General features: G+C 37.5%; 1 protein-coding gene, 2 non-coding genes and 1 pseudogene across 3 annotated transcripts; 2 read left to right on the top strand and 2 right to left on the bottom strand.

The window, feature by feature from the left end:
• Nucleotides 1-14941: 14941 nt before the first annotated feature.
• LOC142521558 (small nucleolar RNA R71) lies at nucleotides 14942-15052 on the bottom strand. Its single transcript, XR_012814264.1, has one exon. It is a non-coding gene; the product is annotated as a small nucleolar RNA R71 (small nucleolar RNA).
• A 671-nt stretch (nucleotides 15053-15723) lies between these two features.
• Nucleotides 15724-17180, top strand: LOC142520286 (uncharacterized). The gene is made up of 2 exons (XM_075623288.1): nucleotides 15724-16457; nucleotides 17177-17180. The coding sequence occupies exons 1-2, from the start codon at nucleotides 15724-15726 to the stop codon at nucleotides 17178-17180; spliced, it is 738 nt and encodes a 245-aa protein (XP_075479403.1).
• Nucleotides 17181-18264: 1084 nt separating this feature from the next.
• Nucleotides 18265-89976, top strand: LOC142520285 (uncharacterized; annotated as a pseudogene).
• Nucleotides 28220-28330, bottom strand: LOC142521539 (small nucleolar RNA R71). The gene has a single exon (XR_012814248.1). It is a non-coding gene; the product is annotated as a small nucleolar RNA R71 (small nucleolar RNA).
• Nucleotides 89977-112206: the final 22230 nt, after the last annotated feature.

Here is a 112206-nt window from a genome sequence, read left to right as displayed (position 1 = left end):
ATCATCCTCAACATATTCATATACATATTATCATCTACATATACGTATTACTTTTTCTTTTCGTTGAATTCAGATCGTTAATTGTGACTTTCGTGTTCATCTACGTCTACGTATTGGGCGATGGATACACCTACATGTAACCATAGCACTGGGTGGCCGAGATATCAGCAACACTCTCACCGGTCAACTGAGCTCTAGCCTTACGTATTAACATATTATCGTATACATATTCGTCTTATCCTCATATCCTCAATAGTCACCATTACTTCACCTTCTCCAATGTTTCATATTTTCATCACTTTATAAAAAAAATCATGCATTTAGTATCCTATCCTTTTCCTTTTAAAAACAAGCATGCAACATATCTTTTAACGTTATCTTTTATCATAAAAGTCCATAATCATTTAAAATAAACATTTGAACATATTAAAAATCCATAAACATTTAAAATGACATTTTAACATCAAAACATTTAAAATAACATTTTGACGTATTAAATCATAAACATATAAAATTCTATACACATTAAAAATTATCATTTTAACATATAAAATTAAATAAACATCCATAACCATTGAAAATAATCATATTAGCAAATAAAACAGCATTCAGGACACTGCCATGTCGTTTACTAATTTATAGGTGTAAAATTATCGTTTTACCCCTGGACGTAAAATTACACGTTTTTGACATTTTGTTATTTCTATTGACTCTAACATGTCCCAAATAATTGATTAAGCTTACTATAATTTTCTCATATTTTTATTTGGCACAAATCGTTGACTTTTAAATTAATCTTTAAATATAACGTATTAATGCGTTTTAATCTCGAATTAAACAAAACCTTAATATAAAATTCACAAATTAAAAAATTAGGCTTTAATAATTATTTGAGCTTAAATATAATTTTTCATAATTTTATAAAGCTTAAAACTAGGCTTTTCAATTAATTCTTTAATTAGCGTTTCGTGCGGCGATAAAATAGCGGATAAATCCAAAACTCATTATTTTGATCCCAAATTTTAAACATAACATTTTTATTATTTATTCTACCCTTGTGAGCCATGAACCACACTTGTGGACTCATGGTTCCAATTTTAGTCTAATTAAATTCGAAATTTACACATAAACGAACACACCGAGCCATCTCCAAAAATACTCGAGCCATGGTCAAGCCACCTCAAGCCAAACACGAGCCAACCCACCTAGGAATGCTCCTAACCAACCCTGACCCATAGAACATGAACCTAACTCGCTCAAACCCTGCTTCAACTTGACCCAAGTTCTGTATGTGTGTGTGTGTAAGCCTCTATTCACTTCTAGGACTCCTAAGCCAACTAGGACCCTTACACCTGGTTAACCATCGAGCCAACCTGACCCTAACCAACCCTGGACCATGCCCAAACCCAGCCCAGACCAGCCCAACCCCTAGAACCCAGCAACGAAGCCACCTGAAATAAAAAGCATAACATGCGCACATGCTTCCTCCCAAGTGCCTCCCTCACGTTTTCTATGTTTGGCTCGAGCCCCGTCGAGCCACCCTGCACCCACTTATGACCTGCCCCTCTAGTAACCCTCATGGGCCCTTGGAACCCATAGGACCTAACCCTAAACTTAGAACCGAAGCCCTACATCAAACATAAGCTATGGCTGAGAAACCCCCTTAGCATGGACTCTACGTTTTTGCTGCTATGGTCCAAACCACCGAGCCAACCCTTGAACCAGCGCCTCAAGCACCTTCTTAGGACCCTAATGAGTCGCCCTAGCCCAGCCTAGAGCCCCTTGGCCGAGCCTTTTAACCCTGCACAAGCTGAACACCATGCGCAGCCCCTTGTTCACCTCTCGGGTGGGAGTCCTAGCTTGCTAGGACTCCTCCCCTGTGGGGACCCGGACGCTAATCAAGTTCGTAATCGTCGTTGGGACTATTTAATCAATTATAATAAACAGGGTCTAAATTTTTTTTTTTAAATGCGGAACGTAATGGAAATCATACTAGTATACATATCAGTATAACATGAGGTACAAGTCCTGTACAGCATATATTCAATACAACTAAGGTTCAACAACTAGCTATCAAGTGTTCAAACCATATCTACAGCAACATCAAAGTCTGTGGTCTCCACTCTAATCATGATCTCTCGTCATCTCCTCGACCCTGATCCTGTCCCACCTGTTGTCATGCACACATACAAACACGACAACAGCCGAATAATTCCGGTGAGAATATAATCCCAATATAAATCAACGAACATGCAATCATATAATCAATATAAAGCATGCAGCAATTATCAGATATATATCAAAGTCTGAAACATGAATAACGTCAAACTATCAATCATACTCGTGACTCCACGACTCAGACTAGACTCAATCCTAGTCCAGGGATCCCGGTTTCCAGACGTTGGTATTCCTATATCGACCAACAGTAATAGAAGAAACTCCGATTCTATCCACGTCGATATAACCAAACATCCGGTGTCTTGACCTATCCATCACAGACTGTGGCACTATCGCAAATACCATATCTTGTGACATCGTGCAATGTGCCCGTGGCGATCCCACCACTATTAGGCACTTCTATCACAAGATCACTCGTCTAATACTCATCTAATACATGCTTCCTATAAATCAATAGAACAGCATATAAAATCAAATCAATGCATATAACAACAATAAGTATGTGATTTAGGGAAACCCAAGTATATCCTACTTGAGTCGATCTCCCAATACCACATTGACTTATACCTTTCGTTCATAGTCTCGGTCTGAAGAATTGGAAGTTCTTAATTCAAGACTGTCTCTGTCAATCTGAAATGACATATCGAGAATATCAATATCAACATTCCATTCCCAATTCAATACTAACTCCGATCAATTTGAATCTAATTCAAAATCAACGGCATAACGGCACAATTCCGATATCCCCGTCAATACAATATCAACAGATATCAATTACAAATCATAACACATATCCGCTACAATTTGTAATCAATCAATAATCCAAATCTGTTCAATTTCAATCGATAAAATCAGAAAATCATAACAATTCCAAAATCAACTTGTTCTTCGATCTGACTTCGATTCTACGATGTCTAGTATTCCCAGAACACATAATAATGAGCAATTAATAATTCCTCCAATATCATAATTTCAAATGATAACAGAAATCAATGAAACTTACATCCTTATGTAGTTCTTGACGAGATGATCACAGAACTGTGTCCGGATTCAAATTCTGATAGACGGATAGTATAAAATCACGATTTGAAGCTTCTAAAAATCTTTGCAATTCCCTTGAGCTCTCGGCTGTTTCTCCATTCCGAAATGTTGAGGAAGACCAAATTTTATAATCAAATGCATGACAAGTGTCCCACTCAAGTCATAAATGCACTTTAGCCCCTGAAGTCTTCACTATTTGCAATTTGGTCCTCACAACTCTTTTTAATTCAATTTCAATCCTATGGAATTGTAAAACCATGGAATATGACTCAACATTCCAAAATTCATAATTTTAATAATCTCGGATTAAAATGATAACATCTCGGGCCTTACATCCCCAGCCCTGGTCTCGAGTCCTAGCGTGGCTAGGAGACTCTCCCTCACTCACCCATGACCCTAGCCTAGCCCTGGTCCTAGCCGTGACCCAAGCCAAGCAACGTGCCCTAAAATCGAGCCCCTTGATCAACAATCACCAATTTCGGTTCCATCTTTTCTGTGGTACGTGAGCAGCATATCTGGTGTGATTTATGACTCTTTAAAACATGTAGAAACAACCCTTAACCCTTTCCTAATCATGTCAGCCCCTTAGGATCATGCTAAACATAATTTAGCAACAAATTAATGCTTAAAAAAATTAACATGTACTATAAAAACGAAATTGTTCATGATGCACTTATTTTTCGTGCAAAAATTCACTTAAATAAAATAATATGGTGTGATAGATGTTTGAAGGAAAGAATATGGCGTGCCTTTTCATTTTAAACGCACGATTTAACGTTGACAAATCGAAGAACGACGACGAGAAGCCTTGGGCGAATTTCCTTGACCAAAGCTGATGCTAAACTATTGTTGTTCACGTGTGTGCCATGTAAATTAAGAAAAGAAAGAGATTGAGTGGGGAAGGGGAGTGGGGCGTGAGTTGTAGGTTTTATGGGGTGAGGTTTCGTACATTAAATACTTAATTAAGTCACTAATAAGGCTTAGGCCCACTAAGTATGTAAATTAGGCCCATTAGTGCTTAATTAACATATTAAAAATAATTTTGTTTAAATAAGTTTGTGAATTTATTAGCCGGGTTGCCCAAAATGTTCGTATTTTGTTAAAAAACCAACACCGATAAAAATTAAGTCACGGCGTATAAAATCACCTCAAAACTCCTTGTTTTGAAAAATATGAAAAAGCATCAATCATATTTTAAATAAATAAAAATAATTATTTAATAAAAACATTTTTTATTTTTCAGTCATCGGTCTCCGTTCCAGGATCGCAACTCGAATAACCCTTAAAATACATTTTAATGCAATCATATAGAAAAATAAATTTTAAACATGTAAATTTGCACAACATAATTAATTTATGCAATTAAAACAATTAATTGAAATACAATGAGAATTTAATAATTGCATGCGTGTGATTCGCGTGGACCTTCGAATTTTCGGGGCGTTACTAGTATGATTGCATGATTAAATTATTATATGACATGATTTTATGAAATTGAAAGATTTTACCCCAATATCGATAATAGGTAGGGGAAAGGAGACCAGACACGACCAAGACAAGAATATTTATTTTTCATTATATAATTGAAAGGCTTCCTAGTATGATTAAAAATGATTTAATTTTTCTAAAAATTTTAGAAGTCGAATTATTTTACGAGTCGAGCTCGATTTTACCCGAGAATCCTGTTTTGGGCAAATAAGGGATTTTTAAAATATAAATGCATTGTTTTTGAAAATTTATTTTTATAAACTTTTAGTATTTAATTAAGTGTTATTTGGCACAATTTAACTAAATTGAGTTGGCCCAATTTCTCCTAAAGTTGTAAGCCCAAAACTCAAGCCCATTAGCTTGCAATTAAATCAATAAATAAGTAAACCAAGTGCTTATTCACCATGTAAACACTTCAATCAGCCAAAAACACACACTTTTCACACAACATAATTAAAAAATTAGGAGAGGAAGAAAAGCTAGGATTATTCGTCATCCGATCGTCCATCTTCGCACCCTAAGCATCATTCAAATCATATTATGCATGTTTTAATTGTTTATGCATGAAAAATATGTTTCTACGATTGTTTCGTCCTTTCGTCAAATATTTTCAAAAGTTTCAACGTTTTTACGTATAAGTGATCATTGTATGATTTCAAACGAGTATGCTATCAAGGTAGGATGAAACATGAATGTAATATGATTAATTTAAAGGGAAACACATGCTGGAAATCGAGGGGTAGGCTAAGGAGAGAAGCCTAGGGTTTTCTAAGCGCAAACCTTCATGGTTGGATTTAAAAGGGTACAGCCTAGTGCAAGGGGACTCACGGCTTGGGCAGGGATTGGGTTGGGGCCTGGGCTGGACGTGGATCAGGGTTAGGAAGAGTCATAGCATGGCTAGGACTCCTTGGTCACAGCCAAGAAGGAGTCCATTAGAGTAAGGACTCCTCGTGCGGTTGTGGAGTGCAGCAGCAGGCAAGGGGGCTCGCTGCTAGGGCTGGGTAGCTCGTGGTCTGTCCATTAGGGTCTAAGGAAGATTTTCAAGGGTTGGGGCTGGGGCTGGTGTGGCTCGGTTCGGTGATGGCTCATGGAAAACGTGAGAAAGCACCATCTTGCGCGGCTACTGTCTTCTGAAGCAGATGGCTCGCTGCATGGGTTCAGGGGTCTGGGCTGGGCTTGGTTGGGTCTGGGCATAGTCCAGGGTAAGTGAGGGTCCGAGGTAATCACTGGCTAAGTGGCTATAAGAGTCATGTTTAGCCAAGAGTCCTAGCGAAAAAGGAAGCTCACGCGCAGAATTTTTGGGTCCGGGTTGTGGGGCTTGTACATTAGTTAGGGTTAGGGTTGGTCAGGAGGGTGCCTAGGTGGCTTTGCTAGGGTCCGGCTCGACCGTGGCTTGGTGGAATAAGGAGTTTGCTAGGTGGTCTTATTAAGGGGTCAAAAATGAGAATTTAAGAACATAAATTAGAACCATGGCTCCACGGGGGTGGTTCATGGCTCACAAGGGTAGGTGAAGTAATAAAAAGGTTATGTTTACAATGTGGTATCAAAATATTAAGTTTAGAAATTATTTGGTAATTAAACGCCTCACGAATTGTTAATTAAAGAATTAATTGAAAAGCCTCGAATTAAGCTGAATAAAATTATGAAAAATTTGATTTAAGCTTAAATAATTATTTAGGATAAGCCCATGTCATTAAAGTAAGAAAAAGTTAAAATCGAGAAATTTTACGTCTAGGGGCAAAACGGTCATTTTACGCTTGAGAATTATCTAAAAGCTTGACAGCATCCCGAAGGATCATAACGCATGCTAAATGATATTTTATGATTTAAAATGATGATTTTTATGAAAATACGTTATTTTATGATTTATCGTAAAGCTGTGCAATTTTTACGGTTAAAATGTTATTTTTGGAAAGTAATGATATTTTTTGCTTTTAAAAGAAAATGAAAAATATTTTGAGGGATATGAATTGACGGTGACAATTGATATTTTGGGGGTCCGTTCTAAGAAGGAACGGTGAACTTATGATTTTGTGGGGATATCATGAGGGACCAGGCCCCAGAGGGACCCCGTTTACGAGAAAAGGCCTCAGAGTGACCCCGACGATCGTATTTGCATGGCGGAGCCTAGTGCCCGCCCCCATGGGCCATGTGGAGCTGAAGTCTAATCAGTCGACCGAAGGATAAAGGCTATTCACTTTCGAAGATCAAACTTCACCCAAGATGATAAAGGATTGAAAGTTTTACGATTAAAACGATTTTACGATATATGATTTATTTATGTTGAAATTGATTTTAAATGGCTTATTTATGTTTAAAAGCTATTTTAAAAAAAAGTAAGATTTTCAAATGCATGTGATTAGATATGTGTTACTTGTTATTCATGTTTAGAACATGCTTAGTTATTAGACTCACTGGATTTGAATGATGCAGGATTTGATGATTGGAGAAGGCGCTGATGCTTGAGTAGATCGAGCGTGGCAGTACACTTGTGAGAGACCTTTATTTTCATCACTAGTTTGATAGATAAAATATTTGAAAGATTTATGTTAAGGAATTTATTAGAGATATTTTTATGCTTAATTTTATGTTAGTTGATCTTTTTAAAGATCGACGTAGGATTTTTGGTTAGTTGATTTTTTACGTATAGTTTTATGCTCTTGAGATTTAAAATGTTAAATTATTTTGATTTATGAATATGTTAAATTATTATGTTTAGCAATTTTCGAGTTTATTAGTTAAAAAAAATCAAGGTCGTTTCAGTTGGTATCAGAGCCAAGGTTCCTTAAAGGTTTGTGTATTTTCACTCCAAGAAGCTCAAGAAGTCACGTCTCAAATATGTGAGTTTTTGCTGCTTTATAATTTATATGATAAAATTTTTTTAAAATACCTTCATGATACATGATATAAATGTTAGTTGAATGAAAAATTTTTAAGTGCATATTGGTTACGTGGTTTGGACGACGTATACAGAGATGCCTCCTAGAAAGATTTTACGTAGAAATGATGTGTATAGACATGAGAAGGACATTCCACAGCCTCCACCTAATTAGGATGCTAGTGCTACTAGCCGGTATGGTACGTTTACTAGAGCAACACGTAGGAATTGGTGCGAGGGTTAGACCAGAGGCTGCTTATGAGTGTTTTAGGAGGATGAACCCCGAGGATTTTCATGGCACTACTGATCCATTCATTGATGAGAAATGGATTAAATCTTTAGAGGTGATCTTTCATTACATGGATATGGTGGACGCTAACCGAGTTCGTTGTATCATCTATCTACTGAAGGACGACGCTTCCTTACTTTGGGAGGGAGCGGAGCGAATGATGAATTTGGTGACTTTGACTTGGGAAGAATTCAAGAGGGTGTTATATGATAAATATTTCACTGCTGACGTTTGTTCTAGGCTTAAGAGAGAGTTCATGAGTCTCCGTCAGGGAGATTGGTCTGTTTCCGAGTTTGTATAGAAGTTTGATAAGGGTTGTAACTTTATGCCCTTGATTGCGAATGATGCTGCTGAAAAATTACGACACTTCTTAGATGGTTTGAGGCCGACTATCCATCATGATGTGATGCTCGGCAATCCTACTAATTATACTACTGCCGTTACCAAAGCTTTTAGAGCCGAGAAGTCACTCGAAGATATTGATTGGGAGATGCAGCGAAAGAGGAATTGTGTTTAGCAAGATAGTCAGCAAAATAAGAAGACTTATACGGGACCACCTAAGCAACCAGAACCACCAAAACCACAAGGAAAACCACCTAGAGGGAATGTTCCGAAGGCTGATGAAAAACCAATTTGCAAGGAGTGCAATCGTCCACACTATGGCAAGTGCATGTGGGGCACCTACAAGTACTTCAAGTGCGGGGAATTGGGACACATGGCTAGGGATTGCCCAAAGTTCAAGCAACCCAATGCTGGAAGGGTGTATGTGATGCAAGCTGAGGAGGCCGAAGCAGAGCCAACACCATACTGATTTCTAGTTAACCTAGTTGTTTAACATTTTACGAGGCTTTTATTGCATGAACTGTTTAAATTGGTTATGGAATTTTTGGGGATGATGAAGAACTTAGATGAGAATAGGTTGCATGCACTACTTGAGCTGGATTTAGGAGTTAATATTGGGAAATTTTGGGGGATATAAATACAATTTCCGAGATTTGAGAGTTAAGTTTGTGGGGATGAGGGATCCTAAGATTTTCATTTATCAACACAAGGAAAATTTCGAGGACGAAATTCTTTTTAGGGGTGGAGATTTGTAACATCCAAAAAACCAAATCTACGTAAACCATATGTATGTAAAATTATTTTAATGACTTAATTGTTTTATTTAATGGATTATAAATTCTTGGATAATATTTATTAAATTATTAAAGGTATGATTGCATGATTAAATGATTATATGACATGATTTCATGAAATTTTACCCGAATATTCGATAATAGGCAGGGTAAAGATGACCGGTAACGACCAAGAAAAGAATATTTACTTTTCATTAAATAATTACAAGGCTTCCTAATATGATTAAAAATGATTTAATTTTTTTAAAAATGTTTAAGTCAAATTATTTTACGAGTCGAGCTCGATTTTATCCGGGAAGCTGTTTTTGTGCAAACAAAAGACTTTTAAAATATCAAATGCATTATTTTTGAAAATAAATTTTTATAAATTTTTAATATTTAATTAAGCAAGTGTTATTGGGCCAAATTTATTGTAGAGCCTGTGGAGGAAGACATCCCACGGAGCAATGCCAGGGAGTGACTGGTAGATGAAATGTCTGTAAACAACATGGACATTTTGCTAGAGTATGTCCACAGAGAGGTTCCCGAAGATTCCAGGGAGCAGAGGCGTCTGGTGGTAGTGACCGAGGAACAGATCCAGGATGCACTTGATGATGTAGTGACAAGTATCTGTTCTTTTATGATTTTGTCCCATATGTATTGGGAGATTCTCGTACATCTTATACATGATTCTGTATGAATTGCATTGACATATGTTTTATTCTGTTGAGTCTGTATGTACTGTAGTATTTATTTCTTTATCTTTTGGAGGAAAGATTGATACCAGTGAATTCTGTAAATATCGTATACTGCAGTGAAGTGAGAATAAGATTGAGTTATATTGTGTTGTACTTGTGTGGTCGGATTTTGACTGCATTATTGATATTGCTGTATTGACAAGTACAGAACTGTTATAGATTCTTGCCAGGAGATGGTAAGATTCGGACCTGAAATTGCCGAAGAATGAATAATATACGGTAAGGATTTTCGATTTAAAATTCCTTTGATATCTGTATTATTTATGACTCGATGATTATCGAAAGGAATGGAGTAATTCCGTATGCATTCAGCTGATTACTGAAAATGAATATACCATGAGCTGATTTGTCAGTAGCAGGAGAAATGCTAAAGTCTTTCTAGATGAAATTCCGGATTTTCCTTATATCAGGAGAGTGATTTCCGCCTTGATTTGATACCAGGTACTGGTTTTATTTTAGAAGTCCGTACAGAATGATACTGATTGATTTGAAAGAATTGAAATATCAGTTAGAGGATTTACTGACCGAAAGTTACATCTGATTGTGTGTTTCTCTGTAAAATACTTCAGTTCTGATTATGGGTTGATGAATTCGGTATTATGAGGTATTCTGATGATTTTATGCCGTTTATCTATGATATTTTGTGATATACTCGTGGCATATGACTGACTAAATCGAATATCTTGTATTGAAGGATCTGAGAACTGAAATTGTTGTATACAGAAATTGTTCAGATATAAATCTTAATTGAAACAGATTGTATTCCGAGTATATGATATCCGAATATGGTATACCGATGGATATTAGCAGAGCTGAGGCAGTGATCAGTGGCTGAGAATGATACCGATGTCAGAAACTTCTTTATTTTCTTGCCTGAGTTTAACAGATTATTGTATATAACTGTTGTTTTGAAATTGCTTGAGAATTGTATTGTTCTAAAACAGTATTTGAGACAGAGTATATTAGTTGGGGGACATTACATCCGAAGATGATATAACAGTTGATCTAAACAACGTCGAGGATGTGATACAGATTATTGGGAACCGTTGAGAGTATATACAGTTCAAGCCTAATCAGAGCTAAACTCGCGAATTAAAGCAGTCCAGAAGTTTAATCAGAATGTTTAGAACGTGGTTTCGATAATCAGAACAGGGTGTCGATCAGAATATCGGGTAGGTAATACTGTATTATATGTGAATAATCAACTTGTTTGTGCCGAATATTTCGAATCTGAAATGACAGATATAGTCAGAAGCGCACGATAGTCGATTCAGTATTTATTCTGGTGACAGAAAATGTATGATTATTCAAAAAGACAGTTTTGATATAAACAGAGGAGATCTGTTGTAGCAGAGTTTGTACTGAAATGTATGCATCGTCGACAGATGAAGACAGAAAAATAGAAAACAGGAGGTTGGTTATATAGATTATCGATTCTTGAATAGAAATGGGAGTACATTTCTATGGATTGTGTGACGACACTACTGAAATCTGGATAAGATTGTGCTATGATATAATTATGATTAACAGATTGCTTGAATCTGCTTATATGATGTTGTACGGGATGACGTACAGATACGACCAGACGACTGAGATTTATGTCAGAAAAAGGGATCAGATGGTAATGAATGCAAAAGTTGATTATATCATAATGTGATTTTCGTTTGATTTTGTACTTTTGGCAGAATATACAATAAACTCTTTCACTTATCGTCTATAGATCGACAGATAATTGGAGCAACTATCCTGATACTGGAGGATATCCAGGAACTGTAGTGCTGGATTTTAGCACTAATTGACATGATTTATTGTCACTTGTAAATTATCGTATAACGATAGCTATCAGATGAGTATCGAGATAGCATCATTCGAGGCATTGTACAGTGAGAACTGCAGATTTTATTTGTATGAGAATTATTTCTCCGAGATACCTGAGATTGGATCGGATGGAATCAGAGATATGAAAAAGAAATTGAAATTGATTTAGAAGAAAATAAAGACAGCTCAGAATAAATAGATTGAATATATCAACGTCGGATGATGACTGTTGATATTTGAAACTGGAAGATTGAATATAACCTCGATTGGAATTATCAGAGTTGATAGGAGATGTTAATGTTGATTTATTATGAGCTGTTGATGGGTATATACGGATATTGTATAGCCAGTATTGTGAGATTAATTCTGTGGGAGTTATTTCGAGTGGTATTATGAGATTATACTTCTTGAATGATTATTCCAGAGTGAAATCAGAGATTCGTGAAAGAAAGATATTTCAGGATGAAGACTATTCCGTTTGTGAAAGTTCAATGGAGTCATTATGATACTGAAGAAATTATTCGGGAAACAAAATCTGAGGTGAGACTGAGATTTCAGAAGTGTTTCATAATGAGTTTTCTGATTAACCTCTATTATATATTTCTTTCTTTATCTGATTGAATTGTCTGTGATTTCGAGGACGAAATCGTATCTTAGAGGGGGAGAAATGTAATGCCCGGGATTTTATTGACTGTAATCTGAGATTAATCCGAAATGATTTATGGATTAATTAAGGTAAATATAGACGGAATAGATTAGACCGGGAAAGACGCGAAGTATGTGCGAGGGAGGTGCCATTCGCGCACATGCATGACCTTGTACGCACACATGCGCGGAACGGGCAGAAGACCCCGCGCATATGCGCGGCGTGAGGGCGCCCATATGTGCGAGGTGTCCAGTAGCCAAGGAGCTATAACAGAACATTGCGCGCACATGCGCGAGGTGAAGTCGCGCATTTGCGCGAGTGGTAGAATGCCGAGACAGTAGGTCTTGCGCATATGCGCGAATAGAGGACGCGCATATGCGCGAGCTGATAAATATTCGGACAGAACTCTCGGCGCATATGCGCTGGGCTTGGGAGCGCATATGCGCGAGTCATGCAGAATGAAAAATCGCCACTTGCCCCTTAATCATGTGATGAAACTTAAAATTAATAATTTATTATATGTTAAAACATGTATTTTAAAATTTAAGTTTCATTAAAATTATAAAATTATGTTATTTTAGTATTGTTTGTTTATACTTAATTGTCTTACTAAATATGTTTTATTTTCAGGTTTTCTACGTGTTGGTAGAATAATGATAACTCAAGCTAGAAAATTCAAATGGAGGTGACTCAAACATGTTTGGAATCCTTGAGAAATTATCTTCAACTTTGCAGAAGACATGATTGCCTAAAAAGTTCCTTAAGATGATCAAATTATGCAAATATCAAAAGGAGGACAAATTTACTTTTACTATGACCAACATATAGTAAAAATATCATAACTATTTCAATATATAACCAAATGAGGTGAACCAAGTGGCAAAATTCATCTACAGACAATTCCCCACATGTTTTCCATTTGAGCAGAGTCAAATTCGGTGATTAAAGTCCTGGAACAAAGCATTGAAAGAAGGGACATGGAATTGAACTTGGAAGAGACAAAGAATACTATGGCAACAACATGGCATTAATAAAAATTTTGACCCTTTCTCTCATTTGGCCTATAAATAGTGGCCTTATGCTAGCTTGAGAATCATTCTATCTCATTGTAAAATATAGTGTGAGTGTGTATCAAAGTTCTAAGTTCCAATATATTTTCTTTCATGTTCTCAACTATGAGTGATATTTTAGTGTTGATCAAAAGTAAGCTTATGGCAAGCTAAATCTATTATGTCAAGGTGAAGAGGATGCATTCTTGGTGAAGTAAGATTGTTTATATTTTGTATATTCTTTCTTTATTTCTTTTCATTTAGCTAACTTATTTTTATTGTAGGTATAAAAATGAATTATTTGTTGTTATCAATTTACATCAAATGCTTGATACCATTAAAGTGGTTATCTTGATTTGTTGTTTAATTTTGATACAATAAATATTTCATCACTTATTATTATATATATATAGATATATAAATATATATATATGTATTTATATAATAATATCATAATATTTCATTTAGATGATAGCGTGGCTCTGCCGGTTGTTCTAAATGAAATATTATGATTTAATACTAACATCTAACAATCTAACATTTACTTTATCGCAACTAACTTTTATTTTTCGCATCTTACTTTTACTTTCTCGCAACTAACTTTTACTTTTCCGCAACTAACATTTACTTTATCGCAACTAACTTTTATTTTACCGCAACTAACTTATTAAATCAATATATTTCATTTAGACAATAGCGTGGCTTTGCCGGTTGTTCTAAATGAAATATAATTATTTAATTTAACATTTACTTTATGCAATTATTTATTTATATAGTCATAATTATAATCATAGGTACCATATATAAAATATCGATTAATTCGGTATTTTCTATAGTGGGAACTATATTATATTATGTGTGTGTTTAATTTTTTGGAACCATTATTTATGGTGGTTTCTTTTGTTTTACTTTTAGTTAAACAATATTACATAAACAAAGAATAAATCCTCAAGCCTTGACAAAGTTTATAATTTGTAAACTTAATTCTTGCATTTGGTAATCTATAAATTAATAAATTTAAACTCAAAATAACCTCTCTGTGGATCGATCTCGTACTTACAAATTATATTACTTGCAGACAACCTACACTTGGGTGAATTATTATTTAAGTAGTAGTAAGTTTTTGGCGCCGTTGCTGGGGAGGTATAAATTAAGTTTATATTTGTTAAATATGTTTTATTTATAAGTATTGTGTTGTTTTTTTTTGTATGAGTATTTGGAGTCAAAAAAAAAGTGGTAGACTTATTCGAGTATCTGAAAATAATTTAAACATGGATGATAATTCAAATAATCAAGATAATAATAATAATAATCAAGAACATGATCAATTAAGAACACTTAGGCACCATATGAACCCTATTAGAATTAGTGCCCCATCTTGTTTAGTTTTTCCTCCTGATGCATCTAATTTCAACTTCAAACCTCAAATTATTCAACTTTTACCAAATTTTAATGGTTTAGATTCTGAAAATCCATATTTGCATCTAAGAGAATTTGAGGAAGTTTTTAACACTTATAATGATCAAAATTGTAGCATGGATATAGTTCGATTAAAGCTTTTCCCTTTTTCTTTAAAAGATAAAGCTAAAACATGGCTACAAAATTTAAGATCAAGTTCAATAAGATCATGGGAAAAAATGCAACAACAATTTCTCAAAAAGTTTTTCCCTTCCCATAGAACAAACTCTTTTAAAAGACAAATTACAACTTTTTCTCAAAAACAAGGAGAAATGTTTTATCAATGTTGGGATAGATATAAAGAATTACTTAATACATGCCCACATCATGGTTTTGAAACATGGAGAATAGTTTCTCACTTTTATGAAGGTCTAATACCTAAAGATAGGCAAATGATAGAATTCATGTGTAATGGAACTTTTGAATATAAAAACCCAAATGAAGCTATGGAATATTTGGATTCATTAGCAGAAAATGCTCAAAATTGGGATAATATAGGCACAATAGAACCACCAACAACTAAAAACAATAATTCAACAAATGGGGGTGGTATCTATAATCTTAAAGATGATATAGATATTCAAGCTAAACTTGCATCTTTAGCAAGAAAAATTGAGTCATTAGAAATGAAAAAGAGTGGTCAATTAAAAAGTATTCAAGAAATTGTTTGTCATATATGTGATACACAAGATCATGCTACAAAAGATTGTCCAACATTACCCTTCATTTAAAGAATGTCTCCATGAACAAGCAAATTATGTTAACAATTATAAAAAACCAATACTAGATCTTTTTTCACCATCATATAATCCTGGATGGAAAAATCATCCTAATTTTCGTTGGAGGAATGATACTAATGCACAACTGTCACAACAATATTTTCAAAATAACCAAAATCATCAAGGTTATATTCCTTATGTTACACCTCCAAGAAAAAACTTTGAAAATGTAATTCATGCATTTATCCAAAAGCAAGAGTCTATCAATATTCAAAACAGTCAATCTATGAGTGATTTGAAAGAAACTCTTGCAAAATTTGCATCTGCACTTAATATTCATGAAAAAAGAAAATTTTCATCTCAACCTCAACCTAATCCTAAAAATCAAAATCAAAAATTAAAAAATGAAAAAATTGATCAAATAAAATCTGTTATTACCCTTAGAAGTGGTAAAATAGTTAATGATCCATATAGTAATGAAAACAAGGATCATTTAAAATCAAAGAGTAAGGATGATAATCCTGATACTTTTGAGAATGATGATACCTTAAATTTTAAGAATAATATGGCGAAGGATAAATCATCTGAAATAGTAAATAAGTCAAATAAACATCCACCATTTCCTCATGCATTAACAAATCATAAAAAACAAAAAAGTGATTCTGATATCTATGAAGTTTTTAAACAAGTGAAGATAAATATTCCATTATTAGATGCTATTAAACAAGTACCTTCTTATGCAAAATTTTTAAAAGACTTATGTACTGTAAAGAGAAAATTGCATGTGAAGAAAAAAGCATTCTTGGCTGAACAAGTAAGTTCTATTCTTCAAAATAATTCTAGTTTAAAATATAAAGATCCTGGTTGTCCAACAATTTCATGTATTTTTGGAGAAAATAAAATTAAAAAAGCTTTGTTGGATTTGGGAGCAAGTGTGAATTTACTTCCTTATTCAGTTTATGAAAAACTTAATTTAGGAGAATTAAAACCCACTTCTGTTACTCTCTTACCGGCGGATAGGTCAATCAAAATACCTAGAGGTATTGTAGAAGATGTGTTGGTTCAAGTTGATAAATTCATATATCCTGTAGATTTTATTGTTTTGGATACACAACCAATATAAGTACATAATGAAATTCCAGTAATATTGGGACGACCATTTCTAGCAACTTCAAATGCTTTAATTAATTGTCGAAATGGAATAATGAAATTGTCTTTTGGAAATATGACTCTTGAACTTAATGTGTTCAATTTATGTAAACAACCAAGTATTAATGAAAATGAATATGATAATGAAATTGAAACAATTGTGGAAGAAAATATAAAAGAAGAAAACTTAAATCAACAATCTGAAGTTTTTTCAATAGAAAGTTTTGAGTCTAAAAATAATTTTAAAGAAGATGATAATACAAAACTTGAATTAAAAGTTTTACCATTAGAATTGAAATATGTATTTCTTGGTGAAAATAAAACATTTCCTGTTGTAATTTCTTCAACTCTTTTGCCAAATCAAGAAGAAGATTTGATTAAATTACTTAAAAAATATAAAAATACAATTGGATGGACTTTGAAAGATATAAAAGGTATGAATCCTTTAATTTGTACACATAAAATTCACTTGGAAGAAAATGCTAAAACATATCAACAACCACAAAGAAGGTTAAATCCACATATGAAGGAAGTTGTTAAGAATGAAGTATTAAAACTATTAGACGTTGGAATTATCTATTCAATTATAGATAGTAAATGGGTAAGTCCAACACAAGTAGTACCTAAAAAGTCCGGCATCACTGTTATAAAAAATGAAAAGAGAGAGTTATTACAAGCTAGGATTCCATCTAATTGGCGTATGTGTATTGATTATAGAAAATTAAATGATGCAACTAGAAAAGATCATTTCCCACTACCATTTTTAGATCAAATTCTAGAAAAAGTAGCAGGAAATTCTTATTACTGTTTTCTAGATGGGTATTCGGGGTATTATACAATACCTATATCATTAGAAGATCAAGAAAAAACTACTTTTACTTGTCCTTTCGGAACTTTTGCATTTAAAAGAATGCCATTTGGTTTATGTAATGCTCCGGCTACTTTTCAAAGATGCATGTTAAGTATTTTCAGTGATATGATTGAAGAATATGTAGAAGTTTTTATGGATGATATAACTATTTTTGGAAACTCATTTGAAAATTGTCTTAAAAATCTAGAAGAAGTATTAAAAAGATGTGAAGAAAAAAATCTTGTTTTAAATTGGGAAAAATGTCATTATATGGTTAAATCTAGGATTGTTTTAGGACATGTAATATCTGAAAAAAGAATTGATGTTGATAAAGCCAAAGTTGATGTTATTGCTAATTTAACATCACCAAAAACGGTCAAAGAAGTTCGATCATTCTTGGGTCATGCAGGATTTTATAGAAGGTTTATAAAAAATTTCAGCATAATATCTAAACCAATTTCAAATCTTTTAACAAAAGATAAACAATTTGAATGGACTCAGAAATGTGAAAATGCTTTTAAAAAAATTATTAATCTTTTAGTTACATCACCTATTTTACAACCTCCAGATTGGTCTTTACCATTTGAATTAATGTGTGATGCAAGTGATTATGCTATAGGAGCTGTGTTAGGACAAAGAAAAGAAGGAAAACCTTATGCAATCTATTATGCTAGTAGAACCTTAAATAGTGCCCAAATAAATTATTCAACTACTGAAAAAGAATTACTTTCAGTAGTATTTGCATTAGATAAGTTTCGATCTTATTTAATTGGTTCTACTACTATTGTTTACACCGATCATTCTGCCATAAAATATTTATCAAATAAACAAGATGCTAAGCCAAGATTAATACGGTGGATTTTATTGTTATAAGAATTTGATATTATAATTAAAGATAAAAAAGGAAAAGAAAATGTTGTAGCCGATCATTTATCTAGAATAATGACTGAATCATCTCATAATGAAATACCAATAAATGAAAATTTTCCAGATGATTAGTTGTTTTATGCTACTATTATGCCCTGGTTTGCTAACATTGTAAATTTTCTTGTGACAAATAAAATGCCTTCTCATTGGAATTCTCAGGATAAGAATAAATTCTTGATAGAAGTTAAAAAATTTTATTGGGATGATCCTTACTTATTTAAGTATTGTCCTGACCAAATTTTTCGACGATGCATACCCGACAATGAAGTAAGTAATGTTATTAAATTTTGTCATTCTGAAGCATGTGGAGGTCATTTTTCATCCAATAAAATATCTACAAAAATCTTACAATGTGGATTTTATTGGCTGTCTTTATTCAAAGATACGCATTTATTTTGCAAATCTTGTGAAAACTGTCAGAAGATGGGATCAATTTCAAAACGAAACATGATGCCTTTAAATCCAATCATAATTATTGAAATATTTGATAGTTGGGGGATAAATTTTATGGGTCCATTTCCATTATCTTTTGGATATAAGTACATTTTAGTCGCTGTTGATTATGTTTCAAAATGGATTGAAGCAATTGCATGTAGAACTAATGATCATAAAGTTGTTATAAAATTTTCAAAAGAAAATATTTTTAGCCGATTTGGAATACCTAGAGCAATAATTAGTGATGGGGGAAGTCATTTTATAAATAAATCATTTTCCTCTTTGTTAAGAAAATATGGCATTACACATAAAGTTTTTACCCCATATCATTCTCAAAGTAATGGTCAAGTTGAACTTGCAAATAGAGAAATAAAACAAATTTTAGAAAAAACAGTTAATTCAAATCGAAAAGATTGGTCTTTAAGATTAACTGATGCATTATGGGCATATAAAACTTAAAACATCATTAGGGATGTCACCATATAGGTTAGTTTTTGGTAAGCATTGTCATTTATCGGTTGAATTTGAACATAAAACTTATTGGGCAATTAAAGCATTTAATATTAATTTAGATGATGCATCTAAATTAAGAAAATTGCAAATAAATGAACTTGAAGAATTAAGAAATGATGCATATGAAAATTCAAATATTTATAAAGATAAAACTAAAGCCTTTCATGATAAAAATATTATGAGAAAGTCATTTAAAATTGGACAAAAAGTTTTGCTTTATAATTCTCGTTTGCATTTATTTTCAGGTAAACTAAGATCGAGGTGGTCAGGACCATTTATAGTCAAATTTGTTTATCCTCATGGTGCTGTTGATATTGAAAATCCTAAAAATATTGACGTGTTTAAAGTTAATGGACCAAGACTTAAGCCTTTTATAGAAAATGAAATTCTTAATAATGAGTTTATGCCTTTATATGATCCACAATAGTTGTTTGATATTTTCATTTATTTTTGCAGATTCTAGTTCATTTCTCGGTTAAGTGGCGGATAACGGTACTCCGTGACTGTTTAAGTCGGTTTCTTCAGTTTTCCCAAAATAATTGAAATATATATAATAATAATAATATGGATGCGTGTATTATGAATCTTCGTAAATATTTTTCTTGTTTACCTGATAATGCGTAGAAAAAAATTTATAAAGCTAGATGTGAGCGGCTAAGGTTGATGATATCATATGGCATACCGAATGATGTCCGTTTGATAATTGAAGCAAAAGTCCGATTGGTTGGGGAAGCAAGTGAATTAATAATAAGACGTATGCCAGGATTTGGTAAAAGCACATATGCCAAAAAGCGAAGAGCTAAACGTATAGGCGGATGTCATAAATGTGCAAGGTGGACTTGTAAAGGAAAATGCAAAATTGTTGGAATGACATCAATGAATAGAGAAGATAAAATTTTATTCATTAAGAATAGTCTGAGTAAAGAGTCTTTGGATAATTTTCTAGAGGTTCTTAATACGCATTCTAGTGGGTACGTGCTAAATGAACTTCTTAAACTATGGTGGCAATTTCAACAGGAGGAATATCAATATGGACGGTGGAATCAGCCTTACAAAGATCCTACTGTAGTAACGCATATCTATTTAGATAAGTAAATATATATACACAATTTCGTCTTGGAAATCTGACGTTAAAAGACCCTGTTTGCCAATTTATAAGAAAATTGGATGGCAAGCATATCCTCGACTCATAGAAGGCGTTGAAGCCGTTACTGAACGTAAAATCAGAGGAAGATGTGAGCCACAATCACAACTACGCTGTATATATTTGTTTTAATTTTGTCATTTTTATTTTCTTTTAATAATAATAATTTCCTGTTCAAATATTGACTTTTGGCATGTTACGCTTATAAATTCATATGCTGTGATCTAACAATTACAGAAAACATATTTCTCAACATGTCAACGTCCACGGTAAGTAAAATAAAAAATATTTGTGTATTTTGTGGATCTAGTGCAGGAAAAGATTTAATTTATGAAGAAGTAGCAGAAAATCTTGGAATAACACTTGCTAAAAAAAAGATTCATTTGGTATATGGTGGTGGTGAAGTTGGCCTCATGGGAAAAGTTGCAAAAGCTGCGCATGCAGGTGGAAGTGAAGTTTTAGGCATTATTCCGATTACCTTAGCCAATCTTAGAGGACCAACAATAGGAGAAGAAATGAAAGTGGACAACATGTATGAAAGAATTACTCAAATGATTGAACATTCAGATGCTTTCATTGCTTTGCCAGGAGGTTTCGGTACTTTGGAAGAAATATTTCATACTGTTTGTTGGGCACAATTAAATATCCACAATAAGCCAATTGGTTTGTTAAATGTTAACAATTATTATGATAAACTGTTATCGTTTCTTGATGATGTTGTGGAACATGGATTTATTTCATTAGCTTCACGAAGGATGTTAGTTTCTGCTACAAGTGAAGGTGAACTTATTGATTTACTGCAAGGATTTAGTGATGAACCAAATCCATCCTTATCTCAACTTAATTGGCCAACATCCAAAAGTAAGAAAAGAAAATTCATGTGATGCTAAACTTGTGATTCAACGGTATGTTTTAATGTTTTTCTTTAAGGTATGAATAATTTCTTCTTCTTCTCCTCTTAGTTTTTTTATATAAAAATTAAAATATATACTTATATATAGTAATAATAATAATAATTTTTAGTTAAATGTCGAGTAAGGTGTCAGTAAAATGCACCTGAGACGCATTAGTTTTATTGGAAAATCACAATACACTAGATTTTAATATTCATTATATTCAAAAAACAGACTAAAAGAAAAATTAGTTTTTCATATGTACCAATATATATATATATGATTAATTAATATAAAATATATAATAGATGTGTTCATATATATATATAATTGTATGTGTTTTCAAATATAATAATTTCTAAAATTTTTATGAGAATATAGTTAAAAGATTTTATGTTATTGTAAAATTTTGCAGTCACGTTATTTAAAAAAAAAACAATAAGCTAAAAAAAAAGAAAAAAAATGAGATTTTATTCTTTGTAAATTTTCCTATTTTGTTTTCAATATTAGTTTAATTAATTGTCTACTTTAATACTTAGCCTTTTTCAATGAGAGTTAATATTCATTCCAACTCCATGAGTGAAAACAAGCTATTCCTTAAACATTTTGACCTGAAAGAATATATGAAGTTGAGGCTTTTACAATAATATTCCTGATATTATACATGTTATGGTGGGTGGTGTGAATTATCTTTTTGACTATATTATTATAAAAAATTTAAAAATTTTAAAATATATATATATATATATATATTTTTACTTTATATATTATGTGAAAATAAAAATAATAATAAAACACATCTAATTATATATTATTATATTAAACGAATATATATATATATATATATATATATATATATAAATCAGTATATGATTTTGTTTTTAATGAATATGTTTGTATTTGAATATATAAAAGGAATAAAGAATCTAGGTTGTGATTTCCCAATAAATTTTATTACTAAGGGACTAGTAATAAGATAGTGTGGGGGTGTGATGAAACTTAAAATTAATAATTTATTATATGTTAAAACCTGTATTTTAAAATTTAAGTTTCATTAAAATTATAAAATTATGTTATTTTAGTATTGTTTGTTTATATTTAATTGTCTAACTAAATATGTTTTATTTTCAGGTTTTCTACGTGTTGGTAGAATAATGATAACTCAAGCTAGAAAATTCAAATGGAGGTGACTCAAACATGTTTGGAATCCTTGAGAAATTATCTACAACTTTGCAGAAGACATGATTGCCTAAAAAGTTTCTTAAGATGATCAAATTGTGCAAATATCAAAAGAAGGACAAATTTACTTTTACTATGACTAGCATATAGTAAAAATATCATAACTATTTCAATATTTAACCAAATGAGGTGAACCAAGTGGCCAAATTCATCTACAGACAATTCCCCACATTTTTGCCATTTGGAGCAGAGTCAAATTCGGTGATTAAAGTCGTGGAACAAAGCATTGAAAGAAGGGACATGGAATTGAACTTGTAGGAGACAAATAATACTATTGCAACTACATGGCATTAATAAAAATTTTGACCCTTTCTCTCATTTGGCCTATAAATAGAGGCCTTGTACTAGCTTGAGAATCATTCTATCTCATTGTAAAATATAGTGTGAGTGTGTATCAAAGTTCTAAGTTCCAATATATTTTCTTTCATGTTCTCAACTATGAGTGATATTTTAATGTTGATCAAAAGTAAACTTATGGCAAGCTAAATCTATTATGTCAAGGTGAAGAGGATGCATTCTTGGTGAAGTAAGATTGTTTATATTTTGTATATTCTTTCTTTATTTCTTTTCATTTAGCTAACTTATTTTTATTGTAGGTATAAAAATGAATTATTTGTTGTTATCAATTTACATCAAATGCTTGATACCATTAAAGTGGTTATCTTGATTTGTTGTTTAATTTTGATACAATAAATATTTCATCACTTATTATTATATATATATAGATATATATATATATATATTTATATAATAATATCATAATATTTCATTTAGACGATAGCGTGGCTCTGCCGGTTGTTTTATATGAAATATTATGATTTAATACTAAAATCTAACAATCTAAAATTTACTTTATCGCAACTAACTTTTATTTTTCGCATCTAACTTTTACTTTCTCGCAACTAACTTTTACTTTATCGCAACTAACATTTACTTTATCGCAACTAACTTTTACTTTACCGCAACTAACTTATTAAATCAATATATTTCATTTAGGCAATAGCGTGGCTCTGCCGGTTGTTCTAAATGAAATATAATGATTTAATTTAACATTTACTTTATGCAATTATTTATTTATATAGTTATAATTATAATCATAGGTACCATATATAAAATATCGATTAATTCGGTATTTTCTATAGTGGGAACTATATTATATTATGTGTGTGTTTAATTTTTTGGAACCATTATTTATGGTGGTTTCTTTTGTTTTACTTATAGTTAAACAATATTACATAAACCAAGAATAAATCCTCAAGCCTTGACAAAGTTTATAATTTGTAAACTTAATTCTTGCATTTGGTAATCTATAAATTAATAAATATGAACTCAAAATAACCTCTCTGTGGATCGATCTCGTACTTACAAATTATATTACTTGCAGACAACCTACACTTGGGTGAATTATTATTTAAGTAGTAGCATCATGCAACGTGTATATATATATATATACCAGCCTATGTCCCTTTAGATGGATGAAGGAGAGAGACGAGAGCTTCAGGGGAAAGTTTAGCTTATTTGTACTGTAAATTTTGATCGTGCAAAATCCATCCGTCCGAATTGTAATCCGAGTACAGCACCGAGTTCCTAGCGACGACAGCTACAACGGGACGTAAGTTTCATTGAATTCTGGTATCGTTTGAAATTATGATATTGTCAGAATTGAATAGGAATCATATATGGTGTTTCTGATATAATAGACATCGTATAATTAAAGTCAGATTGAAGAACAGACTGTGTATGTATTTGTTATGATTTTCGGAGTTGATTTGATTGAGATTCGATATCAGAACTGTATTGTTATTAATTATAAGTTGTACCGATATTGATTATGAATTCGGGTATTATATCTGTGATGTTGAGATTGATGGGGTTATCGAAACTGTATTGTTATATCGTGATATCGTCGATATGGATTAGATTGTATCTTGATTCGATATTGATCAGATTATATTTGATTTGAGTATTGATCAGAATAGATTTTGAATTGAGTTGCATATTGAGATTGTTCCTATGCGATATTGTATTTCAGATTGATATGGACAGATTTGACTTCGAGACTTCGAATTCGTCAGACCGCGAAGACAAAGGTATAAATTTATGTTGATGTGGGATTGCACAACTCGAGTCCGATTGACTTGAGTTTCCCAAAATCACATACTTTACTTTATTGCATCGATATTTGCAATTGTATGAGATTGATACCTTTGATTTATTGATTTATGTAGTGAGTCATTAAGCGGATACGCCTAATTGTGAATGAGTAATCTTGTGACAGTAGTGCCGGATAGTGATGGAATCGTCACCGGCACATTGCACATTGTCACATGATATGATATTGGTGAAAATGCCAAAGTCTGTGACGGTTAGGTCAAGACACCGGACGTTTGGCTATATCGGAGTGGATAGAATTGGAGTTTCTTTTATTACTGGTGTTCGGTATGGAAAGAGCCAAAGTCCGTGAATAAGAACATACCACCACCCCGATCGGGAGTGTAGGTGGGTGTATGTTCTTATTCCGATCGGGATCCCTAGATTAGGACTGAGTTGAGTCTGAGTCTGAGAATCACGGAGAGTGATTCATTGCTTGATATGGAATTATGTTCCTGTTGATGATATATGTTTAGAATATAATTTATTCTTGATATTGATTCATGTTTAGGATTATAATACATGTAATGAATATCTGATTCATGTTCTGATTTTGATACATGTTATGAATGTTTATTTCATGCTTTTATATTGTTTATATGAAAGGAATGTATACATGATTTATACTGGGAATATAATTCTCACCGGAGTTATCCGGCTGTTGTCTTGTTTGTATGTGTGCATGACAACAGATGGGACAGGATCATGGTCAAGACAAGAAGAGAGAGAGATCATGATTAGAGTGGAGACTACGGACTTGGATTAAAGATAGGGTTGAACCCTTGATAATTTGTTGTTAAACCTTAATTTTTATTGAATGTAGATTGTACAGGACTTGTACTTTTTTTATACGAATCTGTATATTAGTTAGATTCCATTACGTTCCGTAATTAAATAAATTTTTTTTATGACCCAAATTACTTGAATTAATAAATTGATCCTAATGATGATTAAGAATTGAATTAGCGTCCGGGTCCCCACATCGCACCTACATAGGTTGTGTTCATGCGTGGGTGTGATTCATGGTTAAAGGGATTTGGTCATGTTTCAGGGTTGTTCTAGGGTCTTGGACAATAGATTAGGATGTTCGCAAAGTATGGTTCGAGTCTCGAGTCGTTCGGGAAGTCGTAAGTTGTTTTATTTAATCTGAGAATAGTACGTGTTCGAGTGCATCTTCGTGGCAATGGTTGATTAGTTAAATTATGAAGTTGTGTGATGAAACTTAAAATTAATAATTTATTATATGTTAAAACCTGTATTTTAAAATTTAAGTTTTATTAAAATTATAAAATTATGTTATTTTAGTATTGTTTGTTTATATTTAATTGTCTTACTAAATATGTTTTATTTTCAGGTTTTCTATGTGTTGGTAAAATAATGATAACTCAAGCTAGAAAATTCAAATGGAGGTGAATCAAATATGTTTGGAATCCTTGATAAATTATCTACAACATTGCAGAAGACATGATTGCCTAAAAAGTTCATTAAGATGATCAAATTGTGCAAATATCAAAAGGAGGACAAATTTAGTTTTACTATGACCAGCATATAGTAAAAAAATCATAACTATTTCAATATTTAACCAAATGAGGTGAACCAAGTGGCCAAATTCATCTACAGACAATTCCCCACATGTTTGCCGTTTTGAGCAGAGTCAAATTGGGTGATTAAAGTTGTGGAACAAAGCATTAAAAGAAGGGACATGGAATTGAACTTGGAGGAGACAAAGAATACTATTGCAACTACATGGCATTAATAAAAATTTTGACAATTTCTCTCATTTGGCCTATAAATAGAGGCCTTGTGCTAGCTTGAGAATCATTATATCTCATTGTAAAATATAGTGTGAGTGTGTATCAAAGTTCTAAGTTCCAATATATTTTCTTTCATGTTCTCAACTATGAGTGATATTTTAGTGTTGATCAAAAGTAAGCTTATGACAAGCTAAATCTATTATGTCAAGGTGAAGAGGATGCATTCTTGGTGAAGTAAGATTGTTTATATTTTGTATATTCTTTCTTTATTTCTTTTCATTTAGCTAACTTATTTTTATTGTAGGTATAAAAATGAATTATTTGTTTTTATCAATTTACATTAAATGCTTGATACCATTAAAGTGGTTATCTTGATTTGTTGTTTAATTTTGTTACAATAAATATTTCATCACTTATTATATATATATATATATATATATCTATATATATATATATATATAGATATATATATATAATAATATCATAATATTTCATTTAGACGATAGCGTGGCTCTGCCGGTTGTTCTAAATGAAATATTATGATTTAATATTAACATCTAACAATCTAACATTTACTTTATCGCAACTAACTTTTATTTTTCGCATCTAACTTTTACTTTCTCGCAACTAACTTTTACTTTTCCGCAACTAACATTTATTTTATCGCAACTAACTTTTACTTTACCGCAACTAACTTATTAAATCAATATATTTCATTTAGGCAATAGCGTGGCTCTGCCGGTTGTTCTAAATGAAATATAATGATTTAATTTAACATTTACTTTATGCAATTATTTATTTATATAGTTATAATTATAATCATAGGTACCATATATAAAATATCGGTTAATTCGGTATTTTCTATAGTGGGAACTATATTATATTATGTGTGTGTTTAATTTTCTTGGAACCATTATTTATGGTGGTTTCTTTTGTTTTACTTTTAGTTAAACAATATTACATAAACAAAAAATAAATCCTCAAGCCTTGACAAAATTTATAATTTGTATACTTCATTCTTGCATTTGGTAATCTATAAATTAATAAATTTAAACTCAAAATAACCTCTTTGAGGATCGATCTCGTACTTACGAAATATATTACTTGCAGACAACCTACACTTGGGTGAATTATTATTTAAGTAGTAGCAAGTTTTTGGCGCCGTTGCCAGGGAGGTATAAATTAAGTTTATATTTGTTAATTATGTTTTATTTATAAGTATTGTGTTGTTTTTTTTGTATGAGTATTTGGAGTCGAAAAAAAAGTGATAGACTTATTCGAGTATCTGAAAATAATTTAAACATGGATGATAATTCAAATAATCAAGATAATAATAATAATAATAATAATAATAATAATCAAGAACATGATCAATTAAGAACACTTATGCACCATATGAACCTTATTAGAACTAGTGCCCCATCTTGTTTAGTTTTTCTTCCTGATGCATCTAATTTCAACTTCAAACCTCAAATTATTCAACTTTTACCAAATTTTCATGGCTTAGATTCTGAAAATCCATATTTGCATCTAAGAGAATGTGAGGAAGTTTTTAACACTTATAATGATCAAAATTGTAGCATGGATATAGTTCGATTAAAGCTTTTCCCTTTTTCTTTAAAAGATAAAGCTAAAACATGGCTACAAAATTTAAGATCAAGTTCAATAAGATCATGGGAAGAAATGCAACAACAATTTCTCAAAAAGTTTTTCCCTTCCCATAGAACAAACTCTTTTAAAAGACAAATTACAACTTTTTCTCAAAAACAAGGAGAAACGTTTTATCAATGTTGGGATAGGTATAAAGAATTACTTAATACATGCCCACATCATGGTTTTGAAACATGGAGAATAGTTTCTCACTTTTATGAAGGTCTAATACCTAAAGATAGGCAAATGATAGAATTAATGTATAATGGAACTTTTGAAGATAAAAACCCAAATGAAGCTATGGAATATTTGGATTCATTAGCAGAAAATGCTTAAAATTGGGATAATATAGGCACAATAGAACCACCAACAACTAAAACTAATAATTCAACAAATGGGGGTGATATCTATAATCTTAAAGATGATATAGATATTCAAGCTAAACTTGCATCTTTAGCAAGAAAAATTGAGTCATTAGAAATGAAAAAGAGTGGTCAATTAAAAAGTATTCAAGAAATTGTTTGTCATATATGTGATACACATGATCATGCTACAAAAGATTGTCCAGCATTACCTTCATTTAAGAATGTCTCCATGAACAAGAAAATTATGTTAACAATTATAAAAAACCAATACTAGATCCTTTTTCACCATCATATAATCCTGGATGAAAAAATCATCCTAATTTTAGTTGGATGAATGATAATAATGCACAACCGTCACAACAATATTTTCAAAATAACCAAAATCATCAAGGTTATATTCCTTATGTTACACCTCCAAGAAATAACTTCGAAAATGTAATTCATGCATTTATCCAAAAGCAAGAGTTTATCAATATTCAAAACAGTCAATCTATGAGTGATTTGAAAGAAACTCTTGCAAAATTTGCATCTGCACTTAATATTCATGAAAAAGGAAAATTTCCATCTCAACCTCAACATAATCCTAAAAATCAAAATCAAGAATTAAAAAATGAAAAAATTGATCAAATAAAATATGTTATTACCCTTAGAAGTGGTAAAATAGTTAATGATCCATATAGTAATGAAAACAAGGATCATTTAAAATCAAAGAGTAAGGATGATAATCCTGATATTTTTGAGAATGATGATACCTTAAATTTTAAGAATAATATGGTGAATGATAAATCATCTGAAATAGTAAATAAGCCAAATAAACCTCCACCATTTCCTCATGCATTAACAAATCATAAAAAACAAAAAAGTGATTCTGATATCTATGAAATTTTTAAACAAGTGAAGATAAATATTCCATTATTAGATGTTATTAAACAAGTACCTTCTTATGCAAAATTTTTAAAAGACTTATGTACTGTAAAGAGAAAATTGCATGTGAAGAAAAAAGCATTCTTGGCTGAACAAGTAAGTTCTATTCTTCAAAATAATTCTAGTTTAAAATATAAAGATCCTGGTTGTCCAACAATTTCATGTATTTTTGGAGAAAATAAAATTAAAAAAGCTTTGTTGGATTTGGGAGCAAGTGTGAATTTACTTCTTTATTCAGTTTATGAAAAACTTAATTTAGGAGAATTAAAACCCACTTCTGTTACTCTCTTACCGGCGGATAGGTCAATCAAAATACCTAGAGGTATTGTAGAAGATGTGTTGGTTCAAGTTGATAAATTCATATATCCTGTAGATTTTATTGTTTTGGATACACAACCAATATAAGTACATAATGAAATTCCAGTAATATTGGGACGACCATTTCTAGCAACTTCAAATGCTTTAATTAATTGTCGAAATGGAATAATGAAATTGTCTTTTGGAAATATGACTCTTGAACTTAATGTGTTCAATTTATGTAAACAACCAAGTATTAATGAAAATGAATATGATAATGAAATTGAAACAATTGTGGAAGAAAATATAAAAGAAGAAAACTTAAATCAACAATCTGAAGTTTTTTCAATAGAAAGTTTTGAGTCTAAAAATAATTTTAAAGAAGATGATAATACAAAACTTGAATTAAAAGTTTTACCATTAGAATTGAAATATGTATTTCTTGGTGAAAATAAAACATTTCATGTTGTAATTTCTTCAACTCTTTTGCCAAATCAAGAAGAAGATTTGATTAAATTACTTAAAAAATATAAAAATACAATTGGATGGACTTTGAAAGATATAAAAGGTATGAATCCTTTAATTTGTACACATAAAATTCACTTGGAAGAAAATGCTAAAACATATCAACAACCACAAAGAAGGTTAAATCCACATATGAAGGAAGTTGTTAAGAATGAAGTATTAAAACTATTAGACGCTGGAATTATCTATCCAATTTCAGATAGTAAATGGGTAAGTCCAACACAAGTAGTACCTAAAAAGTCCGGCATCACTGTTATAAAAAATGAAAAGGGAGAGTTATTACAAGCTAGGTGTAATGCCCGAGATGTTATCAATTTTATGAGACCCCGAAAAGAAAATACTTAATTTAAATTTGATGGCAATTTTGTAATTAAGTGAAAAAATACTTGATTTAAATTTGATGGCAATTTCGTAATTATTGAGGGCCGAATTGCAAATAGTGAAAAGTTGAGGGACTAAAGTGAAACTGTGACTTGAGTGGGACACTTGTCATGCATTTAATATATAAAAATCTCATTTCTCATTCAAAGGCAACAGCAAGAACGAAAGAAAGTTCAGAGAATTCTCAAATTTCTTCATTTACTTAGAATTTGATTTTACCAGCTACAGTTATCAGAATTGTGATCCGAGTTCAGTTCTGTACTCCTATCGTTGACAGCTACAACTGGACGTAAGTTTTATTGAGTTCTGTTATCATTTGAAATTATGATATTGGAGGAATTCTTATTTGATCATTATTACGTGTTCTGGGAATACTAGACATCATAGAGTCGAAGTCAGATCGAAGAACAGACTGATTATGAAATTGTTATGATTTTTCAGATTATATTGATTGAAATTGGACATATTTGGATTATGGATTGATTACAGATTGTAATGGATATGGGTTATGATTTGTAATTGATATTTGTTGATATTGTATTGACGGGAATATCGGTATTGTGCTGTTATGCCATTGATTTTGAATTAAATGCAGATTAATCAGATTTAGTATTGAATTGAGAATGGAAGGTTGATATTATTATTCTCGATATGTCATTTCAGATTTACAGAGTCAGTCTTGAGTTCAGAACGTATATTGCTTCAGACCGAGACTACAAACGAAAGGTATAAGTCAATGTGGTATTGGGAGATCGACTCAAGTAGGATATACTTGAGTTTCTCTAAATCACATACTTATTGTTGTTATATGCATTGATTTGATTTTATATGTTGTTCTATGGATTTATAGGAAGCATGTATTAGACGAATATTAGACGAGTGATCTTGTGACAGAAGTGCCTGATAGTGGTGGGATCGCCACGGGCACATTGCACAATGTCACAAGATAGTGTATTGGCGATAGTGCCACAGTCTGTGACAGATAGGTCAAGACACTGGATGTTTGGTTATATCGAAGTGGATAGAATCGGAGTTTCTTCTATTACTGTTGGTCGATATAGGAATACCAACATCTGGAAACTGGAATCCCTAGACTAGGATTGAGTCTAGTCTGAGTCGTGGAGTCACGAGGATAATTGATAGTTTGATATTAATTATGTTTCAGACTTTGATATATATATCTGATATCTGTTTCATGCTTTATATTGATTATATGATTGCATGTTTATTGATTTATACTGGGATTATATTCTCACCGGAATTATCCGACTGTTGTCGTGTTTGTATGTGTGCATGACAACAGGTGGGACATGATCAGGGTCGAGGAGATGACGAGAGATCATGATTAGAATGGAGACCACGGACGTAGAGGTTGCTGTAGATAGGGTTTGAACACTTGATAGCTAGTTGTTGAACCTTCGTCTGTATTGAATGTATGCTGTACAGGACTTGTACCTTATGTTATACTGATATGTATACAAGTATGATTTCCATTACGTTCCGCATTTTAAAAAAAAAATTAGACCCTGTTTATTATAATTGATTAAATGGTCCCAATGACGATTATGAACTTGATTAGTGTCCGGGTCCCCACAACAAGTGGTAAAAGAGCTGATAGATCCTTCAGATTGAGATAGAAGCTAGTGAGCGGGGTAGATTGAGTTTTCTTTTCTGCTTTTGATTGCTAGAATGATTTACTGCTTTAATACATGTTACTTGATTTATCTGATTTGATATGGTAATATGTTTTATTGAGAATGAATCAGCACCAATTCTAGATCAGCGGTAAGATGATTAGAAAGGGACTGAGACAGATTTGTCAATTGTGATTGCTAACCCTTTTGATAATCAGATATGCCTCCCCGAAGAGTACCGGAACAGGGTAGCACTTCGAATCCTCCAATGGATGTGACAGCAACACCGATGGAGACATTGCTGAAGAGATTTCAGTCGTTTCATCCACCTACACTGAAGGGTACTGAGACAGCAGTGGATTGTGAGAGTTGGCTGGATGACATTGAGATGCTGTTTGAGTCCTTGGATTACACTGATGAGCGGAGAGTGAAACTGATAGGGCACCAGTTGAATGATGTGGCAAAGAACTGGTGGATTACAACAAAGCGGGCATTGGAGCATCGAGGTACGACTATTACCTGGAATGTGTTTAGAACTGAATTTTATCAGAGATTTTTCCCCGTGTCATACAGAAAGGATAAAGATGCTGAGTTTGCGAATCTGAGACAAGGGCAGTTGAAAATTGAGGAATATGTGTCTAAATTCTCTACACTACTGAGATTTGCTCCACATGTGGCCGAGAATGAAGAAGCGGTGGCTGATCAGCTCATCAATGGCTTGAATCCGGAGATATTTACATTGGTGAACAGTGGGCGACCAAACAACTTTGCTGACACCCTGAACAGAGCAAAGGGAGCAGAAGCGGGTCTGATGAGACAGAGAGGAGCTTCATATGTTGCCCCAGCACCGATACCACAGCAACCCCCTCCCAGATTCAAGAGTGGTAGCAGCAGTGGTGGAAAGAAGGAATATCTGAAAGCTAGAGGAAGACAGTTTAAGAAGTCTGGCAGTAGTTCTTCTAGTTCTAGTGGCTCATGACAGACTGCCCAGAGCCAGAGCTATACAGGACCTTATTGTAGCACTTGTTGAGGGAAGCATTCCATCGAGCAGTGCCGAGGAATGTTTGGCACTTGTCGTATTTGTAGGCAGCAGGGACATTTCGCGAGAGTATGTCCCCAGAGAGGTGCCTAGGGATCCCAGGCAGCAGAGTCATCTGGATCAGTGGCTCAGACAAGGAGACGACCATCTGCTGTTCATTCTCTTCAGCCAGCACCATCTATGTGAAGGCCCTCGAACTACTTGCTTGAAAATTTGCGGAAAATTAAAAATTTTCTTTTTAAAAGAACTTAAATGGCCTCATTCATAAAATCACTGGTGAATCAAGTTCAATATTTCAAAATATTGCAGCGGAAGAAAATCAAAGTTTTGCCAACAACAACGATTTAAAAATATCCAACAACTGATAAAAATTGTTTGCGAAGAAAATAACAACTGCTGCTCTGAGGTCCTCGGGTGCCACTACTGCCGACCCAAGCTGGCTCACTGGTCCCCGCCCTCGGCCCTGGCCTCATCAGTACCTACAACAATCAAGTCTAGTGAGCCTAAAGACTCAGCATGCATAAATCGCAGGTAACGAGTAAAAATCTGAATTTAAAATATGCATGAGATAAAATATCCTGTCCTGAGGCATACTGAAAATAATCTGTACTGAGCAATTATAATACGTGCATAACTGAACTGGAAGTCACTGTAAAAATATTTGCTCCTTGGAGCCTGTACTGAAATATCTGGTAAAATTTTCTGTTGAGATTATGTTTTACGCCTGTGGCCACTGCACTAAGCTGAACTGATCGGTAACTGGCTACCGGGGAGGCTGAAACTGATCTGAGCTGGCCGGTCACTGGCGACCGGGTGGTACCATACTGAACTGATCGGTCACTGGCGACCGTATAAAATAACACTCCCACATAGTGAATGAACCACAAGCCATATCGCATAAATCTCAAAAATAATCATTTTCTATTTAATGCACGTAAAATAATTAACTGGCGTAATGAAAATTCCTGTAATTTTACCAACTGGATTGGATTGGATCGTTCCCAGGCTCGCTGCAACCTAACTGTGCCATGAAAAATATGCAATAGCTTAAACATGACCAACTATACAATTTACGTTCAAAAGATGCGACTATGACGCCTAATGACTTCGCATTTAATCATGACTCCGAGCCAACCTGAACTGACGTATAGTCATGATTAAAATACGCTGAAAAATCATAAAATAATGTTCCTAAAATGGTAGGGTCGAAATCTAGGTGGAATGGAGGCCAAAACACGAAACGCTCTTTCGAGAGTCAATTTGGCACATTGCACCGTAAATTCTCGTACGACCTCAAAAATGATCCAAATGACGAACGGTCGAAAACATGACCTTCCCAACTCAATGAGGCACTGTCCAGTCCAAGGCCATGGGCTAAAAGCCAACCAAGAACTCAAACGACGCTTCTGAACAGCAGCATACTTGCTGTCAAAAAAATACAGCAGCTGCGCACTACAAGACTTGCATTGGTTTCGAGACTATCGGCCATTAGGGGCGTGAAACACCGACCAGAGACTCTTACCAACATCCCAAGGAATGATTTGAACCATGGCTAAGGGCCCTAGGCCAGCCACAATCCGCATCACACCAAATCTTAACCGAAGGGTCCAACCGAGAGCAACGTGCATGCGTGTGTAGTGTTTATGCTATGATCGATGTCTCGTGTCGTTCCAGTGGCCATTTGATTGACCATGGCACGATCTAGACATCTAGGAGCATGATATGAACCGTGGCTAAGGGCCATAGGCCAACCAAGATCCACACCAAGCCACAAAAGAAACGAAACCAAATGCTGAAAAATGGAAGGGCCGAATGGGGAAAGGGGCTGTTCTTGTTGATTATTTAAAAAACGATGAGCCATGGACCAAGCCACCAAAAGGGCGACTTAGTCACGTCTTAGACATGCTAGGGAAGTGATCCAACCATGGCTATAGGCCCTTGGGGCAGTCAAGATCAGATCCAACCCCTTGACAAGAAACTGAATTTTCGAACCACATTTTTCTGCACCTAAGGGACTTGCTGTCATTCTGAATTTCCAGCAAGCATGGGGCTGGTTTGAATGGACCAACATGGTCCTAATGCATCCTACTACATGTATACAAGCCGCCTTGGGAGCCTGGAATCGAACCAATCACCTGAAACCACAAAACTCAGAAAAACGTGAAGCTTGTCATGAAAGGGCCGAAATTCTGCATGTGTGTTCCAAAAATATTTTGACATGTATCTCGGTTTTTGCTTTCTAAAACATGATCATGTACTGAAAAATAAATGATAATATGACTTGATTGAGGTTTGAAAGAAATCTAGACATGCCTGGTTTCGTTTCGAAAGAAAACGAAAAGAAGAGACGAGACGGCGCGGAGGAGACGGAGTGGCTTGCTTCTCTACCTTTCTTGGCTCTCGATTTTTCTCCCTTTCTCCCTAGCAGCTATCCACGTTTTTTCTACTGAAAAGGGGTCTTATTTTCGGTGGAGGTGGAGGGGGGAGTGATGGTTATGAAGGTGAGGAGAAGGGTGCACAAAAATAGGATCATATCAAGACCAAGTCCACTCCCCTTTTGAATTTGAATTTTGAATTGATATCAAATGAGTTGGTGGATGCTTCTAGGAGGTGGGGGCCGAAATTTAGCTTGATTCTAGACTAGGATATGTCCATTTATTTAATTAAATTGTGCTCCCAAAAATCCTAGAATTATCCTACTAATTACATGCAAAGAATTGGTCAAAGTTGGTGAGTTGGAAAATGAATCTTCTAGCACTAAGGGTGGCCGAAAAATGCATGATAAAATAAAGGGAAATGTTGATTATCTAGTCAACTAATAATCCTTGAAAGCCTTACTAATCCTTTAAATAATTTAGTGAGCTAACCCCTTAATTTAATAACTTAAATGAGTTCATTTCTTAATCACCTCAAATAATTAAATTAAATCTTCAAACCTTCCTTTCTAACTTAAATGAACTTAGTTACTAGCTAAATTAACTTCTGGAATATTTCTCAAATCTTAAATTCTATCTCAAAACTCCAACTCCGGTCCGGCCTCACTGAAAATACTGAAATGCTAAAAATCAATCTACTGAACTGAAATAATGAAATAATTAACTTCAAACAAATGCATTTAAAATAATCATGCAATGAAGTCAATTAAATTTAAAAATCTAGAATTATGCATGGCTTATACGTCTACTGATTTACGGGTTCTACAATCCTTCCCCCCTTAAATAAATTTCGTCCTCGAAATTAGAACTCAACGAATAACTCAGGGTATCGACTTCTCATCTCCGGCTCAAACTCCCACGTAGCTTCCTCCTCTGAATGGTTGAGCCATTTGACTTTGACTCGCTTAACCAACTTGTTCCGAAGTTTCTTCTCCTGTCTGTCTAGGATCTGCACGGGTCTCTCCTCATAAGATAAGTTCGGAGTAAGCTGCAACGGCTCGAAATTCAGCACATGCGAAGGATTTGCCATGTACTTCCTCAGCATGGAGACGTGAAAGACATTGTGTACTCCGGCCAGATTTGGCGGAAGAGCCACACGATACGCTAGCGTCCCAACTCTGTCGAGGATCTCAAACGGTCCAATGAATCTCGGACTGAGCTTCCCTTTCTTGCCAAATCTCATGACACCCTTCATAGGTGCCACTTTCACGAAGACATGATCGCCCACTGCAAACTCTAACTCTCTCCTCCGCTGATCGGCATAACTCTTCTGTCGGCTCTGAGCAGTCCTCATCCTATCACGGATCTTGACTACTACATCTGCTGCCTGCTGAACAATCTCTGGACCCAACTCTGCTCTCTCTCCTACTTCATCCCAATGAACAGGAGATCTACACTTGCGACCATACAGCGCTTCATACGGAGCCATACCTATAGACGACTGGAAACTGTTGTTATAGGTGAACTCTACCAATAGTAAGTTCGACTCCCAACTCCCAGAGAAATCAATGACGCAAGCACGGAGAAGATCCTCTAAGATCTGAATAACTCGCTCCGACTGTCCATCTGTCTGCGGATGGAAAGCTGTGCTAAACAGCAACTTCGTACCCAAAGTCGAATGCAAACTCTTCCAAAACGAGGAAGTGAATCTGGGATCTCTGTCGGATACGATAGAAACTGGAATACCGTGGAGTCGGACTATCTCTCGGATATACAGCTCTGCATACTGAACCATGGTGAAAGTCGTCTTAATAGGCAAGAAGTGCGCTGATTTGGTAAGACGATCTACAATCACCCAGATAGCATTCGATCCTCTGGCTGACCTCGGCAATCCGGTCACAAAGTCCATGGTAATGTTCTCCCACTTCCACTCGGGAATAGGAAGAGGCTTGAGCAAACCTGCTGGTCTCTGATGCTCGGCCTTCACTAACTGGCAAGTCAGGCACTCGGATACAAAACGCCTGATGTCCTTCTTCATTCCTGGCCACCAATACAATAGCTGCAGATCTTTGTACATCTTCGTACTCCCAGGGTGAATAGAGTACGGGGACGTATGGGCCTCTGATAAGATGTCTGCTCGGATAGAATCACTGCTAGGAACCCATATCCTATCTCGGTATCTCACAATACCGCCGCTGACTGTATACAAAACACTGCCCTTGGCTTCATCTCTCTTCTTTCACTGTGCCAACTGCTCATCTGCTGCCTGACCGCTGCGAATACGGTCAATAAGAGAGGACTAGATAGTCAAGGTAGATAAACGAGGAACTCTACCTCGAGGATAAGTCTCAAGATCAAACCTCTGCATCTCGATCTGAAGAGGTTTCTGCATCGTCAAATGAGCCATCACTGCGACTTTCCTGCTCAAAGCATCCGCAACTACATTAGCTTTACCCGGGTGGTAGCTAATGTCACAATCGTAGTCTTTCACAAGCTCCAACCAACGCCTCTGACGCATGTTCAGCTCCTTCTGCGTAAAGAAATACTTGAGGCTCTTATGGTCGGTAAAGATCTGACACTTCTCTCCATACAGATAGTGCCTCCAAATCTTCAAAGCAAAAACTACGGCCGCTAACTCCAGATCATGGGTAGGGTAATTCTTCTCATGAATTTTCAGCTGTCGAGAAGCATACGCTATCACTCTCCCATGCTGCATCAAAACTGCACCTAAACCAAGCTTCGAAGCATCGGTATAAAGGACAAACTCGCCGGGTCCTGATGGCATGGCCAAAACTGGTGCTGAAATAAGAGCTTGCTTCAAAGTATCGAAGCTCTTCTGACACTCCTCGCTCCACACAAACTTCACATTTTTCTTTGTCAGTGCTGTGAGTGGAACGGCGATAGAGGAGAATCCCTGGATGAATTTCCTGTAATATCCTGCTAGCCCAAGAAAACTGCGGATCTCTGATGCATTTTGAGGCACAACCCAATCTCTGACTGCTGCAACTTTCGCCGGGTCTACCTCAATGCCACTGCTAGAAACAATGTGGCCCAAGAACGCCACCTTCTCTAACCAGAATTCGCACTTACAGAACTTTGCGAATAGTTTATGTTTCTGCAATGTCTGCAACACTGTGGTCAGATGCCTGCTGTGCTCCTCCCGACTCTTGGAGTAGACGAGAATGTCATCTATGAACACTATCACAAACTGGTCGAGGTACGGCTGAAATACGCGATTCATGAGATCCATGAAGATCGCTGGCGCATTCGTCAGACCGAACGGCATCACAAGGAACTCGTAGTGACCATAACGAGTCCTGAAAGCTGTCTTCGAGACATCAGCATCTCTCACCCTCAACTGGTGATAACCGGAACGCAAATCTATCTTGGAGAAAATCGAAGCTCCCTGCAACTGGTCAAACAGATCCTCAATCCTCGGCAGTGGGTATTTATTCTTCACTGTAACCCTGTTCAACTCCCGGTAGTCAATGCAAAGCCTCATCGAGCCATCCTTCTTTTTCACGAATAAGACTGGCGCGCCCCATGGAGAAAAGCTCGGGCGAATGAACTCCTTGTCGAGAAGTTCCTGGATCTGCTTCTTAAGCTCTGCCATCTCTGTCGGTGCTAGTCGGTATGGCGCTTTGGATATCGGAGCCGTACCTAGCATAAGCTCAACGGAAAACTCCACCTCTCTCTCTGGTGGCATACCAGAGACGTCTTCGGGAAAAACGTCTAAGAAATCTCTAACTATCGGAACATCTGAGGCTGACTGGCTGGGTTCCTCGGGGACAGATAAAAAGGTTGCTAGAAATGCCCGACACCCTCTATGCATGAGCTTCCTAGCCTGAACATAAGGAATAATGCGCGGTAAAGGAAAGTACCTGTCCGGCTCAAATAAGAACTGCTCCATTCCAGGCGGTCGGACAAGAACGGATCTCCGCTGGAAGTCTATCAACACTCTGTTCCTCAATAGCCAGTCCATCCCTAGGATGATGTCAAATTCCGGCATCGGTAGCACAATCAGATCCGCATAAACAAGATTACCGTGCAGCTCAAGGTCTATATCTCGGATAACATTGGTCGCTGCCATCTCCTCGCCTGACGGCAACACTACTGAAAAGGTTGTATCTAGCCCAATGGTCTGGATCTTGAGGAAGTTTGCAAAGACCTCCGAAATAAATGAGTGAGTGGCCCCTGAATCTATCAAGGCCTTGGTAGCGGAACCAGATATAAAAATTCTCCATGAAAGAGCGGAGCTCTAAGTTGAATCCCACTACGAGGTCTAAACTTATAGACACGCAAAGGTCTAGGTTCCTCTAGCTTAATTTCCCCGAAATAAATCTGAGTAGAGCATGCAATCCTATAACAGTTCTAAGTTCAAAATCTAAATCCCGATTCCCAAAACGCGGAAATTCAAATAATAACTTAAAGTTTAAAGGTACCTGTCAACAACATAGTCTCCGGGTTGGCTTCCGCGGCATGGAGAGCAAAAACTCTGCCTTGGGTAGGCAGATTCCTCTGAGGGCACTGCAGCAACATGTGGTCTGGACTGCCACACTTAAAACACTTTCCTGAGCCAGCCATACATGCTCCAGGATGGCGACGTGAGCACCTGGGACAGACTGGGTGCTCCTGATTCCTCGGGGCTGGGCGTCCCCGCTGCTGCTGCTGCTGCTGCTGGCCTCTGTTCCTGGGCGGTCCATGAAAAGGCCTCTTATTCTGCTGCTGATGCTGAAGAGGAGGAGGGCGGTGCGGTGCCTGGACTGGGCGCTTGCCCTGGCGATCCCTCTCGATATCCCGCAGATCCTGCTCTGCGGCTAAGGCCTTGGAGACGGCAACCTCATAAGTAGCAGGGTCAGATACCCTAACATCCCGGCGCAAGATCGGCCGTAAACCCACCAGGAAGTGCATCAGCTTGGCTTTGGCATCATTCGCTATCAGGGGCACAAAGTGACAGCCCCTCTCGAACTTACGGATAAACTCCGTAACCGACATATCCCCCTGTCTCAGGCTCATGAACTCGGTGGTCAGCCTGGTGCGAACCTCCTCAGCAAAATACTTGGAGTAGAAAACCTCCGTAAAGCGGGTCCAAGAAAGTGTAGCCAATGTCAGGGCTACCGAAGCTCCTTCCCACCACAAGCGGGCGTCTCCAGTGAACAAGTAGGTGGCACATCGGACTCGGTCTGCGTCCCCCAGCTCCATAAAATCGAAGATCACCTCGAGGGATTTGATCCATCCCTCGGCAACCATGGGGTCAGATGCCCCAGAGAATTCCTTCGGGCGCATCTTCATGAATCGCTCATACACTGCCTCGGGCCCTGTCGGCCTGGCTGCGGCTGCGGCTACGGCATTGCCCCCCGCAAACTGTGCGAAGAACTGTGCCATCCCAGCTAACATCTGGGCACTCATGTCCGGTGGGGGCGGTGGAGGAGGTGGTAGGTCTCCCTCCGGTCTATGCTCCTCTCTGTCCTCTCGGCGAGGCTCCACCTCTCTGTTGCGCTCTAAAATGCGTCTAGGGGGCATACTATTCCAACATAACCCATACGTAACTAACATGCATAATTCCATACTTTATTTTAAATGAACTCTGAAATACTGAAAATCTGGAAGCATGCTGACAAAATAATTCATGCTTGAAAATTTGCGGAAAATTAAAAATTTTCTTTTTAAAAGAACTTAAATGGCCTCATTCATAAAATCACTGGTGAATCAAGTTCAATATTTCAAAATATTGCAGCGGAAGAAAATCAAAGTTTTGCCAACAACAACGATTTAAAAATATCCAACAACTGATAAAAATTGTTTGCGAAGAAAATAACAACTGCTGCTCTGAGGTCCTCGGGTGCCACTACTGCCGACCCAAGCTGGCTCACTGGTCCCCGCCCTCGGCCCTGGCCTCATCAGTACCTACAACAATCAAGTCTAGTGAGCCTAAAGACTCAGCATGCATAAATCGTAGGTAACGAGTAAAAATCTGAATTTAAAATATGCATGAGATAAAATATCCTGTCCTGAGGCATACTGAAAATAATCTGTACTGAGCAATTATAATACGTGCATAACTGAACTGGAAGTCACTGTAAAAATATTTGCTCCTTGGAGCCTGTACTGAAATATCTGGTAAAATTTTCTGTTGAGATTATGTTTTACGCCTGTGGCCACTGCACTAAGCTGAACTGATCGGTAACTGGCTACCGGGGAGGCTGAAACTGATCTGAGCTGGCCGGTCACTGGCGACCGGGTGGTACCATACTGAACTGATCGGTCACTGGCGACCGTATAAAATAACACTCCCACATAGTGAATGAACCACAAGCCATATCGCATAAATCTCAAAAATAATCATTTTCTATTTAATGCACGTAAAATAATTAACTGGCGTAATGAAAATTCCTGTAATTTTACCAACTGGATTGGATTGGATCGTTCCCAGGCTCGCTGCAACCTAACTGTGCCATGAAAAATATGCAATAGCTTAAACATGACCAACTATACAATTTACGTTCAAAAGATGCGACTATGACGCCTAATGACTTCGCATTTAATCATGACTCCGAGCCAACCTGAACTGACGTATAGTCATGATTAAAATACGCTGAAAAATCATAAAATAATGTTCCTAAAATGGTAGGGTCGAAATCTAGGTGGAATGGAGGCCAAAACACGAAACGCTCTTTCGAGAGTCAATTTGGCACATTGCACCGTAAATTCTCGTACGACCTCAAAAATGATCCAAATGACGAACGGTCGAAAACATGACCTTCCCAACTCAATGAGGCACTGTCCAGTCCAAGGCCATGGGCTAAAAGCCAACCAAGAACTCAAACGACGCTTCTGAACAGCAGCATACTTGCTGTCAAAAAAATACAGCAGCTGCGCACTACAAGACTTGCATTGGTTTCGAGACTATCGGCCATTAGGGGCGTGAACCACCGACCAGAGACTCTTACCAACATCCCAAGGAATGATTTGAACCATGGCTAAGGGCCCTAGGCCAGCCACAATCCGCATCACACCAAATCTTAACCGAAGGGTCCAACCGAGAGCAACGTGCATGCGTGTGTAGTGTTTATGCTATGATCGATGTCTCGTGTCGTTCCAGTGGCCATTTGATTGACCATGGCACGATCTAGACATCTAGGAGCATGATATGAACCGTGGCTAAGGGCCATAGGCCAACCAAGATCCACACCAAGCCACAAAAGAAACGAAACCAAATGCTGAAAAATGGAAGGGCCGAATGGGGAAAGGGGCTGTTCTTGTTGATTATTTAAAAACCGATGAGCCATGGACCAAGCCACCAAAAGGGCGACTTAGTCACGTCTTAGACATGCTAGGGAAGTGATCCAACCATGGCTATAGGCCCTTGGGGCAGTCAAGATCAGATCCAACCCCTTGACAAGAAACTGAATTTTCGAACCACATTTTTCTGCACCTAAGGGACTTGCTGTCATTCTGAATTTCCAGCAAGCATGGGGCTGGTTTGAATGGACCAACATGGTCCTAATGCATCCTACTACATGTATACAAGCCGCCTTGGGAGCCTGGAATCGAACCAATCACCTGAAACCACAAAACTCAGAAAAACGTGAAGCTTGTCATGAAAGGGCCGAAATTCTGCATGTGTGTTCCAAAAATATTTTGACATGTATCTCGGTTTTTGCTTTCTAAAACATGATCATGTACTGAAAAATAAATGATAATATGACTTGATTGAGGTTTGAAAGAAATCTAGACATGCCTGGTTTCGTTTCGAAAGAAAACGAAAAGAAGAGACGAGACGGCGCGGAGGAGACGAAGTGGCTTGCTTCTCTACCTTTCTTGGCTCTCGATTTTTCTCCCTTTCTCCCTAGCAGCTATCCACGTTTTTTCTACTGAAAAGGGGTCTTATTTTCGGTGGAGGTGGAGGGGGGAGTGATGGTTATGAAGGTGAGGAGAAGGGTGCACAAAAATAGGATCATATCAAGACCAAGTCCACTCCCCTTTTGAATTTGAATTTTGAATTGATATCAAATGAGTTGGTGGATGCTTCTAGGAGGTGGGGGCCGAAATTTAGCTTGATTCTAGACTAGGATATGTCCATTTATTTAATTAAATTGTGCTCCCAAAAATCCTAGAATTATCCTACTAATTACATGCAAAGAATTGGTCAAAGTTGGTGAGTTGGAAAATGAATCTTCTAGCACTAAGGGTGGCCGAAAAATGCATGATAAAATAAAGGGAAATGTTGATTATCTAGTCAACTAATAATCCTTGAAAGCCTTACTAATCCTTTAAATAATTTAGTGAGCTAACCCCTTAATTTAATAACTTAAATGAGTTCATTTCTTAATCACCTCAAATAATTAAATTAAATCTTCAAACCTTCCTTTCTAACTTAAATGAACTTAGTTACTAGCTAAATTAACTTCTGGAATATTTCTCAAATCTTAAATTCTATCTCAAAACTCCAACTCCGGTCCGGCCTCACTGAAAATACTGAAATGCTAAAAATCAATCTACTGAACTGAAATAATGAAATAATTAACTTCAAACAAATGCATTTAAAATAATCATGCAATGAAGTCAATTAAATTTAAAAATCTAGAATTATGCATGGCTTATACGTCTACTGATTTACGGGTTCTACAATCTACACAGTCACCGCAGAGGCCAGGGGGAAGCCAGACAGTGAGCCAGCCTCCAAGACAGCAGGCCAGAGTTTTTGCTTTGACTGAGGAGCAGGCACATGAGGCACCAGATGATGTTGTTGCAGGTAACTGTTTTATTTCTGTTTATCCTGCATATGTATTGATTGATACTGGTGCATCACATACATTTATTTCTGAGAGATTTGCATTGATGCATGCATTACCTGTTGACTCTCTATCTACTGTAGTATCTATTTCTTCTCCTTTGGGGAAAGGTCTTGTATCAGTGACTTCTGTTAGATCTTGTATACTACGATATGATGGGCATGAGGTTGAGTTAGACTGTATTGTGCTTGGGTTGTCTGATTTTGACTGTATTATCGGAATTGATATGTTGACCAAGTACAGAGCTACAGTTGATTGTTTCAACAAGATTGTGAGATTCAGACCTGAGATGGCTGAGGAGTGGAAATTTTGCGGTAAGGTTTCTCGAGCCAGAATTCCTTTGATATCCGTATTATCTATGACTCGATTGTTACAAAAAGGAGCGGAAGGATTCCTTGTCTATTCAGTTGATTTACTGAAATCCAGTCCATCATTGGCGGACTTGCCAGTGGTATGTGAGTTTGCTGATGTCTTTCCAGATGAGATTCCTGGTTTGCCTCCGATTCGAGTGATAGACTTCAGCATTGAGTTGATGCCAGGTACAGTTCCGATATTTAGAGCTCTATACCGAATGGCACCAATTGAGTTGAAAGAGTTGAAAGAACAGTTGGAAGATTTACTGGCCAAGGGGTATATCAGACCGAGTGTGTCTCCTTGGGGTGCTCCAGTACTGTTTGTGAGAAAGAAAGACGGTTCAATGAGACTCTGCATAGATTACCGGCAACTGAACAAAGCAACGGTAAAGAATAAATATCCATTGCCCCGTATAGATGATTTGTTTGACCAGTTGCAGGGTTCTTCTATTTATTCCAAGATCAATCTGAGATCTGGATATCATCAGCTGAGAGTCAGGGATTCTGATATCTCGAAGATAGCGTTCAGAACCAGGTATGGACACTATGAGTTTATTGTCATGCCGTTTGGTTTGACGAATGCACCGGCTGTATTCATGGGTTTGATGAACCGTATCTTTCAAAGATATCTTGATGAGTTTGTAATCATATTCATTGATGACATTCTGATTTATTCCAAGAATATGATTGAGCATGCTAATCATCTGAGGACTGTGTTGAAAATTTTGAGGGCGGAGAAATTATATGCTAAACTGTCAAAATGTGAGTTCTGGTTGAGACAGGTAGTATTTCTGGGTCATATCATATCCGGAGATGGTATATCAGTTGATCCTAGCAAGGTTGAGGCTGTGATTTCTTGGCCGAGACCGACATCAGTGCCAGAGATTCGTAGTTTTATGGGTTTGGCAGGATATTATCGTCGATTCATCAAAGATTTTTCTAGTATTGCCAAACCGATTACACAGTTGACTCAGAAGAATGTTCCATTTGTTTGGTCTGAGGAATGTGAGACCAGTTTTCTTGAATTAAAGAAAAGACTGACCAGTGCACCGATCTTGACGATTCCATCAGGTACAGGTGATTTTGTGGTTTATTGTGATGCATCTCATTGGGATTGGGTGGTATACTGATGCAGCGAGGGCATGTTATTGCTTATGCCTCGAGACAGCTGAAGCCACATGAGACTCGTTACCCAATTCATGATCTTGAATTGGCTGCCATCGTCTTTGCTTTGAAGATATGGCGACACTACCTCTACAGTGAGAAATTTGAAATTTATTATGATCACAAAAGTTTGAAATATCTGTTTTCACAATAAGAACTGAATATGAGACAGCGAAGATGGCTGGATTTACTGAAAGACTTTGACTGTGAAATCAAATACTATCCGGGGAAGTCCAATGCAGCAGCTGATGCATTGAGTCGAAAGGTATGTGCTTTATCCTTATCGACAATAGGTGTTTCTAATTTGATTGAAGACTGCTGTTTGTCTGGATTGGTATTTGAGACAGATTGTAGACCGTTGAGATTGTTTGCTATACAAGCTGAACCAGAGCTGATTTTGAATATTAAAGCGGCTCAGAAAGTTGATCAAAAAGTTCAGAAATCGATTGAGATGGTCAGATCAGGTCATCAATCAGAGTTTCAGGTACGTGAGGATGTACTGTATGTGAATAATCGTATTGTTGTGCCGAATGTTTCAGAGTTGAGACAGCAGATATTAACTGAAGCGCACAGCAGTCGTTTTAGCATTCATCCTGGTGGCAGAAAGATGTACAATGATTTGAAGACACAGTATTGGTGGAAACAGATGAAATCTGATGTCACTGAATTTGTGTCAAAGTGTCTGAATTGCCAACAGGTCAAAGCTGAGAGGAAGAAACCAGGAGGTCTACTGCACAGTTTGTCGATTCCTGAATGGAAATGGGATCACATTTCCATAGATTTTGTGACGCAGTTACCGAGATCCTCCCGAGGTGGTGATGCGATTTGGGTCGTGATTGACAGATTGACCAAATCAGCATGCTTTATTCCATACAGGATGACATACAGATATGACCAGATGGCTGAGATTTATGTCAGAGAGGTGGTCAGATTGCACGGAGTGCCGAAGTCGATTGTATCAGACCGTGATCCTCGATTTACTTCGCACTTTTGGCAGAGTTTACAGCAGGCTTTAGGTACGAAGTTACATCTGAGTACCGCATTTCATCCACAGACGGACGGACAGTCAGAGCGGACTATCCAGACATTGGAAGATATGCTGAGAGCTGTAGTGCTAGACTTTGGCACTGGTTGGCAGGATTCTTTGCCATTATGTGAGTTTTCGTACAACAACAACTATCAGACGAGTATTGAGATGGTTCCATTTGAAGCGTTGTACGAAAAGAAGTGTCGATCCCCTCTGTATTGGGATGATAACTCTGAAGTTCCTGAGACTGGACCTGACATGATCAAAGATATGACTGAAAAAGTAAAGCTGATTCAGAAGAAAATGAAGGCAGCACAGGATAGACAAGCCAAATATGCCAACATCAGACGACGACCGTTGGTATTTGAGGCAGGAGATCGAGTGTTCCTAAAGATTTCTCCTTTCAGGGGTGTTGTCAGATTTGGCAAGAGAGGGAAACTGTCTCCACGATACGTTGGTCCTTATGAAATTCTCGAGAAGATAGGAGATCGTGCCTATCGACTCGCTTTACCGCCTTCATTATCTCGAATACATGATGTTTTTCATGTATCTATGCTGCGGAAATATCTCCCTGATGATTCTCACATTATTCAGCCAGACGGGGCCGAGCTTGATGAATCGTTGAGTTATATTGAGAAACCGATTCAGATTATTGATCGTAAAGAAAAGCAACTCAGGACGAAAACTATCCCACTTGTGAAAGTGTAGTGGACTCGTCACGGCATTGAAGAAGCTACTTGGGAGACTGAATCAGATATGAGACAGGAGTTCCCAGAACTATTTCTCTGATGTGAGTCTCTTATTTCAGCTTCGATTATTTCTGCTTGATTATTGTGGTTGATTTGATTACCTGTGATATGATTGCTTGCCTGAGATTTCAAGGACGAAATCGTGTCTCAGAGGGGGAGAATTGTAAGGCCCGAGATGTTATCAATTTTATGAGACCCCGAAAAGAAAATACTTAATTTAAATTTGATGGCAATTTTGTAATTAAGTGGAAAAATACTTGATTTAAATTTGATTGCAATTTCGTAAATATTGAGGGCCGAATTGCAAATAGTGAAAAGTTGAGGGACTAAAGTGCAAATGTGACTTGAGTGGACACTTGTCATGCATTTAATATATAAAAATCTCATTTCTCATTCAAAGGCAACAGCAAGAACGAAAGAAAGTTCAGAGAATTCTCAAATTTCTTCATTTACTTAGAATTTGATTTTACCAGCTACAGTTATCAGAATTGTGATCCGAGTTCAGTTCTGTACTCCTATCGTTGACAGCTACAACTGGACGTAAGTTTTATTGAGTTCTGTTATCATTTGAAATTATGATATTGGAGGAATTCTGATTTGATCATTATTACGTGTTCTGGGAATACTAGACATCATAGAGTCGAAGTCAGATCGAAGAACATACTGATTATGGAATTGTTATGATTTTTCAGATTATATTGATTGGAATTGGACAGATTTTGATTATGGATTGATTACAGATTGCAATAGATATGGGTTATGATTTGTAATTGATATTTGTTGATATTGTATTGACGGGAATATCGGGATTGTGCTGTTATGCCGTTGATTTTGAATTAAATGCAGATTAATCAGATTCAGTATTGAATTGAGAATGGAAGGTTGATATTATTATTCTTGATATGTCATTTCAGATTTATAGAGTCAGTCTTGAGTTCAGAACGTATATTGCTTCAGACCGAGACTACGAACGAAAGATATAAGTCAATGTGGTATTGGGAGATCGACTCAAGTAGGATTTACTTGAGTTTCCCTAAATCACATACTTATTGTTGTTATATGCATTGATTTGATTTTATATGCTATTCTATGGATTTATAGGAAGCATGTATTAGACGAATATTAAACGAGTGATCTTGTGACAGAAGTGCCTGATAGTGGTGAGATCGCCACGGGCACATTGCACGATGTCACAAGTTAGTGTATTGGTGATAGTGCCACAGTCTGTGACGGATATGTCAAGACACTGGATGTTTGGTTATATCGACGTGGATAGAATCGGAGTTTCTTCTATTACTGTTGGTCGATATAGGAATACCAAAATCTAGAAACCGGGATACCTAGACTAGGATTGAGTCTAGTCTGAGTCGTGGAGTCACAAGGATAATTCATAGTTTGATATTAATTATGTTTCAAACTTTGATATATATATCTGATATCTGTTTCATGCTTTATATTGATTATATGATTGCATGTTCATTGATTTATACTGGGATTATATTCTCACCGGAATTATCCGGCTGTTGTCGTGTTTGTAAGTGTGCATGACAACAGGTGGGACAGGATCAGGGTCGAGGAGATGACGAGAGATCATGATTAGAATGGAGACCACGGACGTTGAGGTTGCTGTAGATAGGGTTTGAACACTTGATAGCTAGTTGTTGAACCTTCGTCTGTATTGAATGTATGCTGTACAGGACTTGTACCTTATGTTATACTAATATGTATACTAGTATGATTTCCATTACGTTCCGCATTTAAAAAAAAAAAATTTAGACCCTGTTTATTATAATTGATTAAATGGTCCCAATGACGATTATGAACTTTATTAGTGTCCGGGTCCCCACACTAGGATTCCAACTAGTTGGCGTATGTGTATTTATTATAGAAAATTAAATGATGCAACTAGAAAAGATCATTTCCCACTACCATTTTTAGATCAAATTCTAGAAAAAGTAGCAGGAAATTCTTATTACTGTTTTCATGATGGGTATTCGGGGTGTTATCAAATACCTATATCATTAGAAGATCAAGAAAAAACTACTTTTACTTGTCCTTTCGGAACTTTTGCATTTAAAAGAATGCCATTTGGTTTATGTAATGCTCCGGCTACTTTTCAAAGATGCATGTTAAGTATTTTCAGTGATATGATTGAAGAATATGTAGAAGTTTTTATGGATGATGTAACTGTTTTTGGAAACTCATTTTAAAATTGTCTTAAAAATCTAGAAGAAGTATTAAAAAGATATAGGTATTATATGAAGAAAAAAATCTTGTTTTAAATTGGGAAAAATGTCATTATATGGTTAAATCTGGGATTGTTTTAGGACATGTGATATCTGAAAAAGGAATTGAAGTTGATAAAGCTAAAGTTAATGTTATTGCTAATTTTTAACATCACCAAAAACGGTCAAAGAAGTTCGATCATTCTTGGGTCATGCAGGATTTTATAGAAGGTTTATAAAAAATTTCAGCATAATATCTAAACCAATTTCAAATCTTTTAGCAAAAGAAACACAATTTGAATGGACTCAGAAATGTGAAAATGCTTTTAAAAAAATTATTAATCTTTTAGTTACATCACCTATTTTACAACCTCCAGATTGGTCTTTACCATTTGAATTAATGTGTTATGCAATTTGATATTATAATTAAAGATAAAAAAGTAAAAGAAAATGTTGTAGCCGATCATTTATCTAGAATAATGACTGAATCATCTCATAATGAAATACCAATAAATGAAAATTTTCCAGATGATTAGTTGTTTTATGCTACTATTATGCCCTGGTTTGCTAACATTGTAAATTTTCTTGTGACAAATAAAATGCCTTCTCATTGGAATTCACAGGATAAGAATAAATTCTTGATAGAAGTTAAAAAATTTTATTGGGATGATCCTTACTTATTTAAGTATTGTCCTGACCATATTTTTCGACGATGCATACCCGACAATGAAGTAAGTAATGTTATTAAATTTTGTCATTCTGAAGCATGTGGAGGTCATTTTTCATCCAATAAAATATCTACAAAAATCTTACAATGTGGATTTTATTGGCTGTCTTTATTCAAAGATACACATTTATTTTGCAAATCTTGTGAAAACTGTCAGAAGATGGGATCAATTTCAAAACGAAACATGATGCCTTTAAATCCAATCATAATTATTGAAATATTTGATAGTTGGGGGATAAAAATTATGGGTCCATTTCCATTATCTTTTGGATATAAGTACATTTTAGTCGCTGTTGATTATGTTTCAAAATGGATTGAAGCAATTGCATGTAGAACTAATGATCATAAAGTTGTTATAAAATTTTTAAAAGAAAATATTATTAGCCGATTTGGAATACCTGGAGCAATAATTAGTGATGGGGGAAGTCATTTTATAAATAAATCATTTTCTTCTTTGTTAAGAAAATATGGCATTACACATAAAGTTTTTACCCCATATCATTCTCAAAGTAATGGTCAAGTTGAACTTGCAAATAGAGAAATAAAACAAATTTTAGAAAAAACAGTTAATTCAAATCGAAAAGATTGGTCTTTAAGATTAACTGATGCATTATGGGCATATAAAACTTAAAACATCATTAGGGATGTCACCATATAGGTTAGTTTTTGGTAAGCATTGTCATTTATCGGTTGAATTTGAACATAAAGCTTATTGGGCAATTAAAGCATTTAATATTAATTTAGATGATGCATCTAAATTAAGAAAATTGCAAATAAATGAACTTGAAGAATTAAGAAATGATGCATATGAAAATTCAAAGATTTATAAAGATAAAACTAAAGCCTTTCATGATAAAAATATTATGAGAAAGTCATTTGAAATTGGACAAAAAGTTTTGCTTTATAATTCTCGTTTGCATTTATTTCAGGTAAACTAAGATCGAGGTGGTCAGGACCATTTATAGTCAAATTTGTTTATCCTCATGGTGCTGTTGATATTGAAAATCCTAAAAATAATGACGTGTTTAAATTTAATGGGCAAATACTTAAGCCTTTTATAGAAAATGAAATTCTTAATAATGAGTTTATGCCTTTATATGATCCACAATAGTTGTTTGATATTTTCATTTTGTTTTGCAGATTCTAGTTCATTTCTCGGTTAAGTGGCGGATAACGGTACTCCGTGACTGTTTAAGTCGGTTTCTTCAGTTTTCCCAAAATAATTGAAATATATATAATAATAATAATAATATGGATGCGTGTGTTATGAATCTTCGTAAATATTTTGCTTGTTTACCTAATAATGCGTTGAGAAAAATTTATAAAGCTAGATGTGAGCTGCTAAGGTTGATGATGTCATATGGCATAACGAATGATGGCCGTTTGATAATTGAAGCAAAAGTCCGATTGGTTGGGGAAGCAAGTGAATTAATAATAAGACATATGCCAGGATTTGGTAAAAGCACATATGCCAAAAAGCGAAGAGCTAAACGTATAGGTGGATGTCATAAATGTGCACGGTGGACTTGTAAGGGAAAATGCAAAAATGTTGGAATGACATCAATGAATAGAGAAGATAAATTTTATTCATTAAGAATGGTCTGAGTAAAGAGCCTTTGGATAATTTTCTAGAGGTTCTTGATACGCATTCTAGTGGGTACGTGCAAAATGAACTTCTTAAACTATGGTGGCAATTTCAACAGGAGGAATATCAATATGGACGGTGGAATCAGCCTTACAAAGATCCTACTGTAGTAACGCATATCTATTTAGATAAGTAAATATATATACACAATTTCGTCTTGGGAATCTGACGTTAAAAGACCATGTTTGCCAATTTATAAGAAAATTGGATGGGAAACATATCCTCGACTCATAGAAGGCGTTGAAGCCGTTAATGAACGTAAAATCAGAGGAAGATGTGAGCCACAATCACAACTACGCTGTATATATTTGTTTTAATTTTGTCATTTTTATTTTCTTTTAATAATAATAATTTCCTGTTCAAATATTGACTTTTGGCATGTTACGCATATAAATTCATATGCTGTGATCTAACAATTACAAAAAACATATTCCTCAACATGTCAACGTCCACGGTAAGTAAAATAAAAAATATTTGTGTATTTTGTAGATCTAGTGCAGGAAAAGATTCAATTTATGAAGAAGTAGCAGAAAATCTTGGAATTACACTTGCTAAAAAAAAGATTCATTTGGTATATGGTGGTGGTGAAGTTGTCCTCATGGGAAAAGTTGCAAAAGGTGCGCATGCAAGTGGAAGTGAAGTTTTAGGCATTATTCCGATTACCTTAGCCAATCTTAGAGGACCAACAATAGGAGAAGAAATGAAAGTGGACAACATGTATGAAAGAATTACTCAAATGATTGAACATTCAGATGCTTTCATTGCTTTGCCAGGAGGTTTCGGTACTTTGGAAGAAATATTTCATACTGTTTGTTGGGCACAATTAAATATCCACAATAAGCCAATTGGTTTGTTAAATGTTAACAATTATTATGATAAACTGTTATCGTTTCTTGATGATGTTGTGGAACAGGGATTTATTTCATTAGCTTCACGAAGGATGTTAGTTTCTGCTACAAGTGAAGGTGAACTTATTGATTTACTGCAAGGATTTAGGATGAACTAAATCCATCCTTATCTCAACTTAATTGGCCAACATCCAAAAGTAAGAAAAGAAAATTCATGTGATGCTAAACTTGTGATTCAACGGTATGTTTTAATGTTTTTCTTTAAGGTATGAATAATTTCTTCTTCTTCTCCTCTTAGTTTTTTTATATAAAAATTAAAATATATACTTATATATAGTAATAATGTAACGTACCGTACTTTTTACTACTTAAAATTTGCGGAAAAATTAAAAATTTTCTTGAATACGAAAATAAAATCAATACGGTCGTCACTACATCATCCATTCGCCAATATAAAAATCTTGTTTAAGGAAAAGCTTGCTCAGAACATCTCGCATCAAAACATAAAATCAGAGTATAAATATTTTCATGCTTAAAATCTTAAATATAGCGTGGGCGGTTCTCGGGTCTAGCCTTCTTCTCAGTCCAAGCCGGCTCCTTGGTCCCCACCCCTCGTCTCAACATGATCATCCTCACCTGCATCGATCAAGTCTAGTGAGTCTAAAGACTCAACACGTATAAACTGAGAATAGCAAGTATTACATAATAAAATCGCATGCAACTTTAAAATAGAACGTACATACTTAAAGATTGGATTTGACATGAACTTGAACTTGCATACGTACATAGACGTGCTATAACTTGAAAGCTTTCATAAACATGCTTACCTACTTGATCATACTTAACCATACATGACTTCATTTTTGCATAGAGGATGTTTCAAAGCAAGTGACCCATACATAATAAACGCCTGATCAGACAAACCACAGTATTGGGCTGACAGGGACGTATCCACTGCCACATACATGAGATCCCCGTTCATAATTTAACGGGCCGGTTGGTCACCGTTCATAATTTAACGCTTTCCAACCACGATCTAACTCGTTCATAATTTAACGGGGTGGAGAGGTCCTCGGCCACATTCACCGACTTCCAAACCCATTCATAATTTGGTCACAAGACAATTAGCATACCTCAAAAACTTAAAATATTTTCTTGCACGTAGAAATACTTACTTGGCGTTGAGGGATTCGTTGGACTTCGACCGTGGTTGTTGCTGCAACATACTAACGTGAATTCATAAGCTTAACGGGTGTAACTTAAACGTAACAGTCAAGCTTACCCACGAGTTCATACATTTCCTTAGGACGTTCTAAAATTCTCGTGACTCGACATTGTTAAACATTGCACTATACCAAGACATCAAACCTCAAAGCATACCATAATATTCCCCAAAACTCAAGTACACGGACCCCGTGCCCAGGTCCGGCTCCGGGTCCGTGTGGCTGCGGTGGAATGACTCGTGAAGAAAAGGGGAGGCACGGACCCCGTGCTTAGGTCCGGGTGGGGGTCGGTGTAGGTGCGCAAAAGTGAAACTCGGGAAGAAGTGAGGACACGGACCCCGTGCTAGGGTCCGTCTAGGGGTCCGTGTAGGCTCGCAAGGATGACACCGTGAAAGAAACAAAGGCACGAACCCCGTGTCATGGTCCGTGTATGGGTCCGTGTACCTACTGTGAACGCGAACTTACTAAAATTTTTGTACATGTTTTGCTTAACTTTCTAGACTCGATTACACGGACTATGAATCGACACCCCGAGACCCATCCTAGCATGCTATAACATCAAACCAATTTCGTACGACATCCAAAGCAACGATGTTCACCCTATGGCACATACAATTCAAAAAACGTGGTAATCGACACCAACTCGATTCCTACGACTACTAAGGTGCTCGAGTACCTATCGACACTAAACGACATACAAAATACCAACCCAACATCATAATAATCATACCTAGATGCAACAATGATCGCCCGTCGATCCCCAACGAAGCCTGCAACAAATAAACTTCAAGAACGCATCAATATCATAATTTTCTGAAAACGTAGTTTGAGCAGTCCCACGAAAAACGCCATAACTCACTCAATTTTTATCCAAAAATTTCGAATTTTATATCATATCGAAGGTATTGAAAAGTTCTACGTTTTTCTTATTGAAAGTTTTGCCAAAATCTGTACCGAGAAATCCCAGCAATTAAAAATACAGAGGAATTCGAAATTTCATATCAAAAATTCTTTTCAAGGCACATCCAATAAAATTCCTGCTCAAACTACTACATCTTATACACATGATTTCGTAAATAACACATCAAAATAAATACTATGACAAGATTGACGCAGGAAAAACATATTATACGTGCCTTATGATAAAAAACGTTACCGAAACGGCGTCACCGAAGCGGGGATAGAAGCGAGGTTGATCTGGGACGATTGCGCAACGATTGTCTTGCCACAAAATACACGAAACCTGCTGGAAATCTGGTGGGGGGGGGGGGGGGGGGGGGGGCGGCTGCTCTGCGAACAAGAGCCCTAGGTCTTCTTGTTTTAAAATAATAAAAATGTGAATTGTGACAATGTGTGTGTTTAGCCGATAAGTAGTGTGTGAAATAATGCGTGTGTGTGCGTGAGTTAGGGGTGAATTTAGGGAAATAAATTACTTAAAAATAAATTAACAACTAATTAAAAGTTAATCAAGCACTAACTCAGAATTTCTTGGAAATAAAATACACACTGGTTTAAATAACTCCTTAATTAAAATAACACCCACACAATAACAAGTTTAAAAGTTTTAAACTCTCAAAATTACTAAATAAGTGCTTTAAGCTTTAAAAATGCTAAAACTCAATAAATTATTTAAAACGCCCCGAACTTAGCTTAAAATAAAATACCACATTTTAAATTGCCACCAATCGTCACCGGTCTCTTTTTCTCAATCCCGCCTCGAATAATCGCCTGAAACGTGAAACTCGAAAAACATTTTAACGTGCATCACCATAAACATGAATAATTTAAAATAATGCATTTTCATAAATCATGCATGGCTAAAACTCATTTAAAATTAATTAAATGATCTAATAATTAAACAGATGCATGGGTTATACGTGTACTGAATTTGGGTACTACAGTTCCTCCCCCACTTATATAAATTTCGTCCTTGAAATTAAGTCTTACCAAACAACTCCGGGTAGCGAAGTCTCATATCTGCTTTTGATTCCCAAGTGGCTTCCTCCACTGATTGATTTAGCAACCGAACTTTGACCAACTTAGTCACTTTGTTCCGGAGTCTGCGCTCCTGTCTGTCTAGGATTTGAGTCGGTCGCTCCTCATATGACAGATCTGGAGCAAGGTGCAACGGCTCGTAGCTCAGAACATGCGAAGGATTAGCTAGATACTTCCTCAACATAGAAACGTGGAACACATTGTGTACCCCGGCCAGATTCGGCGGATAGGCTACACGGTAAGCTACTGTCCCAACTCTGTCCAGAATCTCGAACGGCCCAATAAATCTCGGACTCAGCTTGCCTCTCCTCCCAAATCTCATTACACCCTTCATAGGTGCTATCTTGACGAATACGTGATCTCCTACGGCAAACTCGAGATCTCTTCTCCTCTTATCGGCATAGCTCTTTTGACGGCTTTGGGCGGTCTTCAACCTGTCACGAATCTTGAACACCACATCTGTAGTTTTCTGAACTATCTCTGGACCAAGATCTGCTCTCTCACCAACTTCATCCCAATGAACTGGTGATCTGCACTTCCGTCCATACAACGCCTCATAGGGAGCCATACCTATAGATGATTGGAAGCTGTTGTTGTAGGTAAACTCCACTAGTGGTATCTTAGACTCCCAAGTCCCCTGAAAATCAATCATACAGGCTCTCAGCAAATCCTCAGAATCTGAATCACTCGCTCAGATTGGCCATCTGTCTGCGGGTGAAAAGCTGTACTAAACATCAACTTTGTCCCCATGGCTGCATGTAAGCTCTTCCAGAAGGACGACGTAAACCTCGGGTCCCTGTCGAACACAATCGAAACTGGGAACCCATGTAAACGGACTATCTCCCTGATATAAAGCTCCGCATACTGCGTCATGGAGAAAATCGTCTTTATTGGTAAAAAGTGCGCTGACTTCCTGAGTCGATCTAGAATAACCAAAATGGCATTAAAGCCTCTGACTGATCTAGGCAATCCAACGATGAAGTCCATAGTGATATTCTCCCATTTCCAATCTGGAATAGGGAGCGGTTTAAGCATCCCTGCTGGCCTCCGGTGTTCAGCTTTCACTTGCAGACAAGTAAGACATTCTGATACGAATCTGCGGATGTCTCTCTTCATCCCTGGCCACCAATACAGGATATGCAGGTCCTTGTACATCTTAGTACTTCCTGGATGAATAGAATACGGGGATGCATGTGCTTTTGTCAGAATATCCTGTCTGATCGAATCAACACTAGGCACCCACATTCTGCCCCTGTATCTCACGATACCATCTGACACTGGGTAAAGAACACTGCCCTTGGCTTCGTCTTTCAATCTCCATTTCAGTAATTGCTCATCTGAAGACTGACCTGTCCGGATATGGTCTAGCAGAGAAGACGGGACTGTCAGATTAGACAGCCTTGGTGCTCTGCCCTTACGGTATACTTCCAAACCAAACCTCTGAATCTCAAACTGAAGAGGTCTCTGCACTGATAACTGAGCTATGACTGCAACTTTCCTGCTCAAGGCATCTGCCACAACATTAGCTTTTCCTGGATGGTAGCTAATCTCGCAATCATAGTCCTTCACCAGTTCCAACCATCGCCTCTGTCTCATGTTTAGTTCCTTCTGCGTGAAGAAGTATATCAGACTCTTGTGGTCAGTGAAAATCTGACACTTCTCGCCATACAAGTAGTGTCTCCAAATCTTCAACGCAAAGACGACTGCGGCTAATTCTAAATCGTGCGTCGGGTAGTTCTTCTTATGCACCTTCAACTGCCTGGAAGCATAAGCTATAACCTGACCTTGTTGCATCAACACTGCGCCTAATTCGAGCTTAGATGCATCGGTATAAAGCACAAATTCACCTTGCCCTGTTGGCATGGCTAGCACTGGCGCCGAAATAAGAGCTTGCTTCAAAGTATCAAAACTCTTCTGACATTCGTCACTCCACACGAATTTAGCATTCTTCTTGGTTAGTGAAGTGAGTGGCACTGCTATGGATGAAAACCCCCGAATGAACTTACGGTAGTAACCGGCTAAACCCAAAAAGCTGTGGATTTCTGATGCATTCTTCGGTTCAACCCAATCCTTAACGGCTGCTACTTTCGCTGGATCCACTTCAATGCCACTGCTAGACACTATATGCCCTAAAAACGCTACTTTTTGCAACCAAAACTCACACTTACTGAACTTCGCAAATAACTTGTGACTCTGCAAAACCTGCAACACTGTCCTCAAATGCTGGCTATGCTCCTCATGGCTCTTCGAGTATATGAGAATATCGTCAATAAACACTATGACAAACTGATCAAGGTAGGGCTGAAATACTAGATTCATGAGGTCCATGAAAATTCCTGGAGCATTCGTCAATCCAAATGGCATTACTAAGAACTCGTAATGCCCATACCTGGTCCTGAAGGCCGTCTTGTGAACGTCTGCATCCTTCACCTTCAGCTGGTGATACCCTGATCGAAGATCTATCTTAGAGAACACTGTAGCTCCCTGCAACTGATCAAACAAGTCTTCGATTCTAGGGAGTGGGTACTTATTCTTGATCGTTACCTTGTTCAACTCTCGGTAATCTATGCACAGCCTCATACTCCCATCCTTCTTCTTCACAAAAAGTACTGGCGCGCCCCACGGTGAGAAACTAGGGCGAATGAACTCCTTGTCGAGAAGCTCTTGAATTTGAGCTCTAACATCTCAGCTGGAGCTAATCGGTACGGCGCCTTAGAGATTGGCACTGTGCCTGGCATGAGATCAATGGTAAACTCCACCTCTCTCTCTGGTGGAAGACCTGAAACATCGTCTTGGAAGACGTCTGGGAATTCACTGACTACTGGCACGTCGGATAAAGATGGAGTGGGCACATCAGGCGCTGAAATAATACTGGCCAAGAAGGCCTAACACCCCTTGGAAATCAGCCTCCTCGCTTGCATGCACGAAATCATGCGAGGGAAGCTTCTCCATCTGTCTGGCTCAAATAGAAACTGTTCCATGCCCAGCGGCCTAACCAATACTGATCTTTTATGTAAGTCAATCAGGACCCTGTTCTTTGTCAGCCAGTCCATTCCCAAAATAATGTCGAACTCTGGCATCGGCAGTAGAATCAAATCTGCATATACTAGATGGCCATGCAATTCCAGATCGATATCCCTGATCACGCTAGTTGCTAACAGCTCTTCCCCGGATGGGACTGTCACCAAAAAATTTATATCTAGGCCAATGGACTTGATGTCCAGATGATTAGCAAAAGTCTCCGAGATAAAGGAGTGAGTGGCTCCTGAATCTATCAGTGCCGTTGTGGCTAATCTCTTAATGAAAATATTCCCTGAGATGCGTTAGCACAACAAACTAACTTATATCCCAAAAATTCTACCATAAACCTCATGCAACAAAAGACACTCAAAATTCCAACTAAAACACTAGTATTCCCAATTAAAACTAAACATGCAAGGCAAAGAAATCGATACTGTACTGAATTAAATAAATTACCAGTCAAAAGGGTAGTGTCTGGGTTCGCCTCTTGAGCATGCATGGCGAAAACTCTCCCTTGCGTTGGTTGCTTCCATTGTGGGCACTCCTTCAACATGTGGTCCGTAGCCCCACATTTAAAACATTTCCCGGATCCCCATAAGCACTGACCGGGATGCTGGAGATTGAATTTCTGACACACTGGGAAGTTACCGGGCTTCTGAGGCGCCCTCTGCTGCTGGATATGATCCTTGTCTTTCGGCGGTCCCTGATAGGGTTTCTTTCCCGGTTGCCCCTGGTAAGGTTTCTTGAACTGAGGCCTCTGATGCTGTTGCTGCTGCGGTGGGGCCTGATAGGGCCTCTTGCCCTGCCTGTCTGCCTCAATATCTCGCTGGTCTTGCTCTGCCGCCAAAGCCCTAGAAACGGAAACTGCGTATGTAGTAGGGCTAGCTTCCCTCACATCACGGCGCAAGATCGGCCGCAAACCATCCATAAAATGCCTCAGCTTTGCCTGGGCATCATTCGCAATGAGGGGCACGAAGTAACATCCCCTCTCAAACCTCTTAACAAACTCTGCAACACTGCTATCTCCTTGTCGCAGCGTCATAAATTCCCTAGTCAGCCGGGATCGTACTTCCTCAGTGAAGTACTTGGTGAAGAACACTTCTTTGAATCCATTCCAGGACAACGTCGGCAAATTAACTGCCACCGACGCACTGTCCCACCAACGTCTGGCATCGCCTGCTAAAAGGAATATGGCACAACGGACTCTGTCTGCATCCTGAAGCTTCATGTAGTCAAAGATCACTTCGATGGACTTAATCCATTCCTCTGCTACCATCGGGTCAGTAGATCCCGAAAACTCCTTAGTATTCATCCTCTGGAACCTCTCATACACCGCTTCTGGTCTAGGCCTCTCCCCCGCACCAACTGCAGCCTGATTCCTCACAAACTGTGCGAAGAACTGAGTCATTCCTTCCAGGATCTGCGCTTGCATATCTGGCGGTGGAGGTGTAGGATTGGCTCTCTCCTTATTTCGGTTCTCTCGATCCTCTTCCCTTGCTTCTCGATCAACCACACGTCTAGGAGGCATTCTGTTCCATCAATTACCCAACACGTAAACCCACTATGCATGAACATGATATCAATGACATAGGATTCACGAAACCTAAACTCAAAACATGGATATGCTGAATTCATGATTCAATGCTTACTACATACATAATGCAAAAATTAAAACTTACAGACTTGAGGTGTGACTTCGTGAGCTTCTTGCGGCTGGCAGTAGGCATAACCCTATACAGGAACACCGCTCTGATACCAACTGTAACGTACCGTACTTTTTACTAATTAAATTTTGCGGAAAAATTAAAAATTTTCTTGAAAACAAAAATAAAATCAATACGGTCATCACTACATCATCCATTCACCAATATAAAAATCTTGTTTAAGGAAAAGCTTTCTCAGAACATCTTGCATCAAAACATAAAATCAGAGTGTCAATATTTTCATGCTTAAAATCTTAAATATAGCGTGGGCGGTCCTCGGGTCTAGCTTTCTGCTCAGTCAAAGCCGGCTCCTTGGTCCCCACCCCTCGTCTCAACATGATCATCCTCACCTGCATCGATCAAGTCTAGTGAGTCTAAAGACTCAACACGTATAAACTGAGAATAGCAAGTATTACATAATAAAATTGCATGCAACTTTAAAATAGAACGTACATACTTGAAGATTGGATTTGACATGAACTTGAACTTGCATACGTACATAGACGTGCTATAACTTGAAAGCTTTCATAAACATACTTACCTACTTGATCATACTTAACCATACATGACTTCATTTTTGCGTAGAAGATGTTTCAAAGCAAGTGACCCATACATAATAAACGCCTGATCAGACAAACCACAGTATTGGGCTGACAGGAACGTATCCACTGCCACATACATGAGATCCCCGTTCATAATTTAACGGGCCGGTTGGTCCCCGTTCATAATTTAACGCTTTCCAACCAGGATCTAACCCGTTCATAATTTAACGGGGTGGAGAGGTCCTCGGCCACGTTCACCGACTTCCAAACCCATTCATAATTTGGTCACAAGACAATTAGCATACCTCAAAAACTTAAAATATTTTCTTGCACGTCAACATACTTACTTGGCGTTGAGGGATTCGTTGGACTTCGACCGGGGTCGATGCTGCAACATACTAACGTGAATTCATAAGCTTAACAGGTGTAACTTAAACGTAACAGTCAAGCTTACCCACGAGTTCATACATTTCCTTAGGAAGTTCTAAAATTCTCGTGACTCGACATTGTTAAACATTGCACTAAACCAAGACATCAAACCTCAAAGCATACCATAATATTCCCCAAAACTCAAGTACACGGACCCCGTGCCCAGGTCCGGCTCCGGGTCCGTGTGGGTGTGGTGGAATGACTCGTGAAGAAAAGGGGAGGCACGGACCCCGTGCTTAGGTCCGGGTGGGGGTCCGTGTAGGTGCGTAAAAGTGAAACTCGGGAAGAAGTGAGGACACGGACCCCGTGCTAGGGTCCGTCTAGGGGTCCGTGTAGGCTCGCAAGGATGACACCGTGAAAGAAACAAAGGCACGGACCCCGTGTCATGGTCCGTGTATGGGTCCGTGTATCTACTGTGAACGCGAACTTACGAAAATTTTTGTACATGTTTTGCTTAACTTTTTAGACTCGATTGCACGGACTATGAATCGACACCCCGAGACCTATCCTAGCATGCTATAACATCAAACCAATTTCGTACGACATCCAAAGCAACGATGTTCACCCTATGGCACATACAATTCAAAAAACGTGGTAATCGACACCAACTCGATTCCTACGACTACTAAGTTGCTTGAGTACCTATCGACACTAAACAACATACAAAATACTAACCCAACATCATAATAATCATACCTAGACGCAACAACGATCGTCCATCGATCTCCAACGAAGCCTGCAACAAATAAACTTCAAGAACGCATCAATATCATAATTTTCTGAAAACGTAGTTTGAGCAGTCCCACGAAAAACGCCATAACTCACTCAATTTTTGTCCAAAAATTTTGAATCTTATATCATATCGAAGGTATCAAAAAGTTCTACGTTTTTCTTATTGAAAGTTTTGCCAAAATCTGTACCGAGAAATCCTAGTAATTCAAAATACAGAGGAATTCGAAATTTCAGATCAAAAATTCTTTTCAAGGCACATCCAATAAAATTCCTGCTCAAACTACTACATCTTATACACATGATTTCGTAAATAACACATCAAAATAAGTACTATGACAAGATTGACGCAGGAAAAACAGATTATACGTGCCTTATGATAACAAACGTTACCGAAACGGCGTCACCGAAGCAGAGATAGAAGCGAGGTTGACCAGGACGATCGCGCAACGATTTTCTTGCCACAAAATACACGAAACCTGCTGGAAATCTAGTGGAGGGGGGCGGGGGGGGGGGGTGGGGGGGGTGGCTGCTCTAGGAACAAGAGCCCTAGGTAATAAAAATGTGAATTGTGATATTGTGTGTGTTTAGCCGTTAAGTAGTGTGTGAAATATTGTATGTGTGCGCGTGAGTTAGGGGTGATTTCTTTTGTTTTACTTTTAGTTAAACAATATTACATTAACCAAGAATAAATCCTCAAGCCTTGACAAAATTTATAATTTGTAAACTTCATTCTTGCATTTGGTAATCTATAAATTAATAAATTTTAACTCAAAATAACCTCTCTGAGGATCGATCTCGTACTTACGAAATATATTACTTGCAGACAACCTACACTTGGGTGAATTATTATTTAAGTAGTAGCATTGTGACAGCATGTTTAGGGCGATGCAACAAGGTTCACAATGTTTGTAAGTATGTATGATGTGCAAAATAATTATTTTTGAGGTATGAGATTTGTTTGTGGCCAAATTATGTAACGGGTTTGGAAGCCAGAGAACATGTCCCGGAACCTCTTCAACCTCTTCAGAGGAATTATTTTATGTTAGAGAGTGGAAATCCAATCAAAGGGATGTGGTGATCCATGCTGGCCCAGTACTGTGGTTTAGTTTGATCAAACGATTTATGTGTATTGGCTACTTGAAATGAACAGAACTCTATGCTAAATGATTTACTATTACGATTACGATTACGATGATGAGTATGAAAATATAATTTTATGGAAATATTTTTGCAGGAAAGTCGCATTATATATATTTATGCTTATATTATTCTATGTACGAGTTATGTTTAAAATTTCATGGATTTTTATTACGTATTACTTGTTATTCACGGTTTCTGCATGTTGAGTCATTAGATTCACTAGACTTGATTTATACAGATGATGTAATTGAGGAAACTGTTGGTGGTGACAAGTGAGCAGGCTCGGACTAGCGGCAGTGCAAACGTGAGGACCTTGTATTTCATTATCATTTTAATTTTGCACATTTAAAACCATTTTCTCAAATTTTGTGCCTTGGTGTCGGTGACTAGTAATTTGAGACTTTTTATATTATATTATATTTTTTGAAAATTATGGTAGATGATTTTAATTTCGATTTCATGGTTGTGATATTTAAAATGATTGAATTTTAATAGTAATTTTATTTTAGTATAAGTGGTGATCGTTAATTTAATTTATGAGCTATATTTATAATAAATGTTTCAATAAGAAAATTCAAAAATTTCCGCAAACATCAAAGTAGTAGTATTTTAAGACATGGTTTGTCACAGTTGGTATCAAAGCACAAGGTTTCCTGATATAGGCTTTTGCCACTGCTGGTTGCGAGATGCTCAGGAAGTCACGCCTCAAGTCTCTACTTTTTTACATTTTTATATGAATTAAGTGTTACATAAGAGTTTCTTTAAACTGCATGTTTAAGTTTTTTAACCATTTTATCTTGTTATATGAGTAGTTCGGTTATGCATGTTGGTTACGTGTTGGATTAAATTATGGTACAATATGCCTCCTAAACGTGTGATTGACCGCGAGAGCCGTAGGCACGTGATGAGCAGAGTGTTTACCCTCCACGTCCACCATGAGACCTTCAGGCCCAGATGCTTACGGGTGTGACTCAGTCATTTGCGCAGTTTGCGCGGAACAATGCTGATGTGGATAGGAGGACGAGGCTTGAGGCAGTATATGCGAGATTTCATAAGATAGACCCTAAGTATTTTGGGGGTAAGACTGATCTTATGGTGGCTGAGGAAGGATTAAGTCCATAGAGGTGATATTTACTTTTATGGAGCTGTAAGATGCTGACATAGTTAGGTACGCCACTTATTTGCTGAAGGATGATGCTCGACTCTGGTTGGAAGGAGTATCTGTAACGATAAATCTACAGACTCTGGCTTGGAAAGGCTTGAAGGAGGTATTCTACTCCAAGTACTTCACTGATGAGGTACACTCCAGACTGATTATGGAGTTTATAATGTTGAGACAGGGAGACCGCAGTGTGACGGAGTTTGTGAAAAAAATCGAGCAGGGGTGTCACTTCATGCCCCTGATAGCTGATGACGCCAGGGTGAAACTGTGGCACTTCATGGATGGATTACGGCTGATCTTGCGCCATGATGTTCATATAGCTGGTCCTCCTACTTATCCCGTTGTAGTGACTACATATTTGGCGGCGGAACAGGATCAAAAGGAAATCGAGATTTACAGGCAGGGTAAGAGACCATTACAGGCACCTCAGTGATAGTTTCAGCAGCCACCTGAGAGGCCGTTTCAAGGGCTTAACAAGGGCAAAGTATAGCAACCACCACAGAAGAAGGCTGCTCATAAGACTACTGAATATCCGGTGCTCAAAAAGTGCATCCGCAAGTAAGAAGGAGAGTGTCTATGGGGTTCACACAAGTGCTTCAAGTGTGGATCTGCTGATCACATGCTTAAGAACAAGCAGCCGACTCAGGGCTGAGTCTTTGCGATGCATGCCGAGGAGGCAGACAAAGACACTACATTCTTTACAAATAATATGATTTATTGAGGACCACATTATTCAATAAAATTCTTATTCATGGTTTAAAATTTTTGGGTATACTAGTAGGCTAATTTTCGAAATTTGCATGAGAACTTTAGGATAGTGGATTCAGTATGTGCATAAGATTATGTTTATCCCATTTTGTGAATTGTTGGGTGGTGTATGTTAATATTGTCCCAGGGAGAATATATATAACGGAAGTAGCCACGAATCCTCTGTTAGATTCCGGGGTTAATTATTCTTTCATATCAGACGTCTTTGTGAGTTATTTGTGAGTCAAGCTCACTAGGCTGTATGTGAGTTATTATGTGACTGTTCCACTAGGGAGGAACTGTCTACCTCTAGTGTGGTCAGAGACTTGAGTCTCGGGGCCACACATTCTAGGAATGGATTTGTTGTTAAAGAGTGGAGTGTAACGTCCCAAAAACCAACATACGTAAACCACATGCCTGCAAATAAATTAAATTGCATAATTATTTTATTTAATTGATTTTAAATGCTTGAAAGATACATATTAAATGATTAAAAGTATGATTGCATGATTAAATGATTATATGACATGATTTCATGAAATTGAAGGATTTTACCATAATATTCGATAATAGGTTAGGGAAAGGAGACCGGGGACGACCAAGACAAGAAATAAATATTTTTCGTTATATATTTTCAAGGCTTCTTAATATGATTAAAGATTTTACCCGAGAAGCCAATTTTGGGCAAACGAGGAGTTTTTAAAAGATCAAAAATATTATTTTTGGAAACTAATTTGTATAATATTTTATTTTACAATTAAATAAGTGTTAATGAGCTCAATTTAACTAATTTTGAGTAGGCCCAATTGCTTTTATGCTTGAAGGCCCAAAATCAAAACCCATTATCATGCAAATTAAATCTATAAAAAAATACGAACCTAGGTATTTTGTTCATTATTCAGCAGCCGAAACACACACCTACACATATACAAAATTCAAAATACAGGAGAGGAAGAAAAGCTAGGGTTCTTCGTCGTCTGATCGTCCATCTTCGCATCCTCGCCAAATATTGAATATTCAAGATTTTTAAAAGCAAAGGCACATTTTATAAACCCTTGACACATCATTCAAACCATAATATGCATGTTATAATTCTTTTGCATGAAAAATATTTACGTTCGATGGTTTAACGGCATGACGAATATTTTCAAAGTTTTGACGATTTTATGCTTAGTTTTGAAATGTTGTGATTTCTAAGGGTTAGGCTGTCAACATAGGATGATTTATGGATAAAACATATGATGATTTAAGGTGGAAACAAGGCTGAAATTTAGAGGGCTAGGGACAGGAAGGCGCCTAGGGTTTTCCTAAGGCACCTTGTTGGTAAGGGCTTGGCTAGTGTGCGTGGTGGCTCGCGGCTCAGTCAGGGCTTGGGTAGGGACTTGTGCTGGACGTGGTTCAGGGTTAAGAAGAGTCTTAGCCTTGGGCTTGTGGATAGCAGCTGGAGAAGAGTCCACAAGGGGTAGGACTCTTCCCTAAGCACGCAGATGGAGGGCTGGAGCTAGGGCGGCTCGCAGCAGGGTTGGGGCTAGCCAAGTGGGTCCAGTAGAGTCCTAGGTGAGTCCTAAGAAGGTTAAGGACTAGCTGGCTTGAATGAAGAGGGGCCGCGAACCCTACAATGCGCATGCACATATGCGTGGGGGCTAGTTCGCGCGGCTTCTGGATTGGTTCAGTGGATTGGGCTGGGTTCGGTTTGGTCTGGGCATGGTCGAGGGTAGGTCATGGGGTCGTGGGGTTGAGTGTTAAGTGATTACAGCGGGTAGGAGTCCTAGGCATGAAGAATCTACTCGCGCGGCTCTCGTGACTTATGTGCAGGGTTCGTGCATGTGCTAGGAGCTATTTCCTTGGGTCAGGACTAGTTAGTAGGGTCTCTAGGTGGGTTGGTCAGGGTTTGTCTCAAGGTGGCTCGAGCGTGGTTCGATAAAATTGGGAGATGGCTCAGTGGGTTATTGCAAGGGTCGAAAAGCGAGTTTAATAGAAAATGGTTTAAACCGTGGGCCCTCGGGGGTGGCTCATGGCTCACAAAGGTAGTTTAGGTATTAAAAAGCCTATGTTTAAATTTTGGGATCAAAATATTAAAGTTTGAATTAATTTGGGAATTAAACTTCTCACGAGTTAGTAATTAAGGAATTAAATCTAAAGTCTCGAATTTAAGTTAAATAAAATATTTAAAATTATATTTAAACTTAAATAATTATTTGGTATAACCCATGTAATTAAAAGTAAGAAAAAGTCAAAATCGAGAAATATTATGTCGAGAGGCAAAACGATCATTTTGTACCTAGGTAATACGAAAAAGGTTCGCAGCGTGTCGAAGGATCATAACACATGTTAAATGATTTATTATGTTGATTTTGATGAAATTATGATATTTTATGATTTATGGTAAAGTTGGGGCAATTTTTACCGTTAAAAATTCTATTTTTGAATGTCATGATATTTTATGCTTTAAAAAGTAAAAGAAAAATACTTTGAAGGATGTGAATTGACAAAGCAAAGAATAGAGCATATGTGTGGGCGTTTTAAGAAGGAACGGTGAACTTTCAATTTTATGGGAATGTCGTGAGGGAGAAGGTCTCAGAGGGAGCCCATTTATGGGAAAAGGCCTCAGAAGGAGCCTGACGATCGGATTTCTATGGCGATGCCTAGTACCCGTCCCCATGGACCATGTGGAGCTGATGTCTAATCAATCGACCAGAGGATGCTAATCACTTTCAAGGATCAAACTTCACCAAAATGTAGAGGTTTGAAAGCTTTGTGATTATATGATTTTACGATTTACGATTCATTTATGCTTATAAGCTATTTTAAATAAAAGTATGATTTTTAATGTATGTGCTTGCATATATATTACTTGCTACTCGTGTTTATAACATGTTGAGTCATTAGATTCACTGGGTTTGAATGTTGCAGGATTTCATGATATGAGAGAGGCACTGACACTTGAGTGGAACGAGTGCGGTAGTACACTCCCGAGGGACATTTATCTTCCGCATTAGCTTTATACATAAAAGATTTAAAAGATTATTGTTAATGAATTTATTAGAGATTTTTATGCTTTATTTTGGTGTTAGTTGATCTTTTTATAGGTCGACGTAGGCTTTTTGGTTAGTTGACGTTTTAGATATTTTTATGCACTTGAGATTTCAAATGTTAAATTATTATGATTTATGAAAATGTTAAGTTATTTTTAATTAGTAATTTTTGAGTTTATGGTTTATATAAAAAAAAATTTAGTAGAGGTCGTTTCAGAGTGTCAATCGATTTCCAACGAAAGTTAGTGAGGGTAAGACTACTAGGTGAGGAGGAGTTTGTATTCGAGCCAACTAGACGCAACAACACCTCGCAGTTGAAGGTGCATGAAAATAATTATCCGACTCATGATCTGGAGTTAGATGTCGTGGTTTTTTCCTTGAAGATATGGAGACACTACTTGTACGGTTAGAAGCACCAAATGCTATCACCTAAGAAAAGCCAATGAAGTAGCTGATTCCTTGAGTAGGAAAGCAGGAGTTATAGCGAAACTGTCGATTCAGAGACCTCTACAGCTAGAGATGCTGAGATTTGATCTCGAGGTCTATCATAGGGGCAGAGTTCCTAGATTATTCAAATTGACAGTACAGTCCACTTTGATAGACCGTATTCGCAACGGACAATCATCCGACAAGCAATTACAAAAATGGTGATCTAGAGATGAGTCTAAGGGCCGCAAGCTTTATACAATGAGTGATGGGATTGTAAGATATAGAAGAAGGATTCGAGTGCCTAAAGATGATTCGATTCGAGGAGATATAATGTCAGAAGCTCATACATCTCCATATTCATTCATCCAGAAAACACCAAGATGTATAAAGACTTTCATATGCTTTATTTATGGCCAAGAATTAAACAAAACATCCGACGCTTTGTATCTAATGTATAACTTGCCAGCAGATGAAAGCAGAGCATCAGAGATCAGCAGGGATGCTCAAACCTCTCCTTATCCCTGAGTGGAAATGGGAAAACATTACCATTGACTTTGTAGTTGGGTTGACGAGGTCAGTAAGAGGATCTAACGTTCTTTGGGTAATCATTGATCATTTTACAAAGTCGACGCACTTCTTGCTGGTCAAGACGACCTTTTGTATAACGCATTATGCAGAGCTGTACCATCGTATCTGATAGAGACCCGAGGTTTACATCATCTTTTTGGAATATTTTGCATTCAACAATGGGGACAAAATTTCTATTCAACACAACATTCCATCCTCGGACAGATGGTCAGACTGAGAGGGTGATTCTGATTTTAGAAGACCTACTGCTTGCAAGTGTGACCGATTTCCATGGTATTTTGGTATCGAAGTTACCGCTTTTGGAGTTCACCTATAACAACAGTTTCCAGTCATCTATATGTATTTCTCCCTACAAGGCATTGTATGGAAGGAAATACAGATCGCCTATTCACTGGGATGAAGTCGGTGAGAGATCAGAGATTTCTCTAGAGATTGTGTAGCTGACTGTAGACATAGCAATCAAAATACGAGACAGGATGAAGACCGCTCAGAGTCGTCAAAAGAGCTACACTGATAAGAGAAGAAGGGACCTTGAATTTGTTGTAGGAGACCACGTCTTCGTAAAAATAACACCTATGAAGGGTGTTATGATATTTGGGAAGAAAGGCAAGTCGTGTCCGAGATGCATAGGACCACTCGAGATTCTCGAGAAAGTGGGAACACTAGCCTATCGAGTAGTACTGGCACCGAACCTGGCAGGAGTACACAATGTGTTCCACGTTTCTATGATAAGGAAATATGTTGCGAATCCTTCACATGTACTAAGCTTTGAACCATTACAGTTATCATCGAACATGTCATAGGAAGAAAAGACTATTCGGATTTTAGACCGACAGGAGAGGAAACTACTGAAACAAAGTAACTAATTTTGTTAAGGTCAAGTGGCTAAACCATTCGATGAGGAAGCTACTTGGGAGACCGAAGCTGACATGATGAGTCTTTACCCAGAGCTGTTCAGTAAGCCTTAATTTTGAGAACGAAATTTATTTGAATGGGGAGGAATTGTAGAGCCAAAAAAATTAAAACTTGAACGCATAAACCCCATGTATGATCGAATTAATTTATTTTTTAGTTAATAATTTAAGCAATCCATGCTATTTGCTAAATTATTTTAAAAAGTTATATATATTTATTTATTTATGCAATTTAAGATGTTTTCATGAGTTTTTATTTTTCAGAAGAATATTCGATACGAACCAAGAAAGGAGACCAGAGACGGTTAAAATGTTAAAAATTTAAGTTATATTTTTATTATAAGTCAAGAAAGTAGTATGTTAAAGGATTTATAAATTTTATAATTTTTAGGGCTAAATTTAATTTATTGAGTTAAAAAACGCTAAGTATTTTTAATTAGCTAAATTCGGAATCAATGTATTCAAATACATCCACTTGAAATAAAATATTTTAATAATTATTTTTATGACTTAACTTATTAAACTAGATAGGATTTAATTTAAATTGTAAGGGCTTATTAGTAAATTTATTTAGTGTTTTAATTAAACTAAAACACCTAATATACATTCTAAGCAATATATAAAAGAATCCTACCTTATCTCTACAACACAACTCACGTAAAACCATAAGACAACACACACACACACTGAGAGCACACATAGTTGGCCGAAGGTTCCACTAGGATATGAGAACTTTTGGTTGAATTTTCTTCCACCAACAGCCTAGCCGATCATCACACTACCATACTTGATTTATTTAGCCACTTTTCGAGCCATTAAACGCATCAATCCATCTCCATTCGGCCTCCATTTTCCCACATTTTTGTTTGTCGACTATTCGTGCATTTTAACGCAAATGTATGTCTAAACCCTTATTTAATGCATTGATCTTGTTATAATATGTATTTTGATGTAAGTTATACATGAAAATTTGTTTTTTTATGGAAGATGTTATGCAAACCGATTTGAAACCGTTTCTGGAAATTATAGTGCAAGACTCATATTTTCTTGAGAAATCTTGATTGGAGGATTCGATTGGATCCCCGGGGCTGCTACAGCTGTGTATGGCCATGATGTAGGGTGTGTTTAGATTCTGGTAAGTGGTCCGATTAGGGTTAGTAGCTATTGGTTTAGCGTGGGAAGTGGACTACGCGATTTATTGCATGCGAGTGCTGTTCTTGAGTTCGGTCGCTCGGTTCAGTGTGGGTCCTTGACCTGGGTTCATGGATATGGTTTGGAACGTGGATTAGGGTCCTAGGGTAGCCTAGTTAGGGTGTTTCACGGTGTGGCTGACCAGGAAGAGCACTTGGACAGAAACAAGCGGCTGTGCGCAGGTTGAGTCATGCGAGGGGGCTGGTCACAGCTTTGGGGTTTGTGAGGCATGGGAGCGGGTCTCGGATGGAAAAGGATGGACTAGGGGCATAAGCAGGCTCTATGGTTTGAGTCTAGGGATTGTTTCAAGGCCGATTCACAATGGTTTAGGCGTGGAGTCGAGAGAAGCGTATATGTGTCATATCACGTCTACATGGGTTGTGTTCATGCACGGGTGTGGTCCATGGTTTAAGGGATTTCGTCATGGTTCGAGGGTGGTCTAGCATCTTGAAAAGTAGGTTAGGATGTTGGCTAAGTAGAATTTGGATCTCGAGTCGTTCGGTAAGTCGTTGGATATTTTATTTATTCTGAGAATAGTATCTGTCTGAGTGCATCTTTAGGGCTATGGTTGACTAGTTAAATTATGAGGTTGTGGAAGCATATCCAGGGCGATCCAACAAGGTTCACGATGTTCATAAGTGTAAGGCCTGAGATTTTATCATTTTAATCCGAGATTATTTAATTGATGAATTTTGGAATGTTGAGTCATATTCCAGGGTTTTACAATTCCATAGGATTGAAATTGAATTAAAAAGAGTTATTGAGGGCTGAATTGCAAATAGTGAAGAATTCAGGGGCTAAAGTGCAATTAAGGGATTTGAGGACACTTGTCTTGCCATGCATGGAACCATGTATATAAATGATTTTCTTTAGATTTCCAGCAAGAGAGAAGACCGAGAGTTCATAGCTAAAATCCCTCAAGCTTCATTTTGGTTTCAAAATTTGAGTGTGCAGTATCAGGTTATCAGAATTTTGATCTGAACATATTTCTGTACTCCTCGCGTTACAGGCTTCAACTGGACGTAAGTTTTATTGAGTTCTGCTATCATTTGAAATTATGATATTGGAGAAATTAGTATTTAATCATTATTATGTGTTCTGGGAATACTAGACATTGCAAAATCGAAGTCGGATCGAAGAACAGATTGATTATGAAATTGTTATGAATTTCTGATTATATCGATTGAAATTGAACAGATTTAAATTATGGATTTATTACAAGCTATATCGGATATGGGTTATGATTTGTAATTGATATATGTGGATATTGTATTGACGGGAATATCGGGGTTGTGCCGTTATACCGTTGATTTTGAATTAGATTCACATTGATCATATTCAGTATTGAATTGGGAATTGACTGTTGATATTATTATTCTTGATATGTCATTTCAGATCGATATTGACAGCCGTGAATTCAGAACTTCCACTTTGTCAGTTCGAGACTACAAAAGAAAGGTATAAGTCAATGTGGTACCGGGAGAACGACTCGAGTATGATATACTTGAGTTTCCCTAAATCACATACTTATTGTTATTATGTGCATTGATTTGAATTGATATGCTTGTTCTATTGATTTATAGAAAGCATGTATTAGACGAGGGATCTTGTGACATAAGTGCCAGATAGTGATGGAATCGTCACTGGCACATTGCACATTGTCACAGGACAGTGATTTGGCGATAGTGCTAAAGTCTGTGACGGATAGGTCAAGACACTGGATGTTTGGTTATATTGATGTTGAATAGAATTGGAGTTTATTCTATTACTGATATTCGATATGGAATGCCAACGTCTGGAAACCGGGATCCCTAGACTAGGATTGAGTCTAGTCTGAGACGTGGAGTCACGAGTCTGAATTGGCAGTTTTATATTGATTATGTTTTCAAATTTTGATACATATTACTGATATCTACTTCATGCTTTATATTGATTATATGATTGCATGTTCGTTGATTTATACTGGGATGTATTTCTCACCGGAGTTATCCAGCTGTTGTCGTGTATGTGTGCATGGCAACAGGTGGGACAGGATCAGGGTCGAGGAGATGATGAGAGACCGTGATTAGAGTGGAGACTACGGACTTTGACGTTGCTGTAGATAGGATTCAGCACTTGACATTTAGTTGTTGAACCTTAGTTTGAGTTTGATGTTTGTTGTACAAGACTTGTACTTTTATACTGATATGTATATTAGATTGAATTCCATTATGTTCCGCATTTGACACTTGTATGTTAAAAAAAAAATTTAGATCCAGATTAATTAATTGATTCATTTATCCAAATGACGATTAAGAAGATGATTAGCGTTCGGGTCCCCACAACAGGTGGTATCAGAGCGATAGATCCTTTAGATTGAGATAGAAGCTAGTGAGCGGGGTAGATTGAGTTTTCTTTTCTGCTTTTGATTGCTAGCATGATTTACTGCTTTATAACGATGTTTATCTGTTTATCTGATTTGATTTGAAAACATGTATTATTGAGAATGAATCAGAACCAATTCTGGATCAGCATTAAGATGATCGGAGGAGGACTGAAACATAATTGTTGTATTTGGTTGCTAACCCTTTTGATAATCAGATATGCCTCCTCGAAGAGTACCGGAACAGGGTAGCACTTCGAATCCTCCAATGAATGTGACAGCAACACCGATGGTGACATTATTGAAGAGATTTCAGTCTTTTCATCCGCCGACTCTGAGGGGCACTGAGACTTCAGTGGATTGTGAGAGCTGGTTAGACGACATAGAGATGCTGTTTGACTCTTTGGACTACACTGATGAGCGGAGAGTGAAACTGATAGGACACCAGTTGCATGATGTTGCCAAGCACTGGTGGATTATGACCAAGAGGGCCTTGGAGCAACGAGGTACGCCTATTACCTGGAATGTCTTCAAAACCGAATTCTATCAGAGATTCTTCCCTGTGTCATACAGAAAGGATAAAGGAGAAAAATTTGCGAATTTGAGACAGGGTCAGCTGAACATCGAGGAATATGTGGCAAAGTTCTCTACACTGCTACGATTTGCTCCACATGTGGCCGAGAATGACGAAGCCGTTGCTGATCAGTTCATTAATGGCCTGAATCCGTAAATTTTTACCTTGGTGAATACCGGGAGACCGAATAATTTTACCGATGCTTTGAACAGAGCTAAGGGAGCCGAAGCCGGTCTGGTGAGACAGAGAGGAGCTTTGTTTGTACCTCCAGCACCGAGACCACAGCAACCACCTCCCCGGTTTGAGAGTGGCCGCAGTAGTGGCGGAAAGAAGGATTTCTTAAAAGCTAGAGGGAAGCAGTTCAAAAGATCTGGAAGCAGTTCATCCAGTTCTAGTGGCTCGAGACAGACTGGTCAGGACCAGAGTTATACAGGACCTTATTGCAGCACTTGTGGAGGGAAGCATTCCACGGAGCAGTGCCGAGGAATGTTCGGCAGTTGCCGTATTTGTAGGCAACAGGGACATTTTGCCAGAGTCTTCCCCAGAGAGATTCTCAGAGATCACAGGGTGCCGAATCATCTGGATCAGCGGCATAGACTGATAGACGATCAGCCGCTGTTCATTCATTCCAGCCAGCGCCATCTCAGTCACAGCAGAGGCCAGGAGGTAGTCAGACAGGTGGAATGAATGAAGAAGATGATTAGCGTTCGGGTCCCCACAACAGGTGGTATCAGAGCGATAGATCCTTTAGATTGAGATAGAAGCTAGTGAGCGGGGTAGATTGAGTTTTCTTTTCTGCTTTTGATTGCTAGCATGATTTACTGCTTTATAACGATGTTTATCTGTTTATCTGATTTGATTTGAAAACATGTATTATTGAGAATGAATCAGAACCAATTCTGGATCAGCATTAAGATGATCGGAGGAGGACTGAAACATAATTGTTGTATTTGGTTGCTAACCCTTTTGATAATCAGATATGCCTCCTCGAAGAGTACCGGAACAGGGTAGCACTTCGAATCCTCCAATGAATGTGACAGCAACACCGATGGTGACATTATTGAAGAGATTTCAGTCTTTTCATCCGCCGACTCTGAGGGGCACTGAGACTTCAGTGGATTGTGAGAGCTGGTTAGACGACATAGAGATGCTGTTTGACTCTTTGGACTACACTGATGAGCGGAGAGTGAAACTGATAGGACACCAGTTGCATGATGTTGCCAAGCACTGGTGGATTATGACCAAGAGGGCCTTGGAGCAACGAGGTACGCCTATTACCTGGAATGTCTTCAAAACCGAATTCTATCAGAGATTCTTCCCTGTGTCATACAGAAAGGATAAAGGAGAAAAATTTGCGAATTTGAGACAGGGTCAGCTGAACATCGAGGAATATGTGGCAAAGTTCTCTACACTGCTACGATTTGCTCCACATGTGGCCGAGAATGACGAAGCCGTTGCTGATCAGTTCATTAATGGCCTGAATCCGTAAATTTTTACCTTGGTGAATACCGGGAGACCGAATAATTTTACCGATGCTTTGAACAGAGCTAAGGGAGCCGAAGCCGGTCTGGTGAGACAGAGAGGAGCTTTGTTTGTACCTCCAGCACCGAGACCACAGCAACCACCTCCCCGGTTTGAGAGTGGCCGCAGTAGTGGCGGAAAGAAGGATTTCTTAAAAGCTAGAGGGAAGCAGTTCAAAAGATCTGGAAGCAGTTCATCCAGTTCTAGTGGCTCGAGACAGACTGGTCAGGACCAGAGTTATACAGGACCTTATTGCAGCACTTGTGGAGGGAAGCATTCCACGGAGCAGTGGCGAGGAATGTTCGGCAGTTGCCGTATTTGTAGGCAACAGGGACATTTTGCCAGAGTCTGCCCCAGAGAGATTCTCAGAGATCACAGGGTGCCGAATCATCTGGATCAGCGGCATAGACTGATAGACGATCAGCCGCTGTTCATTCATTCCAGCCAGCGCCATCTCAGTCACAGCAGAGGCCAGGAGGTAGTCAGACAGTTAGCCAGCCTCCTAGACAGCAGGCCAGAGTATTTTTCTTTGACAGAGGAGCAGGCTCAGGACGCACCTGACGATGTTGTTGTAGGTAACTGTTTTATTTCTGGTTATTCTACATATTTATTGATAGATACTGGTGCATCACATACATTCATATCTGAGCGATTTGCTTTGATGCATTCTTTGCCTATTGAGTCATTATCTGCTGTAGTATCTGTCTCTTCTCCGTTGGGGACATGTTTGATATCAGTGAAATCTGTTAAATCTTGTATGCTACAGTATGATGGGCATGAGATTGAGTTAGACTTTATTGTGCTTGGGTTGTCTGATTTTGACTGTATTATCGGTATGGATATGTTAACCAAGTACAGAGCTACTGTTGATTGTTTCCACAAAATTGTGAGATTCAGACCGGATATGGCTGATGAGTGGAAATTCTACGGTAAGGGTTCTCGATCTAGAATTCCTTTGATATCCATATTGTCTATGACTCGATTGTTACAGAAAGGAGGGGATGGATTCCTTGTCTATTCAGTTGATTTACTGAAATCGAGTCCACCATGGGCGGATTTGCCAGTGGTGTGTGAGTTCGCTGATGTCTTCCCAGATGAGATTCCTGGTTTGCCTCCAATTCGAGAGATAGACTTCAGTATTGAGTTGATGCCAGGTACAGTTCCGATTTCGAGGGCTCCGTACAGAATGGAACCGATTGAGTTGAAAGAGCAGTTGGAGGATTTACTGGCCAAGGGGTACATCAGACCGAGTGTGTCTGTGGGGACCCGGACGCTAATCATGTTCTTAATCATCATTGGGACTAATTAATCAATTAGTATAAACAGGGTCTAAATTTTTTTTTTTAAAATACAAAGCGGAAACGTAATGTAATTCAATTCAAATTACATATTAAACATAATATACAAATCTTGTATTATCTACAAGAATTCAACTAGGTTCAACTATATCTCAGTGCTGAATCCTAAGTTGCTTCGAAGCCCGGATCTCCACGCTATCCAGTCCACCCTCTTTCTCTTCTTGACCCTGATCCTATCCCACCTATTGTCATGCACACATACAGACAAGACAACAGCCGGATAACTCCGATGAGAATTACATTCTTAGTATAAATCATGTATACATGTAATCATAAAATAATATAAAAGCATATAACAGATATGTCTAACATGTATTCAAATCAGAATATAAATTCATATCAAGAATAAATCCTATTCTAAACATGTACCATCATCAGGAACATAAATCGATATGTACCATATTCAGGGACATAATCAACATGAATCAATATAACTGTCAATTAGACTCATGACTTTACATTTACGACTAGACTCAATCCTAGTCTAGGGATCCCGGTTTCCAGCAGTTAGCATTCCCATATCGACCAACAGTAATAGAAAAGACTCCAGTTCTATCCACGTTGATAGGGTATCGATCACCAGTAATAGAAGAAATACCAATTATATCCACATCGATATGGTATCGATCACCAGTAATAGAAGAAGCTCATATTCTATCCACATCGGTATAGTATCGATCACCAGTAATAGAAAGAACTCTGATTCTATCCACATCGATATAATATCGATCACCAGTAATAGAAGAAGTTATGATTCTATCCACATCGATACGGTACCGATCACCAGTAATAGAAGAAGCTCCAATTCTATCCACATCGATATAATATCGATCATCAGTAATAGAAGAAGTTATAATTCTATCCACATCGATAGCCAAACCTCCGGTGAAAGACTTTGGCACAATCGCCAATACACTATCTTGTGACATCGTGCAATGTGCCCGTGCCGATCCCACCACTATCAGGCACTTCTGTCACAAGATTACTCGTCTAATACCTGTTGTCTATAAATCAAGAGAACAAGTACATCAATCAAATCAATACAATAAGGTAAAGTATGTGATTTAGGGAAACTCGAGCCAAACCTCACGCAAGTTGTGCAATCCCAACTCAACATTAATTTATACCTTTATCTTCTCGGTCTGACGAAGACGAAGTATTGAAGTCAACTCTGTCCATACCCAATCTGCTAATAACAATCGAATAGATACAATATCAGTATATAACTCAGTTCAAAACCTGTTCTGATTAATACTCAAATCAAAACATAATCTAATCAATGCCAATCGACATATGATACCACAATACCATCTCAACCAATACCGAGTCTGATCAATATCAATCAACTGATGTTTCGACGGCATAACAATACAGTCTCGATAACCCCGTCAGTCCCAACATCACATATATAATACCAGAACTCATAATCACTATCGATATAACTCATAATTTCAACGATAATATAAATCTGATATCGATTCTCAATCAAATCGACTCCAAAATTCATAACCATTTCATAATCAGTCCGTTTCTTAATCTGACTTCGATTCTATGATGTCTAACATGTCAAGAACATCATATATGAATTCCATTCAATTCTGACAATATCATAATTTCAAGACATATCAAAACGTAATAAAACTTACGTACAGTTGTAGCCTACGTTGATAGGAACTCGTTACTGTCCTTGGATTCAAAATCAGACGAACGGATTTCTCGTAAATCGAATTCTAAAATCAAGAAGTAGAACTTCCCCTCAATTCTCGATTTATCCTTATTAATGTTTTTATGTATATATATATATATCAAATCGCATGCCAATGAAACGTGGCTGATTTTTAATCTGCATGTCTCGCGCATATGCGCGAGACCTACTGGTCTCGATGCGCTGCTTCACAACTGCTGGCGCATATGCGCGCCTCAACTCCGCGCATATGCGCCAAAGGTTCTGTCTCAAAACTTTGGCTACAGGAATACTCGCGCATATGCGCGCACACAAGTCGCGCATATGCGCGAGACCTTCTGGTCACGCACCACTCTTTCCGCACAACTCGCGCATATGCGCGCCTCCATCCGGCGCATATGCGCCAACTGCTCTGCCATGCTCGCGCATGCACGCGCATTCCAGCCGCGCATGTGCGCGAGTACACACCTTGCACATATATTCACGTCTTTTCTCACCTTTCCCGGGCCACTCCATTCCGTCTATAATCACTTCAATTAATCAAGAAATCATCCCAGATTAATCTCAGATTACGGTAAATATACCCAAATCATTTCCGATTACGGTAATCAAATTCTCGGGCCTTACATTTCTCCCCCTTTAAGATATGATTTCGTCCTCGAAATCACAGACAATCAATTCAGATAAGGAAGAATGTATAATAGAGGTTACTTCAGCAAATTCATTCTATCAAACCATTCTGATAAAATTATTTGCAAATACTGGCTATACTACATCTGTATATACCAATCAACAGCTCATACCAAATCAATATCATCAGCTGTTATCAAATGTGTTTATCCCAGTCAAGGATTTATTCAGTCTTCGGCTTCAAATACCAATCGTCACCATCCGACGTCGGCATATTAAGTCGGTTCATTCGAAGCTGGTGTTCATCCTTTTCTGAATCAGCTTCATTTTCTTTATAAAGATTTCTTCTTTTATCAAATTCAATCTCAGATATCACCGTAATATCATTCCCATTCAGAGAAAATCCGCAGTACTCACTGTACAATACCTCGACTAGAGCTATCTCGATACTCATCTAATAGCTATTATTGTACAATAATTCATAAAGTGACAAGATCTCAGGTCACTAGTGCTAGAATCCAGCACTACAGTTTCTGGATATCCTCCAGTATCTAGATAGTTCACTCCAACTATCCGTCAATCTATAATCCATAGATAAAACATCATGCTATACATTCTGCCAAAAGTTTAAAATCAACCAAAAATCACGGTATGATATAATTAACACTGGAATTCAATATCATCTGACCCCTTTTCTGACATACCTCTCAGTCTTCTTGTCATATCTGTACGTCATCCTGTACAATATAACATCCGCAGATTTGAACAATCGTTCAATAGTAATCACATCCTGGTACATTCTTGGCACAATTTCGGTAAATCTATCACTAGATCCATAGAGTTATACTCCTATTTCTATTCAGGAATCGAAAATCTGTATAACCAATCTTCTGGTTTCTATCTTACTGTCTTCATCTGTCAGCGATTTAGACATTTCAATACAAATTCTGACAAAACTGATTTCGTTTATTTACATTAAAACTGTCCGTTCGTATTATCACACATTTCTTGTTACTAGAATAATACGGAATCTACTACTTTGTGCCTCTGACAATACCTGTCATTTCAAATTCGAAATATCTGGCACAAACAAATCAGCTAATTATAAAATAAAGCATTACCTACCTGGTATTCTGATTAACACACTGTTCTGACTATCGAAATCAAGTTCTGAACAATCTGATCACTGTCTCAACTGTGCTACAATCAATCAGTATACTATCTTCAGATATCACAGACTCTGAATATAATATGTTGCAATCTGAATTCATAGCCGAACAATTCTGTATACAACAATCTCAGTTCCCAGAATATTCAATACAAATTTCAACTGTTCGATTCAATCAATCCTACGCTGCGAATATATCACAATATCAGAGATAAAACGAGCATAAAATCATAAGGACACTTCAAAACACAGGATTTATCAACCCATACACAGAACTGAAGTATTTCCCAGAGAAACACATAATCAGATGTAACTCTAATTCTCAGGCAGTAAATCTTCTAACTGACATTTCAATCCTTTCAATTCAATCAATATCATTCTGTACAGAAGTCTACAATGAAATCCATACGTGATATCAAATCAAGGCTGAAGTCGCTCTCCCTGATATAAGACAAATCCGGAATTTCATCTAGAACGACTATAGCAACTCTCCTGCTACTGACAAATCATTCTCAGATAGGCTCAACTTCAAGAATCAACTGAATACATAAGAATTACTCCATTCTTTTCGCTAATCATCGAATCATACATAATACGGATATCAAGGAATTCAAAATCGAGAATCCTTACCGTATATCATTCGTTCATCGGCCATTTCAGGTCCGAATCTTACCATCTCCTGGCAATAATCTATAATAGTTCTGTACTTGTTAGTATATTAATATCAATAATGTAATCAAAATCAGATAACACAAGTACAATACAATCTAATTCAATCTCATTCTCTTTTTACTGCAGTACACAATATATCCCAGAATTAACTGATATCAATTCCTTTCCCCAAAAGGTACAAAGATCAATACTACAGTAATATAGACCCAGCAGGTACAACATATATCAATACAACTCAGTCAAAGATAATCGTAGGGAATGCATTAGTATATATCAATACATATGCAACATAATCATAAAAAATTATTACTTGCCACTATATCATCACGTGTGTCCTGGGTCTGTTCCTCGATCACTACCACCAGATGATTCTGCTCCCTGAAATCTGCGGGAACCTTTCTGTGGACAGACTCTAGCAAAGTGTCCCTGCTGTTTACAGATATTGCACCTACCAGTCACTCCCTGGCATTGCTCCGCGGAATGTCTCCCTCCGCAAGTCCTGCAATAAACTCCAGTATAACTCGGGCTAGAACCACTGGAGCTAGATGAACCGCTCCCTAACTTCTTGAACTGCTTCTTTCAAGCTTTCAGCAAATCTTGCTTTCCACTCGTGCTGCCGCGATCAAATCGGAGAGGGAATTGCTGTGTCTGGGGTTGCATCGCACACACCCTTCCTAATTGTCTAATCAGACTCGCCTCCGCTCTCTTTGCTCTACTCAAGGCATCAGCAAAATGGTAAGGTCGCTGCATATTCATCAATGCAACTATCTCCGAGTTCAATCCTTTGATGAACTGATCCGCTACAGCTTCATCATTCCCAGCTATCTGAGGAACAAAACGCAGTAGAGTAGAGAATTTAGCAACATACTCTTCAATATTCAGTTGACCTTGCCTCAAATTCTCAAATTCTGCTTTCTTGTCCTCTCGGTACGAAACTGGGAAAAATCTTCGATAAAATTCAGTTCTGAATATTTCCCACGAAATCACTGTACCTCTCTATTCTAACATTCTTTTACTTGTAATCCACCAACTCCTGGCGGCTTCTCGTAATTGGTTAGGCACCATTTTAACTCTCTGTTCCTCTGTACGATCAAGTAAATCAAACAGTATTTCTATGTCATCAAACCAGTTCTCACAATCTTCAGACGTTTCAATACCACTCAGAATCGGCGGCTAAAATAACTGAAACTCCTTCAACTTTATTTCCATCTGAGTTTCTGACACATCTATCAGATCATTCGAAGTACTACCTCGTTCTGGAACTCTTCTAGGAGGAATATCTGATAATCACAGATGTTAGTAATAACAGGAGACAATTCCGTCTCAATCCCAATCCTGATCAGCTTACCCCTGATCAAGAATTGGTTCTGATTTATTTTCAAATCAGACATATTACCAAATCAACTCAGGTATTCAGGTAACATGTATTTAAAAAAAGTAAACATAATATCATGCTAGCATACACAATGTAATTCCACATTATAAGTAATCACATGCTAGCAATCAAATGTAGGAAAGAAAACCTCAGTCTACCCCGCTCACTCTCTTCTATCTCAATCTCAAGAACCTACAGTTCTAGAACCTACTGTTCTGGAGCCTAATGCTCTGATATCACCTGTTGTGGGGACCCGGACACTAATCATGTTCTTACTCATCATTGGGAATAATTAATCAATTAGTATAAACAGGGTCTAAATTTTTTTTTTAAATACAAAGCAGAAACGTAATGTAATTCAATTCAAATTACATATTAAACATAAATATACAAATCTTGTATTATCTACAAGAATTCAACTAGGTTCAGCTATATCTCAGTGCTGAATCCTAAGTTGCTTCGAAGCTCGGATCTCCACGCTATCTAGTCCAGCCTCTTTCTCTTCTTGACCCTGATCCTATCCCACCTGTTGCCATGCACACATACAGACAGGACAACAGCCGGATAACTCCGGTGAGAATTACATTCTCAGTATAAATCATGTATACATGCAATCATAAAACAATATAAAAGCGTATAACAGATATGTCTAACATGTATTCAAATAAGAATATAAATCAATATCAAGAATAAATCCTATTCTATACATGTACCATCATCAGGAACATAAATCGATATGTACCATATTCAGGGACATAATCAACATGAATCAATATAACTGTCAATTAGACTCATGACTTCACATTTACGACTAGACTCAATCCTAGTCCATGGATCCCGGTTTCCAGCAGTTAGCATTCCCATATCGACCAACAGTAATAGAAAAGACTCCAGTTCTATCCACGTCGATAGGGTATCGATCACCAGTAATAGAAGAAATACCAATTATATCCACATCGATATGGTATCGATCACCAGTAATAGAAGAAGCTCATATTCTATCCACATCGGTATAGTATCGATAACCAGTAATAGAAAGAACTCCGATTCTATCCACATCGATATAATATCGATCACCAGTAATAGAAGAAGTTATGATTCTATCCACATCGATACGGTACCGATCACCAGTAATAGAAGAAGCTCCAATTCTATCTACATCGATATAATATCGATCATCAGTAATAGAAGAAGTTATAATTCTATCCACATCGATAGCCAAACCTCCGGTGACAGACTTTGGCACAATCGCCAATACACTATCTTGTGACATCGTGCAATGTGCCCGTGGCGATCCCACCATTATCAGGCACTTCTGTCACAAGATTACTCGTCTAATACCTGCTGTCTATAAATCAAGAGAACAAGTACATCAATCAAATCAATACAATAAGGTAAAGTATGTGATTAAGGGAAACTCGAGCCAAACCTCACTCGAGTTGTGCAATCCCAACTCAACATTAATTTATACCTTTATCTTCTCGGTCCGACGAAGACGAAGTATTGAAGTCAACTCTGTCCATACCCAATCTGCTAATAACAATCGAATAGATACAATATCAGTATATAACTCAGTTCAAAACCTGTTCTGATTAATACTCAAATCAAAACATAATCTAATCAATGCCAATCGACATATGATACCACAATACCATCTCAACCAATATCGAGTCTGATCAATATCAATCAACTGATGTTTCGACGGCATACCAATACAGTCTCGATAACCCCGTCAGTCCCAACATCACATATATAATACCAGAACTCATAATCACTATCGATATAACTCATAATTTCAACGATAATATAAATCTGATATCGATTCTCAATCAAATCGACTCCAAAATTCATAAATATTTCATAATCAGTCCGTTTCTTAATCTGACTTCGATTCTATGATGTCTAACATGTCAAGAATATCATATATAAATTCCATTCAATTCTGGCAATATCACAATTTCAAGACATATCAAAACGTAATAAAACTTACGTCCAGTTGTAGCCTACGTTGATAGGAACTCGTTACTGTCCTTGGATTCAAAATCAGACGAACGGATTTCTCGTAAATCGAATTCTAAAATCAAGAAGTAGAACTTCCCCTCAATTCTCGATTTATCCTTATTAACGTTTGTATGTATATATATATATATATCAAATCGCATGCCAATGAAACGTGGCTGATTTTTAATCTGCATGTCTCGCGCATATGCGCGAGACCTACTGGTCTCGATGCGCTGCTTCACAACTGCTGGCGCATATGCGCGCCTCAACTCCGCGCATATGCGCCAAAGGTTCTGTCTCAAAACTTTGGCTACAGGACTAGTCGCGCATATGCGCGCACACAAGTCGCGCATATGCGCGAGACCTTCTGGTCACGCACCACACTTTCCGCACAACTCGCGCATATGCGCGCCTCCATCTGGCGCATATGCGCCAACTGCTCTGCCATGCTCGCGCATGCACGCGCATTCCAGCCGCGCATGTGCGCGAGTACACACCTTGCACATATATTCACGTCTTTTCTCACCTTTCCCGGTCCACTCCATTCCGTCTATAATCACTTCAATTAATCAAGAAATCATCCCAGATTAATCTCTGATTACGGTAAATATACCTAAATCATTTCCGATTACGGTAATCAAATTCTCGGGCCTTACAGTGTCTCCTTGGGGTGCTCCATTACTGTTTGTTGGAAAGAAATACGGTTCTATGGGACTCTGTATCGACTACCGGCAACTGAACAAAGCAACGGTAAAGAATAAATATCCCTTGCCTCGCATTGATGATTTGTTTGATCAGTTGCAGGGTTCTTCTGTCTATTACAAGATCGATCTGAGATCTGGATATCATCAGCTGAGAGTCAGGGATTCCGATATCTCGAAAACAGCATTTAGAACCAGGTATGGACATTATGAGTTTATTGTCATGTCGTTTGGTTTGACGAATGCACCGGCTGTATTTATGGGGTTGATGAACCGTATCTTTCAGAGATATCTTGATGAATTCATTATTATATTCATTGATGATATATTGATTTATTCGAAGAATATGATTGAACATGCCGACCATTTGAGAACTGTGTTGAAAATTCTGAGGGCTGAGAAATTATATGCTAAACTGTCGAAATGTGAGTTTTGGCTGAGACATGTTGTATTTCTGGGTCACATCATATCTGGTTATGGAATTTCAGTTGATCCTAGTAAGTTTGAGGCTGTGATCAGTTGGCCGAGACCGACATCTGTGCCAGAGATACGCAGCTTTATGGGTTTGGCAGGATATTATCGCCGATTCATTAAAGATTTCTCGAGTATTGCTAAACGGATTACTCAGTTAACTCAAAAGAATGTTCCATTTGTCTGGTCTGAGGAGTGTGAGTCCAGTTTTGTTGAGTTAAAGAAGAGATTGACCAGTGCTCCTGTGTTGACTATTCCGTCAGGTACTGGTGATTTTGTTGTATATTGTGACTCTTCTCACAGAGGGTTGGGTTGTGTGTTGATGCAGCGAGGGCATGTCATTGCCTATGCTTTGAGACAGTTGAAGCCACATGAGACTCGCTATTCAATTCATGATCTTGAATTGGCGGCCATTGTCTTTGCATTGAAAATTTATCGACATTACCTTTACGGTGAGAAGTTCGAGATTTATTCTGATCACAAGAGTCTGAAATATCTGTTTTCACAGTCTGAGCTGAATATGAGACATCGAAGATGGCTTGATTTGCTTAAAGACTTCGATTGTGAAATCAAGTACTATCCGGGGAAACTAATGCAGCAGCAAATGCACTGAGTCGAAAGGTATGTTCTTTATCCTTATCGACGATTGATGTTTCGAATTTGATAGAAGATTGCTGTTTGTCTGGATTAGCTTTTGAAACAGATTGTCAGCCTTTGAGATTATGTGCTATTCGAGCTGAACCAGAATTGATATTGAGAATCAAAGAAGCACGGAAAGTTGATCAGAATGTGCAGAATTCGATTGCTATGGTCAGAGCTGTACATCAATCGGAAAATCAGGTTCATGATAGTGTTTTGTATGTGAATAATCGTATTGTTGTGCCGAATGTTTCAGATTTGAGACAGTGGATACTAGCAGAAGCGCACAACAGTCGTTTTAGCATTCATCCTGGTGGCAGAAAAATGTATAATGATTTGAAGACACAGTATTGGTGCAAACAGATGAAATCTGATGTTACTGAATTTGTAGCCAAGTGTCTGAATTGCCAACAGGTGAAAGCCGAGAGGAAGAAACCAGGAGGTTTACTGCACAGTTTATCTATTCATGAATGGAAATGAGATCACATTTCCATGGATTTTGTGACGCAGTTACCACGTTCCTCCAGAGGTTGTGATGCGATTTGGGTTGTGATTGACAGATTGACCAAATCCGCATGCTTTATTCCGTACAAGATGACATACAGATATGACCAGATGGCCGATATTTATGTCAGAGAGGTGGTCAGATTGCACGGAGTGCCGAAGTCGATTGTTTCAGACCGTGATCCTCGGTTTACTTCGCGCTTCTGGCAGAGTTTGCAGCAGGCTCTAGGTACGAAGTTACATCTGAGTACCGCATATCATCCACAGACCGATGGACAGTCAGAGCGGATGATTCAGACATTGGAGGATATGGTTAGAGCTATAGTGCTTGATTTTAGCACTAATTGGCAAGATGCATTGCCTCTTTGTGAATTTTCCTACAACAACAGCTATCAGACGAGTATTGAGATGGCACCATTTGAAGCGTTGTACGGAAAGAAATGCAGATCCCCTCTTCATTGGGATGATATCTGTGAGGTTCCTGAGATTGGACCGGATATGATCAGAGAAATGACAGAGAAAGTGAAACTGATTCAGAAAAGAATGAAGGCAGCACAGGACTGACAAGACAAATATGCCAACAATCGACGTAGACCGTTGGTATTTGAGGCAAGAGACAGAGTATTTTTGAAGATTTCACCTTTCAGAGGAGTTGTCAGATTTGGCAAGAAGGGGAAGCTGTCTCCACGATATATTGGGCCGTACGAGATTCTCGAGAAGATAGGAGATCGTGCCTATCGACTCGCATTACCGCCTTCTTTATCTAGAATACATGATGTCTTTCATGTCTCTATGTTACGGAAGTATCTCCCTGATGATTCTCATATTATTCAGCCAGACGAGGCCGAAGTTGATGAAAGTCTGAGTTATGTTGAGAAACCGATTCAGATTCTCGATCGTAAAGAAAAGCAACTCAGAATGAAGACTATTCCACTTGTGAAAATTCAGTGGAGTCGTCACGGCATTGAAGAAGCTACTTGGGAGACTAAATCAGATATGAGACAGGAATTCCCAGAGTTATTCCACTGATGTGAGTTTCCTATTTCAGTTTCTGTTATTTCTGATTTGATTGCCTGTGATATGATTGCATGAGATTTCGAGGACGAAATCATGTCTCAGAGGGGGAGAATTGTAAGGCCTGAGATTTTATCATTTTAATCCAAGATTATTTAATTGATGAATTTTGGAATGTTGAGTCATATTCCATGGTTTTACAATTCCATAGAATTGAAATTGAATTAAAAAGAGTTATTGAGGGCTGAATTGCAAATAGTAAAGAATTCAGGGGCTAAAGTGCAATTAAGGGATTTGATGACACTTGTCTTGCCATGCATGGAACCATGTATATAAATGATTTTCTTTAGATTTCCAGCAAGAGAGAAGACCGAGAGTTCATAGCTAAAATCCCTCAAGCTTCATTTTGGTTTAAAAATTTGAGTGTGCAGTATCCGGTTATCAGAATTTTGATCTGAACATATTTCTGTACTCCTCGCGTTACAGGCTTCAACTGGACGTAAGTTTTATTGAGTTCTGCTATCATTTGAAATTATGATATTGGAGAAATTATTATTTGATCATTATTATGTGTTCTGGGAATACTAGACATTGCATAATCGAAGTTGGATCGAAGATTAGATTGATTATGAAATTGTTATGAATTTCTAATTATATCGATTGAAATTGGACAGATTTGTATTATGGATTTATTACAGACTATATCGGATACGGGTTATGATTTGTAATTGATATCTGTGGATATTGTATTGACGGGAATATCGGGGTTGTGCCGTTATACCGTTGATTTTGAATTAAATTCACATTGATCAGATTCAGTATTGAATTGGGAATGGAATGTTGATATTATTATTCTCGATATGTCATTTCAGATCGATATTGACAGTCGTGAATTCAAAACTTCCACTTTGTCAGTTCGAGACTACAAAAGAAAGGTATAAGTCAATGTGGTACCGGGAGAACGACTCGAGTATGATATACTTGAGTTTCCCTAAATCACATACTTATTGTTATTATATGCATTGATTTGAATTGATATGCTTGTTCTATTGATTTATAGAAAGCATGTATTAGACGAGTATTAGACGAGGGATCTTGTGACATAAGTGCCAGATAGTGATGGAATCGTCACTGGCACATTGCACATTGTCACAGGACAGTGATTTGGCGATAGTGCTAAAGTCTGTGACGGATAGGTCAAGACACTGGATGTTTGGTTATATTGATGTTGAATAGAATTGTAGTTTATTCTATTACTGATATTCGATATGGAATGCCAACGTCTGGAAACCGGGATCCCTAGACTAGGATTGAGTCTAGTCTGAGACGTGGAGTCACGAGTCTGAATTGGCAGTTTTATCTTGATTATGTTTTCAGATTTTGATACATATTACTGATATCTACTTCATGCTTTATATTGATTATATGATTGCATGTTCGTTGATTTATACTGGGATGTATTTCTCACCGGAGTTATCCGGCTGTTGTCGTGTTTGTATGTGTGCATGGCAACAGGTGGGACAGGATCAGGGTCGAGGAGATGATGAGAGACCGTGATTAGAGTGGAGACTACGGACTTCGACGTTGCTGTAGATAGGATTCAGCCCTTGACATTTAGTTGTTGAACCTTAGTTTGAGTTTGATGTTTGTTGTACAAGACTTGTACTTTTATACTGATATGTATATTAGATTGAATTCCATTATGTTCCGCATTTGACACTTGTATGTTAAAAAAAAAATTTAGACCCAGATTAATTAGTTGATCCATTTATCCCAATGACGATTAAGAAGATGATTAGCGTCCGGGTCCCCACAATAAGTATGTATGACGTGAAAAATAATTATTTTTATGATGTGCGATTTGTCTTGTGTCCAAATTATGTTACGAGTTTGGAAGCCGGAGAACGTGTATGGGGACCACTCCGACCTATTCGAAGGAATTATATTATGTTAGGGAGTGATCTAAAATGTGTTTAGATATTAAAATAATAGTCCTTGGGGTGTTCCCGCGCATGGCTTCTTGCCCATTTCGGGCAGCAAGGGCAGCCCACGAAACACTACAACAAAATAAATAAAAAATTAAAAAAATTTGTTGGCCGGAATCCGGAAACGATGATGACGGCTAAGGTTTCCAAAAGTGTTTTTCTATATCAACATGTCATGGGCTTTAAGTTGTTGGACCGTAAGATGATTGAAATATTTTGTGAAATTTAAATGGGCCAAATATTTTTGTGAAAAATATTTTTTTGGGCCCTTAAGTTTAAATCTACAAAATGTGTATATATTTTCTCATAAAATAAATAATTGAAATTGGACTTTAATTACTTATAGTAAATTGTGATTTACAAAAAATTCGGTTATAAATAAATTAATTAGAAAGTGAACAAAAAGTTTGTTTACTTTGTTGATTTAATTTATATTCGTGGAGGCTAGTGGTTGGATCATGATATATAATAATGGATCAATTGATTATTGTGATAATTAATTGATGGTGTATGATATGTGATATTATGTATGAAGGATGATCAATAGCGCAAGCCTAATTTGCTAGGTGTATGCTAGGATATTTTGTGTTGAATGATTATAATAATTATCAATTTATAAGTGAGCTTGGTTTATAGCCCGTTCCTACCCCATGAGATGTATCTCTATTTTCCATGGATATTTATTTGTAAATATTATTCTAGTGGGAGATCAAGATTGGAAGATGGTGTGCTTAGATGATTATGAAGATCGAAAACATGTAAATATTTGAAGCTTATGTAATTATGCATTTGGATCCCATGCCTTCCCTAGGATTGGACGTAGGCTCGTACTTAGCTCACACAGACCATTAGTGCTAGGGCGAATTATCATCCTTGTTAAGTTTACTGTTGATAATAGATGCACGATATATTAAATAATGAGTATGTGCGTTATTATTATGATAATAACAATGTTGCATGAATCCAACAAACATACGATCAAACATGGCAAGCTTTTAAATAAAATTAATGATGAGACCTTTCAAAATTAAAAACCCTCATTTTGAATAAGATTCAAAATTAATATGAAGCCCGAAAAGGAGAATTATAAAGGTGTTTATAATTTCCATGTCTTCCATCGACGATGGATGCATGATGAACGCTACCCGTGCTCAGTGGTTGGCTCGTATTATTGGGGGGGCCCTGGATGCCGGAAAGCTGTAATATCCAATGACATGGTGATGTGAACTACGGGGAACTCATGGCAACCGTCCGTTAAGGTTCAACATCGATGGGTAAGGCTTGACACGTAAAGATGAACGACGTCATATTATTTAATATGAGTCGAGCCCCGAGCACGGGTAACGTTCATCATGCACCCATTGTCGATGAAAGACATGGAAATTATAAAATTCTTTATAATTATCCTTTTCGGGCTCCATATTAGTTTTGAATCTTATTCAAAATAAGAGTTTTTTATTTTGAAAGTCCTCATCATTAACTTTTGTTTAAAAGCTCACCATGTTTGATCATATGTTTGTCGGATTCATACAACTTTGTTATTATCATAATAATAACACACATACTCATTATTTAAAATATATCATGCATATATTATAAACAGTAAACTAAACAAGGATGATTAATCGCCCCAATCATTAATGGCTCGTGTCAGCCACACACGGGCCTATGTCCAATCCTAGGGATTGCATGGGATGCAAATGCACAATTACATAAGCCTCCAATATTTACATGACTTCAATCTTCATAATCATCAAGGCCCACCATATTCCAATCTTGATCTTCCACTATCCTAATTTTACAAATAAATATTCATGGCAAATGGGGATTCATCTCATGGGGTGGGAACGGGCTATTAACCAAGCCCATTTATAAATTGATAATTATTACAATCATTCAACACAAAATATCCTAGCATACACCTAGCAAATTGGGCTTGGGTTTTTGATCATCCTTTATACATAATATCAAATATCATACACCATCAATTAATTATCATAATAATTAATTGATCCAATATTATATATCTTGATCCAATCACTAATTGCTACTATTACAAACTAAATCAACAAAGTAAACAAAATCATTTGTTTACTTTTTAATTTATTAATTTATAACCGAATTTCATGTAAATCACAATTTACTATTAATAATTAAAGTCCAAATTCAATTATTTATTTTATGAGAAAATATATACAAATTTTGTGGATGTAAACTTAAGGGCCCAATAAGACATTTTTTACCAAAAATATTTTGGCTCATTTTAAATTTCACAAATTATGTTAGCCATCTAATTGCCCAACAACTCAAGGCTCATGACACTTTGATATTCCAAAACACTTTTGAAAACCCTAGTCGTCATCGACGTTGCCGGATCTCCGTCGCCAGATTCCGGTCAATTCACAAAAAAATTTTAAAAAAGACAAAAAAGGAGGGGTTTCGGCTGCCTGAAATGGGCAGCAACATGGGGCCGAAGATCCCCCAAAAACCGGCGAACGATTTGTTGTATCAATCATCTCATGCGGTTAGAAATTATCCTCAATATAATATCAAGTATTTGCTACACAAAACAGTAACCATAGCTCTGATACCACTTCAAAGAGGATCGGTTACGGTGTCCGGAAGCGCAACAGAAGTTTCAAAACAAAATATTTTACGAGAAAACCGAGCACAAAAACTTATTGTGTGTAGAAAATACCATAAAACACAAAACTGTCATACATAGAGTGTTTTAGAAATATACCTATCAATCACAATGATTGATGTTTTTGGCTCCAACTAAGTTGTGAACAACTTAGCTCTCTAAGGTAGACAATCTACAAGCTTCCATCACCACTCCTTGCTTAAATAGACTCCTTCCTTCAAAATTAGGTCCACCACTAACAAGATAGATCCACTCTAATTTTGCACTAGAAAAACTAGAGAATTTTTCGTTAAGAAGAGTATGCAATCCTCAACAATAGAAGAAGCAAAAATTAGAGAGATTTTAGGAAAAATTTCGGCAATAAGGGGTTGGGAGGAGAGAAGGGAAGATTTTTCTTGGTTGTGTAAAAAGTTAAAGTGTATCTCAAAGGAATGCATGCCATTAACTCAAAAGTTGCCTCCAAACTTTCACCTCCCAAGCATCCAATTTGTTTAGGCTTGTAACAATTACAAGGTCCATGGACTTATATTTAAATATCTCAAACACATTTGAGACCATTTAAACTTTACTTGATTTTACTCAAGGCCACTAATTGAATAATTATTTCTAATTAGGCTCTACATGGCCCAATGTTATTTAATTAATTAAACACTTGAATTAATTTAATTATTTGGACTCTACTAGGTCCACTAGTGTTTAATTAATTCAACACTTGAATTAATTTAATTTATTCCATAAAATTGTTTAGGAAAACCACAATTTTTAAATACATTATTTATTTGTGCCAACTTTTAATTTAGAAAAACTTCCACAAATTAAAAGTTACATTCTACATAATCTTCTTGTAGAAGTCATACTTTTATTTTCTTTGCGCTTATAAACTCCTTTATAAGCCGTTCAACACATTGAACATTTTCCTTCTCAATGGGATTTAGAAAGTTAGCACTTGTGTGACTCTCAATGGTTCAATGATACAACTAGCTGTGGGTTCACATCTCAATGTGATTCGGGACTAAACATGTCTTTATATAAGCATACCCTAGTTGCTCAATTCTTACTTATCAACTTCTTGATAATAAGAACGTCAGAACTCAAGTCTGATAATACCCAACCAATCATGTTAAATACCTAGCAGATTCTCTAGGTATCAAATGATAGTGCCTTCAAGAACCAATCTATTATGGTTAGCGTACAGTACGTCCCTTCATCTCATATATCCCGACCGATTCAACAAGTATTGGTATATTGAGAGCTCTTAAAGAATCGATACTATGTTTCATGTCGTAGTTGCATCGATGGTGTAATCTATGAAACCCCTTTCATAATTACTACCAACACTCTGATCAGAGATTTCAAACTACTTACACATGAGATCACATAGGATATCCATACCCGATGTTAAGCGGTGAATCCCTGACTACAATGCATCGACTCATATATGTTTCGACAAAACACCCAACCTTGCCACTTGATAACCCCATGAGAGTTGGTAAACAAGTCAAAGTGCAAAGCTAGCATATAGAGTTTCAATGTTGTCCCGGGTCATAAGAACTAATGGTGTACAACCATAAACTAGAACGCTTCTACTCGATAAGTGAGAAACACTTGGAAAGTCCTTTATGGAGGGTTGTTCAGTGCACTCTACAAGGAGCACCTATCTGCATGCTAGGACATCACAGTGTCCCCTACAAATGAAACATGGTACTCACATCGCAGATACTAGTCTCAAGCTCAAGAGGCCTTTTATCCTTCTTAATGGCGGCTGAATTGACTAGGAACTGTTTAGAATATACATTATTCCAAATATGAGTTTCATGATACTCATCATATGAGCATCTCATATTATTTCTACATTTGTATATTCAAGGACTTTGTCTATGCAACAAGCATGGGTATACAGATAAAGATGTGCCAAAACAATAATTTCAAATGTTATTAAAATAAAGATTGTTTATACATAGAGTTTCAATGTGAACCCTCGGCCAAAACTTGGCTCGACGGGCACCTACTCTAACAATCTCTCACTTGCACTAGAGCCAACTACCCATATGCTTCAAACCCATTGATTCGCGATTCTTCTCGAATAATGGCCCAAGTAAAGGCTTAGTTAGTGGATCAGCAACATTATCTGTGGAGCCGACTTTGTTAATCGAAACTTCTCCTCTTTCCACAATCTCTTTGAGGATGTGGTACTTTCACAATGCATGTTTGGATTTCTGATGAGACCTTGGCTCCTTCGCCTGAGCAATGGCTCCCATGTTGTCACAAAACACCGGGACTGGAGCAACTCCATTATGAATGACACCCAACTCTTGGACGAAATTCTTTAACCAAACAGCCTCCTGCATGTGTGACACGTTTCTTTCTTCGGTTGCTTGTGAAAACTCATGTTCTTGCGCATAACTAACGTTTTTATGTTTCTTGTGCAAGGGGACTGCCGAGTTAGGTGGATAAGGGGCTGTACACGTCAAGGATTATGGTGTCAAGGGGTTGGAGTCGGGTGTGGCTCGAGTTCTAGAATAGGCCGATCAAGTTCTTGGGTTTACAACTTGGTTGTTAGTGGATTGGGCGTTGGGGCTGAGCCGGCGGTGCAAAGGTCGATCCAAGACGTGGAACAGATCCTGGTGGGTCAGAGTCAAGGTCTAAGATGGCTTGAATGCTGCTGGACTTGACCACGAATCCAATCGAGCGAGTTGTTCCAAGTTTGGTCTCGGTTTGAGTTCTTTTGGTGACCTTCGGATGTGTGTTTATTACAACGTGCATGGGGCTAGGGTTTTTGTTTAGATTGGTCCATGATGGTCCTGAGGTGGGCTAGGAAATGTTGTTCACGGATGGTTTGGTTTGGTTGAGAGTAGGATAGAAGTTGGCTTTGAGGTGTTTGGGACGCCTTTCACTCGTAGGGTAAGCACCGCGGCGCTGCCCTTCAGGCGCCGCAACGCTTGATATTCGATTTAGGAGCACCACAGCGCTGATTTCGGGCGCCTAGGCACTCACCCACTGCCACAGCATCAGTGCCTAGGTGCTAGTCCGGGGATTGAAGAGATTCTAGTTTAGGTACTATTACTTCCCAATAGAAAAAGACACCAACGCTTGTTTGTTCACCTTGACTTCCGCATAATCATTCAACCATTGAAGCCTGTATGGTTGAGAATGCTTCAATGTAGGTAAACCCAATTTCTCCACCATCCACTACTAGCCACATTAGTAAGCTCCCCCCCACCCCCTTTCTATGATTAGATTGCAAACCTTTTGATTTACAAAACACATAGTGTGGAATAAGTTCACCCTTTGGTTAGTATCCTCCTCCTTTACTTTGGCACTCATGATACACCAAGTCACTAGTACTTCACCTACAACCTCCTCATAACCCTCATCAGGATCCTCTAACGCAAGCATCTCATCATCATTACCCTCGTCATCCCCCTTACTTTGTGACTCATAATCACCATAGTCATTTAATATCATTATCCTTTTATTAGGACACTGACTAGCAATATGATAAATACCTTGAAACCTAAAACATTTAATATCCCTAGAACGATTAAGAGGTGTTTCAGATTTTCCTGGCACTCCTTTTTTAGGTACCTCTTGATTGGTCTCAGTTTTGGCCTTGGTCGTCACCTTGCTCTCTTCACGTCTTACCACATTTATTCGCCAAGAAGATGATGAACTCCGAGTTTGATTGGTGCGGCCAACTTCTCGCCTCTTAAGTTGTTGCTCCACATTGATGGCCATTTGCACCATCTTGTCTAGATCCAAGTAGTGCCTAAGCTCCACTGGGTCTTGAAACTTCCTATTCAAACCACAAAAGAAACGTGCCATCATCTCCTCACTATCCTCCTCTATATTTGCCCTAATCATGACTACTTCCAACTCTTTATAGTAGTATTCGACACTCTTTATTCCTTGTCTCAAAATTTGTAGCCTCTTAAACATCTCAGCATAGTAGTGATTGGGTACAAACCTCTTCCCCACGACCCTTTTCATCTCATCCCAAATCTCAACGGGTCTCTCATTATACCTCCTCCTAGTGGTCAGTAGTTGATCCCACCAAATGAGAGCGCAGTCTAGAAATTCAACCACCGCCAACCTAACCTTCTTTTGTTGGAGTAGTGGTGACATTCAAACACAAACTCTACCCTCTTTTCCCATTCTAAGTATGCCTTCGGGTCAGATTTCCCATGAAACAATGGAATCTTCATCTTAATGCAACCCTTGTTACCATATTCCATATTCCCATTATCATATCTACCCCGTACGACTTCTCTTCTTCCTCTACCTCTTCCATTACCACCATAATTCTCATTTTAGCTTTCCTCATCTTCTACCAAATCATATTCCTCCTCTTCATCTCCTCTACTACATATTAAGGCTTGGATTTATTTCCACTAGTACTAACCTCAAGCCTATGCAACCTCTCATGTAATGGCTCTAACTCGCCCTCATCATCCTAGAAAAATGGCCGAACAACGCCTCCATTTGAAACTTAGGCTGACCTTGTTTAGCGTCATCTCCTACCTCTTTCTCCAATTTTCTTTCGGGCATTGTACCTGCAAGAAACATCAGTAGAAACAAAAGATATTCTTCACCCAAATTCTCACGGCCACTTCAAAGAAATTCACTTGTCTCTCCCTTTTTTTCTCACAACAAATATTCATCAGTCACTCCAAAGATGATTCACTCGCACTCAAGTATTTCCACTAAAATTCGAGAGTTCCCTCAAGGTGCTCAAGCTTTGGATTTGTGTATATCAAACAATCATGTTCAACTTGTGAACAATTGTGATAGACAATTGAATATGACTCACAATATGCAATAGAAAAAAATACCAAAACAAAATAATTGTGAATTGAAACATCTAGTGCTTAAAAATGATAATTTATTTTTTTTAAAAGCTAATACACAAAAATCTCATTTAAATGAATGCATGCAGGACTACGGGAAAATACCCATTTGAAAATAACCGTAATCACATGACAATAAAAAAATACTGCAGTTTAAAATTTTCCAACTCGGCCATAAAAAACGTACGTAAAAATAAACATGTAAAAACCCTGGTAATCATCAACGTGACCAAATAAGAGTAATAAAATGAATGAGAAAATGTTAATCTCCACTCCTATCCCATAAACATGATGTGCGGAAAAACACGGTCCTCGGGTTCACGTTCGCACATCTAACTCTGCCTACTCAAAATTCGGCACCTCCATCCTCCTCAACGACATTCTCACCTGCATCATTCACATCTAGTAAGTCTAAAGACTCAACACACATGTAACATTAATAGCAAGTACGTATACATAACATGCAACAGAGAAAAATACAGTAATAAAAATACATTTCATGAACTTCCAAGATCTTATGCATTATCATGGTCTATTAAAGCATAAACATCTCATAACATATCAACATATAAACCTATATGTGTTCGTTTTCTTAGTTTGAATTCCGTTTTTCATCTGTGACTCTCATATCATCATATTAGGTGATGGATAATCTACTCCCTCGATGGATGGAGTACAGGGTGCTGTGGGCCACACTCAAGATATCTGTTATCAGGGAATCACTGTCATGAACCGTAGATGGTCACGATATCAGACTATGGAGTCCACGACTGTACATAGAATCCGACCCTTAGCCTCATCCCTCTGTCTCCACTTCAGTAGCTGCTCATCTGAAGTCTTCCCTTTAGGAATTCTATCTCTTAATGTCGGCTGCACTGTTAGGGTAGCAAGATTAGGAGCACTGTCCCTGGCATAAATTGCAAGCTCAAACTGCTGAATCTCTACCTGCAACGGTCTCTATACTGATAATTGAGCGGTCAGTGCAGTCTTCCTCCTGCTCAAGGCATCGGCAACTATATTAGCCTTACCCGGATGGTAGCTAATGTCACAATCATAATCCTTCGCTAGCTCTAGCTATCTCCATTGTCTCATATTCAGCTCTTTCTGTGTGAAGAAGTACTTCAGACTTTTCTGATCAATAAAAATCCAGCACTTCTCCCCATACAGATAAGGCCTCCAAATCTTCAGAGCGAAAACCACCGCTGCTAGCTCGAGTTCATGAGTCGGGTTGTTTTTCTCATGGAATTTAAACTGTCGGGATGCTTAGGCTATAACTTTATCGTGCTGCATCAGAACTAAACCAAAACCGAGCTTCGAAGCTTCTGTATAAACCACAAACTCTCCTTTACCTGATGGCATCGCTAGAACTGGTGCAGTTGTCAACGCCTGCTTCAACCTGTCAAATCTCTCCTAGCATTCAGACCCCCAAATAAACTTGGCATTCTTCTTTGTCAAGGCGGTCATAGGAACCACAGTAGAAGAGAAGCCATGGATAAATTTCCTGTAATAACCGGCCAATCCCAAGAAGCTACGGATCTCTGTCACGCTATTGGGTACTGGCCAATCTCTGACTGCCTCAAATTTACCGGCGACGACCTATATACCATCGCGATTTACAATGTGGCTAGCTAGAACTAGCACTTAATGACTTGGCATACAACCGTCTGTCCTATAGAATTTGCAGTACGGTCCTTAGATGCTGACTGTGCTCTTCGCTGCTCCTCGAATAAATCATTATGTCATCTATAAAAACTATGAAAAAGGGATCCAAATATGGTTGAAACCCTCGATTCATGAGATCCATGAAGATCTCTGGCGCTTTCGTCAAACCAAAGGGCATCACCATAAACTCGTAGGGCAATCTGCCGCCTTGTGACCCTCCTCTTTGCATACGAAGCATTTGAAGGTGTCCCACATGCATTTTCGTAGTGTAACTTGTTGCACTTCTTACCTGGCTTCCTTTCCTCCAGCTTAGGATCCCTTGGTGCCTGAGGTGGTCGCTGCTGTCCTGGCCTTCTAAACTGTCCCTGAGGCTTCTGCTGCACCTGATACCTCGGTGGCCCTGTAAACTGCTTCTTCTGTGACTGGGATCTAGACTGGGCCCGGGATCTCTTCCGCTGCATCTCAAAATTGATATCCCTCAAGGCCTCCTCTGCCTGAAAAGCACAACCAGTCGCCTCATCATAACTAGCTGGTCTCATAAGCATTACATCCCCGAGCAAATTCATCCTGAGGCCATCCATGAAATTCCTCAACTTCTAGGCGGAATCTCTAGCAATAAAGGGCACAAAGTGACATCCCCTGTCAAAATTTCGTATAAACTCTGCCACCATCGAGTCTCCATGACGGAGACTCCTAAACTCCCTCGTCAAGCGACCCCTGACATCAGCCGGGAAATACTTACCATAGAACACCTCCTTGAACTGATCCCACGTGAGGGTAGCCAAGTTGAACTGATACCACGAGAGGGTAGTCAAGTCTACTGCATGAGCGGCTCCCTCCCACAAAAGGTGTAAGTACAGAACTTTTAAACAAATCTAAAATTTGCGGAAAAATAAAAATTTTCTTAAATAAGTAATTATCTTTCAAATTGCAATACAAATAAAATGTTTGACAAAATATTTGGAATGTAACGAACTTGCAAAAGTACTTGTTTTAAATAATAAGAAATAATTTCCTTAAAAATCAGAGTAAATGAAATAAATTTCATAAAAATCCTTGAAAACTAAGCAGTCCTCGGGTTAATCAACCGCGCAGTCCGAGCCAACTCACTCATTCCCGCCTCTTGTCTCCTCTTGCTCGTCCTCACCTGCATCGATCAATTCTAGTTAGTCTAAAGACTTAACATGTATATACTGGGAATAGCAAGTAATGTATAATAAAACCACATGTATTTTAAAGTAGATTATATGTAACTTAATTTTGAACATATTAACAATATCATACACGTGTCATCGGTTCATAAACATTTTCATAGTGGTTTAAAGGTCCTAAACATTTGCCTAGGCGCTGGCGCTAGGCACTAGTGCCGTGGTGCTGCAGTGTCGCAGCTCTAACAATGCGGCGCCACAAGGGCAGCGCCGTGGCGCTAGGCTTGTGAAGGGTGAATTTGGTGACTTTGACTTGGGAAGAATTCAAGGGGTGTTATATGATAAATATTTCACTGCTGACGTTTGTTCTAGGCTTAAGAGAGAGTTCATGAGTCTCCATCAGGGGGATTGGTCTGTTGCCGAGTTTTTATAGAAGTTTGATAAGGGCTGTAACTTTATGCCCTTGATTGCGAATGATGCTTCTTAAAAATTACGACACTTCTTAGATGTTTTGAGGCCGGCTATCCATCATGATGTGATGCTCAGCAATCCTACTAATTATACTACTACCGTTGCCAAAGCTTTTAGAGCCGAGAAGTCACTCAAAGATATTGATTGGGAGATGCAGCGAAAGAGGAATCATGTTTAGCAAGATAGTCAGCAAAATAAGAAAACTTATATGGGACCACCTAAGAAACCAGAACCACCAAAACCACAAGGACAACCACCTAGAGTAAATGTTTCGAAGGCTGATGAAAAACCACTTTGCAAGGAATGCAATCGTCCACACTATGGCAAGTGCATGTGGGGCACCTACAAGTACTTCAAGTGCGGGGAATTGGGACACATGGCTATGGATTGCACAAAGTTCTAGCAACCCACTGCTGGAAGGGTCTATGCGATGCAAGCTGAGGAGGCCGAGGTAGAGCCGGCACCGCGCTGATTTATAGTTAACCTAGTTGTTTAACATTTTACGAGGCTTTTATTGCATGAAATGTTTAAATTGGTTATGGAATTTTTGGGGATGATGAAGAACTTAGATGAGAATAGGTTGCATGCACTACTTGAGCTGAATTTAGGAGTTAACATTGGGAAATTTTGGGGGATATAATTACAATTTCCGAGATTTGAGAGTTAAGTTTGAGGGGATGAGGGATCCTAAGATTTTCATTTATCAAGACAAGGAAAATTTCGAGGACGAAATTCTTTTTAGGGGAGGAGATTTGTAACGTCTGAAAAACCAAATTTACGTAAATCACATGCATGCAAAATTATTTTAATTACTTAATTGTTTTATTTAATGGGTTATAAATGCTTGCATGATATTTATTAAATTATTGAAGTTATGATTGCAAGATTAAATGATTATATGACATGATTTCATGAAATTTTACCCGAATATTCGATAATAGGCAGGGTAAAGGTGACCGGTAACGACCAAGAAAAGAATATTTATTTTTCATTAAATAATTACAAGGCATCCTAATATGATTAAAAATGATTTAATTTTTCTAAAAATGTCGAGGTCAAATTATTTTACGAGTCGAGCTCGATTTTATCCGTGAAGCTGTTTTTGGGCAAACAAAAGACTTTTAAAAAATCAAATTCATTATTTTTGAAAATTAATTTTTATAAATTTTTAATATTTAATTAAGTAAGTGTTATTGGGGCAAATTTAACTAAATTGAGTAGGCTCAATTGCTCCTAAGCTTGCAAGCCCAAAACTCAAGCCAATTAGCATGCAATTAAATCGATAAATAAGTAAATCAAGTGTTTATTCACTCCATAAACACTTCAATCAGACAAAAAACACACACTTTTTGAACAGTATAATTCGAAAATTTGGAGAGGAAGAAAAGCTAGGATTCTTCATCGTCCGGTCGTCCATCTTCGCACCATCGCCAACGATTGAATATTCGAGCGTTATAAACGCAAAGGCCTGTTTCTAAACTCATTTAAGCATCATTAAAATCATAATATGCATGTTTTAATTTTTTATGCATGAAAAATATGTTTCTACCATTGTTTCGTCGTTTCGTCAAATATTTTCAAAAGTTTCAACGCTTTTACGTAGATGTGATCATGGTATGATTTCCAACGAGTACGCTGCCAAGGTAGGATGAAACATGAATGAATATGATTAAATTAAAGGGAAACACATGATAGAAATCGAGGGGTAGGCTAAGGAGAGAAGGCTAGAGTTTTCTAGGTGCAAACCTTCATGCTTGGCTTTAAGAGGGTACGGCCTGGTGCAAGGGGACTCACGGCTTGTCCAGGGCTTGGTTTGGGGCCTGGGATGGATAAAATATTTGAAAGATTTAAGTTAAGGAATTTATTGAGTGGATCGAGTTGCGCGGTACACTACCGAGGGACCTTTATTTTCCGCACTAGCTTGATAGATAAAATATTTGAAAGATCTATGTTATGGAATTTATTAGAGATATTTTTATGAATTAATTTTATGTTATATGATCTTTTGAAAGGTCGATGTAGAATTTTTGTTTTGTTGATGATTTTTAGGGATATTTTTATGAATTTGAGATTGCAAATGTTAAATTATTATGATTTATGAATATGTTAAGCTATTATATTTAGCAATTTTGAGTTTATTAGTGTAAAAAAAAATAGTTAAGTCGATGTCGTTTCAAGTAACACATATAAAGTGAGTTGGAGCAATCAATCCAATGAGCCAGTTTGTTTTGTCGCTTCAAAACAATCTAAGAACTGTTATGGTATAAAAGGTTGAACCACCTTAATTTCAAAGCCATTGCACAAATGAGTAAACATGAACTGGTATCTGTTTGCCAAAGATCGAGTTTTCAAAGATAAAATTTGTTCAACATGTTTAAGCAATGTCTTATATGTGTTAAATTATTTTAAATAGGTATATATATTTAGTTCTTTATGCAATTTAATATGTTTTCATAACTTTTTAGTTTTCAGAAGAATATTCGATACCGAACCAGGAATGGATGCCGGAGACGATTAAGATGTTAAAAATTTAAGTTATATTTTTTATTTTAATTCAAAAAAATAGCATTTTAAAGGATTTATAAACTTTAGCATTTTTTGGACTAAATTTAATTTATCGAGTGAAATAGAAACGCTAAACATTTTTCAATTAGCAAAGTTCGTAATTAAGGGATTTTATTATGTCCACTCGAAATAAAATATTTTAATAGTTATTTTTATGAATCAGTTAATTAAATTAGGTAGGATTTAATTATGGATAGAATTTAAAACTTGTGGGATTCTTATTTTAAAAAATTAGAAGGCTAAATTAAAAATTTAAATTGTAAGGTCTTAATTAGTAAATTAAATTAGTGTTTTAATTAAACTAAAACACCTAATAAACATCTTAAGCAATCTATAAAAGAATCCTACCCTAACAATACAACACAACTCACGTAAGACCATAACACAACACACACATTCAAAGCACAGATAGCTGGGACAGAAACAAGCGGATGTGCGCAGGTTGAGTCACGCGATGAGGATGGTCACGGCTTTGGAATTTGTGAGGCTTGGGCACAGGTCTGGGCTGGAAAGGGCTAGACCATGGGCTTAATTTGGGTCTTAGGTTCGAGTCTAGGGCTTGGTTTGGGGCTGGTTCACGTTGGTTAATTGTGGAGTCTAGAGAAGTGTATATGTGTCATATCGCGCCTACATGGGTTGTGTTCATGCGTGGGTGTGATTCATAGTTAAAGTGATTTGGTCATGTTTCGGGGTTGTTCTAGGGTCTTGGACAATAGATTAGGATGTTCGCTAAGTATGGTTCGAGTCTCGAGTCGTTCGGCAAGTCGTAAGTTGTTTTATTTAATCTGAGAATAGTACGTGTCCAAGTGCATCTTCGTGGATATGGTTTATTGGTTAAATTATGAAGTTGTGACAGCATGTTCAGGGCGATCCAACAAGGTTCACAATGTTTGTAAGTATGTATGATGTGCAAATTAATTATTTTTGAGGTATGCGATTTTTTTGTGGCCAAATTATGTAACGGGTTTGGAAGCCGGAGAACATGTCCGGGAACCTCTCCAACCTCTTCAGAGGAATTATTTTATGTTAGAGAGTGGAATCCAATCAAAGGGATGTGGTGATCCTTGCTGGCCCTGTAATGTGATTTAGTTTGATCAAACGATTTATGTGTATGGGCTACTTGAACTGAACAGAACTCAACGCTAAATCATTTACTATTACGATTACGATTACGATGACGAGTATGAAAATATAATTTTATGGAAATATTTATGCAGGAAAGTCGCATTATATATATTTATGCTTATATTATTCTATGTACGAGTTATGTTTAAAATTTCATGGATTTTTATTACGTATTACTTGTTATTCACGGTTTATGCATGTTGAGTCATTAGATTCACTAGACTTGATTTATACAGATGATGTAATTGAGGAAACTGTTGGTGGTGACAAGTGAGCAGGCTCGGACTAGCGGCAGTGCAAACGTGAGGACCTTGTATTTCATTATCGTTTTAATTTTGCACGTTTAAAACCATTTTCTCAAATTTTGTGCCTTGGTGTCGGTGACTAGTAATTTGAGACTTTTTATATTATATTATATTTTTTGAAAATTATGGTAGATGATTTTAACTTCGATTTCATGGTTGTGATATTTAAAATGATGGAATTTTAATATTAATTTTATTTTAGTATGAGTTGTGATCGTTAATTTAATTTATGAGCTATATTTATAATAAATAATTCAATAAAAAAATTCAAAAATTTCCGCAAACATCAAAGTAGTAGTATTTTAAGACATGGTTTGTCAAAGTTGGTATCAAAGCACAAGGTTTCCTGATAAAGGCTTTTGCCACTGCTGGTTGCGAGATGCTCAGGAAGTCACGCCTCAAGTCTCTAATTTTTTACATTTTATATGAATTAAGTGTTACATAAGAGTTTCTTTAAACTGCATGTTTAAGTTTTTTAACCATTTTGGCTTGTTATATGAGTAGTTCGGTTATGCATGTTGGTTACGTGTTGGATTAAATTATGGTACAATATTCCTCCTCGACGTGTGATTGACCGCGAGAGCCGTAGGCACGTGATGAGCAGAGTGTTTACCCTCCACGTCCACCATGAGACCTTCAGGCCCAGATGCTTACGAGCGTGACTCAGTCGTTTGCGCAGTTTGCGCGGAACAATGCTGATGTGGATAGGAAGACGAGGCTTGAGGCAGTATATGAGAGATTTCGTAAGATAGACCCTAAGGATTTTGGGGGTAAGACTGATCTTATGGTGGCTGAGGAAGGATTAAGTCCATAGAAGTGATATTTACTTTTATGGTGCTGTAAGATGCTGACAGAGTTAGGTGCACCACTTATTTGCCAAAGGATGATGCTCAACTCTGGTGGGAAGAAGTATCTGTGTCGGTGAATCTACAGACTCTGGCTTGGGAAGGCTTCAAGAAGGTATTCTACTCCAAGTACTTCACTGATGAGGTACTGTCGAGCCCTTAGCTCCTAATCGTTATTACAACGCAATCTGATTAGGGTTAATTAATTACAGCGGAAAACGAGTTTAAATTTTCTTTACAATGAGCCTAAAATATTTCTTCTATAATATAAATACTAAAAATAGTATTTCATCTCACGTCATAAACATGCCCACACGTAATCAAAACCAATCATATACAAACAACTCATATCCTCGGGACATGCCCCGGTATATAGATACATATACATATATACTGGGAACAAGACATAAACATAAAACCTCAGCCCAAGCTGTGGCTCTCTCCAGAAGTACCCTCTCCGGTCTCCTGATATCCTGGAGTACCTGCCATTGTCCACACACAAAGACAACAACAGCCCCCCTTGGGGGTGAGCAAAGCTCCGTATGGAGCAACCAATCATATATACCACAGATATCTAAAAAATGATATATGATGTGCAATTCATGTATGTCGTGGAGGTATCAGGTCAAATGCCCATCCACTGCTCCAAAAACTAGGCCTTGAAGACATCCCATGTGACTTCAATCCCGGCCTCTTTCAGTCCAATCTCAGCGGCTTCCCACAAAGATTTAGCTCGGTCCTTCAACTGATAAAGAGCAAGTTTCAGTCTCCGAGCCTTGGAATATTCCACAATATTAAACAAGTGCTCGATATCTTTCAGCCAGGCCTCAGCTCTTTCAGCACTCTCAGTGCCAAAGAACCTCGGTGGTTTCAAATCCTGGAATCGAGCCATCACTACATCCATGGACAATCCTTCAAATTGCCCAACAATCCTCTCAGTACTGCTACTCGCAGTCTCATTTGTGGAATCCATCTACAAATCAAAAGATGAATATCACAATTTCATAATCTCATCATCTCATATCGTCAATCTCATCAAATACTTACTCAATTCAAATCAAATAAGAGCAAGTAATACAAATAATTCAAACACATACGCACAATTCATTTGTGCCTATTCAAATGTACACAAGACTCAATCGAGCATTCCCAGCAATGCTCTGATACCATCTAGTGTGGGGCCCTTGGCTCCTAATCGTTATTACAACGCAATCTGATTAGGATTAATTAATTACAGCGGAAAACGAGTTTAAATTTTCTTTACAATGAGCCCAAAATATTTCTTCTATAATTTAAATACTAAAAATAGTATTTCATCTCATGTCATAAACATGCCCACACGTAATCAAAACCAATCATATACAAACAACTCATATCCTCGGGACATGCCCCGGTATATAGATACATATACATATATACTGGGAACAAGACATAAACATAAAACCTCAGCCCAAGCTGTGGCTCCTTCCAGAAGTACCCTCTACGGTCTCCTGATATCCTGGAGTACCTGCCATTGTCCACACACAAAGACAACAACAGCCCCCCGTGGGGGTGAGCAAAGCTTCGTATGGAACAACCAATCATATATACCACATATATCTAAACAATGATATATGATATGCAATGCATGTATGTCGTGGAGGTATCAGGTCAAATGCCCATCCACTGAGCACATGTCAGAATCAATCGAATTGCTATCAAATCAATGCTCGAGCTGGCACACCGACCAATATGGGATACTCGTATGATAGCGTCGGCAAAGCGCCATCAAATCCCAAATCTCATATCCAATCATATAGGGCCACAATTGTCTATGCTTTACGGGTCATATAATACCGGCATAGCGATTGTGTTCACAAACCCCGGAATCCAATCAAATCATATCAGGGTATCCAAGGATCATAGTTCAACGTGCATGTCATGTATCGATGTATGCATAAAATGATGTGTGTTAACAAAACATTTATTTTATACATCGATATCTCAATCTCAATGTCATGTATGCCACATCAATCAACAAATAAGACATATAGACACATAATTTCATTCCAATCAATCAAATCAATTCAACATATATCATATAATACAGATACCTGTCGTATGTTACCCGGTCGCAACATACCTCAATTCTTCGTTTCCAGTTGATGTAGCTTGAAGATATTGATATTACACTTTATCTACATCAATAACATACTCATTCCAATCAATAACATATTCCAAAATCATTAATATGAGTTTCAAATATCATTTGAAACTTCAAAAATTCATATCAAATCAAATTAATATCATAATTCAATTCCGACTTCGAATATAACTTTCTTGTCGGTTATTCTACTACATATCAGAAATTCAACTTCAAATACATACTATTCCAGCACTTTGATATTTAGAGCTGCTGGAACTAGAAGAAAATTAGCTCAGTCAGAAGCTCTCGACGCGAAGATCACAAATATATAATTTGTTTCGCGTTTAGACAGTGTTTCGAAGTCGATTCGGACGAAAGAAAATCGAAATCTCTCAAATTCCCTCGAAATTGTTGAAATTAACTGACGGAGGAAGGAAAGAGAAGAATTTATTCTTATCCCACCGCCTCTTGCGCTCGGGCGGTAGAATTCTTGCGCCCGAGCGCGAGACATTCTGCCCCCGGCCTCCACTTGTACCGCGCTCGGGCGGTCACAAACTACCGCTCGGGCGCGGCATGTTCTGTCCGAGAACATTATTTACATCGCGCTCGGGCAGTCAGAAACTACCGCTCGGGCGCGAAGTGTTCTGCCCGCATACTCATTTTACATATCCTGGCGCTTGGGCGGTCATTTTCTACCGCCCGGGCGCCACACATTCTGTTCAAATATTTATTTTTGTACTATATTGGCGTCCGACTTCTCTAATCGAGATCTTACAACGTCAAGTCATATTCATTATTCATTTCTCAATTTCATTGTCATAATATACATCAAATGTATAATCACATATCAAATTCATGAATTATCGATAATCATATAGGATTTACGATAATACGATACACGGTCCTTACATTTCTCCCCCTCTTAAAAGATTTTGTCCTCGAAATCTCAAACATCTCTATATACATAACATTGGCAAACATACATATGTCACCAGTTATAGTATATATCAAAACTAAAATCAGTAAAAGGATCAGAATACATCGAATACAATGGAACAGATGGACTAGCATCAAATAAATGCGGATATGATTCTCGCATTTTGCTTTCCAATTCCCACGTCGACTCTTCAACACCATGCCGTGTCCATTGCACTCGTACTAAATGAATCGATTTATTTCTCAATATCTTTTCCTTTCGATCCATAATACGAACAGGTTGTTCGACATAGGAAAGAGAAGGATCCAGTTCAACCTCGTCAGGTGCAAGTACATGTGATGGATCCGGTTCATATTTCCTCAGCATAGAAACATGAAACACATCGTGAATAGCAGATAGAGCTGGTGGCAATGCCAATCGATATGCAAGATCACCAACTCGATCCAGAATTTCGTATGGACCAACATAAAGAGGAGATAGTTTCCCTTGCATGCCAAATCGAACCGTGCCTCTAAAGGGAGATATTTTCAGAAATACTCTGTCACGTTTCTGGAATTCCAAGGGTCGTCTTCATTTATTCTTATAACTCGTTTGACGATCCTGAGCATCTTTCATCCGCTGCCGAATTAATTGAACCTTATCGTTCATTTCCTGCATCATTTCAGGTCCAGTCATTTGTCTCTAACCAATTTCATCCCAGAATAGCGGTGATCTACATCGTCTCCCATATAGAGCTTCAAACGGTGCCATACCGATACTCGCCTGAAAGCTATTATTATAAGAAAATTCAACCAATGGTAAGGCATCCTGCCATCCCATTCTGAAGTCCATCACAATAGCACGCAACATATCCTCTAACGTTTGAATCATACGCTCGATCTGGCCATCAGTTTGAGGATGATAAGCAGTACTCATAGCCAAACGCGTACCCATCGCTTCCTGTAAACTACCCCAGAATTTAGAAGCAAATCTGGGATCACGATCAGATACAATCGAGACTGGCACACCATGCAATCTCACAACATTCTCAATGTATAAACGGGCCATTTTCTTATAAGGATTAGTCCGTTCATACGGAAAAACATGCGCAGATTTCGAAAGCCGATCAATAATAACCCAAATAGCATCACATCCCTTGGGCGAACGAGGTAAATGAGTCACAAAATCCATATCAATATGTTCCCAATTCCATTTCGGGATTTCAAGACTATGGAGCAATCCTCCCGGTTTCATTCTCTCGGCTTTCACTTGCTGGCAGACAAGACATTTCGAAATAAACTCAGCAATGTCCTTCTTCATACATTTCCACAAGAATTGAGGTCTCAATGTCAAATGCATCTTTCGACCTCCAGGGTGAATACTGTATTTGCTACAATGTGCTTCTCGAAGAAGGGCATATTTCAAATCAGAGTCATCAGGGACTACCAGCCCACCATTAAGTCGTAAAGAACCATCAGAAGAAATATGAAATCCAGATTGATGTCCTGCCGATACCAGTTCTTTCGACTTTTGGATCTGAGCATCGCTTCGTTGGGCCTTTCATATCTTCGATATCAAATTCGGCTCAATTTGCAATGCTGAGACAGTGACAAAATTCCAATTCGAGTGAAAAGTCCAGCCAGAAGTACATATATCCTCATGTACCTTGGCGACACTGACAGAAGCTAAAACAGAATCATAAACTTTACGGCTCAAGGCATCCGCAGTAACATTCACCGATCCAGGGTGATATTGAATCTCACAATCAAAATCCTTCAGGAGATCCATCCACCTGCATTGCCTCATATTCAGATCAGATTGAGAAAAGAGATATTTCACACTCTTATGATCTGAATAGATAACAAACTTTTCTCCGTACAAGTAATTGCGCCAGATCTTCAAAGCAAACACAATGGCGGCCAATTCAAGATCATGAACAGGATAACGTGTTTCATGAGATTTCAATTGATGAGGCGCATAAGCAACCACTTTGCCATGTTGCATCAGAACACAGCCCAAACCTTTACCAGACGCATCTGTACACACAACAAATCCTCCGGTACCTGAGGGAATAGTTAGCACAGGTGCTGTGGTCAATCTCGTCTTCAATTCAAGAAAACTAGCTTCACATTCATCTGACCAAATGAATCGCTGATTCTTCTGTGTCAGTTGAGTAATAGGTTTAGCTATCTTCGAAAATCCTTCAATAAAACGACGATAATATCCCGCTAAACCCATGAAGCTAAGGATCTCAGGAACATTCGTAGGTCTTGGCCAATTCAACACAGCTTCGACCTTCGAAGGATCAACAGATATGCCATGTTTCGAAATGACGTGGCCTAAAAACACCACTTTGTCCATCCAGAACTCGCATTTGGACAATTGAGCATACAAATGACTAGTACGAAGAGTTTGAAATACCAGTCTCAGATGTTCAGCATGCTCCTTTTTCGATTTCGAATACAGAAGAATATCATCAATAAAGACGATAACGAATCGGTCAAGATAATCTCGGAAGACACGATTCATTAAGTCCATAAAAATAGCAGGAGCATTCGTAAGACCAAAAGGCATAACCAAGAATTCATAGTGGCCATACCTCGTACGAAAACCAGTTTTGGGCACATCTTCGTCTCGAACACATACTTGATGATACCCAGAAGGAAGATCAATCTTCGAGTATACAGAAGTACCCTGAAGCTGATCAAATAAATCATCAATACGAGGAAGTGGGTACTTGTTCTTCACAGTAGCCCGATTCAATTGCCTATAGTCGATACACATCCGCATAGTACCATCTTTCTTTCGAACAAATAAAACTGGAGCTCCCC

The sequence above is a fragment of the Primulina tabacum genome, chromosome 12 (assembly GCF_025594145.1).
Source record: "Primulina tabacum isolate GXHZ01 chromosome 12, ASM2559414v2, whole genome shotgun sequence".
Lineage (NCBI taxonomy): Eukaryota > Viridiplantae > Streptophyta > Magnoliopsida > Lamiales > Gesneriaceae > Primulina > Primulina tabacum.
Note: the sequence above shows the minus strand (reverse complement) of the source record. Positions and strands in the feature narration are given on the sequence as shown.

Excerpts from the sequence above, each read along its gene's own strand:
- LOC142520286 (XM_075623288.1), top strand. The coding sequence starts at position 15,724 with ATGAGTGATTTGAAAGAAACTCTTGCAAAATTTGCATCTGCACTTAAT.